This window comes from Vombatus ursinus, unplaced genomic scaffold, assembly GCF_900497805.2.
Source record: "Vombatus ursinus unplaced genomic scaffold, bare-nosed wombat genome assembly UNPS02014810.1, whole genome shotgun sequence".
In the NCBI taxonomy this organism is placed as follows: domain Eukaryota; kingdom Metazoa; phylum Chordata; class Mammalia; order Diprotodontia; family Vombatidae; genus Vombatus; species Vombatus ursinus.
The window spans coordinates 27,410,863-27,555,041 of NW_020954588.1; the positions used below are offsets into that span (position 1 = coordinate 27,410,863).

The 144,179-nt window shown below is 40.0% G+C and overlaps 2 protein-coding genes across 5 annotated transcripts in view; one reads left to right on the top strand and one right to left on the bottom strand.

The window, feature by feature from the left end:
* Window positions 1–10,917: 10,917 nt before the first annotated feature.
* ECT2 (epithelial cell transforming 2) lies at window positions 10,918–74,134 on the bottom strand. 4 transcript variants are annotated; one of them, XM_027876150.1, is made up of 25 exons: window positions 74,057–74,134; window positions 68,825–68,979; window positions 67,212–67,291; window positions 67,006–67,098; window positions 64,772–64,954; window positions 57,196–57,285; window positions 56,385–56,492; window positions 53,240–53,313; window positions 51,367–51,497; window positions 51,101–51,216; window positions 47,689–47,751; window positions 46,911–47,133; window positions 41,193–41,329; window positions 38,610–38,729; window positions 33,226–33,294; window positions 32,159–32,269; window positions 30,566–30,662; window positions 29,286–29,367; window positions 27,875–27,953; window positions 27,587–27,706; window positions 26,359–26,497; window positions 24,921–25,075; window positions 15,842–15,949; window positions 14,962–15,111; window positions 10,918–12,255 (listed from the first exon to the last, which is right to left on the bottom strand). In XM_027876150.1, the coding sequence occupies exons 2-25, from the start codon at window positions 68,952–68,954 to the stop codon at window positions 12,166–12,168; spliced, it is 2,748 nt and encodes a 915-aa protein (XP_027731951.1). In that variant the 5' UTR covers window positions 68,955–68,979; window positions 74,057–74,134; the 3' UTR covers window positions 10,918–12,165. The 4 variants fall into 4 exon arrangements, with proteins under 4 accessions (XP_027731951.1, XP_027731953.1, XP_027731950.1 ...); XM_027876149.1 differs by lacking the exon at window positions 10,918–12,255 and adding an exon at window positions 13,289–13,905; XM_027876152.1 differs by lacking the exon at window positions 67,006–67,098.
* A 26,365-nt stretch (window positions 74,135–100,499) lies between these two features.
* The window catches only part of NCEH1 (neutral cholesterol ester hydrolase 1), a 46,501-nt gene continuing 2,821 nt past the window's right edge, over window positions 100,500–144,179 (top strand). The window contains exons 1-4 of the mRNA XM_027875958.1: window positions 100,500–100,833; window positions 131,171–131,399; window positions 136,298–136,367; window positions 143,802–143,973. Of these exons, the coding sequence (XP_027731759.1) occupies window positions 100,672–100,833; window positions 131,171–131,399; window positions 136,298–136,367; window positions 143,802–143,973 (633 nt within the window). The 5' untranslated portion in view covers window positions 100,500–100,671. The remainder of the gene's footprint in view (window positions 100,834–131,170; window positions 131,400–136,297; window positions 136,368–143,801; window positions 143,974–144,179) is intronic.

A 144,179-nucleotide genomic window follows, 5' to 3' on the forward strand; every position in this document is an offset into this window, starting at 1 on the left:
CTGTGACTTCATCAATATGGATGAATACAGCTCTCAATCCATCCATGCCTGCCTTTCCTGTGAAATCTTTATCTTTGTTTTCCCAAAGGTTTACCACAGGGTATCCACCCAACCAGCTGGGGTCCTTCCTATACATTAAATGGCAAAATGTCTACGTTTCTAAAGGCAAATCTAGCTAAGTTGCTAACAGACACCAAGAGTAACACAATAATTACAGGGGATTTTAATATTCCTCTCTTAGAGCAAGATGAATCCAGAAATGTAAACAAGGTAGAAACTAGAAAGAAAACATAGTTCTATACAGTTTGTTGCAGGTAGAGGAGAAATGGAATTGAAAGACCTGTGGAGAATTCTGAAGTAAAGAATATAGATATTTTTCAGTATCATAGGGAACTTTAACCAAAAGTGATCATGTGCTGACGTATGAAAAAATCTTAAATAAATGTAAATATGCAAAAAATAATCAACATCCCTTATAATCTATAACACAATAAAAAATAGGAATGAATAAAGGAAATGAGCAAAAAATACAGAAAAAATTGGAAACTAAGTAATAGGTAGGTCTAGGAACAAATCATGAAAATAATAATTATATTGAAAAGAATGATGAGACAACATATCAAAATTTCAGTGATAGAGTTAAAGCAGTCCTCAGAGGAAAATGTCCATCTCAGAAGACATATTTTAACAAAACAGAAAAATAGATTAAGGAACTGAGTATGAATTTTTTAAACTAGAAAATAACAAATAATTATCCCCAAAACAAACACAAAAGAAATCTTGAAAATTAAAGAAATAAGGGTGAAAATAAAAATTACCAAAGCAAAAAAAATTAGTAAGCTGAATATGCGACAGAAAGAAACTAAGGAGACTTCTCACAAGTGACGATGACCAATTATGTCAGAAAAACTGAGAATTCAAAGAAAACTGATGATTATCAGCAAAACTATCAAAGACCCAAAATTTAAAAAATAAGAAATGTATCCAATGTCAGAAAGAGAAATAATTGAACTATCAAAGGAAAAAAAAACCCTAGTCCAGATCTATTTACAAAGAGCAAATACATGCTACAAATATTCTCCCTAATTGAGAAAGAAGAAAGCTTAACTGAATCTCTTCTATGAGACAAATATGATCCTAAAGCCCAAACCATGAAATGGTTAAAGAAGAGAAAGAAAACAATAGACCAATTTCATCCATGAATATCGATGCAAAAAAAAAAAAAAGGAAATATCTTGGGGGGAAAAGACTATAGCAATCTGTTGTTGTCATGCAGTCACGTCCAACTGCTCATGACCCCACTCGGAGTTTCTTAGACAGAGATACTGGAATAGTTTGCCATTTCCTCCTCCACCTCATTTTACAGATGAGAAACTGAGACAAACAGGGTGAAGTGACTTGCCCAGGGTCATACAGCTAATAAGTGTCTGAGGCTGAATTTGAACTCATAAAGATGAGTCCTCCTGAATCCAAGCCCAGTGCTCTATCCCCTACAGCAATATATTCACTCACTTTGACCAACTTGGATTTATGTCAGTGATTAAAGGGATGTCAAGGACTATAAAGATAAACCTGGAAAGGAAAGGTGGCAACCAACTGTGGATGGCTGTGAAAAATAAGCAAAAGAGTTAGAACACTGTTAGGTAGGTAATAGGGAGCCATTGGAGATGGTTGAGCAGTAATCTGCCATTGCCAGATCTACACAGATAATTACTTTGGCAGCAGTTTGAGGAGTGGACTAAAGGTGGGGAGAGAATGGAAATTGTAAGCTACTTGAGAGTAAGACTTTCATTTTTGCCCTCATATTCCTAGCAAAATATCTAGCTCCTGGTGAGCAAAAATGCTTACTGAAAATTATTGCCATAGGCCAGATAGATAGGAATGAGGGTAGTAGCAACGGGAAGACAGAAGAAGAGATTGTTGTGAGGAGGATTTCAGAAGCTTTGCAATTGACTGGACAAGAAAGAAAGAACAAATGGGGTATGAGAGAAAGCTTTTGGATTTGGAGTCAGAGCATCTAAGTTTTCATCCCAACTCCAATACTTGCTACCTACAGAAATCTGGGCAAATTACTTCACTTTCCCGAACTAGTTTCCTCCTCTTAAAAATAAGATTGGACTGGATGAGGCCTAGGGTCCCTCCCAACTCTACATTCCATGTATCCTATTTGGAGTATGGAAGAGTCCAATACAAGACTGAAACTTTAATAGGAGAGTAAGTGAATGACACTGCCCTGATGGAAAGAGGGAAGTCAGAAGGAGGAAAAGATAATGAGCTTGATTTCAGACATGTTGAGTTTGAAATGGCAGTGGGACATCCAAGTGGAAGAGTCCCATAGGCAACTGCAGACATGGGTGCTGGAGTTCTAAGGAGAAATCAGGATTAGAAATGTAGATCTGGGAGTCATCTGAACATAAACATGAGAGTTGCTAGAGGTGCAGAACTCAGCCCACAGATGAGGCAGCCAACAAAAATCCCCAGTGGCCTGAACCAGATTAAAATTTAATTGGGAAATGTTTAACAAAATACATAAAAATACAAGTAGAACATGCTAATTTGTGGTTTTCTAAGTCAATATGCCACCTTCAGAGATCCATTTCTATCTGATTTTGAGGCTGTTTGTAAAAGTCTACAGAAGACATTGAAGAAAATTTGGAGAAAAAAAGAGCCTCAAGATTGTTCTTGGCTGACACCTATCTATCCTAAGGGGCTAGAAGAAGGGTGAGGAGAGACAGAGAAGCATCAGAGAATGAAAGGAATTGCACAAATACTGTTATCTCCAAAGCCAATGGAGAAAAGAGTATCTAGAAGGAGAAAGTGAATAAATGTCAAATGATCCAGATGTCAAGGTGGATCATAGAATCATAGATGCACAGATAGAAAGGGAGGGAGAAAATGAGCATGTATTAAGTACCTACTATGCACTAGGTACTGTAAAGGGACTTCAGAGAACATTTAACCCAACTTTCTCATTTTACAGATGAGGAAACTGAGGTCCAGGGAGGTTGGGGGTTAAAAGTCTTGCTCAGTTAACAAGTGTCTAAAGTGGGGCTTGAACTCTGGCCACTCTGACCCCAAATCCAACATTACTCTGCCCCATTGTGGAGGACTGAAACAAAGCCAATAGGAATGTCTCTATTAGCTGTGATAGAACAATTCCAACGGAGAGATGGGGATAGGAGGCAGATTGAAAGGAACTGAAGAGAGAATGGGTGGTGAGGAAGCAGATGCATTAGGTTCAGAAAATTTCTTTTAAAAGTCTAGCGATGAAGGAGAAAAAAAGAGATAGGATAGCACTTGGATATTGTTCAAAGGAGAGGTTTGGCTTTTGTTTTTAATTTGAGCATATTTGTAGGCAGAACAAGTTGGGTGGCGGGGAATGCGGGAGAAAGAGAGAGCAAAAGGGAGATAGAGAGGAAAGAGGGAGGAAGATGAAGGGAAGGGAGAAAAAGAGAAGGAAAGACTCATGGAACAATGTTCGGAAGGAGTGAGAAGGTGACAGGATCCAGGGCACAATAAGGGGATCAGTTTTAGAAATAGAAATACCTTGACCTCTATAACTAGAGAAGACCGAGCAGATGACATTGCTAAAGGGTTGCAGGGGTGGGGAACTTGCGGCCTTTTGGGTCCTTGAGTGTGGCCTTTTGACTGAGTCCCAAGTTTTAAAAAACAAATCCTTTTATTAAGGGGATTCGTTTTGTGAAGTTTGGATTCAGTCAAAGGATGGCACTTGAGGACCTAGAGGGCCACAAGTAGCCCCGAGGCCACAAGTTCTCTACCCCTGTAAGGAGTAGAAGAAAGAAGATGAAGGAACTCACATCAGGATTCAATCTTGGCAATAGGCTGCCATCTGCTCTAAGCACAGAAGGTTAGGAGTACAGTTATGAACTTGAGGGCAAAGAAAACCACTTAGGAGAACCAATTACTATGAACAATGAAATAGGCAACTGATAAGCTTAGTGGAGAACTAGGGAAGGCCCAGCAGAAGGGTGGACACTACAATCAGCTCCATTTCATGGCTTTCTTCAAGAATCCAAACTTCACAGAACAAATCCCCTTAATGAAAGGATTTGTTTTTTAAGACTTGGACTCAGTCAAAAGGCCACACCTGAGGACCTGGAAGGCCACAGTTTCCCCACCCCTGCAACCCTTCAGCAATGTCATCTACTCAGTCCTCTCCAGTTACAGAGGTCAAGGTATTTCTATTTCTCTCTACACAAATGGAGAAATAAAATACTGCATAGGGTAAAGGATGGAATGAGCTCTAGGTTGGAAATGGCAAAAAGAAGGGGTAGGGGACTCTGGGCTGCTGGCTAGTGAATCATTAAAAGAGATGATCATGATGCCAAGGCCGGGTATGAAAGCAAAAAAAACCAGAGTATGAGAGATTGACTGGGAAAATATGGAGGGGTCATGATACAATGTGAGAAAGTATAAGGGGGCAGAAGAACAAATGAATGAATAAATAAATGAAAAAGTACTTGTCCTATGCTTACTATGTACAAAACATTGGGGATACAAATGGAAAAGTAATCAGTCTTTACCTCCATTATAACAAAGAAAACAAAATGGCTCTTTAGCTGGAAGTCGGATGGAAGGGTCCAATGGCCCTTATGACACAGCAAGGCAGGTTGAAATGTATCGTCTTTATTGTCACTTCCATTGATAAAACCATATTTGTCTTCAAAATTGGACTATGTGAAGATGTGAAAATGGAGGCAAAAACAAATTACAAGACTGTGGCAATAATCTAAGCAAGAGGTGATGAAGGTTAGCAGCTGATTGAATATACGGAAAAGAGAGGGGAGTAGAGGAAAATGTCAAAAGTCATAAACCTATTACTGTCTCAGAAAGAGGGGAGGGGAGAAAGAAAGGGATAGAATTTGGAATTCAAAACTTTAAAGAAATTAAACATCATTTACACATGTAATTGGAGGAAGATATTACTTTTAAAAATTATATGCCTAAAATACTGGAAGGATGGTGGTGCATTTAACAGAAGTAAAAATATTTAGAAGAGGGGAGGGTTTAGAGGAAAAGATATTGAGCTCACTTTTGAACATGTTGAATTAAAATGTCTCTGGGAGAAAATTAATATTTATTAAGCACCTATTATGTGCTAGTACTAAGTTTTACAAATAATATCCCATTTGATCCTCACAACATTCCTGTGAGGAATGTGCTATTATTATCCCCATTTTTACAGATGAAGAAACAAACTCAGGCAGATAGAAGCTCAGGGTCACACAGCTTTGTGTCTAAAGCCAGGTTTGAACTCAAGTCTTCCCAACTTCAGGCCCATAGCTTTATCCACTGTACCACCTAGCTGCCTCTAGGTTCACTCTGCAGCATGTATCAAGGACTGAAGCTTGGGGTAAGAGACTGGGGCTGGATGTATAGGATTGTCAACATGAATATCAAAGTCCCCAAAGATGGTAGAGTAGATGTAAGGCCCAACAGCATGAGAAAAGTGAGTGAAGTAGAGTCCAACAGATGGCAGCCCAGGGACAGAAAGAAGGTGGTATAATCAAGCTACATGGACTTCAAAAGAGGAAGGATTATTGACACATGGAGTTAGAGAAGACTGTGTGAAAGGCGCAGAAGCAGGCCCAGACCATGTCAATTCTTCCTCTCAGATCTGTGATGGTCAGGTGTGGGGGGATAGATCCTCCGATGGGGAGGGGGTATCCTCAGAAAAAGTCAAGATTCCTGTTGAACCAAGAAATATAAAGGATGTTGTTTAAGAAGATTGAGGACATATGGGAATTTATTGAGAATAAAGTGTGTTCCAAAGGGTAAAGGGAGTCTAGGAAGTGGGTGAACCAGGTTGGGGTGAATGGGCCTGGAGACACGCAGGGCTGCCTGATCAGAATAAGCATAAAAGTTCAGGAGGGAGCAGTATGTCCTCCAACTAGAGCAATAAGAAGAGATGACTGAGACTGGGGAATCTAGAAAAATGAAAAGAGAAAGGAGAAGTACATTGGCAAGACAGTTGGATGGGGGGCAGCTAGGTGGCGCCATGGATGGAGGTGGCCCTGGAGTCAGGGGGACCTGAATTCAAACCTGGTCTCAGACCAGATACCTGACACTTACTAGCTGTATGACCCTAGGTAAGTCACTTAACCCCAATTGCCTCGCCAAAACAAAACAAAACAAAAAAAGACAGATGGCTCAGACAGAACACATTATTGGCACTTAATGTTTATTGATTGGTTGATTAAACAATAGAAGTCTTAAAGAATTAGCTTGCCCCCAAGTTCTGCCATCCTAGATGTGCCCAATCTTGTCTGGTTTCCGGAGTTAACTGAGGCCTGGTTTCAAGTTAACAAGCCAAGACAATAAGTATTATTAAGCTTTATTATATGTTAGGCACCATAGTCAGCACTAGGAACATAAAGAAAAGCAAAAAGAAAAGACAGTTTCTACCCTCAAGGATTGATAGACAATCTATTAAAAAGGGAACAGAAAAGCAGAAGGAGGAGGGGAGAAGTTGGGAGACACAGGAGCAGGGCTGGGAAAGGAATGTTTGTATTTCGATAGAAGACACCTCCCGATACAAGATGCTGTCCCTCTTCTCCTCCCCCTGACCCAGTGCAGACCAGCTACATAACTTCATCGAATTCCAAATTTGAAGAAACTCCCACTTCTTCTTCCTATCGTCCTTGCTAGAAAGAAATCAATTAGACGAACTAAGTAATATGTTAATCTTGCTTTTCTTCTTTCTGGTGTTCAAGTAAGCACTAAAAAGTGAGAACATCTCACAGATACTCCATGACTGGCAACACGACCACTGGAGGGTACTCTGCCCACCTCCCTGTCACAGGAGCAGGAGAAAGCATTGCACAGTCTACTCTCTGTTGTTTCCAGACAATTCTTTTCAAGTCCATCTCACGTTGGTAGTCACCTAACAGACGACCTGCCAAAGAGGAACAATCTTATTGACAAGCAGTTGGAGATAAACCTATTTTTTTTTTTTGGTCCAGGCCTGTGATTTCATGAATGTGGGGAACTCCTGGCATGGAAACTCCCCCTTCCAAAGGCTCTCAGCAACTTCTCTGCAATTCACAGTCGTTGAGAATTACCCAGAACACTGAAAGGTGAAAGGCTTTGCCCTTTTTGCTAGTGCGTGTTGAAAGAAGAACGTGAAGCCAGATCATGCTGTCTCTGAGACCCTCTCTACATCATGCTGCCTCTCTAGCAAAACATTAGCATTATAAATTATTTAGAAATATTTCTTCCTTCCCTAGGGATTTTGTTTTCCATAGACAGCAGAGTAAGTCACAGTGATGAAGCGTTAATGACAGTGACCTTAAAATGAGATGAGAGACTTACCCGTTTTGTCCAACAGCATGAAAGGTGAGATTTTCCTAGCAATGAATATTTATGAAGCAGCCCTTTCTAGACATGACTCCCACAGAGCACTGAGCAGTCTCTGGAGCCGTCTGAAGTCACTCGGGTAACTTGTTTTGTCCTTTTAGCAAAAGGATTTCTGCTTTGATGATAACCATGCAAGCTCCTTGTGGGTAGGGTCTGTTTCTCCAGGTCAACACTTAACTAAGTGTTTGTCAAACTGAAGGATCCAAGGAAGATGACTAGAGTAATAGCTTAATGCTTTGTGAATATGATTGACCCCAACAAGACTAGCGCAGTCTTGAATTAAACTTTTTTTTCCCCCTTTCTAAAGCAGAACTGAGCTGCCAAAGTAAAAAAGGGAGCTATGTGCCAGTCCAAGTAAAATGTTCTTATCCAAATGAATGTGGCACAGGGTGATCAATCAATAAGCATTTATTAAGCACTTATTCTGTACCAGGCATTGTGCTGTCCACCAGAACAACGAAGGATTTACAACCCAAGGAAAGAAGACAAGATTAAAAGGGAGTTAACGGGAGGAGGAGAGGGTGGTACCACTTGGGGCTTGGTACAGAAAGTCTGGGAAAGCCTGGAGAAGAACAAAGGTAGGATAGAGAGCTGGCCTTGCCAGCAAGAGCTGTTTTCAAGGCCTGATACGCTCTTCCACACTCCCTGTCTGGACCCATGTCGCTTAACTCTAAAACTGCAAGTTGAAGAAATGTTGCTGACCTAGACCAAGACAATCACAGGTTCAGCCTCTATCACTACCCCACCCTTTATGGGGGACACTGAGCTGGGCACTGGAATGCGAGAACAGACAATGTTCCTTCAAGCTGTGATGTCAGTCCTGGGATTCCAGTCACAAAGAAACACCAATGGGACTTTTCAGTTCACTTGCCCTTAAGGAGCTCACATTCCAATCAGAGAAACAATATGCAAATATCAAAATTCATAGAACACGTAGATGAAGAAATGGAAGTTAGTCTCGGAGGGAAGTCACTAATATTGATGAGAAGGGAGAAGAGGACGAAAGGCCTCTCAACAGATGGGATTTGAGCTGAGTCTTGAAGGCAACCAAGGGGATAAATTAGGAGGGAAGAGTATTGCAGCTGGGCAAGGGAGACAGGCAGTAAAAAGACCGAGTCAGGAGGTGGAATACGCAGGGACGGGAACGTGGAGGTCAGCATGGAAGGATCACAGAGCAAGTGGAGGGGTGTATCAGAGACTTCTCTGGATAGTTTGCAGGTACAAATACATACTTTGCTCCTTACGTGAAAGGTTACACACACACACAGTGACTCAATTTTTTTCCTAAGCCTTCCTTCACATAATGGCTTACATTTTCTCCAGTGTGTTAAACCTACAAAAGCATTTCTCCATGTATTCTGATTAGACCTTTGTGACAGACCTGTGATATACACAGTGAAAGGGTGATCTTCCCCTTTGAAGATGATGACAAAACCTTCATCCAGACACATGAAGGTTTATGCCAGAAGCCAATGGAGAAAGGCTGCTGACTTCCTGGCAGCAGGACAGGCTCTGGGGCTTTGCCAGCTGCAGCAGGGTTTCCATCACACGTTAGACCTGTCATGTAGCAAGAAGAGGAGGTCACAGAGGCACCCCGATGACAACCCTGGTGTCCCTGAAAAGGGCTACAGGGAGGGAGCCCTCACATATCAAGTATAGATACTCTAGAGAACTGATGGGACTGTGGTGTGTAAAGTACGGGACCATGAGTAGGGCGGGATGACCTGGTTCTGAATTCCATCACATACACTACTAGCTCTGACCCCGGATAAACCACTTTTTGCCTGTCTCTCTGGGCCTGTTTCCTCATCTACAAAATAAGGGGGTTTGACTCCTTGAGCTCTTCCAATCCTACATCCTATGGGCATGGATGGTTTGCAGTCCACACTCAAGGATATACCTGAACCAATATGCTCTCCAAAGTAGCAAAGTACTAAGCATGAACTGAACCATTTCCCCCTTGGGCCTAGGAAACCCCTGCCACCAGTGAACTGCAGCCTGGCACCTGCTCACTAACTCAAGACAAGCTAATATTCTTTTCTCTGGTGCCCCAGGAATTGGCAACCTGCAGTTTTCCACACACCATCCACTGACTCTACCCAATACAATCTGAGTTGCTAGAGAATGTCTCTACAATAGGTCTAGAACTGAAGCCAAAACCACAAATTCAACAGTGGATGTACACAACTGCAAGAGTGCAACAAAACTGTTTTAGCTGAGCAAGCTGTGCACACCTCTTCATAGCTTGTTGACATTTGTCGATGAATCGTTAAAAGTGACTCACAATAGGCATGGGCAGGAGGTTACGCCAGTCAGAAGGTAGGAAGTGTTGATAACCAGGCTCGGCTTGCTGTCAAGCCCAAACAGGGCCAAGTAAAACTCACTACTGGGATTCCTTGGGTCTTTGTTCATCAACATCCTAGCTAATGTATCATCACTGCTACAATCAATAAGAATTTCAGAGAAAGAAAGGCACAAGACTGTGTGAGATACATTTTGTATCATTAATTTCAATTAGCTTTCCCAGCCACTTGACTTGTCCTATATCTGCTAAACTTTGTTTAAAAGTACCAAGTGTCTACTTAAAAACAAGACCAGTTCTTGTGCTACAAATAAAAAATGCTCACTACTTATTAAATCAAGCAATATTTTAAACATGCTGTAGAAGCTTACTAAAGTAACTCTATGATAAATCATTTTACCAACTGAATCTTTATACCCTCATTTATCATTTGTGAAAATTCACACGATTTTAAATCAAGTTTTCCTAAAGTGAGATATATCATGTTTCCTCTTCTTGACTGTCTTATCTCTGAAGAGACTAACTTTTTAAAAATTATTTTCAAAGTTGATTGAATCAACTATTCCAATGCTAGGGCATGCTTTTGACACATTCCGACCACATTTTATAAGAGACTGAGTTAAAAATAAACTAAAAATACATTTAGGGATTATATTCTTCTTAGATCTTAGAAAGTGATAGATCAGAAAATGATAAAAAGTTCCTTTAGGATGGTCAGATGAAGACCTAAAAATAAAAACTCCCTGACACAATAAAATTTGGTCTTTTTAAACACAATATAAATTTTTGGAGTATCTTAATAGTCAGATAATAAGATCACGGCCTAAGCCAGGTAGCCTTAATCTTGCCCACAAATTTCAGTGCAGAGGTTTCTGCCATCACCTTATATTGAATACGACTCTTCTACAATAAGAGATCACTCTAAGGAAATCATTTAGGTGACAGCCATATAACTATAACTGTCATGTGATCTAGAAAGTCAGATACACAAATAATGGTACTGTCTACAACCTTCCTTTGATTTGCACTTTTTTTGTTATTTTTGTAAAATAACTAATTGATAAAATTAACTTACTCCTATAATTTGTCTTCAGGTACAAGAATGACTGAGATAAGTAACCGCCTGTAGCAGATTGATTTTGAAATATCAAAAGATTCTGAAGTTTGTCATTTTTTTGTTGGTTTTCTGGATTTTTTTTTTTAAGTCAGAACAGTAAACACTGGAGGTTTTTACGTCTTTATTTACACAGTTCCTAGTTTTAAAAACACATCAGAAAAGAGCCATTTAATATCCTCAAAAGCAGCACTCTAGTTCCATGTACAACATACAACTGTTCCGAGTCAGTTAAATTCTTACAACAGAAACATGAGAATTATTAAACGGCATCAATGTGTTTAGACCAGTCCCTAAACAGGTAAGAAAGACAGACAAATACTCATAGAAATAACGTGATTATTTCAAAACATTCACTATAACGAAAAAACAAGACTATATTCTGTTAAAATTAGATAACTGGGGATAGACCTTTTTTTACAGTAAATACATGAACTTAATTTTACAATAGATCAGAAGCACAATCTGAGTTTCACAATGAAATGCCCAAATATATACATGCATTTTAAAAGCAGATAGGCAAACTTAATGCCAACTTTCAAAATAATTTTGATTAAATGCTATACATACATTATCAGCATAATTTTTCATAGTCTTGTATTTCAAAGTGAACTTTTGCAAACTATAAAACTAAATTTTAAAAAAATCTCAGTTGCTAACGTATGATAAAACATCTAGATTCTGAAGTAACTACATGTACCTGCTGACCTATCTCTGTGCAAAACATACAATATTTTCAAAACTATGTCCTCACTACAATCTATAACAAGATTTTGGTCATTTCTGTCTGTTATACATTTTCATATGGGGCAAATTATCATTTTTTTCCCTCACATGCCAGATTTGGAAATACACAATAAGCTATACAACAGAGAAGTTACTGTACTTGAAAGCAGTGTGGTGAAGCAAACATGTCTGCAGAGTCAGCTGCCAGGGAAGTCATTTATTCGGAGAGAATCTTGACAATGTCACTTGATCTCTGCACTGAACACAGCACTTAAATACAAAGACGTCGTTCGTAAGATCGTTAATAAGCACTACACAAAATAGTTTACATCAGAATCTTTTCATTCAACAATCAAATCATTTATTGCATCAAAGGATCAAAATTACTGATGTTAGAAATAACTTAAGATATTGGCATGGAAAAAGGAGTTTAAATAAATAAATTACATCTAAACCAATATCAAATTCTTCAACTTAAGTTTAGATTTATAATTGAGCAACAAATTCCTTTAAAAAAATTCAAATGGTTAATTTAGTGTTACCTAACTTCTGGTTTTCATCAAGTGCTAATGACAGTACTATTTAAGTCAGCTTCTTGTCTCAAGAAGAAGCTGCTTGTCAGTCCCATCATATACGAAGAATAACTTCATATCAAATGAGTTGTTGATCGGCTTAAAGTATGACTCCTCTTTTCAAAGAAGGCTGGAAGGCTAACAAGGGAAGGAGATGGAATACCCTGCAGAAACAAGAGAAGAAGGTTGAAAATACATTCCAAGATGTTCTGAGACGTACTGAGGATGGTGCTGAACTCTCCTACCTCATCATCACTATCACTACATTATTTAAGAAAGACCCTCATCCGTAAAGGTTTAGAAACTTTTGACCACAGCATAAATAAGACAATTCAAAATGAGGAAAAATGACAAACTCTGAGGAAAACTGATTTAAAGTACCTTAATAAGAAAATTAGAACAGATCAAGAAACACGTGTTTGCAGTTTATCTGAAAGGTCCCCTCTTCTGAAGAGACGTTGGATTACATGACATACTAACATTAGTCTAGAACTTTTTTAATAGCTGAAATTAATGGTGCAGCATTCCTTTGTAGACAATTAGTTATACACTTTGGAAATGAGTTTTTACAGTAGAAAGACAATCATAAAGTTGAAATGATGGGTAGATTCAGTGACATTTTTGAAATAAGCTAAAGAATGTAAGGCATTTTTCTAAAGCAACTGATGCGTGTCTATCCAGTCTTTTTACAAGTTCCTAAACAACCCATTTAAAAAAGAATGGCGATTTGGATAGGCAGTGGGGTTAGGAAAGTAGGGAGAAAGAAAGAGGGAAGTACGGGAAGGGCAGTGGATTGGAGAACGGGGCTTAAATAATAAATTCCTCCAGTAACAGCTTTTGTCAAATAGTTAACCCTCCAAACTTCCTGCTTCAAAGATCACCATTAGGTTATGGTCAAAGTGGACAACTATCATACAGTACCACCCATGACCATGAAAAAAGCCCAAAAGTAGGTGTTAATCTTAATAAAAATCATAAAGCTACCAACTTAAAACAATAAAAAAGAAAACAAGTTGAATGACTCAGTAATATTTAAGTAAGCTTTTATTTAATACTCTTACCAAACAAGCTAAGTTGAGTACTAATCAATAGTAAAGTTAAAATTTAAACATCTAACCAGTAGAGCTTAAATTTTCTTTAGGTAAAAACCTTCTTAAATATATTATATTCTATAGTAAGCCAATGCTTAATGCCACAAATATGACTGTGAAACAGATTTTACATGTAAATCTAGTCTTCACAATCCTTAAGTCTTTTTCAAACTTCCAGTTTTCTTTAATATCAGGAAATCTCAAAATATTCTCAAACTTCACTGTGCTTAAATTCTCTGTGAATAATGATCAGTGGTGCTCACAGAGCTTTGTGAATAATGACCAAAGGTACAAAAAATTCAATCCAAGAAAATATGAACCAAGAAATTGTGCAAAGCCTCACTTCCCAATAATTGGTAATTCAAGAGAAAAAAAATTAGCACTCTGTTTTTCAAGAAGCATAAATTCCAAGTTGAATATTGCCCAATATAGCTAACTTTAAGGATTTTAGAATTAGCTTCTGTCACTGTTTTGCCCCAAGTTTTCATAAATGTTATGAGCCGCTTAGAGAGACTTTAAGGTTAAAAGATATTTGGGAGAATTTTTTTCAGTTTAAAGAGGAACATTTCCATCTGCTATGAGTGATACATTACTATGGGAATTAGAATGAAGCAAAGGTTGAAGTGAAAAACTTTGAGAGTGCCCATCAGTAGAGTCTGAGGCATGAACACGGACAGGTTTAACAGATCCAATTACAACGTATTTGGAAATGGAACAGGTCATCTATAAAACAGAAGAGGAGGAGAGTTGTTAGTTAAAAGCAAATAATGAAGAAAAGGACAGCAATATTTTTATTCTCCTTTCATGAATGTATAGGAAATTTTTAAAAGATTATATTAAAATGTTTTACACAGTTAAAACAATACCTGTAAGTATTGTTTTCTTAATATAATTTTCTGGTAAAATTCAATTTCCCTGCAATTCAAACCATGTGTTGCTATGGAAACACGTAACACAACAAAGTTGTAATCTAGTTATCAATGAGCTCCAAACTGCATCGTCTTGTTAACAAAGCAAAGCAACAGTCCATTTTAGAATCATACACAGATGTTTTGCATACTTCAGATTAGGAAACCAACTACAACTTCTTGGCTTCTTTCTAGGTCTCAGTTGTTTCAAAACCCTAGAAATTAACTCAAATGTGTCACATGATGACTTAAATCCAATGTAAACCAAAGATCTGGTTAACATGAGCCTCACCAAGAACACAGCTATCCCCCACATACTTGAAGTGTTAATAACTATTGGTCTTTAACTGTTCTATATTAGTAATAAATGTCACATGATTTTATATTAGCCACATGTGTTTGATAATCTACATCCCATCTAGAACTCCAATCTTATTTTGGAATTCAAGGCTTAGAAAAAGTGAGCTTCCAATAATCACAGGATTTACAAAAGAAAGTAATTAATATACATCTGACACCTTCAGCACCCTCCTTGGCTTAAGCAGAGAAAAGGCATCTAGTCATTTGTTACCACATGCACTCTGTCCTGAAGTGCACCTCATCTATGATAGAGCTGGAATCACACCAGAACCTCCCCCTACCCCCGCAGAAGGGACAACAACAAGCCAATAAGTGTGCCCCAACATTCCCTGCCAGTTGATCAACAGGGGATTTGCCCACAGCTCTGGTGGTTGCACCAACAGAATGCTGCTGAGATTTTTAAGCCCTGGTAGCAAACACAACCGGCAAATTCATCATGATACATCCCCAAAAATAAAACATTAAATTCTGTGCCCCCATCAACTCGATCAGGTCACGTGCCAGGACTTACTGCTAACGAGGATGTGCTGGTCAGGCGGCTGCCTATGTAAGTATCACCGCTGGAGCAAGGGCTCCTCCCCTCCACACTGCTCTGCGTAGCTATCAAAGTCCTTCGGAAAGCTCTCTTTGGAGTCTTGGTGAAGGAAAATGCCCTGGTAACCTAGTTATAAATGGAATGGCTGTCACTTGGCAAATCTAAAACAGCTGATAAACATTAAATATTATGTAGAGAAAAAAGAGCAAAATGCACATTTTAAGTATTCTCAGGAAAGCGCTAGTAGCCTCAGGTCAGCATTATATTAGAAAATTTTCAAAGCACTTTCGCATGAAAGTATCTTATTTGGGCCTCCCATCTAGAGGGGATGCACGAGGCAATCATCATCCCAGTTTTACAAGTGAGGAACTTGAAGAATGAGAGGCTAAACGTCTAAGCCAAGTCCTCACCATGAATAAGAGAAAAGCATAATTAGAACACAGGCTTTTTATTTTAATATACCTGATGGGATACTGGGGAGTGGGGAAAGCAAAGGGAGGAAGGGAAAAGTGGAACTCACAGAACAAAATCATTTTAAAGAGTTCTATGGCAGCTCAGAACTTCATTTCCAGACCTACAAACAACCAAATTAGTGTTTTCATTGAAGAGAATGACCAACAAGGAGGGCAAGGGCCCAGAAAATAATGTTATATAAAATTATTGTTATACTGCATTTACTGTAACTGGCTTAATCAAAACACTCTTTCTAGAGGCCATTTCTCAGGCTATGGAAGAATAGCTTGGTTACATAAAATCCATCTTGGAAAAAGTGGTGATAGTCTAGTATTGTATTCTGGGGGAAAGAGAGTAGAGAATACATTTGAGAAGTATAATATTAGTTTTACTGAATTCTTACCCTTTTAGAAGTCTTTTTAATTGCTCTGGATGCCCTACTCAATGTACTGTCCATATCTTTTGTATTTACTTCAAAAGATTCTGGATCTGCGGTATAAATAAGGTTTTCCTGTTGAAAAATAGTACTTGTTAATTTTCTAAGGCCACCAAAATTCTTATAAATTATACTTATGTCCAAAATAACAAGTAGTTGAAAAATAAACTCAACAAGCTTAACAATTTCTACTTTGAAATTTATTTAACTGGATTGCAAAAAAAGATTTAACACATCAGTAGGGTTGTAAATTAGTCCATCCACTCTGAAAATCAATTTGAAATTGTTTGGAAAATGACCAAACTGTCCTTGTTCCTCAAGGTATCAATGAGACTAGGAATATAACAAAATATTATTAAATCCTAAAAAATGACAAATGTAACGAATGCAGAAAAGGTTGGGAGGATCTGTAAGAACTGACAGAGAATGAACAGAATCAAGGGTACAATACACACAATGACCAGAGTAATGTAAGAGAAAACATCACTAAAAGACATTAATGCAATGACCAATTGTGACTACAAGACTTAATTCAATAGCTCCTTCCTCTTGGCAGTGGAGAAGGGACTGAAGGAAGGGTTCCCTATTGGAGGGGGTACTGGTAAATGACAAGGGCTTTTTTTTTTTAAACATCAATGGAACATTTTGGAAAGCAGAGGAGTTCACGATAAATGGATAAATAATTGCAAGGCCTATTTAAAGAGACCAAATGGAATGCTAGACTTAATTCCATTAAAAACATTTATCAAATGCCTATAATGGGAAAGGTACTGGGCAAGACGTTGAAGAAACAAAAATGGTCTGTGGGAATTTCATATCTAGTTGGGAGAAATGAAATGGGTTAAAAAATAATGCAAATTAAGCTATGAAATCCACTGGGGTGAGGAAGAGTGGCAGGAGATTTAAGAACAGATCACTTCTACAAAAATCAGTGAAGGCTTCAGAAAGCTGGGCTGAAGGATTCCAACAAACAGAAATGTCCAAGTCTGTTCTAGGCATGGGGCATGTGATATGTGTAAATGCAGGGATGTAAGGATCAGGAAGAATCACTTTCATGATTTCCTGTTTCCAACATTGCCCCGTTTGGTTGGTGCACAGTGTGTGTAAAGGGAAGTAGTGGGAAGGAAAGTTGGAAAGGCAGATTATATTGTTAATAGGCGTAGGAAGGCAAGGCTTGACTTCAAAAGGTTTTATTTCATTTGTTACAAAATAAGCAACTGATGAAGATTCTTAGACTGCCACGGGTCATAGGTGTGACATCGGCAGCGGTCTGACGGATGGATCAGTTTCACTATCTCAACTGTGAGATTTCAAATGCATAGTCTGTAAGAGCTAAACAAATAAACCAGCGTTTTGTGTACCTAGTCATTTGATACCTGTTTCCCACGCAATGCTAGTACAGGATATTGGCAAACACTAGGTAACAACATATTCTCAATTAATATGGAAAGTGCCAGGCTTATGAGGGCGGCTTCTCTATCATTCGTAGAGGTGTGCATGTATAAAACACCCAGTAGGGGTCACCAAATCTAAATCTACAAACACAAAAGTAACGCTGGACACATAGTTAAAAGTTTGCTGCCACCTTGTGGCTAACAGGCAAACTACAAAATCCTCCACAATTTTCCAGTATTAATTAAGCAGCTACTATGTAACAAGTCAGACTCCAGGGAAACTTAGCCCGAGGGGCTGCAAACAGCAGCAGTGACCGTGGCCCTGCCTCTGGCCTGACCCCTGCGGCTGTCACACAGGGAGGTGAATGACAACTGTCTCCAGAGGCAGCACAGGGCAGCCACAGCTCCTCGTACCCACGGCTGCACCCCAGGCGCAGGGATGGTATTGGCCCGGCATCAACAGTAAAGAATGGGGATCCTCTGGGTCACCGCAGCCAAAGGACCACTGAGCCTCACTACAATCTCAAGCACAAAACCTCCTGCCCGTGTGGGCTGCTGGGAGCTTCTCATGGGGGTCCAAGGAGAGACAGAGGGGACAAAAGGAAGTTTAAAAGGAAGCAAACGAGAAAGCGCTGAGCACACTATCTGCTCTTTTTTTTTCCTTCTGTTTTCTTCTGTTTCTTCTTTCTTGTGGTTCCTCCTATTGGTTTTAATTCTTCTTTACAACATGACTAATGTGAAAATACATTTCATAGGAATGTACATGTAGAGCCTACAGCACATTGCGCACTGTCCTGGGGAGGAACGTCAGGAGGGAGGAGGAGAATATTTAAAACTCAAAAACCGATGGAAGTGATTGTTGAAAACAAAAAATAAATTAATTAGTTTAAAAAGAAAAAGCACTGAAAGTAATACACTGAATTATGCTTTTTAAAAAAAAACAAGCTGATAGAAATGCATGGTTTCACTTAGAATCCTTTATTCTGTCCTACTTTGTATATAATTGTTCTCTTTTTTTGGTGTTTAGTTTTAGAATTTTTTAAATCGTGAGCTCTTCAGAGAGCAGGGATTATGTGGCTTCTCTGTCTGTCTCACCAGACCTGAGCTCGGTGCTTTCCACACTGTTGTTGTGGGTCCAGCTCTTTGTGACCCTGCAGACCAAAGCCTGTCCAGGGGGTTTTCCTGGCAACGACACTGGCTTGGTTCACCACTTCCTTCTGGTGGATCAAGGCAAACAGAGGTCATACCACTAGGAAGTGTCTGAGGCCACATGTGAACTCAGGTCTTCCCAACTCCAGGCCCGCAGCTCTACCCACTGTGCCATCCAGCTGCCCAGGAAGCACTTACTAAATAAGCATTACTCCATCTATCCATTCACTATGGTGGACGGGAGAGAAAACCCAGCACAGACCGGGGTTCTTCAGATCTTATACTCGAACAGGAACAGGAGTGCAGGGGTTAATAATAATAACGAGCACTTTAAGGTTTGCCAGTCGTTTTCCATGTGTCACATCATCGGATCCTCACAACCCTGGGAAATTGGGCCATTACAATCCTCACTTTCCATATAAGGAAAATGAAGCTGAGACGGTTTTAGTGAGCTGTGCAGGGTCATACCGGGCTAAGGAAGTATCTGGATTAGGACTTGAACAATAAGGGTTCAGCCCTCTATTTCCTTTACCACAACATGATTATACGAGGAAGAATGGATTGAGCAAAAGGGGAGTCTAGGTAAAGGGCTGGGAGACACAAGACAAGCCAGAGTAGAGGTGGCCCCTGCTTTGGGCCTTCAGGAGATAGGGATGGGGGTTCAAATGGGCACAGGCCCCGCAAAAGGGGCCAGAAAACGGTCTATGGTAGCCAGTCATGGGTGAGGAGAGGAGGATCAGGAGATCAAGCTGGGTGAGGAAGGCAGGCTGGAGCAAGGTCTTCCATGTCAAGACCAGAAATTCACATTTTATTCAAGAGGCATCGGGAGCCGCTGGCAGGACCCCATGGGGCACCAACCGGAGTTGTTGCATAGAGGTCACTGGAGGAAGGATCAATTAAAGAGAGCAGGAATGCAAGTTATGGGGCCATCTCAGCCATCAAGAAAGAAGATGCTTAAGGTAGGTACTGGGAGTGGAAAAGAAGGGGCAGAGAGAGAGAAGGAACATTTCAGGGCAGGGCTGCTAGGATCTGGCAAGGTCAAAGGTGATGTGAACATTCCGGGCCATAGACAACACCAGAAATCTAACGATTGCAGGTTACGCGTCCAAGCAATACCGAGGAGGCTGTCTGTCAAGAGGATAACAACTGACAGTCCTCCTATAGAACCTCTCCAGATATGTCAAAGCACAAAGCACCCTAACTGCTTCTCCTGATTAATATGGGCAGAAATGATTCTGCCATAAGCAACGTAGAAAACACTGCTAAAGATGATGAAGTCCTAGGGAAAAAAGCCTGAAGACCACAGGGGGACAAGTGATCTTCACTACTTAGAACCAAGGAAAGCTTAGGTCTCAGTACAGAAAGGCAAACTTGGGAAGGGAAGAGCTGTCTCTTGACAGGTGATGTCTACATAGATAGACATATACACACAGTATATCTATAGACATACATATACAACATGGGTAACAAAGATGATGAACTGGAAACCCTAATGCAAGGAGCAAGTTAGATTTTACAGGTAGCCGTGAGATTTGGTAGGATGAGAGCCACAATCAGAGCATGGCTTTCTTATTTAAAAACAAAAACACCACAAAACTGGTTTTTAAAAAATGGAGACAGGAGGGCCGGTGGGTGGCGTAGTGGTTAGAGCACTGGCCCTGAAGTCAGGAGGAACTGAGTTCAAATCCGACCTCAGACCAAACACTTGCCACTTACTAGCTGTGTGACCCTGGGCAAGTCACTTAACCCCAATTGCCAAAAAAAAAAAAAAAAGAGAAAAGTGAGTAGCAGTGCATATTAAGAAAATATATTCATGTATAGAAATCAAAGAACCAGAAGGAAGGGAAAACTGGGAGAAAATCTGTAAATATCAATGGAGGCCCAAAAAAATATTGTCAGGGTACATTAGGGAATACCTAGGAAAGGAGGAAAAAAAATTTATTAAGTCCCTATCATGTGCCAGTCACTGTGCTAAGCAATTTACAATTATTATCTCATTTGATCCTGACAACCACCCTGGGACATAGATGCTATTATTATTCCCATTTTACAGCTGATGAAACTGAGGCAAATAAAGGGTGACTTGTCCAGGGTCACACAGCTTAGTAAATGTCTGAGGCCACATTTGAACTCAGATCTTCCTGACTCCAGGCCCAGTGCTCTATCCACCGTGCAACCCAGTTGCCTTCATTTCCAACCTAGATAGAAAAGGGAAATAGGTAAGTTTGGGAAACAAATCCTAAGCCTGGCACAGAGGCATGACGTAACAATGATAAGAGACTTCGACGATCTGAATATCTACTGACGCAATGAAGAAAGTGGAGCAGCAGCGAATGACTTCTTGACTCGTCTCAATGACACCTTCTCCTACATGGGATGGACGAACCAACAAGAGGAAATTCTATTCCCAACCTGACTCTCACTAACAGAATTTAGAATGTGACACAGAAGAAAACACTGGGACGAGGCTGAGCTGCCCCCAGAGACTGAGAGAACAGATTTCAGAGGATTCAGAGAAAGCACAAGTAGTGTCCCCACAGACTCAAATTCAACAGAGGACGTCAGTCCAAGAAGGAAAGACAACTCTCAGGGATGAAGTTCTGAGAACACAAAAAACGAGGAGAAAGAGGGAATTTATCTAAAAAGACCAACAGAGATGGAGAGGAAGCTCGCCTACTCAGGTGGTTTTAGAGTTCCCTACAGAAGATGGAAGTGAGGTCAGGCAGCACGCCAAGGCTCTGTACGTGGGCACTAAAGCACCAAAGAAACCCAAGTGGGAGAAGTTTCCCAACCTGATATTTTAAAAAGAAAACTGATTAGATGGAGAACAAATTTAGAACAGAGAAATCAAGACGGTGGAGGAGTGCATCTAGTTCATGTAATACGGGGATCAGCTAAAAGAAATGCGGACGTTTAAACCCTGGAAAACACAAGATGCGGCCACAAAAGCCATTTTCAAGTATTTCAACAATTATAATATGTTTTACTTGGCCCAAAAGGGCAGAAAGAGGTGCAAATGAGTGGCTTTTTTTTTTTTTTTGACTTTTTGGTGAGGCAGTTGGGGTTAAGTGACTTGCCCAGGGTCACACAACTACTAAGTGTCAAGTGTCTGAGACTGGATTTGAAGTCAGGTCCTCCCAACTCCAAGGTCGGAGCTCTATCTGCTGTACCACCTAGCTGCCCCTAAATGAGTAACTTTTAAGGAAAATTTTCTGAACATTTATTTAGACCAGTACAAAAGTGGGCTCCCCCTCTTCCTTCAGGATGACTATTTGAACCTGATCAAACACATTTACAACAAAACTTGGGCTTGATTAAACAACGTCAAAGGTCCCCAAGGAAAGATTTCTAAGAAGACAGATCAGCAAGTGTACTTAAAAAGCACCAGCAAGGACCAATACCTCTCTGGAAGATCATTCTGGTGCTAAAAATGGAAATACCCAAGAAGGAAACTTTCACTTAATATAAAAATCAGCATAGGAATAGATATAATTAGCACAGGTTTACAGCTCACTATTGCGGGGTTTTCTTTTTTTCTTAAAAAAAAAAAAAAGTTCGAGTTTGAATTTACAGTTGTGAACACTGCCTATGTGTCGGGTTTTTTCTTCCCAAGTAGCTCTAGAGATCATTTAAAACAAATCACTTTTCCTTATAAAATAAAAAAAAAAGAGGCACCAGCAAATATCAACCCAGAGACCTGTTTTCTTATGTACATAAAAATCTATGGGAACATGATCTAGGCATACGTATGTTATTTTTGATGAAAACATGATTTGTTTATCAAACTATGATTTATCTGCATGTTTTTAATTACAAAACAGACTGAGAAATATAAAATTCAGGAGTTTAGCCTGCTCATTGTTCATGATTTTAAAGAAGTATTTGATTCAAGAGAACAAAATGGACTTTGAGGGCTCTACTCTAAAAATGTCTCTTCCACACAAATGTTAAAAGTTTTACAAAACTGATAAATGTGACAAAGAGAAGAAGGTTATTAGATGATGTACTAAAATTAGTGACATCAGGAGAAACAAATAGAAGAAACATAACTATACCTAAAGACATACCTCTTCACATGAACTGAGAAATTCATGCTTAAAGTGTTGACCAACACTAAACTTGGTAAAGCCCAAACTAAAGAATGAAAAACAAACTTTCTAATTAAGTGAGATCTGTCCAATGTATTTATTTGTATTAACTGCATCAAGCCCTTGAATATTATACAAAGACTCCTCAGGGAAACCTATAGAAATTTAAGAAAAAAAAAAAGACTAGTCTAATTAGCAACCCTGGAAAAAGGATTAAAAATTCACATTGCTCAGCTTATGACACACAAATGAACAGGAAAACTGCTGAGTTTGTATAGCACTACTTACTTCTTGGACAGATGATGAGTCCAAAATTGAATAGGAAGAGGTAAAGCTGAATGACAACTAGGAGATTTTTTAGTGTTTTTAACGATTCCAGACTGCTACCTACCTCACAAGGCCATCTCTAACACCAGTATTCCTTAATACTAATGGCAATGTGGCTATGAATCATGGAATACCAAAATCATAAATGAGCCAAAAGAGCAGTGGGCAAATTCATGGTGGGTATAAGTAAGGAGGCTGCAGCACATCACCAGTGGTGATGAACACAAGAAGTCATGTACAAAGATGAAATGTGACCAGAAAAATGGGTGGACAATAACAGTTTAACATAGAATTTGAAATTATGCAAAAAAAAAAAAGGTCATTGTCTGTACCTTTTGACCTAGGCATTATCCTCCAAGAAAGCCAATGACAAAAGAAAGCCACATATTCACCAAAATACTTATAGCAGCATTTTATTCATGGGGAGAATGGCTAAACCAACTTTACTTTATGAATAAAGGTTATTATACCACAACAGATAACAAATTATGAAGAATTCAGAGAAACACTGGGAAACATATAGAAACTCATGCAGAAGAAAGCAGAACCAAAAAAAAAAAAAAAAGATTACCACAAATGAAAGCATGAAAATGCTGACTTCAAATGAATTGTAATGACCAATCTTGCTTCCAGAGAAAAAAGAAAGAAATATAGTTCCTTGAGTTTCTAGGTAAAAGGAACTCTTCTTTTGTGAAATGTTACCTATATGGTCAGGACTTGATCTGTTCACACAATCATCTGGATTTTACTCAAATTTTTACTTTTCACAAGGGAGACTTAGAGGTGGGAAAAGAGACTTTTTTTAAAAGAGAGGAATAAAAGTTGAGTCAGAAGAAAAGATGACAAATAAAATGGTGGACTGCAAAAATCATGCACTGTTATCTCTAATCTCTTATAAAGACACCAGGAGGGTCTCAAATCCATCAGAGAAATATTCTAAAGATTTCAATGACAAGCCAAAGGAGAACTGTACAGTATGAGCAGGCATGGAAGGGCCACTATTCACATCAGCAGAAGATACCCACACAAAAAGGCTCAAAGAATGACAGTTCTGGTCCCAGACTCAAAAAAGCAGTCATCTGTTACATTAGTCTGACATCAAGGGTGGGATGTATGCACAATTCTGAAGGGAAGTCTAAGAGACAATTATGTCATGCAGAAGAGGTCATCCTCTGTCTTGGTAAACTGCTTAGTGCTTTACAGAATTACTTATACCATTAAATATTGAACTATTCGTTCCATTTGTCATCATCAATTGTAGTAATGACAACCCACCTATAAACAGCCCTGATTACAAAATGTTTCCATCGATATCATGTAAGATTATATCCATATACATATATGTGTATACGATCACATGTTATGATCACAGGCCAGGATCTAGAATGAGAAGAGACCCTACAGACTATTGAGCTTAACCCCTAATTTTAGTGGCAGAAAGGGCGTAAGACCTCAAAAATATTTAATGTTTGCAAGTGTACCAGTGCTTTGCTCTACCCAACTGCTCGGCCATTCACAGCTTTAGTTTATACAATTTGGGCCAAGTCTCAGTATTTGCTCCTGATGCTCTATCAACCTTTCTCTCCACACCATCAGTCTCAGAGAAGTTATGTATCTATGCACGTACTCTGAATTCCCTGGGAGAAGGACACTTAAAAATGCAAAGTGGTGGCTGTAGCAGTCCTTATCTATGTGAGGAAATAGTAGGGGGAAACCTAGGAGGCTACTTCGAGGCAGCAAAGGCCGTGGAGGCTACGTTAGCACAACTCTCTCATTTCACAAATAGAGGAAATGAGATTGAGAGTGTTTTTTGCGACTTCATCAAGGACTCGTGGGCAGGGAGGAGAGAGTTGGAGTTCAAACCCTTTCTGATACAGGTCCCTATTGACTCAGAAATCAGAAGCAGGAAAATGGAGTCTCCATCCCAAAAGGTACTGCAGATTCAGCCACTCTCCTGGTAAGAGAAAATACCCTGTACTAGTTTCCATCACAACATAAAAACACATCTCCCACATGCTTCACCAGAAATTGCAAGAATTCTGTATTCGATGAAATCATTTTTACTGACACACAAAGGTAAGAACTTACAGCATCTGCTTTACAAATGGTGTTGGCCACATGTCGGCACAGCATCTTTAGCCAGGTGTCTTTGGGAAGGTCCTCTGATGTCATCTGGAAGCTGAGCAATACATTTGCCTGTTCTGTTGGTGGCCTCACAAGCAGGGCAAAAGCATTATGGCAATCTAGGGTCCCAAAAAACCACCAATGAGATTCAGGGTCGCTCTCGAAAGTACACAAAGAGCGTGCAAGCTCAGTACCAGGACATACATTAATGTAGAAATTCAGAAAGCTGTTCTCTTAATTTTTCCCCTTCCTGCCATTAACAAGAGTTCTGACATACTAAGTAGAAACAGAAGGACCAAATGGACTTAAAGTTTCTTAGTATTGTACATGATACTTTGTCCAAAATTATACTTTTCTTTTACTTAAATTTCATTAATCTCAAAAGTTTTACGTAAGCAACTTTTCTATTACAACAAAACTACTTTAGGACTACTTCAGTAATACAAACTATCTGCATCAAATCTAAGGAAATAAAAAAGCCTAGACATTAAAATTTCTGTTCTAAAACTTTCTGTGAGAGATGTGAAAAGCAGTCCACATTTCAACATCAATGTCTTTCCAGTCAGTATGAACTCAGAAAAGATTGAAGTCATTAACTAGAACACCTATCGTTTAGGAAAACATTAATGTAATTTTTAATTGTTGTTCACAACCTTTTCCTTGAAAACTATTCGTAGTGAATTTCATCTAGTACGATTATATGTCTCTCTCAGTTAGGGAACAAGTTCTATAATGCTAAATGTGTTGACAAAAGAGATGCCTTCCAAACACATAACAAATGCTTACATACGCCTTAAGGGAAGGAGTACTACAACACCCTGGGAGGTACTGATCTACACCCTTGTGAGGGTAGCTCCTTGTAGCTCCAGTGCCTGGGCTAGCTGTAGACCCTTTTCCCAAGGGTTCAGAAATCTCCCCAAAAGCTCGCTAAATATTCTTAGGAAACACAGTCAGTTTGAATACACAAAATGTCTGCCAAGGATACCTAGACTGCAGTAAATCAAATGTCTCATCCCTCAGATGTCGACACGGGCACAAGGGATACTATATACACGTAGGCTATAGAGCACATCAAATCACTTGGTGACTTTCATTGGGTCTTGATGGAATGGGAAGAACACTGTTAGTGCCTTGGAGGCACTGGTTTGACGAGTAACTGTATAAAAGTTCTTTGGCTGTTCAAACGAAGATTTCCTATATATTCCCATATCACTGTGTGCCGTGATTACTTAATTCACATAAAATAGCAGTTTCATAAACAATTTCTGTAACCTCAACTGCCAAATGCTTATAAATAGGATTTAGTAGCTGTTAACATTCAAATAACTGGAAGATTCTAACCTACAACTCTATATAAACTATTTACATGCATTAAGCATTGCAGATTGCCAAATACACAGACCTTCAGTCTCTTTTATATCTAGCACCTTCTTAATTTGAGAAAGAGGCATTAGATGAATGTGTTTAAGGGCTGCCGGGGGTCTGGTATGGCCATGAGGACTCTTGAATGTGCCAATAACCTTGTGCCGTTTCCTTGCTATCTGTTTAAGAGAAAAAAAAAGTAACTCAGATAAATAAGCAAAATCTTCAGATTTCTTTTCTTCCACCAACAACCTTAAAAAAATTAAAACTGAAACCAATTCCACTTAATCAAATAACTACTGTATTCTGTTAAACACAATGATTCTCATGTAACAGATGTGAGTAAAACATATTCTCCAAAAGTCTTATGAACTGAGAATCTGTATCACTGGAATAATCAAAGTGTAGTAATGTTATAAATATATTGATGTTTACATAAGGAAATAATAGACCATGAGATGAATAGAGAGAAGGGAAAAGGAAATTGCCAGGATTTTTTTATATTAAAAAATAGAAGAGAAAGAACATCTACACTGGTATAAATGGAAAGGAATTTGGGCTATGCATTCAAAGAAATTAAGAGAGAAGGAAATGAGAGTAGAAAGACATTCCCTTAGCCTCTATCAGGCACTGTGAACCAAAAAGGGGGAGAATTTAGTTTAATTAGCTATAGCATAAAAAACAGAAGCATGGAAGGATAGACAAGTAAGCTAAAACCTAGGCCCAGATAACCTCAAGGTAAAAGAGAAAATGCCTCAAAGAGACAGAGAGTACTCTAAGCCAAGTCCAGCTGAGTAAAGAGAGGCCCATAATTCGAGTTCTTTTTCACCAAGGGATCAAGAGATGGCAGAAAGCAGGCAACAATGAAACAGTGTTGCCAACACAAATTGTTGTCTTCTTTCTCAACAAAATACATCCACGTCAGAGAATTCCATGGTATCTCTATGGACAATACCACCTTCTGACCTCTAGTAAGCTTTATCTGCAATGATTAAGATCAAGAAAGCAACTGATGTGTTGCTTAAGTTACTTATGGAAAATCTCTTATCAGTCTCTTAAAATGTATCCCACTTGAGGGAAGGCATCTCTCTACTCCTAAACATATGATCTTCCTAGGGTCAATTCATCAACTGGTCACGATCACTAAGATATGACAATTTAACTGGACTTGGGATAAGAAAGTCACCTCTAACTTCACAACTGAAAGCCTGGTCTCAAGTACTTACTGCAGTCCCAGCCACTAACATTATTATGATGCTGCCACATACCTCCAGGCAGTCATTGAAGAGAAAGAGAGTTACTTGTTCTCCTCGGTCACAGGGATGTTCCCCCAAAGATATGGTTTCAACTCTCCGCACCAAACTTCGGTGAGAGGACAAAAGGTTAGCCTGCAGCAAATGAAGATATAAATACAAGACCACTTGGTGTTTGGTCATACAAAAAGAATTTTTAAAATACTTGATAATAGTTTGTATAGACAGAAATGATAGATTTCAATTACAACTGAAAAGTAAAACATTTTAAGAGACAAGTAGTTATTAAATAAGAACACTTACTGGGCATCCATCTACTTCATAGACAACATCAAAAATTTGCTTTTGGGCTTCTGTTTTCCTCTTATCCTCATTAATATGTCTGCAAACATAAAAGAAAACTGTAGATAAGAAAAAAGTAATTCTGATTCCCATAGCAACAGTCTACGTAAAAAAGAGGTAAAAACTTATCTTACTTTACAACAGAAAAGGCATCTGCAGATGTGCCCAAACTGGACAATATACAATGATCCACAGGTAACTAGGTTACTTACCTTACAAAGAATCTCTTAGGTGAATCTTTCAAGGAGATCAACTGTCACCCAATCCAAGTCATCACAAACAAGCCCATTCAGGGACACTACAAGTTTTGTGAGCTATATACCCATGCCTAACATTACTCCTAAAAGGCAACATATTTCATAGTCTATAAGACTACAACCTCTTTATAACTTTGAGACTCCCTAGAGTTAGTCCACTCAAAGGGGCATCTATATAGATTTCAGGGGACACTGAGTAGTATTAAAGTTTCCTTTAGGCAACTTCCCAGTTCATACTAAAGTTCATTTTTTAAAAACTGTTATTAAAATATTTATGAGATGAATATGTTAATTACAAGCCCAGTCATACAGATACACCTAATATCAGTGACCATGTATCTTTTCATCCTCATAAATCAATTGTTTAAAATGCCTAAGGACTGGTGAATGAGGGCTTTTTCATTATCTCCACACTCCCAAACAGGTGCATCTTTTCAATATTTTCTATCTGCTACCAATTCAATCACCCTGTTATGATGAACACAAATGATTACAGAGCAACAACCCGGGTACCACAAAACTCTACCAAGTTTGTTGTAGATTGTCACACATCTGTTGGACTTCTAATTCAACTATGACAGTGAAAGAGAAAATCTCTAGTAATTTGTTAAAGATTCACAGATTTTCCACTTTCCACAGGCTCAATCACACAGTAAACGCTTTTAATTTCCAATGTACCTCAAAACTTAAGTTTCCTTAAATACTAGTTGGAAAACAATAAGAAAAATGAGTCAAGAAGGAAAAGATGTTTGTACCATTTATACCTTTTTCTTTTGTTTCAGGATGGGTAAGGTAAGTCACTTTGGTGCATCTGAGCTCAAAAGCAAACTCTTCAAGGGAATATATATATAGATGAGGAAGTCTACAACATTTCCAAATTTCAAAAACACTGTTAATTTATTTGCATGGAACCAAAATGTTTTTAGGACTGAACTGACAATCTGTGATTGTCTACTAAATGTATTCTGGAATCATTATTTCACCATGTTAACTCTATGAGAAAACAGGTGAATTGTGCTATGCCACAAACACATTCCCATTAATTAATTCACTTAAATTTTCTATCAATGCCATTTTAAACCTTAAGCAAAACCCCAAAATTAAAATGAACTTACGTCATTACTTCCTTTAAGGATCCAATAGCTCTCTCTAGTGTATTCTTGTCAGGGTTATCATCTGCAGTATGTTTCTTAAGATCTTTAATAAAAGAGTTATTTTACTACAATGAAAGATCATCGTGAACGTACAGCCAAGAAAACAATATATGACTACAACAACGTAAAAGGAAAGAACCACAACCCCTCCCCACAAAAAGTGAACATTGAGAAATTACCAACCATGGCTCCAAAGAAGTTATAATTAGACACCACCACCCCATCTCTCTGCAGAGGTGGGAGGCCCACAAGTGGACCAAAACACGTATTTTTAGCTTTTAAAATTTATTGATTTCTTATAGTATCTTCCCCCTTTCCTTTCTTTTACTAAAATGAAAATGCAAATATGCTTATAATGCAGAAGACTATTTAAAACGATATGACATCATAGAAAAATCTAGGTTAGGGTAGGGAAAGGAAAGGGGGGGAAAGGAAACGAAAAAAGGCTCCTTTCTTCAAATAAACCCAATATGACTCATATTAGGACTAGAAATCTAGCATTTATCAAATAATTATGTAAATATGAACCAAAAATTTTTTTTCTTTAATAAAACACAGTATACTTATATACCAGATATAAAAATATATTTCTTTTTTGGTGACTCTAAATTTAGTGTGCATATTTTAAATGAATTCAATCCTCAGCATGCCAATTTCCTGACTGCTTAAGTTCTTATACTTGTCACACTCCCTCTTCCAAAATACTGAAAGAAGAAACTCACGCAAGTTTCTACTTGGGATGTACATGTGTGTACAGCACACACACACAACACACAGCACACACAACACATATATATCCTGTGATCATTTCTGTAGCTCCACCCTCGAGTCCTGAAAGATCTCAAAAGCAGATTTCACGGCCTATAAGGTCTGCGCATTATAGGTATTTCTTTCCTCTAAACATATATACATTCATTCTCTCTCAAAATTAAAGAGGATTGTAAATAACCTTACTACTTCTAAGTAAGGATACTTAACAGGTAGCACTAAATTTGGGACAGCTAGGTGATGCAGTGGATAGAGCACCGGCCCTGAAGTCAGGAGGACCTGAGTTCAAATTAGGCCTCAGACCAAACACTTGACACTAGCTGTGTGACCCTGGGTAAGTCACTTAACCCCAACTGCCCCCCCCAAAAAAAACAAAAAAAAAAGTAGTACTAATCTAAAAATATATTTGCAATTTTTCTTTTGCTTGAAAATTCCATTCCCTAAAATTTAATGAAACTATATCACTAAAGTACCATTTAGAAGCAATGCAACACTAGGTAACCGCTGCACAGGTCGAATGAGAAGTTCAGCAAGGCTTTGACGCCCACATTCTGGTTTAGCTTGGTTTATCTAGAAATAAATCACATTTTTGAAAATTATTATAAAACCAAAAATAGTCACTTCAGTCAGTTAATGAGCATTTATTAAGCCTACTATGTGCCAGGCACTTGGGACACAAAGAAAGGTAAAAGACTATCCGCCTTTGGGGAGCTCACAATCTCACAGAGAAGACAACAAAAGCAAACAAATATGTACCAACAAACCACACACAGGATAAAGTAGAAATAATTAACAGAGAGAAGGCACTAGAATTAAGAAAAGGCTTCCTATAGAAGGTGGAGTTTTAGCTGGGACTTAAAGGAAGCCAGGGAAACATGGAAGGAGAGTATTCCAAGCATGGAGGGCACCCAGAGAACATGCCCAGATCTACAAGATTGAGTGTCTTGTTCATGGAAACACATGGAAGTCCGTATCAGAAGAGAAAAGGGCAAAAAGGGTGAGTATTCAAGAGATGTCCCAATGATGAAATCAACAGGCCCTAGCAATAGACTGAACACGGAGCATGAGAGACAGTGAGGAGCTGAGGATGACACGTGGTTGCAAGTCTGGGAGACTGAGAGAAATAATAGGGAAGTTTGGAAGGAGGGAGGGTTCTGGGGAGAAAGCTATTAAGTTCAGTTTTGGACATTCAGCACAAATTAAATACAACAACTCAAGATTAACATATGTAGGCTTGATTATACCAAAGGGAAAGAAGAAAATCATTTGCCCTTTTGTAGGTCAACTAAGTTCTGAAATTACATCCTCTACTGTCTGAAATGGCATTCTGAAAGGCTAGGAGTTCAGACTTCAAAGAAGAAATCAGTTTAATGATTTCCTATTGAGCCAAAGTCTTAACTCCATTCAGTATCATAGTATAAGCTTTCAGAATTTTTAAAATTACTATGAAAAATCTTAAGTCTTCTGAAATTTTACTAAAGAAATTTCAATTGGAGAATCTTAGAAAGCATGGAGGTTACCTAACCTGATATCTCACTGACTGCAGACATCCCTGAGAGATGATCAGCTCTCCCTTTAGCACAATTTTTACTTTTCTACATTTACTGGCCTAGGCAAGCCACAAATGAGCCAAACACCCCCACCCCCACCCCGCCACGACCACGACCATGACCACGACCACCACCACCACCCGGAGACAGACATTTTCAGTGCCATTTACAAATGACCCACTCACACTAACCAGCTTCTAGGCCTTTGATGTCCTTGGTAGAGTGAGGTTCCAGTAAGGACAATTCCTCTGCCACCCACCCTGCACCTCTCCTTTCAGGTCACACAACTGGAACGTGTCCGACCCTCTGTCCACTATGCTAGGGCTGCCTATCCCCCAGCTCCTTCTTCTTTCTCCCAATTTTCTCCACTGCAAGTTGTTAAAAAACATGTGCATAACTAGATAATTTTTAAAACAGTTATGCTTGATTCTTGTTAGCAATACGTTTTTTATGAAAATCTTTCAAAATGATATATGGTAAATTCACAAGATTTTTTTTTTTTAAATATCACTTTACCTTTAGGAAAGCATGAAATCTCGGCTTCTGTTTTTCACACTTAACAATTGTTTCTTTACTCATTTCAAAGAAGTTTACAAAAGGAGGGTAAATCTTTACCAAATCTTTTGACTGTGAGAGAGGGAAAAAAAGCCAAAATAATGAATGTTTTAATTATTTTCTCTACACACTATAAAGTTACTTATCAATTTCAAGTAATCAAGAAAGTTCCAACCTGACAAATATTACTCCTAAATTAACCAATATTTTCATATTAGCTAACTTTTAATATCTGCAATTCATTTGCTCATTTTTCAAGAGAGGGGTTGCAATGTGACTCTGTTTGAAACACAATCAAAACACAAGAAAATGCGTCTGATGTTCCCCTCCATCCATACACCAAATAACTGAGTGTTTGACTGAACAAAGGCAAAGGTTTGCATGTGATACTAACACAAAACTTCTGAAAGGTGGAAAAAGCTGCAGAAGAATCAAAATTGAATAAATGCTCTACTATATATATGAAAGATCTTTGCCAAAAATTGCTGACGTGAAACCTCAGACTTATTTTGATTCACATTTCTCTTATTAATAGTGATTTAGAATGGATAGTGAAAAAGAAAAGTAGATAATAAACTAAAAAAAAAATGAAAGTATTTGGAAAGTGTTCAGATCAATGATAGCTTATACACTTCAACGACACTGAATCTTTGTGCTCCAATAAAGTACAACCATTGATGTTCATAACGATGACCTTCAACAAGAAAAAGAATTATGCTCAGTGTTCCTTCTACAGAGCATCCCAAAAAGTCTTAGCACAGCTGTAAGCTATTAAAGCTTATATTAAAGCTTATGAGCTTTAATAGCTTACAACCACACGAAGACTTTTTGGGACATCCAGTATAAGAAAGAATAACAGTGTATAATCTTACAAGGAATTTTAAAGAAAGATTTTCCTCAATTAGCATTAAAATAATTTCCAATACTTTGGTAAGCTTCTATTATATCGAAAATTAACTTCAGTGGAACACAGTGTCAGACAATATATTACTCTAAGCGGGAGAAGTATTCTTGTAGTAAGCACTCACATATTTCAGAAAGATGTCACCAATACTTTTGCTTTCATCCCAATTAATAATGAGGTCTTCAAGATCCTCCTGAAACACAAAAAGGAGCATCACGTTAAAGTTAACCCATCTTTTATGTTTACCTCTACATACACATTTGCTAGAACCACTGATCTAGACATGAAAAGACCTGACAGACCACTTTGTCCAGAAGCTCTTCACCTTTTTTATGTCACAGAATCCTTGGGCAGTGTCTGATGAAGCCTTTGTACTCCTTCTCTCAATAACTTTTTTTAATTCATAAAATACATGGAATTACAAAGGAAATCAATTATATTGCAATACAGTTGTCAATAATTTAAAAGACAAAATTACAGACACCAGGTTAAGAATTTTTGTGATCTAGACCAGCCCCCTCAATTCTGCATATGAAGAAACTGAGGCCCAGGCAGTTTCAGCGGCCTGCCCAAGCTCACATAAGCAGTGAGTACCAGGCAGGAGTTGAACTTAGGTCTTCTATCTTTAAACAGTGCTTCTTCCATTACACTGCACTGCCTCCCTTAGAAAATTACTATAGGGGCAGCTCGGGGGCACAGTGGATAGAGCTCCAGCCTTGGAGTCAGGAGGACCTGAGTTCAAATGTGACTTCAGACATATAACACTTACTAGCTGTGTGACCCTGGGCAAGTCACTTAACCCCATTGCCTAGCCCACCCCCCCACCAAAAGAAAGAAAATTACTATAGATTTGGTCAGAACCTGTGTTTATTTTGGAAGAGGGAATGGGTTACGGAAACTTCTGCCGTAGAAATTCCTTCCCCTCATATAATTCTACAAGTGACTTGGAGTTCCTAACCACCACCCCACAATAACTCTTAAAATTATACATTAAATTTAGCCTTTTTAGAGCTAGTAATATTCTTTTGTTTGTTCTCAAAATGAAATTAGCTCTATGAACTGGACAATGATGTCCTGTTAAATAATGAGGAAACACTGGGTTGTCAAATCATGAAGTCTGAAAGTGTCTCCCTCTAAACACAACTTGATACTTAAAATATCAGAGAGGTGCAGTCAAGACGGTGGAGTAAAGGCAGAGACTTGCCTAAGCTCTCCCCCAAACCCCTCCAAATACCTTTAAATAATGACTCTAAACAAATTCTAGAATGGCAAAACCCACAAAAGGACAGAGTAAAACAATTTTCCAGCCCAAGACAACTTGGAAGGTTGGTAAGAAAGGTCTATTGCACCAGGGTGAGAGTGGAGAGCAGTTTAGTGCAGGCCGGGCCAACGCAGACGGAGCCGCAGCAAACTAGGAATAGGCCTCAAGGCGATTGAATCAGTGGCAGCAGTGATGGTTTCCAGACAATGGGTCAGAAGGAGATTTACAAGGCTCCCTTTGCTGGCACCAGAGGCAGGACTCTGTCACATTGCCTATACCTGGATCTGGGTTGCAGTCCTGGGTCTTAGTCTAGTGTGTACACTAGCACAGCAGAGCTAGGGGCCAACGGAAGCAGGGACCCTGGTCACAGTTCCAGGGTCGAAAAGAGTGTTTATATTTGCTCACAAATCAGTGCACAGTACAGGAGAGTAGTAAACACAGGTCTCCCTAGATTATACTACACTGGAAAAGCCAAAAACTTACAGGTCCCCAGAATTACCTCTGAAAACAGTTGCATAAAAAACCTAAAGCTTGGGACAGTGCCCACTTGGGAAGCAGAGCTCCACTTCATCATAGAGTTAAAAGTCAAGAAACAGGCTGGAAAATGAGCGAACAGAAAAAAAATTCTGACCATAGAAAGTTACTATGGTAACAACGCAGATTAAAACACTCACTCAAATGAAGACAACAAAGTCAAATTTCCTGCATCCAAAGCCTCAAAGTAAAATATGAATTAGTCTCAGGACATGGAAGGGCTCAAAAAGGATTTTAAAAATCAAGTACCAGAGATAGAGGAAAAATTGGGAAGAGAAATGAGAGTGATGAGAGAATATCATGAAAAGAGTCAACACATTGATAAAGGAGGCCCAAAAAAATACTGAAGAAAATAATACCTTAAAAAACAGAATTTAAAAAACAAAACAAAACAAAATACAGAATAGGCCAAATGGCAAAAGAGGCACAAAAATCTAATGAAGAGAAAATGCCCTGAAATGCAGAATTAGCCAAATGGAAAAGGAGATACAAAGCTCACTGAAGAAAATAATTCCTTAAAAGTTAAAATGGGGCAAGTGGAAGCTAAGGACATCATGAGACATCAAGAAAAAATCAAACAAAATCAAAAGAATGAAAAAATACAAGAAAATGTGAAATCTCATTGGAAAAAAGATCCAGGAGAGACTATTTAAGAATTACTAGACTACCTAAAAGTAATGATCTAAAAAAGAGCCTAGACATCATCTTCCAAGAAATTATGAAGGAAAACTGCCCTGATATTCTGGAACCAGAGTGTAAAACAAAAATTGAAAGACTCCACTGATCACTTCCTGAAAGAGGTCCCAAAATGAAAACTCCCAGGAATATTATAGCCAAATTCCAGACCTCCCAGATCGAGGAGAAAATATCGCAAGCAACCAAAAAGAAACAATTCAAATACCGTGGAGCCACAGTCAGGATAACACAAGATTTAGCAGCTTCTACATTAAAGGATGGGAGGGCTTTGAATATATTCTGGAGGGCAAAAGAGCTAAGATTACATCCAAGAATTACCTACCCAGCAAAACTGAGCATAATACTTTGCAGGGGAAACGGGACATTCAATGAAAAATAGGACTTTCAAGTATTCCTGATGAAAAGACCAGAGCTAAATAGAAAATTTGACTTTCAAACACAAGACATAAAAGAAACTTTAAAAGGTAAACAGGAAAGAGAAATCATAAGGGATTTAGAAAGGTTAAACCATTTATATTCCTACATGGAAAAATGATATTTATTAACTCCTAAAAACTTTTTCATTAGGGCAGTTAGAAGAAGTATACATAGACGAAAAACAGAGGTGCAAATTGAATATGATGGTGTGATTATCTAAAACAATATGATCAAAGAACGAGAAAGAAGAATGCACTGGGAGAAGGGGAAAGGGAGAGGTGGAATGGGATAAGTTATCGGACATAAAAGAGGCCTGAAAGATTTTACAGTGAAGGTGGAAACAGGTGAAGCGGAAAAGGGAGTATGAGAAGCTTACTCTCATTGGAATTGTCTCAAAGAGAGAATAATAAATACACTCAGCTGGGTATAGAAAGTAGGAAGAGAAGGGGGATAGGAGAAGGGGAAGGGGGGGGAGCTGATATAAGGCAGGGCAGTTTGGGGGATGTAAAAGTCAGAAGCAAAACACTTTTGAGAACAGACAGGGTGAAAGCAGAGAGACAGTAGGATAGATGGGGAAAATAGGATGGAGGGAAATGCATCATCGGTAATCATTTTTACACTGAGTTTCTCTGATGAAGACTTCATTTCTCAAACACAGAAAACTGGGTCAAATTTATAGAAATAAGAGCCATTCCTCGATTGATAAATGGTCAATGGATATGAGCAGGCAGTTTCCAGACAATGTAATCAAAGCTATCCAGTCATATAAAAAATGTTCTAAATCACTATTGACGAGAGAAATACAAATTAAGACAACTCTGAGCTACTACCTGTCAGATTGGCTCACATGACAGAAAAGGAAAATGAGAAATGTTGGAGAGGAGGTAGGAAAATGAAAACACTAATGTACTACTGGTAGAGCTATGAACTGATCTTGGAGAGCAATTCTGAACTATGCCCAAAGAGTTAGAAAACCATGCCCAGCCTTTGACTAAGCAATACCAGTACTAGGTGTGTACCCCAAAGAGATAAAAACAAAAAGGAAAAGGACCTATTGTACAAAAATATTATAGCAGCTCTTTCAGTGGTGGCAAAGAACTGGAAATTGAGGAGATGTCCCATCAATTAGGGAATGGCTGAACAAGTTGTTGCACATGTTTGTGATGGAATACTACTGTGCTTTAAGAAATGGTGAGCAGGAAGCTCTCAGAAAAACATGGAAAGACTTACATGAACTGATGTAAAGTGAAATGAGCAGAATCAGGAGAACACTGTACACAATAACAGCAATAGTGTATGATGATCTACTATGAATAACTTAGCTATTCTCAGCAATACAACCATCCAAGACAATTCTGTAAGACTTATGATGAAAGATGCTGTCCATTTCCAGAGAAAGAACTGGCAGAGGCTGAATGCAGATTAAAGATACCTTTTCTTTATTTTTCGTGGGGATTTTTTGTCTATATTTTCTTTCACAGAATGACTTACATGGAAATGTGTTTTGCATGACTACACATATATAACCTACGTCAAATTGTTTGCCTGCTCAATGAGGGGGGAAGAGGAGGGAGGGAGAAAATTTGGAACTCAAATTTTGAAAAAAAGAATGTTAAAATTGTTTTTACATGTAACTGGGAAAAAACAAAAGATAAAAAATATGTACTGCTGATATTTATAATGAGGAAATTCTATTTCTTAGAAAATATTTTATGTTTCAGACTGTTTTCCCAATTATTTCATATTATAAGGTCTTGTGATTTTAAGGAACATTGCTGTTCCTTTAAGGAACAATACTGGCAAATTGTAAAATCTTTACTAAAGGAACAATGAAAGAGACATAAGTCTAATAACATCAAGAGTTCTGGTCTAACATACAAAGCTGTTAAGCTGCAGAAGATATTAATAATGGCCTCTAGGGAGGTTATAGATACTTGACTAGAGACAATGTCATGAAAGAAAAAGAAAAATAATTATCTTTTCTTGGATTATGTACATATTTGTCTAAATAGAAAGAAACTAGAAAATAGAGAGGCAGCTAGGTGACTCCATGGATAGAGCACTAGGCCTGGAGCCAGGAAGACCTGAGTTCAAATCTAGCCTCAGATACTCACCCTGAACAAGTCACTTAACCTGTTTGCCTTAATCCACTAGAGAAGGAAATGGCAAACCACTCCAGCATCTTTGCCAAGAAAACCCCATATAGGATCAAAAAGAGTTAAATACAACTAGATGACTGAACAACAAATAGTAATCCCTTCAGCAAAACTTCAGCAAAACAAATATGACCAAAAAAAGCCCCACAATAGAGGTAAAGAAAAAACAAAACAGTAGCAGAAGCTACTAATACCTTCAATCATCATTATTTAGGTTATTAATCTAAAAAAGTAACAGGTCCATGTAACAGATGTGCAGCTCCAGGAACCCTAAAGTTCAATCAGAAGGGGAAGAAAGAAGTGGAGGAATTTTAGGAATAAAATGTTACTTACTCCCAGCAAAGCATCAAAAGGAAATATTTACAGGTGTGAGCATCTATAATCCTTTTAAAGGCCTTTAAAAAAAAAGATTAAATATGCTATCTGTTCTGTAAAAAAGTTTACCTTTATTTTAGTGTGTACATCAAAGATATCAGGGATGCTACCAAAAATAGCCTTAATCTCTTCCGGTGCAAGGATGGGTCCTCCACGCTGCCCTTCTTCTTCCAAAGGAACTTGAAATAACTAAATAGAAAAAAGCAAAGGGAAATCGATAGTTTTAAGAGCTAAGAAAAATAGTGATTTATATGTAAGACAAGTAGGAGTAAGAAGGCAAAAGATGACACTCCATCCTGACCTCCCCAAAATTAAACTCAAGAATTTTTTTTTCCTTCATGACATTTTCAAATACATCTATACTCTTTATCAGATACATATTTTAGCCCAGTAGTACATCAGACTTTATTGAAAGATAATCACATAGTTCCAGCCACACAATCATATAATTTTTATTTTACATTCAAATTGTTAGTTGATTGTGCATACTTATTCTAAAGAAAAGGTACATCCCCAAAAAGAAAAAAGGAATCAAAGTTCAGACAATTAGAAACACTTCAAAAATATGTCTAATGCGTTGCTTAGTTTTGCTGAATTGTTTTATCCCTTTTCTCTGATTTTTTTAATTCTCTGTTTTAAGGGATGGCTTTCTGATAGGGAGGGATATATTGAGAAATAAAAGTTATGAAAAAAAGAAATAAAAGTTATGCAAAGCAAAAGGTTATCAACAAAAATATAAATAACAACTTCTAGGAACCTACTTCTAAAATATTTAATATTCATAATTGCCTGATTTCTTTAAACTCTCTTATCCTTCTGACAGCTATTTGTTTACTGAAAACTTATTCCAAGCATTAAAGGAAAGTTTGACTTCCAAGTTAATGAATAACTCAGTGTACTTCTCTGTGGATATGCTAATTATAACAAAAATAACTGCTGGTTCATCCAACAGTATAGCTGGCCAACCAGTCCATCAGAACACTGCTAGTGCAACTACAATGGACACTCATAAAGATAGCCCAGAGGCACTATGAAATTCTAAAGTATATTGGGAAGCAAAAATTTTGTTATGTTAAAAATCCCCCTGAAAGTAGGTAATCCACATAAGTATACAATTCCACCCACATATTAGGTTAACTGGAACATCCCATTCCTGAACTACATTGAACAAAAATTTACTCTATATATAAAGATACAGATAGATAGAAAGATAGTAATCAAATTAGGGTCCTCAATGAAGGTTTAAAAACTAAAATTAATGGTTATACCAGTTGAAATACAAAAAATTTCTCATGCAATGAAATTAGAAAGGAAAAAGACATCACGGTTTAGGCTGCAGTCTTTCAAATGAAAGCTTTGATAACTTCATGCTTAGCATTCTAGAATATAAATGCTGTACCAGCTTTCTTGTTACATTCCCTGGGCTTCCGAGATGATGATGATGATGATGATGTCATCAAGGTTTGGTTTGTAAAGGGCTTTCCGTATGTTATTTTATTTGATCCTCATATTTAATCTTTCAAGCAACCCTACTAAGGACTCTGAGGCTTAGACAGGTTGTGTGATGGCCCAGAGTTACACAGCTAGTAAGTGGTTGAGGTCCGCATTTGAATTCAGGTCTTCCTGACTCTGGGCAGATAGTTATCGATAGAGTGCCAGGCCTAGAGTCAGGAAGACTCATCTTCCTGAGTTCAAATCCAGCCTCAAGACACTTACTAGCTGTGTGACCCTGGGCAAGTCATTTAATCCTGCTTGCCTCAGTTCCTCATCTATAAAATCAGTTGGAGAAGAAAATAGCAAACTACTGCAGTATTTTTGCCAAGGTTTTCTCAAAGGGGTTTTGGAAAGGACTGAATAACTTCTCTACTAAACAAGTCTCTATCAACAGCACCAGCCAGTATAAGTGAATTTAACTGATATGCTAATTAGAAGTCTGTTACTCCCCCACCCAACCCCGGTATTTTATTGTGGCCTAACAGAATTTACACTAAGTCATCAATGATTTACCAATAACTATAAGCTTCCAATGTGCAAAATAGGAAATAAGAAAGGGCTGAATAGCAACGCATCGCTATTTTCTGGGGTTTAATTGAGCTACCAATTTCTTTACCTCCAAACGCCAAAGGTAACCTGTTTCCCACACAGCTGAGAACAGCCACGTTTATGTTCCCAGGGGTCAGTCTGGCTGAATCAACCACTGCCTCTTCCTCCCATGCTGCCTAATGAACAATGACAGTGCAGAAGACTGCTACAGAAGAGCTTCATGCACCATATTTTCTAAGTTCTAATGTAAACAGTGAGTTTTAGAAAAGATGTCCAATACTGAGACGATCCCTGGGACTTCAAACATGCTTCTTTAAAACTCAGGCGGAGCTTCACAAGGGGCTCTCAGACCGGTGATGAGTCATATCAAATACACCACACATGAACAGAAACCCTACTCCTCCATGAACATAATCTTCTTTGAAGTCTACCAATGTGCTGACTGCTTTTAGAAGCATGGGTGGTGGTCACTAGTTTCAATTCTGGCCACACACATTTTAGCATCGTAATTGTAGACTCCTTCTTCACATTTTTTTCCTAGCACATATATTTTGAATTTTTTACATCAGGAACATTCATAACAAGCAAGACCCACCAATTTGGACTTACCTGAATAATTGTTGCCAGTATATTTACATAATTACTTTCAGTCTGATAAAGCTCTTTTGCCACCTGCCACCTTGCTGACTGCTTTGGAGGCACAGGAGTGGAATTTTTGGAAGGCTTAGTACAAGATTTGGGCGTTTCTAAAAAAACAAACAAACAAAAAAACCAAGAACTTTTAAAATTTCTAAATGTCAAATGTTTCAATAAAGCAAACGTACTCATTTAACATAAGGTTTAAAACAAGTTAGTCTTACAAATGTACTCAAATCAGTACTTTATGTGTGAACAGTATTTTATACTCAAATTGTCATTTCAATTGATTTTCACAGCTTCATGAGGTGATAAGAATCCCCATTTTAGTAAGAAAGTGAGGGGAAAAAGTATAAATGACATTTAAAAAAAGAAACCACACAGCAAGTACCAGGACCAGGCTTTAGAAATAAATCAGATTTCCTCACTGTGAATATAGTGTCCTATTAGAGTCCTAACATAAACTGGTTTCCATGTCAAAACTGTCTCTTTTAGAAACTTGGAAATTCCATATTCTGAAAGTTTCTTTAACTGTGCAACATTTAATCTCCAAGTATCAGCCCATTTAGTAATTTTTTCCTGCATTCACTATTGTAAGACTGAAATGTTAGTTAGCAAGTCTTTCAAAGATAAATTCCATGTTTAAAATTATACCCTACGGACTGCTATGCGGCGCAGTGGATAGAGCTCTGGCCTTGGAGTCAGGACGACCTGAATTCAAATCTGGCCTCAGAACTTGACACTACTAGCTATGTGACCCTGGAAAAGTCACTTAACCCCAACTGCCTCAACAAAAAGCAAAAATAAAATGAAATAAAATAGAATACTATATATAGATAGATAGATAGATAGATTTCCTATAAGATCAAACTGCTAATCATAACTTTAAAAATCGTATCTTTTAATAACCTCAAATTCTTTTAGAAGCAAAAGTTTTTTTTTTTAAAAGCAAAACTTGTTAATTAAAAACTTTTCTTCTTAAACAAAGGTTTTTACAAAAATTAATTTCCTATGCCAGGAAAGGAAACCTATTTACCTTTTGTATGTATTACTAACAACTCTTGCTTGAAACCCAAACAAAATGCCTTTGCAAAGACTAAGCCCTCAATAACTACTTGGGGGCAGGAAAGAAAAATGACTCGGGCAAAAAAAAAAAAATCTTTCATTCCACAGACAGCTATCCAGAAGCCCCTAGTTTAAGATGCTGCACAACATACATCAAGGTTGCATAAAGCATGGTCCCTTCTTTGACACAACTTAAAAAATATAGCATAAGAGGTAGAGTGTCCATGCTTTGGCAATCAACTCCAAATACTTCCTTTTACAGACGAGATAACTGAGTCCTTGTGCAACCGTCATCCCAGTATGTATCCCAAAATAGCAAAACCAACTTCTTAGAATCTGAGAATACTGTCCTCATTTTACATTCAGTTCAAGATCAAGTGACTTGCCCAAGTTTGCCCTAGTAAAATAGGAGATCTGGGATTCAAATCTCCAGTATCCAAAATCAACTGTACCGTTGTTACCTAAATACTGCTAAAATACTGCTGCTCAGGAGTCTGGAGGAAAGAAGGGTTGCTTTTATTTTAGGCTTGACAGAACATGTGGAAAAATGCCTCTGGTGTTCAAGAAAAGCAGAGTCCAGACTGCGGGAAAAGATGGCAGACTAGAGGGAGGAATCTGAAATCAGGAGAAGGGTTTGAATCCTGCCTCAAATACAAGCTGCGTGATCACAGCTCAGTTACTTCACCTCTGAGAGAAGGTTTCCTCACACGAGCATTTCTTGTCCTCTCCAATTGTAAGTGCTTGCAAATCTTAAAGTACTATATATGTGTGAAGTGCTATTTTTGCTGGTGGGAAGGACTTTATTGAAGAGTAATGGCAGTTAAGGTTTGATAGGAAGCCCGAGTCAAGACTATGGAAAGCTTTTAACAAAGGACTAAGTTTGTGTTTGCATGTTTGTGTTCTTAAGGAGATGTGGGCATACTGTGGGGTAGGGACAATAGACATTTATATGGCATTTTAATATTTCATTTGATCATAACAACTACTCCAGGCATTATTGGCATCCTTTTAGAGATCAGGAAAATGAGGTTCCAAAGTGCAGTGATTTGCCCAGAATCACCTTGATGACTCTAAGTGCAGAAGTCTTATGCTACTTCTCAAGGCAGATGGGAAGGTGCTAATTGAAAGGAAGAGATGAAGGCATAGGAGAGAAGGGATAAACAGCAGAACAAAGTACAATATGGTGTTTCCCAAGTAATGAGTATGAAGACCTCTTTTCAGTACCAAATAATTTCACAAATCCCCATGATAGTATGCTCTTACTGACTTTTTTAAAATGACCACAAAGTTATTATAAATTCAGTAATGATTTTAAATGATTATTTTATTGAAGCACAAAAGAACTGCTAGAGCTAGCTATGCTTCTCCCCATAGGATTTGCTTAAGGTCACTGGAATCCCAAGCAATAGATCAGAATATTCCAATTTTCTCTTGAGTATTTCTGCCAAAATAGCTATTAGAAATTGGTGGGGAAACTTAGCTTGGGTAATCACTGAATTCATCTAATTAGAAGTTAAATCTCAGCATGGATAATGTTATCACAAAAATTCATAAGCAACTATTCTCAAAGATATAACAATATATCCTATTTCTCAATATTCAAAGCATGTTAAATGTGCATGAAGATTAAATAAGTTTATCGGTCAAAACCAAAGCAATTCTATCATTGAGAAACAAATTTGACACTTGACACATGAAATCTGAAAATAACTCAGGTCTTCAGAGAAAAAGAAAAAAAAAAGGTCAAGAATATTTCCTTGAAAGAGGGCCAGAAAATTTTTTTTTCCTTCAGGCACAAATGAAGCATCAATAACATAAAGCCATCATCACCAAATATATTATTCACCTTACTATATTTTGGGAAAACTAAATAAAAGATAAAAATGACAATGTTTGGTACACAGAAGGACACATATATTTGAGTAATAACCTCACAGCACACCCCAGGAAAAACACTAAAGTAAAAGAAAAAAAGAGAAATACCATCAAGAGAGCCCAGTAAGGGGATCAGACATGAGGGTCCCTCTTCCATCAGAAGAAGAAGGACAAAATGAAGCCTGAGGCATTTGGTGGTAATGGGGAGGTACACTGGTTCCAGTCTGATACTTCTGGAGCTCACTCCGGGTTCTCTAAGGATATTCCAGGGGAACACAATCTGAGGCAGGTCCTATAAATCTGGCAACCCTGGATATAAGTCTGGTGATAGTCTAGGTGACTGGCGGTTGGCCTGGCTAAGTCTGGAGAAGCTTCACTACCATACAAGCTGATGGATTTCTCTGCCACAATTCTCAAAACTATAGAGATGTTACAGCCAACATGGGTGGAGAGAACCAACAGAAGTATAGGCTCTTCAAGTATTTAATGAAGAAAATGAAGATATAATACAGTAGAGAGGGGAGACATGATGCAGGTGATGGCACCAAGTGGTAAAATGGGAGGGAAAAGTCATCTAATGAGATCTGCAGCAATGTACATTTGTATTGTGCTTTGATGTTGATACAAGGCTTTATGTATATTATCTAATAACAGTAAAGAAATAAGAAATGAAATTGGTAACAGAGGCTGTGAGGGAAATCAATAAGAAGCGAAGACACAAATAAAAAAACTGCCCCAAAGCAGTGAGGTGCCATTTGTTACAATTAACTTTGTTTTAAGAACTTTTTCAAAGAACATTTTCTAGATGAGGGAAAAGGGAAAAAAAAAGGGGCGGCAAGGAGAGAAGAATTATTAGACATCTGAGGATTAAGAAACTTCCTAAAATGAAGGCAAAAGCCAGACTGGGGATTGTTAACTTGTCTTTTCCTGGCCCCTCTTAGATTCAGGTACTTTACTTCTTACTTTTATTATACCTCAACCTTTAACAGACCTTGTAAAATGACACTGTTTCTCAATCTCCCAGAGTTTTCTGGAACATATCTAAAAAGTATGTCACTCTGTTAGATAAGAAAAATAAAGTATTCTATCTTTTATTTTTAAAGTTGGAAACACTTAATTTTCCTTCTTTTTTTTTTTGTTTTTGTTTTTTTTTTGGGGGGGGAGAAAGGGAGAGATAAAAATTATAGTTGTCTCATTAATTTAATACACGTTTTTTCCAGGAATTTTTTTTTTGTAAAAAATAGATTATCTAAAGCTTTGTTGATTATCTTCATGCATTTTACTTTTCCTTTCACGTTTTACTACTACACTTCATGATCTGATCAGAAATTTTTCACTGACAATCACTTTCTTAAATAATCTGGCCTAGTGGATAGAGCACCGGCCCTGGAGTCAAGAGGACCTAAGTTCACTAGCTGTGTAACCCTGGGCAAGTCACTTAACCCCCATTGCCTCGCCAAAAAAACAAAAACAAAAACAACAACAAAAAAAATAATTTGAAAAGAAACCGAGTTATTTAACAAAGCAAACTTACAGACTTAGAAACCTTCACTCTTTCCCTACTTACCTGTTTCTTCATCTAAATAACTGACTGATCCTATATTTTTCCCTCTAAGGGATGTTTCTTGAAATTTAATCCTGGGTCATTGGCTCTTTTCACCTTATACCTTCTCTCTCCCTCTCTCTCTCCAGGTATCATGTTTACTCTTTTGGTTTCATCCAAGGGTTCGTGAGGATGATCCCCAAATCTCTGATTTTAGCCATAGTTATGTAGCCCAGTCCCATTTTTCAGACTGAGTGCTATTTACATTTAAACATTCTGCCATCATATCCAATTGTTTCTACTCCTTTTCTACCTAACATTTGATCTTCCCAGAATCAAGCTCTATCTCCCAACTTCTATGTTCATGCTAATGATAACATCATCTGTATGGTATCTAGTTCGATGACTTAGTCATCATGGATGCTTTCCAATCCCTCACTCCCACCAAGCTTCTTCTCTTCCTTCTCACTGAAACGACATTCATTCTTTCCTTTCCAAGCCTACTATTTGCTCTCCTTACAATTAGCATTAGTCTCTTTATTGTCTACTTTCTCTAATTGATCTTATCTCAAATTTAGTCATCCTCTTTGATTATCTCCTTCCACCATCTGAAAGATCTCCCAATGTTCATTGAAGGATAAAGTAAATGAGCTCCACTGTCTGGTTTGCAAGGCCTTCTAGCATATGGCTTTAACTAACCTTTCCAATCTTTCATTTCCTACTTCTCTAAAATACCCTTACAATTCTTCCAAATAAATCTACTGGCACTTTTCCCGTCTTCCTATTTAAAACTGATTCATCTTTAAATTTTCAGCTCAAGACTCATCTCCTCCAAAGACGATTCATCAAACAGCCTCTGATTGCATAGCACATTCACTGCCCGTTATCCATTTTGCTAACGAATCACATATTTTGCAACATGTCTTATGGTGGTATAGTATGCTGTTACACACTTTGTATATCCCTATCTTTTCTCCACAACTATTTTATAGATGGCATGAAGACAGGAACTATGTCTTATACTTTTTATATTCCCCAAATTCCTTTATACTCTGCTTTTCTCATCATACATAATCACATATTAGGCCCATAAGAAATGGTTTTAACTGACTACAATAGAAATGTGTGGAGAATCTGTCTCCACTCACCCATACTTTAACAAGATTTGTATTAAATATTCAAAATGAACTTATTAAAATGTATTTTACCTCCATAGCTATTACTGGACTCTGGTGTGTTGGAGATATCCAATAGTGACCCTATGGAAAGGGAATGTTCAGCTGATGGGCGTTTACGAGGCGGGAATGGTGATATGTCGGTTTCTCTTGCCAACTGAGCAAGTGTCTCTTTTAAACGGCGTCTCTTACGATTACTATTTGGCGTACTCAAAGAAAGGAGCGACACTGATTTCTTGAGTTCAGGAGTATTAGCCTAAAATTAAACATAAATGCTCTGTAATAGTTATTAAGGCATGAACATACACACACACACACACACACACACACACACACACGTATATATGTATATATGTATGCATTAACCAGACCATAGCTCAATTTGAACAAAATTCAGATCCTGTATACTTATTTCAGACAAGTCTGAAGCTTTATAAAATTCAATAGTAAATAAAGAATTGTATTTGCCTAATAGTAACATTTTGATTAACTTTCTAAAGTATATTTTCCAATTTTATATTAGGAACAAGGGAACTTTAAAAAAAAAAATCACAGAAAGGTTCTCCATTTAGATTTTATTATTCTGAATTTACTGATCTGATTATTTTCATGTATGCCTGAAGAAAAAATAACATTACTTTGTATCTCCTCTAAAATTATTTTCTATGAATGTTAAGGATTTTGCAAATCAGTTCATATATCTCAGAGTTTTTTGTCCTTGAGGTAAGAATTATGAACTACTCTAAGGATTAAAAGGTTACACCACTTAGTACATGTTGTCTCTGAATACAAGAAGAAATAACTTTTATACCTTTTCATATAAATACATAGATTCTCCAGCTCTGGCATCCATCTGAATACTGCCCCAAAACCACTGAAAAGAACCAAGAAAAAAAAATTCAACATAGAAAACTTGAAATCTGTATTATAGAACAGAATAATGTGAGTACATAAAAATAAAAGTATTTTATACAACAAAAAGTAATGCATCTAGAAATAAACTAATGGGTAAAAGCCACTGTATCAAAGACTTGTTAAAAAAAAAAAAAAGTCTGGCATCTAAGTAAAATGTATAATAGACAAAAATTTATCGTATTTTTTATATATATTTATGTCACTACTCAAAAGATAAGAGGTTAAAAGATATGAAAAGTATAAATTAACCATCATATAAAAATATGTGCCAAATGTCTAACAATAAGAAAAATGGATATTTTAAAATTTAAATTTGAAATTAAAGGAACCTTGAGTCTGCACCTAATACCCAAATTGACAAAGATAATAAAATACAAACAAAAATAACTAGCATGGTTGTAGTTTAAAGAAAAAAAAAAGGGAGGGAGAAAAAGAAAAAAGCACAATATTACTTTGTTTATAAAGTAATCAAGTTGTACCCAACTTACTGTGTAGAAATTTAGGATTATTTATTAGGGAATATACATTTTTTGGCTAATAATTAACAGCTAGCATTCAGCTCTGAAAAATTGAAAGTATTTCTACAAATTATTTCATTTGATCCTCACAACCACCATGTGAGGTAGGTGCTACTATTACCCCTATTTTGCAGATAAGTAAACCGAGACACAGAGAGGCTAAGTGATTTGCTCTGAGTCTGATAGCTTCTGAGACAAGATTTGATCTCAGGCCTTCCTGCCTTCATGTGTTCTGTACTCTACCCACTACACCATGTACGTGTTCACTATCTCTTGACCCCATGGTCCCACTGCTGGGCCCATGCCCCAAAATTAATGACAGGGAAAAGAAAATCTGTACAAAAATATTCTTAGAAGAACTATTTCTTCAAAGAAAGAATGAAAAAGCATTTACTAAGTACTTACTGTGTACTGCTACTGCTACAAAGAGGATAGTGCCTACAACATAGTAAGCGCTTAATACATGCTTATTGAAGACAGTGCCCGTTCTCAAGGAGCTCATGTTCTACAGGGGAGACAACATAGATGGGAGTGTCTGCTTCAGGTCAGAGGAAGATGGTTCTTAAGAAGGTTCTTAAGGTACAGCAGCAAAGCGGATGGGAATGCATCATCACCATTATTCCAATTGATAAAATGACTCATTTGACAGTGATAGAGACTACAGTAGTGAGAAGTTTCTTGGGTTTTTAGTAGCTGCGATGATCAAGTTGGCAGAGACTTCAGCACATGCTAACAGGATGTTCCCTGTACAACGTGGGAGGCAGGTGGTCTGGGGAAGGGGGGCGTGCCGCTATTCCAAGGGCTATTGCCCTTGCCTGCCCATTGGTGACAGGTGGTTGGCCATTGGGGAAGATGGGCCTTGTTCTACACAGAGGTTGCTCCCCCCACCCCACCTCACCACCAACAATGGCAGTGGATAAGGCTGGAAGCAGGGTCAGCAGTCTGCATCATGCTACTATTCCCAGGGCAAGTGCAGCAATTCCAAGGACACTTGGGTCTACGTTGCCCCTCAGTAGCAGCTGGTCAGCAGGTGCTCCTGACTGTAGCAGCAATAACAGGTCCCCTCACCAAAAAGGTTACCCTACCACTCCCTTGATGACAGCTCTGGAGGTTGGCCTGGAAGCTGGGACAACATAAGAGTAAAAATGGGAAACAAACCACATGTCTAATAAGAGGGAAAAGACTAAAGAAGTTATGGTATGAAAATGATGGAATGTATTGTACTGTATAAAATGAGGCAGTAATGCATGTGTAAAGAGGACTAAAGTCAAGATCAGAAAATCTGGATTCAAGTCTTCCCCATGACCCCTAATGGTTGTGTGACCCGGGGCAAAGCACTTAACCTTGTACTGTAGCAGGTTACTCTTTAAAAGCCCAAGTTGCTACCCTAAGTCTGTGGAGTATACGGGGCCATCTTTTATCACTGAACTTATTTGGGTACATGCCTAGCATTCCAATCTGAATCAAAAGGTATGGATGTTATAGTCATTTAGCATAACTTCAAATGGCTATCCAAAATGATTAGAACCTTACACAGTTCCACCAACAGCTCTTTTAGTGTGTCTCATGTTTCCACAGCCCTTTCAATATGGATTATTCCCATCTTTCACCACCTTTGGCCATTTGCTGGTTATGATATAAAAACTCACAGTCGTTCTCGTTTGCATTTCATTATTAATGATTTAGAGCATCCTTCAAATAACAACTGCTTATATGCTTTGCTTCAAACAGTTTATTTACTGGAGAAGGGCTTTTGGTTTTTCATTATTTATGATATTTGGCACAAAAATTTTTTCCCAGTTAATCACTTCCTTTCTGATCCTAGTTGTAGTATTTTTTTTTTTTTTTTTGCTTTTTGGTGAGGCAATTGGAGTTAAGTGACTTGCCCAGGGTCACACAGTTAGGAAGTGTCAAGTATCTGAAGCCGGATTTGAGATCAGGTCCTCCTGACTCCATGGCTGGAGCTTTACCCACTGCGCCACCTAGCAGCCCCCTGTAGTATTTTTTGTAGATGCAAAGAACTGGAAACAAAGCATTAACTAGGAAAGAATTACTTAAATTGTTGTAAAAGTGACATAAAAAGATAATACAAATGTAGACAATGGCTACAACGTCAACACAAAGTACAACAAAACAACCCGGAATGCAGGTAAATTTTGGTGACCAAGCTTGGTGTCAAAAGAAGACATCTCAGAAGGGATCTCTTCCACGTTTTTGGTAGGCATGTAAGGGACACAGGTATGCAACACTGCATACATTAGATTTTCCTTGGTATCCTGGTTAGTTTTCGTTCCCTCTTTTTTATTGTTCTAAGGAAAGGTCGGGGGACTGTTTCTATGTCTAAATAACGATTTACCAATGGAAGTTGAAAGAATGTTTTTATATACTTCAGTGAATCCTCCATCAGCACAGAGAACAAGCCAGTCACACCCCAATGAGTCCTCTAGCGAGCAGCTGGGCAGTAAGCTGGGTGCTCTCCTCTAGGGCAACAGTCCCTTAACCTGCAGACCATGAACTTTTTTCTTGTAATAACAATTTCCCTCTAATTGGTCTGTTGTCCTATGTGTGTTTCATGTATTTAAGAACACTGGTCTAAGAAGGGGTACCCAGTCTTCTCCAGACTTCAGGGTCTGGTTTGGTCTCATCAACAGATATTTCTTGGGTGCCAGCAAAGCATGGAAGCTGTCTAGCTGTTATTCCTCACTCCTGATACAACAGAAACTTTCTCTTACTCAGAACACACCTAGATAATGTATTTTAAAAGGTTTAACAAGGAGAAGAATCACTTGCCTCTTGTTTTACAACATAAAGTTTCTTTGAAGGTTCAAACGGAAGCTCTTTTGTTGCATTTTCTTCAACTATGAGGTGAGTGCACTGTTCATCTCCAACTGGCAAATGGTGACCTCCTAAAGTTAAAGGGAAGAGCCAACAGTGACTCAAACATTTCTTTCCCGATCCAAATATTTTAGAATGTATAGAATGAAACAACACTAGATAAGGGGGGGAAATTAATTTCTTATGATTGATCCCCATTTAAATACACCAAATAATACCACCTTGCATTTCAGTCATTTCTTCCATATTGGCCTTCTCCTCGTCTGAGAATCCCAGAAAACTTAGCATGCAATCTTGAAATGGAGGGACTTTAAATTCGTTTCTGAATTCATCAGCTGCAGCATGGAAATCCCTAAACACAAAGAAAACCAAACAACAATCATCCCTTAAACATGTGCCCTGTGCCGGGCACCAACCTGGTCACTGGGGAGACAAAAACAAAGAAGAGTCAGTGCCTGCTCTCAGGGTTGGGGGAGGGGAAGATACAAAACAAGTATTAGAAGAGATCAAGAAAAACTTCACGTGTCAGGTGGTGCTTAGCTGAGCCTTGTTGGAAGTAAGAGAGCATGCAAAAGGCGCAGGCAAAAAGAATGGGCGACTATCTGGAGAAACATCATGAGAGCAACATGACCAGCAAGGAAGTCACAGAACACGAGGTAGGGAAGAGAAATTGGGGCCACGTGGTGACGGGTTTTAAAAGCCAACCAGCTTCAGCATTTCATACTTAACCCCAGAGGCAATAGAAAGAAAATGGAGTTATTGATGTGGGAAAGAACTTGTATCAGACTAGTGCTTAGAGAACATCCCTTTGGCAGCAGTGTGGAAAATGGGCTAGGTTGGGCAAGAGACCTGATGCAGAGATCAGTCAAGAGGTGACTGCGACAGTCCAGGCAAAAAAGTCCTAAACTTGGGCAGTGACTGTAAGAGAATCTAAATGAGAAAGACTGGAGATAAAGATGTGACTATTTGCCACCTAAAATGGCCATGTGAAATGAAGGAGAATGGGAAGCCGAGGATGATTTGACCTAGGGAGTAAACCCAGGACACTGGAAGGACAGTGGTGCCCCGAGGGGAAAACAAATTGGAAGAGGAATGGGTTTGGGGGAAAAGAAGGGTTAAGCCCAAATTCCAAAATGTTAACTAGACCAAATTCACAGGCCTATACTAATTGCTCAGAGGCTCTGAAATGTGAATAAACAGTCAATGAAAATAGTTCATCTCACATTCTGAAGTAGAAAGTAATTTATTTTGGCATGAATGATCCCTTTAAAGAAAATTCCAATCCCTGCTCTGAAGTCTTCTTTTACATGAATTCCAAAGAATGTTAAAATCTGTAAACACTAAAATGGTGAAACAAAAAGATCAAAACCTACTGAACCAAGAATGTCCTCTTTCCTCCTACTTTCTTCCTACTCCCACCATCCTCCTGACAGTCCTTACCACCAATTGTCTAATAGTTCTGCTAACCTCCACTCCTCCCTCCTTCGACCCACCTTTCCTATTGCTGCCAAAAACATTTTTTATAGATATAGATTTGGTCATATCTCCTCTTTCCTTAAAAAAGTCTTTGACATCTCCCTATTGCTCACAGTAAAATGCAAACACCTTCGCCCAGGATTCTCTGCTGCCCTCTCCTAATACTTCCTAAAACAGGCCACATAATCAGGGTATGAATTGAAGTGGCAGCAGCAGAAGTAAAGGAAAAGGAGGGGAGATAAGAAAGACTGCAAAGATAACAAACAATAGCACTTGGCAAATGACTCAATGTGGAGACCCACCAGAGCCTGTAATCCATTGACACTTACTAGCTGTGTAACCCTGGGCAAGTCATGTAACTCCAATTGTCTAAAAAAAAAAATTTAATTAAATTAAAAAAAAAAATTCCCAGGTTGATTCTGAGGAGATAGTAGTAATACACAGCAGATCCTCAATTGTGGGGACTTTCCTATCCATATCAATCTCCCTGGATTGTATTCTCTTAATTTTTCCATGAAACCTTAAATTTCTTCACTTACGGAATAAGACCTAAATTTAGCATCCTGAATTCTAGTGAGATCTACGGAAGAAATTTAAATACTTAAATAAAACACCTACTGTTCATTTCTCCTTTCCCAGGCCTCAAAAATCCATTCTGGCTTCATAATAGGAGTGCCTAGACTTACAGCAGCCTAAAACAAACAGAATCATTATTAACAATAATGATGAGTCAGTAATTAAAGGATATTCATCTTATATAGCTCCAACTTTAACTGCTATACAGAAATTATAAATTAGCTTGTAAAATTCATAATAGTTTGTGTAATTTTGAGACAAATATATGGAAATGTTATCACAAAAGAAAAATATACAGTTTCATATCGTAAAGGTAAAGAATGTTATTCAAAAAAACTCCAAATAATCCAATTATTTTCTTGCAGTGGAATTTATTTTAGTGAGCAGAAGTATCCCCAGCCAAAACAAGGATGTTGGCAAAGTTCATCATCATGATTTCCTTTATCTCTAATCTCTTTCTTAAAGGAGTACAGGCAGAGAAGGCCTCTTAGAGTCTGCCACACTCATAACCCCTTAGTGTGAGTGACTCTTTCCATTATTCTGTCCAGGGCTCAAGACTGGGATATATAGCAAGTAAAAATTCCACCTGCTATATATCAAAACCCTGCGAGGACTTGGAAGAATTTAAGCAAAAATAAGATTCCCAGCACACACATATTCTATAAAACCAAGATTTTACTTGATAAGAAAGTAACACTAAGTTAGGCTCAGATAATCATTTCTTTCTCCTCGCAAACAGTAGACAATATAAATAAGAACCACTTCTATAAATAGATATAACCTGTACATACACTATGTATACAACCTAATTTTTCTTACACTTTATTACCTACAACCAAAGTGCCATTTCCATCGGACAAGACTACACACAGTTTTCCATTCTCATTCTATCTCTTGGCCATATCATTCATTTCCACAGCTTCAACTACAACGTCTAAACAGATGGCTCCCTAATCTGGATCTCCTGCCTTGATTCCAAGCTTCAGAACTGCTCCTCAAGCTCAAAATGTCAAAAACAAAGATCCTATCTCCAAAGATCCAAAACTTACACCTCCTTCTGATTTCACTGTTTCAGCCAGTGGAACCATTATGATCAAATGAGATCTCTTAGAAGCGTTTTAAAAACTTTCAAACAGTATATAAATGTCAGCTTATTATCATTGGTCCAGTTTTGCAGGTGTTATCTCTGACTCTTCCTTGCCCTTACTTCTGCTATTCGGTTACCAATTTGCATTGATTCTACTATACTATCTCTCCAATATGCTACATTGTTTTAAAGTTTACCTAGGATTTTGCCCACAACAATCCTATGATGTAAGTCTTTCTAGTATGACTATGCCCTTCTCATAAATGAGAATATAATAGTTTAGAGAGGTCTAAATATTCACCGCCACACCCTTGGACTGGTGCAATAGTCTCTCCATAAATTGTGCCACCTTCCTTCTCTGCCCCTGAAAGCCCTCAGCACTGCCAGCTCGATCTCTCATCTCCCACTTCTCTTCATGACCTTTCAAGGATTCCCTTCCTTCTCCCCAGCAGCACAGGCAAACGTGATGTTTTGTACTTCTTTATACTCCCCCGTTACAACACAGTGATGGATACATGGTAGGTATTTTGACTTCTCCACATATAAGACATCAAGTCTTTTTCTTAGTGTCAAAAGGAGCAAGCCAGTATATAGAATAAAGCCTCCCTCAAAATTCTGATTCTGCTAATGACTTCTGGGTGCCTATAAACAGCCTACGGTCTACCCACCTTAGCAACACAGTCAGCTAACATCTTGCATATCAAAGTGCGAGGAATAACTGTTCTTTATAAATCCCACAGTTCTATTCAATTCATGAAATATTTATTAAGCACCTATTTTGAACAACGTATCATGGCTCAGCAGTGGGGATAAAAAGATGAAAATGGCACATTCCCTCCCCCGAGGAGTTTATAATCCGATGAAGGGGATGGAGATAAAGAAGTACAATACCAGGTAGGCTATGATAAGGGCAGGAGAGGTCTAGACAAGTGCTTAAAGAAAATCTGAGAGTAAAAGGTGGGGGGAAGGAAAGGAAGCAAAATCAGCAAGACTGTAGGAGGTAGGCAGCAATTGTATATACTAGACACTTCCATATTTCATGGATCTAAGATTTAACTGGCATGGCTTTCCACCAGCAGAAATCATAATCCTTCTAATACTTTTTAATGAACTGTCTTTGGGAGTGGTTGTGGCTGAAAAATGCATCAGTTAGGCCAACATAGCAAGGAGCTTCTTCAAACTCAGCTAGGCTCCTCTTAAAAGGACAGAAATAGAGTCTGTCACTGGACCAATAACTGAGGTTTGTCAAGGGCAATAAAGGGGTCCCCCTTGTCTTTTTGACTCACTATATTTTCCAGAAACACTGGACCCACAGCATGCAGGAGGCCCTGAATGTGTTGAGGACGGAAAGAGGAACATAATTTATTATTTGTATCCCAAAATGGACTCCTTGTGTCTTAGGGAATCAAGTCAGACACCAGTCAGTCTCTGTGCCAAGTTGGAAAATTTGCTTGTGCAGCTGGGACCCTGTAGATAAGCAAACCATCCTATCTTCATAGTCTAGCTGTTCCCAAGGGAAAAGAATGGGCCTTTTGCGATAGCCTTGCTCCTCCCCTTCAGGAGGGGTTTTGTCCTTTCTCCCCTTTATTGAGCCTTTCCCCCTCCCATGCTACACCCTTTCCTAGTATCTCCTCCTTCCTTTGTCCTGCCTTCATAATATGCATGCTTTTGTATGAATTGTGCCTGTTTGACAGGTTCATACATCATGGCAGGGCCTATGAGAGCTTGGGCTCCACTGGCATTGTACACAAGAAATCAGTCCTCACCAAACCATAATAAGCCAAAGGAGGGCTTGGGTGAAGTCACTATATTTGGTTAATGACCATAAATCAAGCATGAGAAATCAATACTACTCGATATTTCTCTACCTGGTTAAAAAGTTCAGTTAGGACTCTGCCTTCTTTACTGAGGAAAAAAAATCCCCAAATAATTTATGTTTTATAGTACAAGAGGCCCACACTGAGGTGGCTTAAAAATCTTGGTTAAGTAGAACAAACTCCTTCTGTCCTATAAATAATTGAGAGAATACTGCTGTATCACACAACTTACAACAAGGCAATCTGTTATGTGAAAGTTAAAGATACACCAAATCATACATACCCTGAATTTTTCTCCTTGTGTACAATTTGCCACCAAATGTGTAACTTTAGAATTAAAGTCCTTTCGAATAGTTCCACCCATGTAATGGGCCAAAGTCACCAATTTGACCTTAGGGGGGAAAAAAGTATACATTATCAGTGTAAACTTGTTTTAAATTAAATGATTTTTACAAGATTTTTCATGAGTATATAAATTTTTATCATATAGATTAAAGACTTATTTTAATAGCAATAACTATAGCTTAAAAACCTCAAAGACAATAGTCTTAGAAAAAAAGGCTTCATTTGAGCTTAAGTAAGTTGAGCAATGGTTTTAACTGTTCTCTTACTGACATTCAATACTTTTTCCACAATGAATACTACATGTTGCATCAAATTTGAGTTTTTTCCCTTCAGTAGTCTATATTTTATCAAATTGATTTCCCCCTTCATCTCCCTCAAAAAAAAAAAAAACAAAATCATATATTAAATTCTTGTTATTTTCACTATTCTGTGAACCAGAGAAATCTTTTTTAAGTCTGAGACAGCACATTATTTTAAGCCTGTCTATTCAACACCGGTTACAAAGGTGTATATAAATCAGATATTAAATTCTTTTAAAATTCTTTTCCAAGTTTTATCCATACATATTTTGATATAATCTCTTCAAAACTGCTCTACTTAAGATTTTTAAAAATAGTTGGTCCATGCTGTTTCATCCCTCAATCATCTCTTTAAAATGACAACAGTACAAATAAGGCTCTCAATGCAGTTTACAAAATTATCAAAGAGGAACCCTTTGAATGGTGGTTTGTTTGTTTAAAGAGACTTACAAGTTCTTCTTTCTTCCTAAATCCTGTAAAGCACAGCACCAGATTCAACATGCTTGCACAGTACAGAGGGCGGCAGGAATACGGCAAAGGCTGAAAGATAATCATAGATTTAGAGCTAGAAGAAACTTGTCAGGCTATCAAGTGTGATCCTCTCATTTTACAGATGAGAAAACTGAAACTGAGTGGTTAAGCAACTTGATCAGCACCAGAAAGCGAGATAAGAGTCTAAGGCAGAATTTGAACTCAAAGTCTTCCTGAATCCCAGCCTAGTGCCTCTATCCATAGCACCATCTCACTGTATTACATAGGTTCATCATCACTTAAAGGCATTATTACATATTTTTCCTTAGGTAAGAGTGTTTTCTACTTGACTTAATCCTACCTGATTCCTTAGTAAAAATAAATATAATCACTTAAATAGACAAAAAAAACAAACTATTTTTAAAAGATTCCCAAATAAAAACTTTTATATCTTCAAATATTAGTCTCTCTAAACAGTTTTCTCTTTGAGTATAACACCACTCACCAAGAATATAAATTCCTAAATCAATTTAGGATTAGTTTACACATAATGACATTATTCTTATAGAAAATTTCAAAGAGATTTTCTATGTTCACTTCAATCCAAATTGTATACTATACAGATGAAATATTATTTGCAAACAAAACTATGGCAAACACTTCCACTGCCTGAGTTCTCATTAGTTATTAAAAATGAGTCAAAGAAATTTAATAACATTAGATTAAGATCATAATATTTTTTGCAATTAAAGGGGGGAAAAGCTCCTTATTAAAATATATACATTTTGAAGACAGAAAAAACAAAAACAAATTAAGCAATTTATCCAATGCTCAGTTGGTCACAGAGGTAAAAACAGAACCCATTATGAAGTTTTTCTCCATAGTATCTGTCAAAAATTCATTAGTATTATTGACTTCATTACTTAAGAGTATTAAATTGTCCATTAAAAAATTTACTTTTAGACCACATCAAGAGCTTTTAATTAGAAGGCAACTGTCACACAGGAAACATAGCACTGAATAAGATAATTCTAAAGGAACAGGGAAATATAAAAACAAAATAAGAAAATCAAGGAATAAAAAATATGATTCAGAACTCTATTTTGACTCTTTTGCTTAGACTGTATTTAAGAGATGCAGTATGGCATAATGGACAAAGGGGCCAGCCTCAGAACTAGGAAGACATAGTTCCAAATGTCACATTTGGCACATACAGGCTGTGTGACCGTGGGCACATCCCATCACTTAAGAGGAACACGGAAAAGAGGCAGCTTGATGCTAGGATACTGGGACTCAAGAGTTACATTGGCAGGAATTTCCTATAGTAGTGAAATCACCAGTTCAGTCATTATCCCTATAAATTTAGTTTCATAGGTACTAGACTAACCAGCAATGATATCTATTGGCCACAAGGCTTTCATTATATAACAGGAAAACATTGACTGATAATAATAAATAATATTGCAGCTGCTATTATTTCTATACTAAGAATCTGATGCCCAATTAAGCAGGTGATTTTCAGAGGGCCCTAAAATCAACAGGTTTTATCATAAGGGGCTCCTATGGCACAATCACCACTCTTCTAATACATACTGCAATCGTATAATGCCAGAAAATAAGAAGAACGAACACTCCGCTGGTTGGGTCCTGAATCACAGACTGGAAGAGCTAGAATATCCCTTAAGTATTCCCTAACCTAGACTCTTATTTTACAGGTGATAGAGAAAAAGTGGCCCCAAGATGTCAAGGGATAGGCCCCAGATCTCAGTTAGTTAACAGAACAGGAACTCGAACCCAAGTTGGATGGATTCTCAAGCAAGTGTTCTTTCTTTCTACTCCACTCTTCTTTAGATCAGACTGGTGATTTCATCAGTATAGAAAATTCCCTAGATGAAAACTCCCTCTACTGATTCAAATAAGCAACTTGTATGTAATGTAGTTTTAGAAAATGAGGGGTATGGCCAGGGCCCCACAGCCACCAGTCAGACCACAGCCCAGGTTTTCCTCCCATGGAAGGCCGGCCCTCCATCAGCCATGCCACAATGCCTCCTTCCACAACACTATTAACAGAGCTCCGGCGGGCTAGCAAAGGAACCATCAAAGCCACCGAGAAAGTGAAACTGAAGCAGCCATGTAAGTTTGTGCGCACAGACCCAGGTAAGCAAGACCCGTGAGTCCTCTGTACACCTAAGCAGTTCAAGTCCCTAAGGTAGCCAAGGCCAAGACCAGTGAGCCTCTGGGTTACCAGGCCCAACTCTGTTAGCCTAAGCAGTTAGAGTCCGTAATGAACAGGTACGGGTGAAAAGGGAAGCTCTAGGCAGTTCGAGTCTGTAAAAGCGGTCCTACGTTTTCCAGACAGCCTATGCAGTTCGAGTCCATAAGGTGTGAGGAAAACGAATTCTAAGGTTAATGGTGGCAAGGATCCTTTACCAAATATTCTGGGAAGACAGCCCCTTAGGGGCTAGGATTAGTATTTGGGATGAATTACCAAAGATACAGGGAACACACGGGGTAACTGAGTGTACTATCAAAACATAAAAGGACAAGAAAATAAAAACACGATTTGTTTCGTGACTTGTGATCTGAAACCCTACACGTGCAGTTTTAAAGGGACTTTAATCAAAGTCCATCAGAAGGAAAGGCAAGAAAGTTTAAGCATGTAGGAATGAGAGAAGTATGGGTAGAAAGAAAAGTATAAGCTATTTGCATGAACAGTGTGAACAGAGAGTTTGAGAGTAAAAGAGTTGGAAACTTTTGAAGAATTGTTGGGGGAAAAAAAAATTCCTCTCTCTACATTCTAACTCTGGCCAAGTTTTATCTGGAAAGATAGGAAAGAAAAGGGGAACCTTTTTCCCTCAGATCAAAAAGAGAGGCAGATTGAGTAGCACTTAATGTTTTCTGCCTCACATAAAAGAGAAAAGTTTTTGTGTACCGGAACACAACCAAAAGGTAATTTAATTCATTCTGGTAATATTTTAAATGAAATGTGATGCTCTTAATTTAATGCTTAAGTCAGAATTGAATTTATTATACTGTTTGGCACTAAGGTCTAAATTTGTATGTAAATGATAAGAGAGAGGCCTCTCAAGAAGAAAAAGGTTATGCTGGTTGCTGAGGCCCAGGGGCTATAGCCCCAACAGCAGCGGGTATATTCTTAAAAAAAACAAAAACAAAAAAAAAAACACCTCCGACCCCATTCAAAGGGGACCCTGGGGCAAAATGAGTTTCTTTTGACCGATCAAGGTTAAAATTAAGAGTCATGCACACATTGGCTGTCTGTCTGTCTGTTGATGTTTCGTGTCTGCCAGAACAATTTCTGGGTAATTTTTGAGGTCTGAGATTGGAAAAGGAACAGTGGGAAAGAGCTTCCATCTCAGGCTTTCTGGGGGAAATTGAGATTAGAATGAAAAAGGCAGAGAGAATCTCTCAGAAGTTAGCGGAAGGTGCAGCAAGCAGCCTTTACTGATAAGGATTTATCCCTCCCGCCAATGTGTCTGGTATAGGGGCAAAGTGTTTAACATTATTTGGGGAAAGGGGAGGGAGTGTGCTTTTCTCTGGATTTGCAATTATTATGTCCCTTCAGAGTTCAAAGCTGCCCCAGCCTTGATGAGTATAATTTGGGTGGGGAAAGGGTGTTTTGAGGTAAGCCACCCTTGGATATTGGTTCTGGGTGACTTTGTTTTGGGTAGAAGAATTGAAAATGAAAATTTTGCAGCTCATTGTGATTGGAGAGTGTTACATAAACTGGGCTGTTCGATTACTTATTGGAACTCTAGAGGCTTTCTGCCTAAGGGGAGAAAATTGATTAGGTCCAGTTAACATTGATTCAAATTGCTGAAGCCTAAGATTCTCAAGAGGGTTGCTCTATCTGATAAGCTGCTAAAAAGGACTGGGGACTTTTTCTTTGCTCCCATAAGGAAGAAGGAAAGAAAAAGGGAGATAACTGTTTAGAGCAGGAATTATTTACACATATCTTTTTAAGTGAATAAATAAATTTGTGGAGAATATTTCCTTTTAAAGGGCCAAGAGCATTGGATTTAAAACAAATGTTTTTAAATGTTTATCATCAGCAATTATAAATTAGGATCTGATTGGATTTAAGTTTACTGTTCTATAAAGAAAATAAAAATAATGGCTATTATGGAAAAAAAAGGAAGAATGATGACTGCAGAATGCTTATTGCATATGTTAGAAGTGGCGCTATTTATTATTTAATGTAGTTGTTGAAGGTGCTAAAAGTAATAAGAGCAATAATTTCTATATGTGATAATATGGAAGTGCAATTGATATTCAACTGAAATTGGGAAAATGAATGGATCTGAAATTTGTTAACTGGGTGACATTAAGCAAGTTATCTCAGTTTATCTCACATGATTGGAAGGTGCCTAGCACAATGCCTGGCACAGGGCAGATACTATAAATGTTAATTATTATTATTAGTTCCTTAATTAGATGTGACCAGTATACAATGTCAATAGTGAAGAGATGCCCAATTTTCTATGTAAGGAAATTGGGAAAAGTGACTCAACAGAATATGAGTCACCTGACTGGCAATGTATTTGTTTCAAGCTTTAAACACCTAGTATTGTTTCAAATTGGAAAACTTTTGTATCAGTTAAGTCAATCAGCTTTTCATAATTTGGATGTTATTAAAGTGTGAACTGAAAGAAACTAAAGGACAGTGGAAAAATTCCGGTTATATTACTTTGTCAGTCCTGCTAACCCTGTCTTATAATGCTTTATAACTACCATTTAGAAAATCAGGTATTTCCACCTTTACCTATAATTAATGAAGGGATTATAGCTAAAACAATTTGACTATCACTTATGAAAGTTATAAGACTGTTAACTAAGTTATTTGAAGTTACTGTTTTAATGTTAAAACCTAGAATTGTTAATTGATTACTGTGTGAAAAAGAGGGGATTGGGTAAAAGCCTTATCCAGATTGGCTATGCCCATTCAAGACAGTCCTCCTTGGGATATGGGGGTCATCAGGCTGGGACACCACGATCAGCCCCTCTCTGGGGTACAAAGCCATTCCTTTTATTTTGTAAACTTGCCAAAACCCCTGGAAAACATCTGTGTGGGCAAGGTCATCTGCCCAGAGAAAAGAACTTGTTTGGGTTATGGAGTTCCTAAACAATGAACTTAGCTTGCTGAGAAGTTGCAAGTTTATGTACAACAGATAGAAATGATTTCTAATAATTGGCTTTTACACCAGGACAAGTTTAGATTTGAGAAGGAAAGATGTAAAGTGACATCTCTTATGTACGTGAGTCCTGGTAAATCTTTATTGCTTATTGCAACTCCATGACAGTAAAATTAACTGAATCTGGCTTTAAGCTGTGATTAGTGAAACTTGCTGTTTGAGGTAAAAGGCTCTTTGGGACTATAACTCATTTTGTTTTGAGTTTGAATTTGAGTATAGTTGTCCGCATTAAATCAGTACCTGAGAGAAATGCCACAAGCTAGTCAAAGGGAATGTGACCCTATACTGTTAACAGATGAAGGTCTGCATTCAAGAAAAAGTCGTGAGGACAATCTTAGTCTCAATCTAGGATGGGATCCTCCTGGCTCAGTTTCCCCATGTTCCTTTGAGAAGGAATGTTTCCCACCTGACTATTCCTGTGTCTGGCTAAGATGTGGAATTGATACTGCCTGATTGGAGAACTGTGACTCTTATCTGAATTCAAACAGAGCTAAGGCTATCTTGTCATATTTGGTATGTCACATGTCCCTGCCTTTTCCTTTTATAGCAGATTTCTAGGATCAGAGCAAGTGGTCAGCAAAAGACACGAGCACAATGGACCATCCACCAATTGGCAAATGATACAGCTTATAGTCTCCAGGACATTCAGCAACCTCTGGATTCCCTGGCAAATGTGGTCACATTAACAGGTCTCAATAGGTGGAGCTCAATAGGACTAAAGAAAGTCACCTGGATGTGAGACATCCATGAAAACCGTAGCATATTCCTTTGACCTCTTTTTGGCCCTTGACTGCTCAATCTCCTTGCCAGATTTGTCTCCTCTAGGCTTAGTGCCCTCCACTTCCAGATGATTGCTCAGACTGCGTGCCAACCTCTGTCTGAGACCACAACACATCACCCCTTGGACCTGGCATCAGCCAAGTCCAGACTCTGGCTAAAGCACCAACCCTTTGAATGGAGGGACCCTACAAGACTGGGACAGCTCTACACCCATTTACCCACAGATTGGACAGGGAATTGTTACATCGGGCTTGTCTGACCAAAGTTTTTCTTTTTGTCAGGGCAGATGGGAGGTTCCTTAGGAGTAAAGTTCGGACAGAAGTAGGAATGTTGATACCTCCATCACCAGCACAGGAGATGCCAAAGGATGGGGTGATACTTGGCCCCCCTGAAAGGATAATACAGACTTATGGTCCGGCTACTCGGGCACAGGACGGTAGTTGGGGGTGTAGGACTCCCAAATATATCCTTAACAGACTAATTAGATTACAGGCTGTAGTGGAAATAATAACGAATCAGACAGCAAAGGCTTTGGATTTGTTAGCAGATCAAGCCACCCAAACCAGGGCAGCAGTCCTGCAACATAGATCAGTACTGGATTACCTCTTAGCAGAAAAGGGAGATGTCTGTGAAAAACTAAATTTGTCAAATTGTTGTATGAAAATTGATGACAACAGAGAAATTGTGAAAGATATCACTGGCAACATTAGAAAACTGGCACATGTACCAGTACCAACTTGGACCTCCCCTTTCAATACTTCTTGGTGGTCCTGGGGGTGGAGTAAGGCTAATGATACTTAAAGGTCAGGGATGGATTCCCCTTGAACAAGAACATCGGAAACCAAAGGGAGATGAGGACTTGGTAAGTGAGGTTTACCAAGAATGGTGTGAGGGGTCTTTAAAGGTTAAAAATAAGAGAAGGGACTGAGTGGGATGCTGAAATAGTGAAGCCTCCTCAGGGAAGGATAGGAATGGATTTCTCCTGTTACATTTGGCCTTGCTGAAACAGCACTCCTCCTAGAGTTCCCAGAAACTGCCTTGCTAAAAGAAATAGAAAGTTACTCAAGATAAGGGAGTACATCAGGTGATGTCCCCGAAAGTATCTTGTTTGTCCAGGCTTTCCGGCTCTACCCTCTTTTTGTCTTGCTTTCCTGATGAACCAAGAGTTCCTTGTTTTGCGCCTTTTTTGCAACCTTGTTGCTGGGAAAAAGTTTCCGCGCTTAGACTGGGAGCTCTGAAGCCCAGTCAATGGGAAGAGGAGCAAATGGGTAGGTGGGGGTTCCATGTTAGGGTCTATATAAACTGGCTTTCAGCTGCACTCCCTTGCACACCCTGACTGGAGCCATCTTAGTGATGCTGGGTGTTTCCTTTCTCATAAGAAAGCAATAAAATTCCTTTTTGCCTTTCTCAAGAAAAAGTCTCTGATTTGATTATTCTGGGGGTCACAAACACCCCACACAGTAGAATACAGCAGACTTAATGCAAAGTCACAAAACTTATTATGTTTAACACACATGCACAAACAGTTCTAATATTGAAATGTTAAAATTAGTTTATACTCTTACCTCCCCTTTTTTTGCACAATTAAGCACAACTGAGGGTCCAAGAATTCTATAATCAGCCTTATATAAGTCATTGAAGACAGCATCTTGAAAGTCCATGACCACAAATATGTTTTCAAATTCTGGCGAATCTGAATCTTCAAATTCCGCCACTGATTCCATCTTTAGGTAGGGCACTTTTATTTCCTTGATTTTTTTAAAAAATGGAATATTGTAAGTATGAAGTATTTATGTACACACAACTAGTTAATAAAGTAACTCTAAGCAGACATTATACATTAAATACCATCCATACATCCAAAAAGCAAACATTTAAGATTAATTATTCAATATCAGTACTACATTTAAGTTTAAAATTGAAAATGTTGCTTTAGTCTATATGCTGCTATTACCTTACAAACTTTCAGTTAGTTCTAGATTGAAATACCTGAATGGATGATGATGATTAAACATCAAATTAATTGGTTTGGACACTGATAGAAAATATCATGGAATGAAGAATGATAAATTTAAAAGAGGTATGTTAATTATTTCCATGAAAAAAAACAAATATTATTCTTCAGCACTGATTGCTTCTATTCTATTCTATTTTGTGCTAATCTAAAAAAAAGTAGTATATAAGTAGCCGTTTGTGAAGCAAAAAAAAAAGTTTTAATTACAGTAGATTAATTACAGTAGATGTCAATGCTATAAAGATCTATAATTTTGTCAGTGAGGATGCTTCTTCCACCAACATGGATCACCACTATTCTTTAACTCAATAGAGATTTTTGAGAGTTACTCTAGGAGAAAAATTCAACACCCTGCAGTCCAAATGGTGATGAGCATTTCTGAACTTAACTAGGCTTGTCTTGGGAAAATAGGGACTTAATAAAAAAAAAAAAACGAAAAAATTGACATTTAGTGCTTTCAAGGTTGAAAAGCATCTTACTTGCATCACATCATTTGAGCCTCACAATACCCTGTTGGGTAAGTTTATTAGTATTACATATATAGGTGATGTAACTGAGACTAATGATCTGCCCAGATCACTTAGCTAATAAGTATCAGTGGCGGGGGTTTGAACTCAAGTGTTTCTAATTGCAAGTTCACTACTCTAACCAACATACTGGGCCTCCACTCCAATACCTTCTAGCTGATAGGACTGCTAAAGTGTGTTCTCCATTAGACTTCAGAGACCCAGGGACACAGCTATCCAACAATGAGGCAGCAAGGGACGTGTAGTATAATGAAAAACTAAGGGACAGAATAAAATTTAACTGAAAAACAATAAACATTCCAATCAACATTACACATTGGGAACAAAGGAAATGTGAGATGGATCAGTAAAGACTGCCCTTTATCTAAAAATAAAACAGTATGAACTTCTGTGACTACAGCAGTATGAAAGGAAAAGGGTTTAAAGAAATGAAGAGACAAACACAACCCAAGGGTATACAGAGGAAGTAACTAATGAGCTGTTATGAGCACTTACATGTTGATGTTTTTCTAAAATGTAAATAGTTATAAATGTAGGTTTAATTGATTTGTTAACATTTAAGCTTAAGCATGATAAATTATTTTAAATGAACATATAATGGGATAGATAAATAAAAAACAAGTAAGAAACAAGTATTTCTAGCACATAATCACTTGCCACTATATAAAGTATTGAGCAAATTTTTCAGACAAATGAAAAAGGAATGAAGTCTTCATTTTACTACCCACATATTTTTAAATGAAGCTTTTTCTTTTTTTCTTTTTTTTAACATCTTTGGGCTCGTACATGTAGCGGTTTGGAAGCTGTTATTGTGTGAATGGACTGGAAAGGTGTCTAGTTTAGAAAATTAGATATACTTTCATATGCTCATATATCATACTCCCAGTATTTGGCAAAGTTCTTTAATTCTACTTTCGCCAAGATTTCAAAACTTTAGAGTGAATATAAAATTAATGGAAGAAGCTAGTTCAAAGGAAAATATGAGACCTCAGCTGAAATGTACTGCTATATCCAAATTCTGCAGTAGCAAATTATTTTATAAATTTCATCAAATACACCATATGCTATAGTGAGACCCTACTAACTTCCAGTTTCAAAACGAAGTATGAAATTAGCATCCCACATTTTCTATTCAACTAGCTTCAGAGTGTACCACATCCACCTCCATGCCAAATTTAGGTCTGATTATCACAGATTGCAGAATAGCCAAATCAAAGGAAGGACAGCATGCCACATGCAATCAAGACACCTGACGTACCATGTTAATAATACTTTTTATTAACTTTTCATCCGCTTTTCCAGGGCAACTTTCTTTTATCTTTATAACTGGGACTTCCATTATTTTAATGGTCTGTGGAAGAGAGACTTGGGTATGAGATTAAGGAACTACTACACCGGGCACATGTGCAAACTTAAGGGAAAAAACCGTGCGGTTACATGTGAGGACAAAGCGCCAACTCGTACCTTTAAGGCTTTTATAAGTTCTTCTTGTTTTCCAGCTTCTTGAACCAGTATTACTCGAGTTTCAATCTGAGGCATTTCTTCTGTTAAGGGGTATAAAATACATCATTATGGACATCAGAAATGAACGGTGATATTAATGGCTCTCTTCCCTGCTGCGGTGTCATTCTATATGTATTCAGTTCATTCAAGGAGCGGACCAACACCCTCTAAAAGGTCTTGAAGTCCAATTAAGTTTTAATTAATGGGGGGGGGCAGGAGGAACTGTCAAATATCATTTTAGAGGACAGGAAAAAATATTATAATAATTTTCAATCTAAAAATTTGGCAATCACAAAACAATACTGGTGTGCGGGAAAGTTATAAATATACTAGAACTATTCTCAATTAGTGACTAGCCTGTTTAGTTAATACTGAAATCATAGAATTTCAGAGTTGCTCTTCCTCAAAGATACTTCATCTCCTGACTCCAGGCATTTTTAGTGGCCATCTCCCATGCCTAGAATAGCTAAAATATCTTTGATTTATCCTGTATATATCTTATCTGTAGAGTTGTTTGCATGCTGTCTCTCCCACTAGATTATTAGCTCCTTGAGAGCAGGGGCTGTTGTTTTGAGTTTTGGGGTGGTTTGCTCTGCTTTTTGCCTTTCTTTGTATCCTCAGCACTTAGCACAGTACCTCTCTGCTAATAGTTTATTGACCTACTGATCTAAGATATCATCTATTCCAACCAGTGCCTGAAGAAGAATTCCCTCTCATCAAGTGGCATCAAGTCTTTGAAGCCCTCCGATGACGTGGACTCCATTAACTACCTCTCCAGGCAGGCTCTAATTATATCAAGCTAAGTCTGTCTCTTTACAACCCCCTTTTCTACATGACACTTTTGATATGGTTTTTGCTATCATGTTACCTTTTCTTTTTCTCCAACCTAAAAATTGACAGTTTCTTTAGTCAGTCCTCATATGGCAAATGTGGTTCCCAGAACTGAATACAACACTCCAGATGTGGTCTGTCCAGGGCAAGGTAGAGCAGTACCATCAACTTCTTAGGGCTACACATCATAAACTTCTTAAAATGGTCCGAGATGAAATTAGGTTTTTTGTACACCTAATACCATTTGGGTAATCCATTTGGAAAAAAAGTTATAGGTAAAAGTGTAAAAGCAAACTCTTCTGAACAGAAAACCAGGTAGACCCCACTTTATGCTCTACTGAATTCTCAAGTACAATGTTACAACAAAGGCCCACTGTACCTAGACATAAAAATAAATTCCAAGTGCCTTCTGTGCCATTTATTTTCCTAAAACATGATCATGGTCAATAAACATTTACTGATAAGATATCCATATTTGGCGGTTCTTTCAAAGAGCACAAAGAGCTTCCACAGACAGTTCGCTTGTTAAAGCAGAAACACAAAATATCTCAGCTGGAAGGAATCTCAGCAGTCATCTAGCCCAACACATCCTGGCCCAACAAGTAGTTATCCAGCTTCTGCTTGAAGACTTCCAAAGGGAGCAGCCACCACCTTCAAAGGCAGATTTATTTCCACTTTTTTGCTTTTAAAATGATTATTCATTTTTGAAAACACTTAAAAACATGAAATGTTTTGGTAATTACCGTCAGCATCTGAAGCAGATCCAATAAGTTCACTTTCTTTAGAAATTTCAGGAACTTTAGAATCAAAAATAGAGGTATCTGCCAAGAGACTCTTCGCAGCAGTAGATACTAATATACTGTTGTCAGCCATTATTGATTCTTCTCAACTTTTCTACCTAAAAGTTCATAAGAGACTGAAATTCAGAATAGCAAGATTTTTAAATGATTCTTATCCAGTCAAGTTTAAGCACTGTTTTGAGATTAATTTGCTTCTACCTACAATTTCTTAAAAAGAAATAATTTAATTACTTCTTAAGAATCTTCAATGTCTATCAGTATAAAATGTAATCCAATGTATTAAGTTACAAGATTAATATTGAGATTTATTTTATTCCTTACTAACATTCAATATAAAAGCATCAGAACTAAAAATACATAACTAAGTGCAACAAAAAGTCAAGAATCTTAAAGATGTTTCCTTCATAACCCAACATATAACATTGAAGAAAATGCATAAATACTAAGACATTCATCATTGCATTCTGCCATTTTCAATGACATATAATTTCATTCCCAATAATCTAATGGGCTGACAGAAAAAATACTGTAGCCACTGCTCTTCTTGGTGCTAGTGTATGAACTGAAAGCTGGTCTTAAAGCCAGAAAGCTCTAGGTTCAAATCCTTCCCGATATATAGTAGCTGTGAGACCCTGGGCAAGTCATTTAACCTCACAGTGCCTTGATGAATTCTCTGAGGCTATGAATTGCAGAGATGTATTGGGTACAGGTGTTCCCTCAGTCAGTGAAATCACAAGTTCATTTCTTATTTTCTACATCCTCAGTTTCAGGTATTATATGGAGGATGGAAAGATAAATTAGATGATTTCCATGATCTCAGATTTAGACCTGGAAATCACCTCAAAGGTCCTATGGTCAAGGCCCCTTACTTTACAGAGAAGAAAGCGAAGGAGTAAATAGGAATAACTAGTCCTTTAGCAGTAACTAGAAGAAGTAAGACTGAGACCAGTCTTCTGACTCCAAACCCAGTGCTCTCTCCATTAGACTAAACTGTCATGATTCCCAGTCTGAAGAGCCTACATACTGTCCCCAGAAGCTAATTATCAGAGAAGACACAAACCAAGAGGGTCCAGCGGTCCACCAGTGTGAAACCTGGAAGTGTCAAATTGTGGGTCATCTTCCTCCTGACCACGCTCCCCAACCTAGTCAGGACTCCAGAGACGTAGTATGACTTACCTTTGGGTTAGGGATGCCACACCAAAAAAGTGAGATGCAGCACTTACGGAACCAACCCAAGACTGAAATAATATTGGAACAAAAGTAGCTATATTGCTGGCTCATACACAAAGACAGTAATCACTCATGCCATAAGAAGGATCCTGAACATTCACCTACAAATGTGCTTTAATTTACAAATGACCCCAAAATGATTTCCTAGTTTCCTTCCTGCTAGGGTCTAAGACCAGATCTCTACTCTACAAGGTTAAACCTCAGAGAGTACTATATTGGACATGAATACAGGTGCCACTCAAGCTGGTTGCTTTCTTCACATTACAGCAGTATTTTTCACTTTTAAAACAAGTATTCATTTAAATGAGTATCCTTCCACAGCATAGAATCTCAACAATGGACAGGACTGAATGAACACCTATTTGAATAACAATTCCATTCACAATAACCCCAGCCTAAAGCACCAAAAAGTTTAGTGACTTTCCCAGGCTAACACAATCAGTACATATCAGAGTTGGGACTTGAACCCAGGTCTGTCTGAACCAGAACTCAAGACTGGTTGAAATCAGTCCCTCAAAAATGAGGATAAGCATCCCCTAACTGTAAGTGCATCCTAGTACTGTCTTGAGTTCTCTTCTCTCTCTATAACCCCTCTTGGTGACCTCACTTGCCATGGGTTCAATTATCTCTATGCAGATGATACACATCCCTTGACCATGTTCAAATCTCTAATAACACAGCTACTATCCTAGTTCAAGTCCTTATCTCTCACCTTTTGCCTGGACTACTATAATAGTCTAATCCAGCAATTCTCAAAACTTTTTGGTCCTTTTACATTCTTAAACACTATTGAGGATCCCAAAGAGAATTATGTGGGTTAAATTTATTCATATTTACTGATAAAAATGTTAGAAATCAAAACTGATAAATTTTTTTAATATTTACTAATTCATTTAAAAATATTAGCAAAACCACTACACGTTTACATAAATAATATTTTTATAAAAAATAACTATATGTTCTCCAAAAATTAGTCATAAAAACGGGACTGTTTTAACGATTTTTGCAAATCTCTTTAATGGCTGGCTTAATAGAAGACTGCTGTATCTTCATATCTATTTCTGTATTCAACCTACTGTGATTTTTGGTTGAAGTATATGAAGAAAATGTGACCTCACACAGATATGTAATTAGAAAACGATGTGTATTTTAAAAGGCAAATAACATGTTAGTATTACTATGAAAACAGTTTTGAACTTGCAAATCCAGATCCAGGAACCACACTTTGGCAACCACTGGCCTATCTTCCCACCTCAATTGTCTCTCCAATTCATTCCCCATAGAGCTGCCAAAGAGATTTTCCTAAAGCCCAGGTCTAAACATGTCACCTTCCTGCTCGATAAACTCCAATGTCTCCCTATTCCCTCCAGGGTAAACTACAACCTCTTTGCACAGCATTGGCTCCAACCAACAACCCCTTTTCCAAGCAAACTCTTTGGTCCATCCAAATTGGCTTGTCTCTGTTCTTCACACATGGCATTACATTAGTCATGTGTGTGCTTTGTACTGGCTGTCCTCATGGACTCCTTTCTCACCTCTACGTCTGAAATTTCTGAGTTTCCTTTAAGACAAACTCAAGGGCTATGTTATACATGAAAAATTTCTGGATCCCAAAAGTTCCTTACATTCATTTTGTATGTTTTATGTATGTACTACTACGTATGTTTTCTCTCCTTTTAGAACACAAGCTCCTTGAGGGCAGATGCTATCTCACTTATCTTTATATTCCCAGTATTTTTATCATAGTGCCTGGCACACAGTAGGTGCTTCACAAATGCTTGCTGACTGACACAAAGAATTATCTTAAAACTAGTGTTTCCCCAATTGTACCCTACTCAATCAGCTCTTTCAAGCTATTCCAAAGTCAATTTCTAATTCATGAATTTCCATGGAATTTCAGAAGTGATAAGAACTATGATTGATACTAAATAATAAACAAGATCCAAAGGTTCTTTGAGGATTTGAGGCTTAAAATAAACCAAAAGGATCGTTTCCACTCATTTATTTAACAAATAATGTGTTAAGTGTTTACTGTGGCTGACAGAGAGCTAGGTATCTGGGATACAAAGAAAGAATATAGACCATCCTCAAGGAACTTACATTCTATTTCATAGTGGTACACAGTATCCTTTTGCTCTTCCTCAAAACATATTTTGTAATTCACTTACATAAAGCTCACATCAGTTTTGTTACAAAAAAAAAATTCCTTTTCTTTAGATTTCCTTTCAACAGAGGTCTTGAAATTACCTAGAATTGCCTTCCAGGCAGAAGGACTGAACTAGAATGTCTGGGCTAGTTGTTGACAGTCAGTGACAGAATAAAATCTGCCCTAGCTGTGTTGCTTCTGGTTAGACTACTTCAGATCTGAGACATAACATAATAATATTTCTACAATGTTTTAAGATTTGCTACATTCTTTAGGACCTCAGTCCAACCAGTACCTGAATGAGAACATACTGTACCCCACAAGTGATCATCCAAGCCATGCCTGAAGAGCTTCAATGAGGCAGGCTTAGCTAGGCAGTCCATTTCATTTCTGCAAAGCCAAATCGGTAGTTTTCCTTTCCCTTATGTTGCTCCTAGTTTTAGACAAGTCTAAACCCTCTGATCTCTCATCAGCCTTTCAAATCCTTGAAGGCTGCCATGGACTTCCCCCCAACTCTTCTCCGGGCTAAATATCCCCAGTTCCTTCAATTCATTCTCATGCAGCCTCCCCAGCAACCCCTCCCCTACCTAGTACTTCACCATTCTGGTCACCTTCTAGCCCATCAACCTCCTGACTAAAATGTGGTCATAAGTGAACACAATCCTCCAATTGCGTGGTTCAGGGTAAACAGAGAAGCTGGCTTCGCACTCTGGGACAAGTGTCACCTGGAGGGGTGTGGGGGGTGGCTCTCAAGTCCCTTCCAGGTCTAAAGCTCTGACCCCAGTCCAGCCCAGGACAGCTCATTCCTGGCCCCTGGACCTTACTTAATGCAGCTCAAGAAGGTATTAGCTTTCACAATTAACGACACAGGGGTCCTGCAAAGTCTATTACCATTTGAGCAGGTGAACAAACCAGGAACAAGAAACTGAGGCTCAGAGAGATCTCACAACCAGTAAATGTTTGAGCTGGGATTGGAATCCAGGTAGCTCGGGTTCAGTTACCTCTGGGCAGGTAGATCTATATCCAACCCTTACCTCTCACTTAAGATCTAATCTTAAATTTATTAAGCACTTACTATGTGTGTAATACGCACTTAATAAGTGCGTGTTGACTTTGCCTGTGCCTGATAGGAGGAAAATACTACTCTCTTTTTTTCTCCAAGGAGTGTCTGTACACAAGGGGGGAGGGGTTGACCCCCCCCCCCTCCCCCCCCCCCCCGCCTCCCGGATAACTTCATGGAAAGCCGATCCCTTCCTTCCCCTGGACTTGAGGTTCAGCCTGGAGGCATGGACCTGGAGAGACCTCAGAGAGCGCCAAGCGCCTACTATGTGCTCAGCGCCGTTTGCCAGGAGAGGAAACTGAGGTTCAGGGAACTGAAGGGACTGACATACCCAAGGCCAGCGGTGTCTCCCCGCCTCCCTAGGCCTCAGTTTCCTCGTTGCGATAAAGGGGGTGGGGGTGGGGGTGGCTGACATCGAGTCTGCCAGCGCTCGGCCCCACCCCCACTTCCAGCCTCCGCCCACCCCCAGCGCCTCACAAGGGCCTCGAGCGACAAGAGGGGGTGCTAAGCCCCTTTTACAAAAGGGGAGACTGAGGTTCGGCGGGGTTGAGGGTCAAGGATGGGCGCCCGGCCCCGCGGGGAGAGGAGGGCGGCGCCCCAGCCCCGGATTCTCCCGCGCCCGGACCGGCCGAGGCGGGAGCGCGGGTGCTAGGGGGCGCTGAGGAGGTCCCCCCGCGCCTACCCGCACCGCCAGCCCGGCCCCGGGGCACCTCGACCCCTGCAGCCGCCGCCATCTCACCCGCTGTCGCTGTCACCGTGATTCAGGCCACCACTGCCTCCAGCCGCATCCGCCATTCCCCGCCGGCCGGGGCCGCAGCCAATTCAAAAGTGAGCGGCTTCTTCTAAGGGCCTCGCCCATTGGCCCGGGCGAGGCGCACGTGTTGTGAATTCCCTTCCCATTGGTCCGAGAGACCGAGGTGGGCGGGCCGTCTATGATTGGGTCCCGTCGCTCCACCTGTTCCCTCCCTCCCGCCTTCGCTCCAACGCCGTAGGTGCAGGCTGATTGGTTGTGCGTGCTTTTCAAATTGGCCCAACGGCTCTGGGCGTCAGAGGAGAAATGCCCGGATGTAGCCGTGCCCTTTCCCCCAGAGCAGCAGGTGCGCCTGCCGCAGCCTCCGCTGCGGCCTCCCACATCCCAGTTCCGGGAGACCGCAGCCGTTCAGGGAGATCTGCGCAGGCGCGGAGGGCTGGAATTCCGGTACCGGCTCCTCTCGCGGGGCTCCCGGGCGCAGGTCTCGCCCTCGGGCCCTTATCTGCTAACTGGGAGGCGTGGGCCTACCCTGAGAAGCCCAGCCTGCGCCCCGGCCGTGCCTCATGTTTCCCATGTCATGGGTTCTAGAGCCAGAGAAGACGTTTAGAACCAAGGAGGGGGGTGAGCCTGGAACTTCAGAGTAGAGAGAACTGGGGCCCAGAATGTCAGAACACTGGAAATGTGGGGGCCTGGAACATCAGAGCAGAGAACATGGAGGCCTAGACTGTCAAAGTAGCAAGAATGAGAGGATCTGGAACATCAAAACAGTGGGAATGTGAAGGCCTGGAGCATCAGAGCAGAGGGAACTTGGGGGCTTAGAGCATCAGAACAGGGGGAACATGAATACCTAGAGCTTCAGAACAGGGGGAATGTGAATAACTAGAGCATCAGAACAGGGGGAATGTGAATACCTGGAGCATCAGAGCCTAGAAAACTTGGGGGCTTAGAACATCAGAACAGGGGGAATGTGAAGGCTTAGAGCATCAGAGCCAAGAGAACTTGGGGGCTTAGAACATCAGAACCGGGGGAACTTGGGGGCCTAAGAACATCAGAACGGGGAATGTGAAGGCCTACAGCATCAGAGCAGAGAGAACTTGGGGGCTTAGAACATCGTAACAGGGGTGACATGAATACCTGGAGCATCAGAACAGTGGGAATGTGAAGGCCTAGAGCATCAGAGCAGAGGGAGTGTGGGGCCTAGAACATCATAAAGAGCATATGGGGCCCAGACTGTCAAAGCAGCAGGAATGAGGGGGTCTGGAATGTCAGAGCAGCAAAGACTTGTAAAAGCCCAGGTATGGGGGCGGAGAATGTTCTCGGAGGATGGACTTTTATCCAGATGGGGGTTGGGCTAGCTGGCCTCTGAGATCCCAGGATCAGAGCCGCACATCAGGAAGACCAATCTGACAGGTCTACAGGGTGGAATGAGTACTGGAGGTGGGAAACCAGGTTGGAAGAGTATTGCAAAAGTCCCAGGGAAGAGGTAGTGATAGACTGAACACATGGTGTGGACAGAAGGAAGGGGACAGATGACAGAGTAGATACATAGGTGAGACTGACAGGAACTTGGTGACTGATGGGAGGTGAGGGAGAGTGGGTGAGACCAAGGTTTCACAACTGAGTAATTTGTGGAGAATGGTGATGCCATGATCAGAAATAGGGAAGTCAGGAGGAAGAGCAGGTGTGGTGGGAAAGATGAACTCAGTTTTAGACCTGGTGAGTTTGGGGTACTGACAGAGGGAGAGGTCTAACAACCAGTTGGAAAGTTCAGGTTTTCTTCCCAGATGTTTACAACACTTTATTACAGATGATGAGATGAAAACAAATGAAACACCCCTTAGTCTTCCTCAAGACCAATCTATCTCTATCTGTAATTAACTGAATATGAGGAAATGTCAAGTTTTAGACTCATATCTTGATGTAGATAGTGAGTCAGCCACTCTAAATAATACTTGACATTGTCGATGCTTCATCAATGTCATTTATAATCCAAAGACTTTACCTTTGCAATAAAATAATTGCTAGCATTTATTTGTTTTGGTGAGGCAATTGGAGTTAAGTGACTTGCCCAGGGTCACACAGATAAGTGAGTGTTATGTGTCTGAAGCTGGATTTGAACTCAGGTCCTCCTGATGCTAGGGCCAGTGCTCTACCCACTGTGCCATCTAGCTGCCCCAATTGCTAGCATTTATGTGGTGCTTACTGTGTGCCAGGTATTGTGCTAAATGTTTCACAATTACCTCTTGTGATCTTCCCAATAATACTGGGAGGTAGGTGTTATTGTTATGCCCGGTTTACAATTGAAGAAAGTGTGGTAAACAAGTTGTGACTTGCCCAGAGTCACAGAGCCAGTAAGTACCTAAGCAAGATTTGAGCTCAGGTTTTGTTGACTCCAGGCACAGCACTCTATATACTGCAACACGTGGTCGTCCATAGCTATCTCCCTAATTCTAAAAGCGTTAGGTTTGGTGGGGGGGGCCTCGTGTTTCTTAAGGCAGAATATGCAACTTTAAGACCCTGGAACCTTTAACAATTGTGTTTTTATTTTGTCTGTGTCCCCAGTGCTTTGCGCATATTAGACACTTAATAAATGCTTATTAGATTGGATGCTACTAGTACTCTAGTTCAGTTCAACAAGCACTAAAGATTCATCCAGACCAATAGGTTACCCAGTTAAGAAGAGCTAAATACCTGGGCATGGCTGCTCACAGCCTTAGGATGAGCTCAGTTACCAACTATAAACCTTTCAGTGAAGTGAAAGACCACCGGGACTTAGCATGTCTCCTACCACTGCCTCCGTAAGTCCTCTGGGCTGTACCAAGCCTTCTACCCAATACCCTCCATAGCCCAGGCACTGTCTGCTAACCTACTGATGCACCTACCCCGGAGGACCTTAGCCCCTTGCAGCTGACCCCTCCCACTTGGAGTGAAACATCAGGTACTGTCTTGCTTTTTTTTCTGTTTGTATTCCCAGTGCTTTGCACTAGTGTTCAGCACATGGTAAGTGCTACATATAGTACATGCTGAATAAATACAAGTTGAGTTGAATGTAATTTTTCATCACATTCTTAGAAATAAAATTACTGGCTTTTTAAAAAATATATAGGGGCAGCTAGGTGGCATAGTGGATAGAGTAGTGGCTCTGAAGTGAGAAGGACCTGCGTTCAAATCCTGCCTCAGACCAAACACTTGACACTTAGTAGCTGTATGACCCTGGCCAAGTCACTTAACTCCAATTGCCAAAAAATAATTTTTTTTTAAAAAGTATACAAAATAAACTTTAAGTCGTTTATTTTATCCCCTCTAATCACCAACATAATCACTACTGTAAATCATTTATTAAGGGCCTAGTCTCTGTATCCTGCACTAGGTACTGTGTAGAGATTTAACAAGATTGAATCATACCTCCTAATTAAGGGACCAATCAGAACCACATAGCTAATAAGTTTCTGTGCTAAGATTTGAACCCAGGTCTTCCTGATTCTAAGTGCTGTGACCTATCCACTATACCAGGGTTGGGGAACCTGCCACCTCAAGGCCACATGTGGCCCTCTAGTTCCTCAAGTGCAGCCCTTTGACTGAATCCAAACTTCACTGAACAAATCCCCTTAATAAAAGGATTTGTTCTGTAAAACTTGAACTCAGTCAAAAGGCCACACCAAGGACCTAGAAGGCCACATGTGGCCTGGAGCTGCAGGTTTCCCACCTCTGGGCTGTACCATGCCATCCTTCTGATCACCAATACCTTTACCAAGTGTTACTGTTTAAATGTGCATAGCTTTAGAGTTTGAAGGGACCTCAGAAATCATTTTGCCCAGACACCTCATTTTATAGTGGAGTTTGCCTAGGAGCTTAAAAACCTAAGCTTCTTTGCCTAAAAAAAAAAAAAAGTAATGAATAAAAAAAGAGAATTGCTTTGCCATGCTCAGAATTTGCTGATTAAAATATTTATCTTTCAAGCTAGTTGTAATAAGGTGGCTTTTTTTAATCCTATCTGCTGTGTACAATTATGTTAAAACAGTAGAGCCTATTTCATACATATCAACAGTCAATAATTAGGCTATGAATCATTGCTTCATTCAGGGAAATCATTAGGATATAAATCAATTTATACAGCCTGATTAGATTACACAAATCCAGCACTTAAAATTGTATTTGAGCAAATGGGATTAGTTTTCCTTGAAGTAAAAGGGAGGTTCTGCTTTTGCTGCATTATTGAATTTGACAATGAGTTTAGAGGACATTATTCCCATTTATTTAATTAATAAAATTTTCAAAGCAGGAAGGATGTTGGGGATATTGCAGACCAACCCCACTCATTTAACAGATGAGAAAAGTCAAGCCTAGATTGAGGAAGGGGCTTGCTCTTGTCACAGCTAGTTAGTGGCAGATCCGGAAGGGTTCAACTTCAGCCAGAGCCCCATCAACTCTGTCAACTGGATAGTTTATCAGCTAAATATAGCAATTTAACTGATGCTATTTATAAAAGGCACCAAGATTTTTATCCTCATTGTGCGTTCGATTTTGTGGATGACAAACATTGTTTCCTAAAGTAACCTTCCTGAAGTAACCTTAATTATGAGATTACAGGTATAACACTTAAATTTCTTTTATTCAAAGATAAGAACACATTACTAACATTCTTGTATTCAGCCCATGTGATTATATATCATTTCTATAACTGGCTCACCCTAGATTTAAAGGATTAAAGTTTCCCCATTTCTGAAATGAGAATAAGAGGTAGCTATAAGGTAGTTGATAGCCCAAAGACTCACTTCATCTCTCAGTATCTTAGGCAATTCTCTGACTGTAAATTACAAAGCAGGTGTTGATCTGCTTTGGGAATGGGGGTTTCCTCACTAGGCATGAGAAAATCATAGATTTTTTTTTACATGATTTATATCTAGAATGACTATTGGGCATTCCAAGAAGTTTCCACAGTACTAAATGATTTCAAAACTAAGATCAGCACAGATGCATAAATCTAAATGTCATAGTATCAAATATCATAGAATTTATAGTCTTAGAGCTGGAAAAGAGTTTATAGATCAAGTCTAAATTCTTAATTTTACAGATTAGGAAACTGAGGCACAGAGGTTGAGCGATTCAGGTCCTATAGCTAGTAAGTATCTGGCATAATGGTGGAATTTGAACCCAGGTCCTGTGACCTATCCACTAGACAGTGCCAGCCTTCTGGCCATAAATACTTTTGCCAGGTATTATTACTGTGTAGATTTTTATAACTTTAGAGCTTGAAGGGTCCTCAGAAGTCATTTTGTCAAAGCCCTTCATTTTATAGAGGAGAAAATTTGAGGCCCAGAGAGAGTAAGAGACCTGCCAATGTTACACAGGTAAGAAATGACAGAATGGGGCAGCTAAGTGGCACCAGCCTTGGAGTCAGGAGGACCTGAGTTCAAGTGTGACCTCAGACACTTACTAGCTGTGTGACCCTGGGCAAGTCACTTAATCCTAATTGCCTCCATGAAAAAAAAAAAAGAAGTGGCAGAACAAGGATGAACCCAGTACTCCAGGTCTTCATACTCCAAATCTACTGCTCTTCCATTGAACTATGCTGACACTGGCTGTCCCTCTGACAGCATTTTTTCTCCAGAAGACTGTCATGAAGGTCAGCACAGCTGTAGCTGAATTTGATAGGGCCAAGTTGTTTGCTGTCTGCTTCCCGAGGATGTGTCCATATGGTTATGCCATGGGAACCTAGAAATACTGCTCCTCAGACTTACGTGTGAGTTTCTCAAGCTCTTAGGAATCAGACTATTAATTTCATGGCTGTATGCTGACTTGCCAATGATGACTAAATTTCATCATATCCTCTAAACTGCAGGAGAAACCTAATGTTATATATTTCTGATGTCATAATTTTTTTTTCCCACCAATGCCACCAGCTTGCATATCAACATATTGTAGTGAACTATTTCTATTTCTCTAAGATGTGTATCTTCTCACTAACATTTATTCTTAGAGGTGAGTAGATCAGGGGAGGAAATAGGATATGTGCATTGAGGATGGTTGCAAATTACTTCAGTTTTAAGAATCAATATTTTAAGTAGAATGCCATTAATTGCTCACCAGTGTCTCTGGACAGATTTAGTCATTTGAAGCAAATGGGTATGCCTAAAGCCACGACCATCATTTTTTTCCCCAGAAGATAAAGGTATCTATCTATGTATCTATCTATCTATCTATCTAATCCATCATCTTTCTAATCTATCATCTACCTTTCTGTCTAATCTATGATCTATTGATTAATCAATATACAATATAATGGACACTTATTTTAGTAGGCTGTATATTAGCCCCCTATAGTATGAATGTTTAAAAATATAAACACACATGCATAATTTCTATTAAATCTAACACCAGGAGCCAATTTATTCAACTCAATTAAAAAAAAATCCAACTAAGTGAAAATTTATATTAAATTGGCTATTTGGTATTCTATAACTAACAGGTTTGTTTTTTTCACTTTTCAACTGATTAATTTGGTGCTTATTATATGTTGTGCAGTCTTGTCCTACTCTTCGTGAATCTGTGGACAATACTATCCATGGGTTTTTCTTGGTAAAGAGATACTAGAGCAGTTTACCATTTCCTTCTCCAGTGGATTAAGGCAAACAGATGTTAAGTGACTTGCCCAGGGTCACACAGCTAGTGAGTGTCTATGGTCTGATTTGAACTCAGGTCTTCTTGATTGATTAGTTGATTGACATGATTATTTCATCTATAAATATGGTACTGAGGCACCAGGATAGAGGCTATCTTGCTGGAGTTGGAGTCAGGAAAGCCTGGATTCGAATCCTGCCTCTGACATTTAACTAGCCATATAACACAACTTTTCTGACTCTCAGTGCCCTCATTTGAAAATGAGAATAATATCCATAAGTTTCTACCTTACAAATTGTTGGCAGTTCTCATGAAATAATAATTTATATAGAAGGTGCTTTGCAAACCTCAATATATACTCCATACAGTTCACATATTATGAAGACAAGTGAGTCATAGTTTTTATTAGCTTAACCACACGTGGATTGCCTTTTCCCTTGTATATGATGGCCCAAACTATGCAAGTGTGACCTAGAATCCTGAATGGCAAAGTCATCAAGTGGCCCCATTAATGAACATGCTGGCTTTTTGTCCTTGGGATTTCATTGTATTTTCACAGGATTTACAGACAGAAGGGGACTTAGATTATTAAGTCCAAGACAATTTCTCTCCATAATATGCTACTGTAAAGAATATAAACTTGAATATACTAATAAAAGTGAAACCTCATTTTCCATTATTACCTGCTCCTTCCTTTTATTTTTCATCAGTATTACCATATATTGCTCTTTTATAAACAAATTACAACAGTAATGCTTGACTTTTAAAAAGTCCCTGGCTTCCTATCCCTAAGATTTTTCTTGGCATTTTCACAGAATTTACAGATAGAACAGGACCTTAGATTATTTAATCCAATCCTCCCATTTTATAAATTAGGAAACAGGATTAGAGAGGCAAAGTAATTTGCCTAGGGTTATATAGTTACTTAGAAACAGTCAGTATTTGAACCCAGGTTCACGGACTCCACATTTTATATTCTTTCTATGTCACACTGCCTCTCAGTTTCTGGGCAACTGTTTCCAAATTTTAAAATGTGAAGTTTTGTTTTATTCATTAAAAAGCCTTCTCCCACTTCCTCCGTTCTCCGACCCAACCCGCAAGAATAGGATTGGCAAAAGAAAATATACATGCTCTAAATCACAGCCCTGGAGAAAATCAGGGTGAAATTAAATGCACATCCTAAATGATACTATGAAAGTAAGGAAATTAATGAGTAATTCTGTGACATAAACTTTGCCCTGGGTTTTTAAAAACTGCCACCTACCTCTTTGAGGGGCAGTGTGGTCTTATGCAGAGGTGTCAAATATGGGGCCCTTGGGCCATGGCCTGAACCAGATTAAAATGTAGTTCTTACCTGATTTTAATGGGTTGATGTAGTAATAATAATAAAAAAAGAAATATATAAACGTGTAGTTTTCTAAGTCAATATGTAGCCCACCGGGATCCTTATCTGTGATTTAGTGACGCCCATTTCTTTTTGAGTTTGACATCATTGGTCTAAATGGATGAAGGAGTCAGAAAAACCTGGAATCAAATCCAATTTTTTACCATGGCCAAGTCAATTAACCTCTTCATTGAACCTGGACCACTCTACTACACAGTAAGTTATAGATAAGTTTCTGATCTGCAGTGATAGAGGGAATTTCCACACTGGAAGTTTCCCACACCAATGAAATCCTAGGTCTAGACCCAAATTAACTACCTAAATACTCCCATGTAGAAAAAACCTGGGAGTCTTTGAAAACTAAAGCACCATTGTAGTCCTACTGTATTAAAGTGTAAGCATGACAGCGGGTTCACATTGTATCCCCGGGGCCCATAGGTGGTGCTTCATAAATGCTTGTTGGTTGTTTAATTAGCAGGAGAATTAGGTAAACTAATAATCATAATCCTCCAGCTTTCCTGAACACTAAGAAAAATCTCCCCAGAGTTGCATCCACTTTGGGTCCCTACATTTGACAAAGGACACATAGAAGTGACTGAGAGGATAACTAATTCTTGAAAGAAAAGGTTCCTAATCAGAACGGTTGGCATTGGCAATAACCCAGTGCAAGAAAACCATGGCTAGAGTTTCTGGGGAGGACCGCTTTGCTAGTCTTGCTGATGCTCTGATCCCTTTGGAGTAAAGCAGTGCCTTCTTAGGTGCCAGCAGCTGCAATCTCTATTAACTGGACAGTGCCACTTGGAGAAATCTTAATTGCTGCCAAGAGCAGCAGGGCAGCCAGGAAGGGCATATATGGTACCAGCCAAGTGGTGGGCGCAGGAGGAGACTTGCATCTGGGTACAAGAATAACTTGGTGCTGCCCTTCCAAATATGAAGGATTACCTATTTCGGGAGGAGGACATTAACCACTTTCTTTCTATCTCTGTTCACAGAATGTACAACAGAAGGAAATGTAATTCAATTACACTATCAAGCTTAAATTAAGTAAGTTAGATATTTGAGAAGTTCTTGCCTCTGTCACATTGAAATGGGCTTCTAAGGAAAGTTGGGAACTTTGCCCCAAAGATCTTTAAAATAAAATGAAAATGAATAAGTATGGCTCCAAAAAAAAAGATGAGAAGATAGAACTCTTTCTCTCTTTACAGAATTGGAGGACTATGACTGCCAAACATTGCCTAGACTTGTCAGACTTGGGGGTTATATTGGTGCATATTACTGATCTGATTTTTTCCTCCCTCTCTCTTTTATTCTTTGTCACAGGGGACTAGCTCCCTGAGTTGGGGTGGGGGAGAGAGAAAGATGGGGGGAGAGGGAGGAAAGGTAATGTAAAAACAAAATATATCAATAAATTTTTTTAAAAGAACATTCATAGTGATGTATCAAGTGCTTGAGATGCTCACTGGCCTGGGTAACAGCTTAGACACCGCAGATAAAGGAGAAGGACAAATAAACAATAATGGCAAATCTACCAATGTGGAAGACACGGAGAAGCAAGGTGTGCTAAACAGGGGAAATTACATCCAAAATCTCCTGAGGTCTTTCCTTGCTGAATATGTGAGTGTGTGCATGTGTTACTGTGAAACCAGTGCCGGTACTGCATAATCATACAGTGTGCTTATTTCATTACATAAAGAATTAAAGGACCTCAGAGACCGTGTAGCCCAAATAGAACCTGAACCAGTGCCAGTCATTCCAAAAATATGGATACATAGTCATGTGATCAGATATTCAATGATGAAAGAACCTTCGAAGGCACCTAGTCCAACCCCTTTGTGATCTGTGTGAGGAAGTTTGCCCAAGGTCACAGAAGCAGTAAGTGGCAAAGCCAGGATGGGAACCCAGACCCCCATGCTCAAAAGCTAGGACTTTCTCCATCATGTCATGCATTGACTAACGCAGACCTCAATCTGTCCATGCTTTGGTACGTAATTTTTAAAATTATATTTAATTTTTTTTGACCCATAAAAAATCCACCTTCTGACTTCTGACAGTCCCACCCTGTGTGTGTGTGTGTGTGTGTGCATACATATGGAAAGAGACAGAGACAGAGACAGAGAGAGCAGACAGTGACAGCTGGGCCTCCACTCCAGGCACTGAAGCCATTCTGGCTGCAAAGCTGCAAAGAGCAGGACCATGCACATCCCTGAGAGGGGAGGGGAAGGTCTGTGAAATGGTTCATTTACATTAAGCGAGAACTCTCTCCTTCTCTCTCTCTCTGTATGTATGTATGTGTGTGTATGTATGTATATGTGTACACACGTGTAGCTAGGTGGCAGAGTGGATCTATTGCTGGTCGGGAGTCAGAAAGACCCATCTTCCTGAGTTCAAATCCAGCCTCAGACACTTACTAGCTGTATGCCCCTGGGTAAGTCACTTAACCTTGTTTGCCTCAGTTTTCTCATATCTAAAATGAGCTACAGAAGGAAATGGCAAATCACTCCAGCATCTTTGCCAAGAAAACCCCAAATAAGGTCATAACAAGTCATACACAACTGAAAAACAACTAAACAAAGCTATAGATAGATATGTGTATATACAGATACAAATATGCATATACACACACATATATATATAATGGGACTGTGTGTATGTGTGGTATGGGACTATCAGAAGGTGAATTTTATATATTTATGTATTTATGTCTATACACATATATATTAAATACCTATATAATGGGTATATATTTATATATGATTTTTATATATGTATGTATGTACGCACACACGGAGCCTCATTTGGCACTAAGTAGGTAATGTAAAGTTTCTGCAACTAAGGGGAAAAAGTTCATCTGGTGGCCAACCTTCCCTGTGGGAGCCTTTTCATACTTTGCAAGGCTGGTCCTCACGTGACCAATACAGTTGGCCACACATCCTGGACTTGAAGTCTTTTTAAGCAGAGCTTGTGTTCCGTCAACAGTCTTCAGAAAACCAAGGTCACTTTTATCCACGATGAGGCATCCTGGGAGGATTTTGTGGAAGAGACACATCTTGTACGTGTGGTTAAATATAGTAATTTAAAACATAATTGTATGACTGTGAAATACATTTCCTTGCTTTTCCGTAATCAGCCATTTCTGATCCTCTGAGATGTAAAACAAAGAGATATCTGTATATGTATCCCAAAATGTTTTAAATGTTGCCTGTGCTGTGTAGTTATCAGATCTTATATGTTTAATATGTTTAGACTGTGCCCATGCATTTGGCAACAATTATGTAAAGTAGAAGACTGTGTTGCAGTGGTAACCACAAAGCTGTTAAAATGTACGCAGCAGCCCTTTGTCTTCAAACTAGAAAGATAACTGGGCAATCTAATTCTTTGTTTGGTCAGTTGGTTGGTTGAGGTCTGTTATTTCATTGGTAGAGGAGCTGATGAAGATCTGCAGTGGATCCATGAATTATCATCTGAAAAAAATTGTTGGAGGCACTGAGAAGTTTAGCACCATGATCTTGGTCACACAGCTACCGTGTGTCAGAGCCTATACTGGAGCCTGGGTCTTCTGCCTCAGAAGTCAGCCCTCTCTTCATCATATGGTGCTGCCTCTCTTACATTCTCCTACTTCAATATGTGTAAACTGGGCTTTCATCTAAACCTGGAGTGTTTTTTGTGCTGCTACATTTTCAGAGGAACATGTGACTCCTACTTGGTAGAGAGAATGCTGATGTAATTCTATGGACCTGCATTAGGGTCAGATTTGGTGCCACAGCAACTTTGGGGAGAGACACATGTGGTTGGTTCCAAACATTCTTCAGAAGAGAAAGAAAAAGATGTTGGAAAGGGCAGCAAGATGGCGCAGTGGATAGGCCGCCAAGCCTAGAGTCAGGATCTTCCTGATGTCAGATCTGGCCTCATGCATTTAACTAGCCAGCTGTGTGAGTCTGGGCAGGTCACTTAATCCTGTTTGCCTCAGTTTCCTCATCTGTAAATTAAACTGGAGAAGGAAATTGTATTTAGTATTAGTATCTTTGCCAAGAAAACCCCAAATGGGGTCACAAAGAATTGGACACAATTGAAAAACGACTGAAAGGCCCAGTGGTGTAGGGGAAGCTGACTCCTTAACATCTCACTGATTTCCAGTTTGCCTCTCTAGGGGTTTCAAAGAATTTCCCTTTGGATAAGGGTCTCTCTTATCCAGTCTAGGTATAGATAGTATACTATGTATTTGCCAATTTCATCTTCCTTATATCTTGTTAGATAATTTGCCTATTCATTCTCAAAGCGTAAGCATTTGCACAGTGATGGGGGTTTGATCTATGATGAGTCTTAAAGTGAAAGTGCTTCTTTTGATTAAATGGTGGGGGTTAGGAAACATTCTTGCTTTGGAGAATGAGCACCTACTCAAGTTTATTTTTAGTATTGAAGCTTCCTTAGTTTAGACTATGGACTGATTGCATTGCATGATCAAAATTTAGACCTTGGAAATAGTCCAATATAAAGACCTGAACAGGATCAGAAAGTATGAGTCAAGAAACAACAAAAGAGAAGAAAATAATTTACATTAATTACGCACCTTGCAATGAAGGTACTGTATATGAAAAGTCAGATTCTCTACCTTTCTGAAGTCAGTGGAAGCTTGGTGAACTGAAGAGTTCAGAAATTACAGAAAATCCCTAAACTCAAATGCATCCAAATACACATTGTTTTTCAGCCTGTGAAATCATTCTCCAGGTTCGATTGCTAAAGTCAAGTGCAAATTTTTTCATCACTGACTGTGGACTAGATGACCCAATCACTAGGCCTTGCACTGGACACTATTGATAAAGCGGTTGATAATGACCTAGTGATGAATGCTCCAAGCCTCCGGATAGAAGAAGGAAAAAAATAACTTCTGAACCAAAATGAGGAGCTGGTGGCAAGTCTACCCAAATAAACACTTTGCAAAGGCAGGCTTTGGGCTAAGGATGCATTTATGTGACTTGGTTATACCTAGCACCACCCATGAAGTGTTTTTGTTTTTTTAATTATTTTTTTTTCTTTTAGGCAAATGGGGTTAAGTGACTTGCCCAGGGTCACACAGCTAGTAAGTGTCAAGTGTTTGGTCTGAGGCCTAATTTGAACTCAGGTCCTCCTGATGTCAGGGCCGGTGCTCTATCCACTGCGCCACCTAGCTGCCCCTCATGAAGTGTTTTTAAAAGTAGAATGGGGGCAGCTAGGTGGCAGCAGTGGATAGAGTACTGGCGCTGGAGTCAGGAAGTCCTGAGTTCAAATGTGGCCTCAGACATGTAACACTAGCTCTGTGACTCTGGGTAAGTCACTTAACCCCAAATGCCTCACCAAAAAGCAAAGCAAAAAAAAAGTAGAATGGCACAGTGGAAAGTCAGATGGATTTGGAGTTCAAGGACTAGGGCTTAAATCCTGACTTTGCTACTTGGGTGTATGACCTCATACAAATCACTTAACCTTTCTGGCCCTCAATTTTCTTATCTCCCAAATGGAGAGATTGGACTTGATAAGCTTCAAAGGTCCCTTCTAGCTCCAGATATGTGATCCTATAATCTCATATCATGCACTTTGCCAGTCTTAAACCATAATGTATGTCAGTTATTTATAATTCCTCTTGGGTTCCCTGGACAGGGCAGAGTTTTGGGGTGGTTGTCTATTTTTACTTCTTTGAAAAGCATATGCATACCCGCATGTCTGTGGACACACACACACACACACACACACACATACACAGTGACTTTGTGAATGTTTGCTATTTTGTATTTGTAGAGCCATAATTAGCCATCATGTCATCCTGAGAAAGTAACAAAATGCTTTTGAAGCAAAGAGCAGAAATGTACCCTCAAAGCTGGTGTTTTTAAAAGATTAAAAAGTGACCAAGTCAAAAACAACTTTCTTTACCCTAAAAAGTAATCTTACTATGGAGTATATAACCCAAAGATGTAAAACAACAACAACCAAACAAATACGATAAATGCCAAAACATATGTAGAAACATTTTCCTTGGTAGCAAAAAAAAGAAAGAAAGAAAGAAAGATAAAGAAAAAAAGAAAAAGCTGCAATGAGTGGTTATCAATTAGGGGATGGTTAAACAAATTGTAGTATATGAATATAATTATTGTATCATCAGAAACAATGAATGAATCACTCAAAGAAATATGGGAGGACTTGTATGGACTGATGCAGACTGAAGAAAGTAAAACTGAGAGAATAATAAACACAATGACTGTGGTAACATAAATGAAAACAATACTATCATTAGCATAAATAAAAGCATTACTAAAAGGTCATTGAATTCTGATTAACTACCATACTCAAACTTGGTTCCAGAGAACAGAGGATACAACAAACTTCCCTCCTCTCAGTTGGGGAAGTTCGGATAATAGGGGTAAAACATTCCATACATTGTCCAAAAAATCTACATGGTTTGAGGCATAGGATAAAGTAGGGAGTAAGAGTGGTATATTGAGAAATAGTTGTGATGTAAAAATCAAAAAGCACAAATAAAACTGGTTTTTTTTTTAAGTTTAACCACCAAGCAGATATTAATAGCCAATCACTGGGAATTCTCCATACTCACCCTGCTTTACATATGCCTCATTGAGCAGAAGTGCTGAGTAAATGTTCTGACATATTCCTCAGCTCCATCTCAATGTGGGACTGCACCAACTTGTAGTCAAGCAGTATGTGAATTTGTGGATCTTAGATATGCCAGTAAGTGTGTCTATTTGCAAGTGAAAGTCCAGTAAAGCTAGCTACAAAATAACTTACCACTTGCAAAAACCAAAAAACAAACCCATATTTTAAAATAGGACAGATTAAAAAAAATCAAACCTCTCATGCATCAGAGCCAACACCCCTATGCTAGCCCCTCCCCCCCCAAGGCAGGTTACTCCTCACTTATAGCCAGTGACTATACATGAGTCCGTACACCAAGGAACAAAGCATCCATTCATAAAGCCATCCAGGGGTTGACAAAGCCCTGTTATATGTATGACTTACTGCCCAAGACTTTGCAAGACATGATTTGATCAATAACTCATTCATAATAACACTTTTACATATTGTCCTGTAATTAATGATATTGTTTGAAAGAAGAGTCTTCCCTTTGGGTCACATGTATAGAAACTGCCACCTTCTTCTTTCCTTGAGTTTTTTTTTCCTCCTAATATGCTAAAAAACGGATTTTCTTTCTAGATGCTTTGTCTAGTTTGGGTGCTATCTTTTTCCCTTTTGTTTATTAAAGTGTCCAAATTAAGTTCATTTGTGAGGCTCTCAGACAGTTCCTCAGTGCTCCTGTCCACCTCTATTATAACACACCCATGTACAAAGATTCCTGATACCTTTTTGTCATTATCATGTGCCCTCACTCAGCAGGAAGACTGCTACAGTACTCATTTTCCCCCTTCCCTCTAAGACTAGACAGAGCAGATATTCATAGATTCATAGTATTCAACTTAATTCAACAAGTGTTTATTAAACAGCTAAGTGGCACAGTGGATAGAGTGCTGGGCCTGAAGTCAGGAAGATTCATCTTCCTGAGTTTAAGTCTGGCCCCAGACCCTTCCTAGCTGTGTAAATCTGGGCTTGTGTAAGCTGTGTAAGATTCTGGGCAAGTCACTTCACCCTGTTTGCCTCAGTTTCCTCACCTGTAAAATGAGCTGAAGAAAGAAATGGCAAACCAATCCAGCATCTTTGCCAAGAAAATCCCAAATAAGATCATGAAGAGTCCGATACAACTGAAAAATGACTAAACGACAACAAAACTTCAAGACAGTCTTAGACACTAGGCATTGGATGCCCACAAGGTAATTATGTGTTGGGAGAGGAGGTGGGGTGGGGGGAGAAAGAGAGAGGGTTTGAGGGAGATACAAGTGAAAAAAAAAAGTATCTTTAACCCAGGATTCAAGCTTGGGTCATTTGCATAAGACTCCTCATTGGTGGAGAGAAAGACAACTCCAAAGCAAAGCAGCTGACTGAGGGGAGGGGCTGGCAAAAGGGAGATATTCTTTTTCTTCCTTCCTGGAACTGAAAGAAGAAGAATAGATTTTGGAAGGTAGATCTGTAGTGGAGAGCTAGCTCCTCATCATTCCTCTAATGAGAGTCTTATGCAAATGGTCTGGCTTGGAGCACAGATTATGTAAAGCAAGCAAGTGGAAGAATGGGAGAATCAGGAAAGGCTTTGTGTAGGAGACAGTACCTGAGCTGTGCTTAAGTAATAGTTTTTAAAGAAATTAATCAGTGAAATAATTGTAAGTTTTAACAGCCACTCAGTGAAACACTCATTATTAACCACTAATTGTGCTTTGAGGATTAACGTAAGTCTTATTAGAAATGACGTATCAATTTATAGTGGACAGATTATCTAAAGTTACTAGAAAACAGCTGTCTTTGGGTCAAGGCTATTCAGCAGCAGATTACTTTAAAGTAGATATTCTGTGATGTTCAGTCACATCTGACTCTTCATGACCCCATAGACCATAGTGCACCATTACTGTCCATGGGGCTTTCTTGGCAAGATACTGAACGGTTTGCCATTTCCTTCTCCAGTGGATTAAGGTTAACAGAGATTAAGTGACTTGCCCAGGGTCACACAGCTAGTAAGTGTCAGAGGCCAAATTTGAACTCAGATCTATCCGACTCCAGGCTCAGCACTCCATCCACTGAGCCACCTAGCTATCTAGAGATTCTAGGAAGTGGGAAATAAAGAGAAGCCCTTCTATAGTAACCCTCTTACTAGATGATTACAAATGGGAATGATGATGAAGGTGGCCAGGTAGGGTAGTGGCTAAAGCACTGGTCCTATAGTCAGAAAGGCTTGAGTTCAAATAATGCCCCAGATGATTACTAGCTGTGTGACCCTGGGCAATTTGTTTAATATCTCTGGGTTTCGGCTTCCCCATCTTTAAAATGGGAATAATAGTAGCATCTACATCACAGAGGTATTATGAAGATCAAATGTGATATAGTACATGTAGAGCACTTTGTAAACCTTAAAGTTCTATATAAATGTTAGATATTATGTCAAGTAAGAGGTGTAAAAAACAATGACCATGTGTCCTGGATTTGCCAAGGTGGCCCTAATTTAATTTTCTGTCCCTCATTATTCTCATAAACTAAATATATATGTGTGTGTATATATATATATATATATACACACACATACATGTACATATATACTATGTCTCTGTGTATATATACATTTTACATGTGTGTCTATATGTATACACTCACACAGATATATAATTTCTTTCAAATTATCAGACTATGTGTCTAAGGTTCTGGTTTGAATAAAATGTATATGAAAGAGAATTTGGCATCAAAGGGCCTGGATTCAATTCCCAGATGTGCTATTTACTACTTCTAAAACCTTAAATGGCTTCCCACTTTGGGCTGCAGGTTCCTCACCTATAAAAATGAGAGAGTTGAACTAAATGCTTAGTAAACTCCCTTCTAGCCCTTTATCCATGTTCTTATGGTTTCGGTAAGAATTGATCAAGCAGTACAAAAAATTGCAATGTTTCATCACTCACACACACGCATGCGTGCGCGCATGCCCGCATGCACACATCATCTCACTCTTTCTCTATGCTTGTGTTTGTATGCCTAGCACTTATCACAGTGCCTGGCACTTCATAAGAGGTTAATAAATACCTGTTCCTTACCTCCTGAATTTTGCCGTCCTTTTCTTGGTTACTATTCTCCTATAACTGCTGCTCCTTTCACAGTAAAACACTTTGAAAATATCATCTATATTCATGAGAAATCCACTTCCCCACTTTGCACTCAGTGCTCATCACCTGACTTCTAACACCATTAGTCTGGAGAGAGCTCTTCTCAGGTTGCCAGTAATCTGGCAACTGCTCCATGAAATGGCCTTTTCTCAGCCCTTATCCTGCTTGATTTCTCTACTGACCACGCAGAAGACCTCATCCTACTATGAGACTCTTGTGTGGCCTCCATGATACAGCCCAGGCTTTCTTCTCCTCCTGGCCATCCCATAGTCTCTCTCTACATGGATCCAATCCAATCCAGCAAGAAGACATAAGGTATCTGCTTTGTGAAAGAGACAGTATACTGTACTGCAGTAGATGGAGAGCTAGCCTTCAAGCCAGGAAGATCTGAATTCAAGTCCTCCCTTTGATACATACTGGCTATGTGTCCTTGGGTACACTATTTCACCTCTCAGTGCTCTGAGTGTCTTTCTAAGATTATAAATTGTAGAGAAGGTGACTGCTGGCATTATTAGAAAGAATATTCTCACCTGGGGTGCTCTATGCCAGTGAAATCATGTATCTGACTCCTATTTTTATCCTTTGTCTAAAGTATTGGGCTAGGCACTATTAATACTTAAAATGCTCAAGTGTATATTTGTGTGTGTATATACACACACAAATATGTATATATATGCACAAATATAGGAATAGATATACAAACATATATACACATGTATGTTTATGTATATATTTATGCATGTGTGTATGTGTATGTATACACACACACAGTGGGGAGGAGAGAGAGAGAGAGAGAGAGAGAGAGAGAGAATAGTCTTCTATAAAAGGATTTGCCCTCCAACATTAAAGAGCACAACCTATCCCTTGTCTATCTTTCCTTTGAAAATTATATCCCCCTATAAGTTCACCATGTGATATACCCCTACGTGGCAATTGCCTTTGTCAACTTTTTATTTGACATTGGGAGATTACCAGTTAGGATAGAAAGCAAAAACAAAAACAGTTCTTGTCCTCCATGAACATATGTGTATACACACACACACACACACACGCATATATCCGTTTATTTCCAATACCCTAAGCATGGGTTTCCCTCCAGATTCCATCCTGGGCCCTCTTCTCATCTATTCTCTCACTTGTTGATTTCATCTGTTTCATCCTTCCTAGTATCATCTCAGCACAGATGACTCTCAAATGTATAGATATATTCCTAATCTCTTTTTTGAATGAAGCTATGAAACTGCCTTCTGGACACCTGGGAAAAATGGTTGTTTCATCCATATCTATATCTCCACGTGACTAAAATAAACTCATTCTTTCTCCCTAAATCAACTCCTTCTCTAAACTTCCCTCTTTTTGTTAAAGGCACCATCATCTTCTCTCTAACCGAAGTTCACAATCTTATAGTCATTTTTGAACCTTCTCTTTTCTGAACCTTGTCTTTTCTATCTGTTACAGACATTCCTCACAGTTCTTCCCTTCCCCCTGTCCCCAGTGACCACTATTTCGGTTGATGACCACTTCTTGCTGGAAATGATTCTGCTCATTTTACTCATCACTTGTGGTACCGTAGTATTACATTACATTAGCATACTATCATTTATCCAGCCACGCTGAAGCTGTTAGACATATAGGTTGTTTCCAGTTTTGTTTTGTTTTTTACTATTACAAATAGAGAAACAATGAATATTTTTGGTACAGATATTCCCCCTCCCTTTTTTTATGAGTGTTGGCAGTGGAATTACTAGGTATGATTACTTTTGTGACTCATTGTTTATTACCACACTGCTTTTCCTAATGAAGGCTGGCTTGCACCAGTCGGAAGCACCACCAGTAATGTACTAGAATTTCCCAGGAGCCCTGCTAATATTTCACCTGGAAGGCTATGGTAATAGCCTTCCTCACTGATCTTATAGTCTCTGCCTTATTCGAGGCAAAGCTACCAAGGTAATCTTCCCAAGACACAGTTCTGTCTGGTTCTCTCCCATGCCCAAACTTCATTCCCTGCCTCTAAGCTAAAATACAGACTCCTGAGCTAGGTACTTAAAATCTTCAACCATGTGGCTTTAGTTTACCTTTCATATTTATTTCATATTATTCCCCCTCAGGCTCTGTTCCAGACAAGGTGGTCCACTAGCTAATATAACTAACATTTATTAAGCATTGTACATGTGTTATCTTATTAAATCTTCATAACCCTGTGAAACCTATCCCTATTTCACAAAGAAAGTAAAGTGACTTGCCTAGGGTCACACAGCTAGCGAGTATATAAACAGGCTATGAATTCAGGCGTCCTTCACTCTGAGTCCAGCAGTCTATTAACTGTGCTATCTGTTCCCCTAATTAGGCATTCTGCCTCCCACCTCTGGCCTTTTTGCACAAGCAATGCCTTGCCTAGAATGCACTGCCTTCTTAGCTGCTTTCAAGAATCAGCTTAGGCACCTCCTCATGTGGGAACCCTTTCCTGATCTCCAGTCTCCACCATTATTAGCGCTCTCTTCCCCTAAATGTTTTTGTATGTGTCTAGTCTTATCTGTGATGTACGCAAGTTGGACGTAAGTAACAGTTTTGGTTATTATCTTTGTATGCCTAAGGCCTAGTAGTGCTTTGCACAAAATAGATTAAAGTATGTTTGTTGAGTTAAATTGAATTGCTTGATACTGTTCTGGGGCACTGTCTGTGACAAATTCTCCCCAAGTGTTTCTTGGAGTTATCTTTTGGGTCCCCAGCTTTTGTTGCTGCCATCTCTCTCTCTCTCTCTCTCTCTCTCTCTCTCTCTCTCTCTCTCTCTCCCTCTCTCTCTGATAAAATTAATAGACTCCATATCTCACCCTCTCAGGGTCAGGCTTTTTGTGTTTTTCTTAGCATGAATTAGCTACTATGATTCCTTAATCTCAGCTATTTGCAGAAAAGGCTACAGAAGGGACTCTTTAGTACTTCCCTGGCCATCCAGCTAAAAGGTTCATTTTTTTGGACAATTTTAGCTTTTTTATTAATTTATTTTGATTGATCAACAATCACTTCCATAAGCTTTCGAGTTTAAAATTTTTCTCCCTGTCTCTTCCCACCTCCCTCCCCAAGACATAGGCTTTGCATATACATTCCTATTAAACATTTTCACATTAGTCATGTTGTAAGGAAGAATTAAAACCAATAGGAGGAACTACAAGAAAGAGGAAACAGAACAAAACAAGAAAAAAAATGGCAAATAGTATGCTTCGATCTGCATTCAAACTCCATAGTTGTTTCTTTGGATGTGGACAGCATTTTCCATCATGAGAGCTTTGGAGATGTCTTAGATCCTTGCATTACTGAGAAGGGCTAAGTCTATCAAAGTTAGTCATTACACAACATGGCTGTTACTGTGTACAACAATCTCCTGGTTCTGCTCACTTCACTCAGCATCAGTCCATACAAGTCTTTCCAGGAATGCTAAGAGTGTTTTTATATTACTTCTTCTGACTTCCCTATGAGCACTTGCTTGTGTGAGTTCTCCATAAAAGAAGTCTTTTAGGCAAACATACATTTGGCATTCGAACACTGTGGCCAGCCCATCAGAGTTGTGCTCTTTGCAGTAGGGTTTGAATGCTTGGCAGTTCAGCTTGAGAGAGGACCTCAGTGTCTGGAATTGGAATCTCTTCCAATGGAAGTGATTCATTTTCCTGGCAAGGCGCCGGTAGACTTTCCAGGTTTCACAGGCATTACAACAATGAGGACAGCACAACAGCTCTGTAGACCTTCAGTTTGGTAGAAAGTCTAATACCTCTTCTTTCCCACACTTTCCTTCAGAGCCTCCCAAACACTAAGCTAGCTCTGGCAATGCGTGTGTCAACCATCCCTGGAAAGTATACTGCCAAGGTAAGTGAACTTATTCACAGCATTCAATATTTCTCCATTTGCTGCAACCAATGGTTCCATGTATAGATGGTGTGGTACTAGCTGGTGGGGAACCTGTGCTTTCTTGGTGTTAATTGTTAGGCCAAAATTAGCACAAACAGCAAAGATTCTCTCCACACTTCGTTGCATCTCAACCTCAGAGACTTCGTTGAGTACACAATCATTTGTGAACAAAAAAAATCATGAGCCAATACTCCCTCTACTTTAGTTTTGGCTTGTAGCCTTTTCAAGTTGAAGAATTTCAGTGTGTCACGCAATAGTTGACTGTTATCTATAACAATATCACAAATTCCATGAAGCCATTGTTGAATCAGGGAGAAGCTTTATTAACCATCTGGGAAAGCCAGGCGTCCTGCATTGTGTAAGAGCATGCATGTGGGAGCACATGTATCAACAAATGCACACCTTTTTATTCCCTATTCCCCATTCAAATCTCCTTCCTCTGTTTCCCCATTCGCTGGGTACTATAGAGGTTACAGCCTATCCCAAGCACCTCATTTCCGGCGACGTGAGTCTCTTTTCCTAATTACTTCTCCCACTCCCCACAATTCCGATGACCCAGGCCCTTACTTGGGAACACCCCTTTTGATGTTAATCTATACCTAACCTCAGAACTGATTTCTGGCCTTCTGGTCTATTCACCATCAAGACTGTTTTCTTATTCTAATATAACTTGCTTTGTTCAACTTCCGCCTAGCCCCAGGGCTGCATTCCTTTCCACTAGACTTTTGTGGAAAAATAATAAAAAAAAAACTATTTCTCACATTCTCTCCCAGTTTAAACTGACTCCAACCTCTGATTGAGTGATATGCAGAAGCACCATCCACATGTTCCACACTGATCTTGATACAGTTTTCATCCTTGTTTAAGGTGTCTGACAACATCGCTGAAAGCATCACGCTAAAAAGCATGGGAACAAGCACACAGCCCTGCTTCACTCCACTGGTGACTGGGAAAATTTGAGAGCATGATCCATTATCCAGAACCTGTGCAAGCATGCCATCATGAAATTGGCATACAATGCCCATGAACTTCTCTAAGCAACCAAATTTTTACAAATATATGCATACAAATATATATCCCACATTATATATATGTATATGTATATATATATATATGTGGGATGAAGAAGAGTGAGAGGTTGAGTTTAATGCCAAGGTTACAAATTTGGGAGACCAGCAAGATGGTAGTACCTTCATCATAAGGAGGGATGTTTGGAAGAATGGAGGGTTTGCAAGGGTATGTGATAATAAGTTCAGTTTTAGAGGTGTTGAGTTTGAAATGTCTCTGTTTTATTCAGTGACAATTGATGATACAGAATAGAAGCTTGGGTGAGAAAATTGGAGCCGTATATGTATTACATACATATATACATACACACACAACACCTATATACATATATAATACACAGATATATGTGTGTATAATAGGCATATATTATATACATATATGTGTATAATCTGTAAGTTATCTGCATAGAGATTATAGACTAAACCTACAGAAAGAAGCCGAGAAAGAATGTAAAGAAAAAAAGAGAGGAGGGAGTAGGGCAGAACTCTGGTGAACATCCTAGCAGGGGATATGACATGAATGAGGAGCTACAAAGAAAAGGAAAAGTATCAGAAAGATGAGGTCAGAAGATGAGAAAGTTCATGTTATGAAAACCCAGAGAGGAAAGAATGTCTAGAAAGTGAAGGGTGGTCAAGAGTATAAAATGAAGTAGGTAGAGAAGGACATGGCCTGAGAGAAGACGATGGGATTTGGTCATCGTTTGCTGGTAACTGTAGGCATCATTTTCAATTCAATGATAAAGTAGGGAGCCAGATTGCAAAGCGTTGAGGAGAGAGTGAGATGAACAAATGTTGACAGTTCTTTAAATGAGTTTGGATAAAAAAGGGAAGAGAGAAACAGAACTACAATTTGAACAGATGCTAGGGTCTAGCGAAGGATTTTGGTTTTGGTTTTAGAATGGGAGAGATCTGGGCAAACACAAAACAATCCTCACTGTGGTCACAGTGGTAAGAGTACCAGATTTGGAATCAGGGGGCATGAATTCAAATAATCATAAAATATAACATTATGGTGTAGGGGCTAAAGTGGTCTTGGAAACAGGAAGACCTGGGTTCAAATAATATCTCTGACATTAACTATCTCTGATTGTGGGCAAGTCACTTAACTTGAGCCTCAGTTTCCAAATCTGAAAAATAAGGGCATTAAACTAGATGGCTTCTGAGGCCCCTTTCAGCTCTAAATTTATGATATAGGACTAAGCCGCTTTTCAGCTCTCTTCTACCTCTAATCCTAGGAGATTTCAGAGGACTAGTAAATTAACAATTTTTTTCCCGTCATGAGACTGTCTTAGCAGCGTTTTTTAACTCATCTTTTAGGTGTCTGGTATAGTAGATTTTATGTTTTATAGCATAGATTTTTCCTCATTTTCCCTGGTTTTTTGTTTCTTACTTTTGACTACTCAGTTTGTTTCTAATTTCTAAAAACGGCTTCAGATCATTTTGACAGTGGGGCCAGCATCACTCATAACAAGTATTCATTGCTTCACCTGAGTTGGAAGTGTCAGTACTAAACACAGTACACAAATTCAACAGACACCACTCCCACCTTCAGGACAGTCCCTGGCAAGTAGGGGAAAGGTAAATCAGGCAGAGGTCTAGGGGAAGTCCCTGCCTCCCCCAGAAATTTAATGATCGGAAACTTTCACCAAGCACCTTGACTTGCCCTGTCAGAAGTGAGCAGGGTAACAATGATGTAACTGCAGCTGGATTGGAAACGGGAAAATGACAAGTTGTAAAGGGTCAGCCTGGCTGTCCCCACTCTCCATGGGCTCTTTGTATTGTCACCTTGGCTGGAAGGGACCTCAGAGATTGTCACAAATGTTCACTCTTCTGATTCCATTCACTAATCAACCATTGGAAGGGAACTCCTTCAACATACCTGACACTGAGTCCAACAAATATTTATTAAATTCCTCATATACGGTGGTTGCTTAATAAAAGCTAAATTAAATTGGAGTTAATCAACAAACATTTATTTTTCACTTTCTATATGACAGGCATTGTGCTAGGTGGTGAAGTGGATAGACTGCCAAGCCTGGAGTCAGGAGGATCTGAGTTCAAATCCAGCCTTAGACACTTACTTAGCTATGTGACCCTGGGCAAGTCACTTAACTCTGTTTGCCTCAGTTTCCTCATCTGTAAAATGAGCTGGAGAAGGAAATGGCAAATCACTCCAGTATCTTTGCCAAGAAAACCTCAAATGAGGTCATGAAGAGTCTGACGTGACTGAACAACAAAGGAACAGTTTATGATTTTTAGTGTCATTTCAATATAAGAGTTTAAACCATGCTCAATGTTGGGTAATCAAATGGGAGCGGTTAGCCATTAAGAAATCTAAAATACATAATTAAGTCATGTGACATGGGAGGAAATCATTTCACTTGTCAGTGCCCAAGGCAACCCTCTAAGAGTCCAAGTTCGATGAATTTGCCATTTGCATTGGTGGAGAGAGTTTCCCAACTTGGAGCTCCCTATATCTATGAAATTACCTGAAAGCCTTGGCTCCTCCTCTCATTATACCTCACAATCATTTTCTCTTTGTTATTTCTTGGCCCATCAATGAATTTTTCCCCTAAATACTCCCTTATCAGTAGGACGTTTAATAGTACTGTACACTCAGATGCCCCATCTGAAGCCCAATTTTTTCTAGTGGTCTAATCATCCTTTTCTCTAATTTTCCATCTCATTCCTGCCTTCCAACTGTAGTTCTTTCTTGAGGGTATCAGGGTATCAGTCAATCAACACACATTTGTTAAACAAGTGCCATGTGTGGGGATTACAAAGACAGAAATGAAATAGTCCCTGCCCTCAAAGAGCTTGCATTCTATGGTGGAACCAGATTGTACTTTAAATGGATAGATGAAGAAGGCGATGGGAAGATTACTGGTTAAGGACTTAGAGAACCTAGGTCCTGCCTCCATGCTCAGTACTTCACTGGGGCCTAGGCCTCTCTCTGCTCATCAGCAAATGGAGGGGACTGTACTGAATGACTTCTAAGGTCCCTTCTAGCTCTAAATCTATTAACTAATGTAACCCCAGTCTCAAAAGCCCATTGGTATAGGGCTGGGAGAATCCCTTGCCTTCATTATACTAATGCCCTGAGTCAAATAGCCAACGTATTTGATAGGCCGGAACAACTCCGTACTGGGTTGCTGTCATGGCCCATTTAAGAGGTAACTCTTGCTTATTTGATTAATTTTTGAGGCAGTTTTGGAGCCTGACCCTGAAGTATGTTCTTCCTCTGATTTACTGCACCAAGCATCCGAAATTCCTTTATCCTTTTCCCCAGCACCAAGGCAAACTCCGCCAGCCATCTGTTAAAAAAAAAAAAACACTTCAACAGAAAAGCTTGGGTTCTAATTCTCCTCTGCTACCGTTGGCAAACGGTAATGAGAAGCTTTTCATTTGGTGTTCTTTCTATGCGGGGGCTCGCTAGATTGGCCAAGCCCGCGCGAGGTCTCACTCTTCCTCGTCTTAGGAGCCAAAGCAAAGCCAGGGCCACCTGCCCAGGAGGAGAGAGGCACATCCCGGCTGTCGGAGCCCAGGGCCGGAGGGCAGGGTTGGTGGCCGGGGCCCCGCCCGCACTGGGGACTGCAGTACCCTGCGCTGTCCTCCAGAGTCCGCTGCGTCCAGCCGAGCTAGCGCACCCCTCTTGCCAGCCGCGGCGCGCACTGACAGTTTGCAAGGACACCCCAAACGAGGCGCGTCAGCTCTCGGACTTCCTCCGGGCGCCGCCGCTGATTGGCTCCCGGACGTTTTAAGAAACCCAGGGAAGAACGCTGTAACCTTGCAGAAACTTGCCGCTGCTGCTGCTGCTGGGCTCTATCCTCTGCGCTCCGGCTTCTCCCCTCGCCGCCTTTGCCCACCCACCCATCTCCTCTCTCCGCAGCCACGGCGATGGGACAGCTGAGCCTGGCGAGGCTGCGGTGCATCTGCGTGGTGTCCACCGCCCTGGTCTCTCTGCTCGCCTACTACGTGTACATCCCCCTGCCCGCCAACATCTCCGATCCCTGGAAGCTGATGCTGCTGGATGCCACCTTCAGGAGCGCGCAGCAGCTGGTGAGCCCCCTACCCCGCGCCCTCCCACCGGCCCGGCCCTGGTAGCTCCTTTTCAGCGCCAGCTTGGAGGAACGTCCCTGGGGCGCACCCAAGCCGGGAGCTTTGGCTAACCTGCCTGCTAAGGAGGCTGCGGCCCCGTCCGCATTTGCTCTCTCCCCGTAACCCAATGCGCCGCCTCCTAGGGTTTTGTTTTTTTGTTTTTTGTTTTTAAAGCTGCCAGCTAGTTTTCTGTTTCCCAGGCAGTTTCTCTTACCAGAAGATGAATTTCCATATAGAGGTTCAGCCACAGATAGAGATGTTAGTCCCCGTGTCCCCCTCCTGGCAATCTAGAAACCCACCTCCTTCTGTTTCCGAAGACCCCGGCTGCTACGTGTTTGTGGGTAGGGAGGAGGGGCACACAAAATCGTTTGTCCCCGTCTGCTGGTGCTCTGGGGCCCTCTGTCCACACGGAACTGGGTCTAAATGCAACTTCCTAAAATCCTATGCCTTTGGGAAGGCTGCGTGTGACTTGGGGTACGCAAGGTCACACAGGTAGTCGCTGTCAGGGATGGGAGGGAAGGCCTTCCGGGAGCATCATCTGCGCATCCCACGTTTTCTATGCTGGCTTCTTAGCACAGACACTGGCCTAAGAGACGTGGGGAGAGCAGATAGCCAGTGTATGCATCCATGCCCTACGCTGGCGTTTATGAGCTTGTCTGATCAGAAGGTAAAATCTGACTCCCTTATTATATAGCCTGGATTACCCTGGAAGGGTTTATCTCGCTAATGCATTCTGGGTGTGTTTCCTGTACTTACCGACGGGAGGCTGTAGCTATCCCTAGTTTACCCTGAGATAAGGGAAGGTATTGTAGAAGGTGCAGCACCGAAAGAAGGAACTCCACTACCCTCCCTGCCCTCCCTCCCCCCACCCCCCAGTACAGGCCTTCGGGATATTCCTGTCTCTGATTTGCAACAAATCATCCTCCGTTCCTTTTGCTCCTACCTTCTAGACTTTCGTGTCCTCGGGTTTTGCAGGAATTAAAATAGAAGGGAAGAAAAAAAAAATAAACGCATGCTTCTTCATTCCTTAAAATTCCAACTTCCAATGGCCCATTAAGGGCCTTTCCCACTCAAAATTAGATGAACCAGTGAACTGATGAAGTGCCTACTTCCCACTTAATGCCCTCATTGTCCTCCATGTATTTTTCCTTTCACCTAACTGGCCTGTGTTCAGTGTTGGTTCCTTTCTCCATCCCAGACTCTTGCAGTCCTTTCTATCCTTACTGATCTCTGTGGTATTAGCATGGCAACAAATGGCCCCATCTGTAGTACTGGAGTTCCTCCTATGTCAGAAGCTGCTGAAGGAATTGGAGCTATCTTTGCGGAGGGGTAGAGGTTGGAGCTAAATGGCGGCTAACATCACTTCCAGCCCTGGAAATCTTGAGATTCTGCACTGATTGCAAGCCAAGTAATTTTCAGGCCGGAAGCTTCAATTTGGCCAAAAGGAATTTTAAGATCCTTCTTGTTCCTGCCCTCCTGAAGTTGAGTAAGCCAGGAATGATGACTTAGAATCATTGAGTAAAGTGCAGCTGGCATTTGGTGAATGCTCAGGTGAATGTTCAAGTCAGTAAATGTTGAAGTTCCTCTCTGGCCCTGTGCTAGACCCTGGTGAAACAGACAAAAATAAAAATATCTGCCCTCGAGGTGTTACAGTCTTGTTGGGAGGGGTGATGTGTGTAAACAGATAAATAAATACAAAGTGATTTAAGGAAGGAAGACCTTACATATATATAGTCAGGTCCAAACACCTCATTTTATAGTTGAGGAAACTGAAACCCAGAGAGACTAAAGTAACTGGTGTAAGGTCAGTCTGCTGGGAAATGTCAGAGGCAGGATTTGAACTAGGTCCTCTGACTCCCAACTTCTGTGCTTTTCCCACTAAATGATTGTAGCAACACTGAATAATTCCCCCCCCCCAAAAAACCCCAAGTATATGTGGGGGAGGGGTAAGAGAGGGAAGCAAATCAGGAAATATTGCCAGTAATGTTTGTTAGCAACTCCTGGTTTCCCCAAAGAAATATTGTCCAGTAGGATAGTGAAGGTATGGAGAGAAGCCAAACCCTGGTCGAGTTATCCCTCTTTTCTTATTTAGATTATAAATCTCTCAAGGGCAAAACCCCAGTCTTTGTATCCCATGGTGAAGTCTAGTGACAGATTTTTTCCTATTAGAAAAAGTATTTGTTGATGTTGAAGTTGAGTAGCCATAGGTCTTCAGGTGACTCAGTGGATAAAACCCCAGACCAGGAATTAGGAAGACTCATCTATGTGAGTTCAAATCTGGCCTCAGACACTTACTAGCTGTGTGACCCTGGGCAAGTCACTTAACCCTGTTTGTCTCGATATTCTCATCTATAAAATGAGCTGGAGAAGGAAATGGCAAACCACTCCGGTATCTTTGCTAAGAAAACCCCAAATGGGGTCACAAAGAATCAGATGTGACTGAAAAACCACTGAACAACAAGAAAAGCCAAAGGTCTAAAGTAAATAAAGCAATTGGTGTCATTTCCTAACACCACGACTCAGGAAGGATTTCCTACCTCCTCACCCGCTAGGGAGAATATGTGTCTTCCACTTATCACCCAGCTCTAAGACTGCCCTATGTAGAGAATGGCTCCTTTCCTCTCTTACTGGCCATCTGAATTCTGAAGAAAATCAGCAAAGCTATTTAAACCCCAGGAAGCAGAATTCTACCCAGAATAGTAATTTTCGAAAGATGATACAAACTGAATCAGAAATGATGAAACGATCTGATAGCTGTTCTTCAAGGTGCACACCTGACATTAGGTGGACACCTGTGGGCCATTGACAGATGACATTTTGTGGAGTTTGGAAACAATGAGTCAGCAGTGTTTTATCTTTGGGAAACCTATGGGGCTGCTACTGGGGTGTGGGTTGGAAGATCTGTGACTCATTTAAGGATGGTGGACAGGCTGTAATTATTATTTTTTAGATAAAGGGCAAAAGGAACAAGGGCTTGCCCTACCTCTTGAAAAGGTGGCCAGCCTCTCATTAAGTCTGCATGTTGATTCTCTTCCCTTCTTTTCTTTCTCACTCCCTACCTTCCTTCTTTCTCTTCCTGAGGGGGCTGATCAGATAGCTGACAGTGCTTTTCTTGAGAAGAGTTCAAGGTGTCTCACAAATCTTGGGGGACAATCTACTCCCTCCTTCCAGCCCTGCAAGTCAGCTAGGTTGAAATGCATCTGTGTGATCTTTCCTCAAGTTGTTCCTTTAGGATTCTGGGCCTGCAGATGGAAAAATTCCCTCAATCAAGATGTCCACTAACTAATCTGATAAACTAATACATACTGATTAGGGGCCTAGACCAAAGCTGTTAAACTTTGGGAGTAAGGCCTCTAGTCATTTCCTTTTAATCCACACGAGTTTATCAGGTTATAGTTTTTCCAAGATGCTAGGCCTGACAAGTAGCCCTTACCTACATTGACATCTTGTAAATCTAGAATGGTGGAAGGAATAAGGGGAGGAGGGGTAGAGGGAGGCTATGGCATTAGTGGGCCGGGAATGTCCCCTGGGATGGGCAGCAGGATAATCTAGTCTCCTAGGAGAGGCAGTCCAGACCTCAGAGTGTTGCCCAAGGCTGAGAGACCTGCCCCACACCGACTTCCTCTGGAGCAACCGGGAGCTGAAATTAGGTGGTTAAACAATGAAGATGAAGAAAAGTCAGGTTACTTTAACAGAACCCCACTTCACACCTTCCTAGGTGTCATGGTTTCTAGCTATTGTGAGATGGTTACTGGTCTCAGTGCATAGAGCATTGGACTTGGAGTCAGGAAGACCTGAGTTTGAATCCAGCCTCAGACACTAATGAGCTGTGTGACCGAGGGCAAGTTGCTCTGTCTACCTCAGATTCTTCATCTATAAAATGGAGTTAATAGTAGTACCTGCCTATCTACTAATATTGTTGTGAGGATAAAATGAGGTCATATTTAGAAAACATTTTGTAAACATCAAAGTGCTAATAAATGCTGTTGTATGTATAGAGACACATTTACACACACAGAGGCTTAATTTCGTGCAACGTAAGTTTGAGAATCATCAGCAATATATAATGATCAATTTCACAAACATATTTTTTGCCTAATAAAAAATTGTAAGGTAGTGAGCTGACTGGCTGTAGTTCCCTTTCATCCAGTAAAAGATATAAATGAGTCGGTGCCAATACATAACACTTTTTGCTGTTGTTTCTCAGTTGTTTTTCAGTCTTATCTAACTCTTTGTGTGGAGTTTTCTTGGCAAAGATATTGGAGTGGTTTGTCATTTCCTTCTCCACCTCATTTTACAGATGAGGAAACTGAGGCAAACAGGGTGAAGTGACTTGTCCAGGGTCACACAGCTAGGAAGTGTCTGAGGCCAGATTTCAACTCAGATCTTCCTGACTGCAGGCTTGGCATTCTATCCACTGTGCCACGTAGCTGCCGGACACATAGTACATGCTTAATAAATGCATTTTCATTCCTTCATTTGAATTTTCAAGGAGCAAAAAGTGTCTTGGTTCTGCTAGCTGAACATTCATCAGTGTAATAAGTTCCATGGTTCTTATTCTTTTTATTATGACCAGCCTCACAGAATCACAAATTTAGAACTAGAAAGGATCTTCGAGGTCACCTACTCTGCCAGCCCCCCTTTCCAATTTTTTTCTTTTAGAAAAATTGACCAACAGCAGCATACATGAAAATTTTCTTTATAAAGAACTGAAAAGGGGATTTTTATAAGGCATTGCTAATTTCTGTTATGAGCAGCTTGATTTTTTTTTTAAAGATAAGGTAGGGGGAGTGGCAGACATAGGTCCTGAGATCCCATTAGTGGGAGAGATGCCTTTACCAATGCAAGTTGGTGCTTCCTATGCCACCTACAGTCTTAGAGGTGCTTAGAGCAGAGGTATCAAACAGGATGCCCATAGACTGCATGGAGGACTCCAACTGGATTAAAATGTAATTGAGAAATATTTAGTAAAATAAATGGTAATAAGGTAAAACAAATATATTTGGTTTTCTAAGTCAATATGCAGTTCTGTTTCTAATTGAGTTTGGCCCCACTGGCTTAGTACACAGACTGGTTATGTGACTTGCCCAAGGTCACACAGCCAGTACATGTGAGAGGATGGACTGAAACCTAGCCAGGTCTTCCTGACCAGGCTCTCTGTCTGCTATGCCAAGGGTAGTCCCCATGTTGCCTTGCTTGTTAATCTGTGTCCCTTTTTAATCTTCCTTTGGATCTCTCTGAAAGTTTTAAAAATGTCTTGCTGCTGGTCTCTTTTTTTAATAAAAAAAAAATGGTATCACTATTACCTGTTCCCTTGTTGTTGTTCAGTCGTGTCTGACTCTACGTGACCCCATGGATGTTGTCTGTGGGGTTTTCTTTACAAAGATAATAGAGTGGTTTGCCATTTCCTTTTCTATTGTGTTCCCATTTTACCGATAAGAAACTGAGGTAAATAGTGATTGAGTGACTTGGCCAGGGTCACAAAGCTAGTAAGTGTCTGAGACTGGATTTGAACTCAGATCTTCCTGACGCCAGATTGGTGGCCTCTCCACTGCACCAAAACCCCTCCTTATAATCAAAGCTCCCCACTTGTAATAAATATATTTATGCAAAACAAATCCACACACTGACATCTCTGAAAATATATATGTTTCATTATGAACCTGTAGTATCTCTCTTCCCTGCTAAGAGGTGCCCCCCTCTTTATTAGCTCCTTAAGAGAGGTTAGATGACTTTCCCGAAGTCACACATTAAGTATGGAAGGCAAGATTAAAATTCTGGTGGTTCTTGCTGATCCAGCGCTCTCTACACCTGTCCAGCTTCCTTTTATGTCTCGTCTTCCTCAGTTAGAATGTAAGCTCCTTGAGAGCAAGCACTGTCTTTCTTTTTGTTTATGTATGCACTTCCAGCACTTGCCCCATGGGTTGGCAAATACACTTATTAAACACTCCTTGACTTGACTTGGCCAAGCTGCCTGATTCTCATTCCCCTCCCCCCAAATTGTTTCTGTGCTCTCTTTCTCAAACAATCATGTTTACTTATCTTTGAAATGTTTTTATCCCCCAGTGGAATGTAAATTTCTTAAAGTTGGGAACTGTTTTCTCTTTGTCTTTTTTTTCTCTTTTGTCTGGTGCCTAGCAATAGTCTGGCTTAGGCAATTTTTGCAGTTGAATGGCATGAACTTTTGGTCAAAACTGAAAGGTCTGAAAGATATTAAATTGGGAAAATGCAGTGCAGATTTTAACAATTGAAAATATAGTCCCTCTCTAATCTTTACCCCTACCCCTCCTCGTGCTGTTCGTGCCATTGGCTAGAATGTAAGCTTTTTGAGGGCAGGGAATGCTTCATTTTTGTCTTTGTATCTCTAGCACTTGCCACAGTACCTGGCACATGGTAGGGATTTAAAAAATGCATACCCTAAAAGGAAATTATGGTATTATTATTATTATTATTTTGCTATTTTCAGAGCTAGTTCTGGGGGCCTGTAGGTTTTTGGTGCTTCCAGGGTGGGGTGATTGGGGGAGAGGTGTAGTTACTGCTCTTCTGGTCTGTGCTCTTGTCTTTACTCCAAGAAGGGCCCCTGCTTTCCTTCATTCACAACTATTAGCACTTTTCAGTGCCCTGGAACTGGAGCCAGGTGCCCTGCTCCCCTTGGAGGGACCCAAACACTCCTCTCTGCTCTGGAACTTCGACTAGATCCCTTGTTCCCCTGCAGCCAAAAGCGTTAGCCAGCACCCCTCTTGGCCCTAAAACTGTGACCCAGAACTGCTTGTGGTCCATAAAATTGCCAAACAGTGCCAGGTCCTGTGCCCAGTGGCAGCAAAAGGTTCCCTATGATCTCTTTCTGACCAGTTGACCTCCCTTACCGTGTCTGGGCTGAGGCCTCTGGATGCTGCTGCAGCCACCGCCACTGTTGTCCCCTCCAAACCTCCCTCACTGCTGATGTTGTGCGCCCCCTACCCCTACCCATCTCTGCTGCTGACTTCCTTAGTTGCCCTGGACTAGAAAAATGTCTCTCCCTGACCTGTTGTTGTCTCTGCCGCTCTGGAATCCAATTTGATGTGTTATATTAAAGTTGTTTGGAGGAGAATGTTGAGAGAGTTTGGCTGAGTTCCTGCTTCTACTCTGCCATCTTTTGTCAAGGTTGCTCATGAAATGTGATAGCCAGATCGAGAGACAGTGCCCTAGCTGTGCTTTGGCTGGTATAGGGGGTGGTAGATTTATTATCTCTCTTTTTCTGGAAAAAGAAGACCTGGGTTTGGGTCCCCTTTTTACCACTTAATTGAAACCTTGAAAATATTGGGTGATTCTTCTAAACTCTCCTAACCTTGGTTTGTCCATCCGAGGGGGAAAAAAAAAAGATGATGATACTTGTGCTATAAAAAGCAGTGTGGCTCAGTGGATGGCCCTGAATCATAAAGACTTAGGTCCAGGTGCCTCTTGGCTGTATCTCCCTGGGAAAGACAGTGTGCTTCAGGTAAGTTGCAGAGAAGGTGCATTGGTAAAGGCAATTTCCTTATTGGGAGTTCTCCGTGCCATTGAAATCACAGATCTAGTCAAAAAAAAAAAAAACCCAAACCCCAAAACCAAGCCAAACATTCTTGTATTTTGTGTCCTCCAGGAGATTATCAGGAGAATTAGATGAGATAATGAGTGAATGAGCATTTAAGTGCTTAATATATGCAAAGCACTATGCTTAGTACTGGGGATACCAATAGAAAAGACAATCTCTACTTTCTGGAAGCTCTCATAAAGAAAGAGACCACATAGATTTCAGCTGTAAGTCAGATGGAAAGGTCCCAGTCCTTAGGATGCAGCAGCAAAGTAGATAGTAATGTCTTCTTTTTACTCTTATTTTCACTGACAAGATTATATCAGTTTCTGATGTTGAACCGTTTTGACTTTGGTGGCAAGGACTTTCTTTGGGGGGACTTGAATAGCTGGGGCTATAGCCCCTTGCATGAGCTGTTGCCAGGTGGTGACTCCATAGGGAGTTGCTTCCCAGGATGATGGCTGCTGGGAGCTGGGAGCTGGGAGCTGGGAGCACTGCTATTTCCAAGGGTCCAGGTTCAGGGTCCATGGCTGAAGGGTTGGAAGGTGATTGTGAGATTGTGCTAAAAGTGGTTGTGCTGGTTTGACCTGCACAACACAAACACTGCCTTCTCTCCGTCTCTCTGTCTCTCTCTCTCTGTCTCTCTCTGACTTGGCTTCAGCTAGGCTGACTTACTAGGATAATTGAGGTTGAGCCTTTTGTAACCCTAAAATGCTATTTTATATAAACATTAGCTATTGATGTCATCAGGATGCATTTATCTTTGCTGACAGTGTTTGCTAGTGTTTGCTTATGCTAATCCAATTGTCAACTAAAATCGTAAGTCCTTTTTGGCCAAAACAAGTCTTTCCACATTTCAGTGACCTACGCCTATGGCTTTACATTTATCCTTATTAATATACTGAAGCATCAGTCTGATCCAGTTGAGTTTCATCTTATTTGTGTAGCGTATTGGGATCTGGAATCCTAATTCATCTGGTGCATTAGCCCTACTTTTTTATTTTAGAGTCATTTTCAAATTTGACAAGCAAATTGATAATTTATGAAATGATGAAATGGCTTCAGGCACATCCTATTCTTTGGGTACTGAATGCGTGGGGCAGCAATCACACTTTAATAAGGCACAGAGGACACAGAGACAAGTGGTGAAAAGTGGGGAGGGATACAGAAGCAGATGCCGCAGCTGAGGGACAGGCAAATTGGATGGTGAAAGGAAGCAGTATAGGGAAGAATTTGGGTAAGGAAAGAGGCAGGGAATATCACTCAAGTAACCATGGATTAGAGTTGGGAGCCCTGGGCAGCACGGACCTAATGGAGATAGAAGAATGTTGGGGGGTTGGAGTTTGAGGCCTCGTTTTTATAGTTTTTTGGGAGACAGACCACCTGTCTGTACCCCTTGGGAGTTAGTTCATTAACCTATCCAAATCATCTCAAAGTTAACAGTAAAACTTCAAAGTCATCATTTCAAAATTGTCAGCACCTTTTTGATGTTCTTCTGGTCTGGAACTGTGGATGTCTGCAATTTACATCTCACAGGACCAGGAGCCTTGACAAGCAGTGCCTAGGTGATTTCCCCTGATTTGGTACATATTGCCTAAATGTGAATTTTAGTTAATATATGATACAACTTGCAAATTATGCTCCTTTGGTCTTTGCGACGGTTTGTCCATGACTTCTAGGTTCCCCTTTGCCATCTTGTTTCCTACTATTGTTCCTTTATACTGAACAATATAGAAACTTACTATAGACTAGAAACTCACTATACTGACTAGAAGGAGGAGGTGGTGGTCAGGGGGACCAGAACAAGATATAATTTTAGCACAACAAGCGTGCTCTTGTGTCTTCTTCTGGATGGTGGATTGCAAATACTTAGGGGACCCTTGCCCCAGAAACTTGCCTTGGTGATCGTCGTGATCACAGTGGTGGTAACTGACATTATATAGCCCATAACATTAATTGAGATGCTCACAACAACCAGTATTATCTCCATCTTGCCAATTAGGAAACTGAGACTCAAATAAGTTAAATGACTTATCATAGATTCATAGATTAAACTCTAGAAGGGATCTTGAAGGTCATTGAATTGAATTCCCTCATTTAATAGATGAGGAACATGAGGCCACAGAGATAAAGTCATTCAACCAGCGGTAGTAGTTTATTCATGCATTTGAGGCAGTGTTTGAACCCAGATATGCCAGGGCAGGTAGGTGGTGCAATGAATAGAGTCCTGGGCCTGAAATCAGGAAGACCTGAGTTCAGATCTGACTTCAGACACTTACTAGCTATGTGTCCCTGGGCAAGTCACTTCACCCTGTCTGCCTCAGTTTCCTCATCTATAAAATGAGATGGAAGAGGAAATGGCAAACTACTCCAGTATCTTTGCCAAGAAAACCCCAAATGGGGTCACAAACACCGAAATGACCGAACAACAACATGCCAGTTTGCAAATCCAGTGCTTTCTCCACACCACCAGACTGCCTTCAGCTATATTCGTGGCTTTACGTAACTAAAAGTTGTAGAGCTTGGACTTTGAGCCCATGTCTTCTGGCTTCCAATTCGAGAAACTTTCCCAATCCTGTAAGGGCTTCCACATTGACTCTGATTAATGGAGACTCTTTGGATGTGCTTGTCTCTAGTAGCAAGCTTCCATTTCTCTACCTTATCCATAAGGAAATCATTAAGAGACTTTGTCCATTCCTTTGGTGAGCTCAAGATGCTCTTAGGATACCTGTAGCATTCTCCTGAATGGGTAAGCCAGTGCAAAAATCCAATTCTATTCAGTAAACATTTTTAGACACCTACTATATGCAAGTTCTTTACTATCCTCAAGTCATTTATGGATGGCGGGGAGGAGTGCTGGGAGAAGATGGGTAAAGGGTAGATAATCAAGAAGTTTCATTTATTACATCATTTCTATCAGATATACCTTCTGAGTTCCAAATACAGTGGAGTGGAGTGTTGGATTTGAAGTCAGAAGACATGGATTTAAGTCCCAGTTTTATACACTGCATACCCTTGAGCAGGCAAAGCACTTCTCTGGGGGCTTCCATTTCCCTTTATGTAAAAAAAAGGGGGGGGAATCGTGATCATAGATCTACAGCTAAAACAGACCTGAGAGGTCATTACATCCAGCTCTCCCCATTTCATAAGTGAGGACACTGAGACTTAGGGAAATGAAGTGATTTGTCCAAGATAATAAGAGTCGGAAGCATCAGGGTTGGCATTTGAACCTCAGCCTTCTGCCTCTAAAGTCAGTGTTTTAGGTGTTGGACTAGATAATTGGTGAGGTCTTTGCCATGTCTAAAACCCTGCAACCTAAGAACAATGATTGCAACACAACTCTTTTGTATGAGGATTTCTTGTGTGCTTGAATCCAGTAAGGACAGGTCAACCCTAAACCCTGTCCAGATACTATCAGAGGCAATGCCATCGGATGGGTACCAAGGCAAATAGTGAAACATGATCCCCTTGAGCCTAGAAAAATCAGGGGAGAACAGAGCCATTATTTAAAAAAAGAATATGATGAAATCTGCTTTGAACAATAGCTGATACTTGTATGCATGGCTCCTTGAGGTTTGCCAAGCACTTTCCATGTTTTATTCTAGTTGATCTTCTGTGAGATGTAGCATGGTAGAGCATCTGGGTTCAAATTCTATCTCTGCTATTTACCCTCAGTGTCACCCTGGGAAAGTAATTTAAAGTAGGATAATGCCTGGCACACAGTAGGCCCTCATATTCTTGTCTATTGTTTGCTTTTTTTTTTTGTTTTTTTTTTTTGTAAATAGTATTTTATTTTTTTTCCAATTACCTGTAAAGATAGTTTTCAACATTCAGGTTTTTTTAAGTAAGATTTTGAGTTCCAGATTTCTCTCCCTCCTTCCCCTCTCTCCTCCTCCATGATATAGGTTATTCATGTAATTGCTTGCTTTTTGATTGAAGAAAGGAATCAGGAAGACCTCCATTTGACTCCAACCTCAGACACTTTCTAGCTCTATTGACTCTGGGCTAGTTCTTTCACTTCCTTACATCTCTGTTTCCTCTTGTGTGAAAAAGAGGAGATTGGATTTGACAGTTGAGGCACTTTTGGCTCAAACTCCTTTCGGTTATCTGAACGTCTCTGGGCCAATCTCTAAAATTAGTTGGCTCACCTCATTGAGCCCTTGAGGCTCCTTCCTGCATTATGATCCTACATTCTTATGAATTTCTCTGGCTTCAGCTTACTCATCTGAAAAAAATTAGAGGGTTCTGTTCTATGACTTTCTGAAGTGTCTTCCAGCTCGAAATCTGTGTTAGGTCCTCGGAACTTTTCTGGACCTCAGTTTACTCATTTAATCGATTGTTAATTGAAATGGTAGAATTTGATCTCCGAGGTCCTTTCGAGCTCTAAATCTATGACCCTATGATCCTACCACGACTGTGAGGCCAGTGCAATAGGCATTGTTATCCCCATTATATGGATAAGGAAATTGTGACTTTCCCGGGATCCAGGGGTGACTCATGATTTCATCGTTCCACCCAATTGCTACATTGCATCCCAATAAAATAGCAAATAAAGAGTTCCTGAAGCAGAGGATCTAAAATCAGAGTATGTATTTTACAGTTTATATGGGTGTTCTGGGTGGGGGCCTCCATTTCAAATTATTTAGCAGAATTTACTACATTTCTGGGTATTCATGTCAAGTTTTAGAAAAGTTATTATTGGGTCCACCCTTTTAAAAAAAAAAACTTTTCATTAGGTCATCCTTGTGAAGGAACAGACACTCCAAAAACCTGGAATGTGGAAGCTGCACCTTTATTTCCTAATTTGTCTCATCTGTTTGAATTTTTATCAATGTCATGTCAGGTTTCCTCTGCTGTAGAATTTTATCCATGTGATTTGCTAGTGTACATTTGTTGCTATAGTTAGTAACTTGGCATATAAATAGAGAGTGGTGTGTGTGTGTGTGTGTGTGTGTGTGTGTGCGCGCGTGCACGCGTGTGCGCTCGCGTTCTTTGGCGAGAACTTTCTGTTCCTCAGAGCACACATGTACAGCCTAAGCTTGGTGTGGGTCCTCTGAGGTGCTTGTCTGGGTTAAAGAAATAGGTGACCTCATCTTTCCTTTAGTACCTGCTGCCACAACTGCATAATTCTGGGACCCTTAGCATTGCTTACTTAAAGAGGGAGAAAAAAACTATCTCACGTTGGCATTTTGCCTACCACACCACCAACAGCTTGGAAAGTAATTTTCAGTCGTTTTGAAAGTGATTTTCTATCTGATTGTTTTATGGACATCACCTCCTTTCAAACAAGGTCATTGAACTTTCACCCACTTCTGGCTGGGATTTCAGCTGCTCACTGTCAAGGTCAAATTTAATCCAAATTTAATGCTCTCATTTCTTCCCTGCCCATTCTCCACTCCCGTCCTTCCCAAGTGTACAAACCAAATTATAAATGTAATGGAGTGACTTTGAGGAAATCCTTGAAATAAGAGCTTAGTTAAAGCTCATGTCTGGGGTTTCCTGGATTAACCAAACTGCTTCAAGGAAAAAAAGGCTCTCAAAGTGCATTATGAATATCAGCTATAATGGAGCAGTTCATTTCCTGTATTACAGAAACTTCTTAAGATGCAAAGGAACTCCAAGACATGCATACACAAAAGCATAAAACAATACCTATCTTACTCATACTCAGCGCTAAGCACTGGCCTGGCACATAGTAGGTGCTTAAAAAATGTTGATTGATTGATTGCTGTCAAGACAACTTTTGGGAATGATTGAACAGGTATTTAGGCTATTTTCTATTTACGTAGTACTCAGGGCCTAATTTGGGCTTTCTTTTTGGTTGTTCTGAGACAGAATCCACCCGGTGGTGATGCTCTTATCCGAGAATTCAGTGTTATTATGGAAATCACTTCCCACTAGGTACCTAACAACAGACCTCAGGAATTCTTGACCTGAAAACTCAGTTACTTCCAAGTCTAGAAATACTCATTTGTCGAGATTAAGGAAAACAAAAGGCTGAAGGTGGCGGCCACTGACCCACGCTCAGCTAAGCAAGCCCGTATTCTCACTGCCATATCCTTGCAACCACCATTGTCACTTGGGAGACTGGAGAGAAATCTCCTCCCCTTCCTTACTAGAAGTATAAGGAAGAACAAATTCTGGAAGAGTCTCCCTAAATGAGATACTCAAAAGAGGCCTAACGCCATTTTTCTTTATTCTTGTAGACCACAGAGTAGGCAACTCTTCTGACAAGTCAGAACTTTTTCAATACCCCCTCACCATGACCAGTAAGGAATTGTGTCCTCTCGGCAAGGTGGATACCCTTCAGTAAGCTCCATGAGAGATAACCTAGTCTATTATCTATAACATAAACAATTTAAGGAAAACTTACTTGCTATGTCTTGAGGGCAGCTAGTTGGCACAATGGATGGAGTGCTGGACCTGGAGTCAGGAAGACTCATCTTTCTGAGTTCAAATCTGGCCTCAGACACTTACTAGGTATGTGAGTAGGTAAAAGAGGCTGTCTTTTGACTCTTTTCTTACCTAATCACTTAGCCTAATCACCGAAATGGGTATTGTCTCAGGCAAACTGAGACCTGGGAATGACCTTAGCTTAAAAAGCTCAAGGTCTCCCACTGCATCTGGGACCATCTCCAGTTGTCCTGAGCTATATCTTGCCACTAAACCCAGATGACCCTGGAGAGTGAGGCTGGTGACTTTGCACAGCCCTGCCTCACTTAAAACCAATTCACTTGCAAGTCAAGACATCACCTTCCTGATGCCATTGGACCTCTTTGAGAAAGGACAAACATTAAAAAACAACAACAACCATCCTGGGCACCGACCCCTGTTTGCCTCAGTTTCCCCATCTGTAAAATGATCTAGAGAAGGAAATGGCAAACCACTCCAGTACTTCTGCCCAGAAAACCCCAAGTGGGGTCACAGAGTCAAGCAAAACTGAAAAACAACTTAACAACAACAATCGAGATTTTACAGATGAAGAAACTGAGGCCCAGAGAGGTGAAAAGACTTGCCATTTGGTGTAGATTCTTGTTCAGATTTAGGTTAAATGATGTGAGATCTCTCCCAAGTGTAGAGTTATGTAATTCTCTTGTGGGTGTTTGGGGGGGGGTTGTTCATTATTCTTTGCTGAAATCGTCACACCAAAGTGGATTCATTGGTAGCTCCAATTCTCAGCTTACTTTGGCCAGTTTTCTCCAAAAGACCTGGTATCCTTGTCAAAAAGGATAGAGCTCTGAGATGGATAGTTTCTGGTCAGAGCCATTCAGATCACTTCTTTTTCTGGTATCTTCTGGAATTTTGAAGATGGAACCTGGGCAAGCATCCCTAATGGGCATCTTTTGTAGTGTCAATGGTCCCGGTATCTGAGCAGCCTGGATATGAGAGCACTGTGAACAGGAATATCCACTCAAGCTTCTTCAAGAGGACAGCATCAGAAGGCCATAATGTGACCGTCCGGCTTGTACAGGCTTTCCAGCTGATTGGTTTTCTGACTTGACTTTCCCTGTTGCCCTGCATGGGCTTGAGAAAATGGAGTGGACCACTTGGTCCAATGGCTGACACTCTTGAACCTTGAAGTATTAGTGAGGGAAGAGCAGCTGAGCATTCTGGAATCCTGAGAAATTGGGAGATGAATGGAATTGGGTGATGAATTTAAAGTTACTGTTTGCCTAAAGGAGTGGGTAGAGGCGGGGGAAGGATTAAATTATGTTATTTAGCATCTTTACCTTCCAAAGTTAGCTTAGAGTTAAGTTTTAGTTCCTGGAGAAGTGTTTAAACAATTTTGCCACAGAATGCTACTAAGATTGAAAGGAGATACTGTCACTGAAATAGATAAGAGCATTAAGCTTTCACCTCTTTCTGGCTTGTCTTTGATTGGGTACTATCTAAGGTGAAATATTTCTACCCTTAATTTCTGACCTCCAGCCCCAATTCTCTGGCTTTTTAAAAGGGTTTCCAAAGAAAATACCAAAAATTATCAGAGAACATTTAATATTTGTAAACTCCTTATCCTTGAAGAAATCATTTGCTAACTCTTCAGGGCAAGGTAACCACTTTAGCTTTGTCTATGTGTCTACCATAACCAGCTGTGCCATCATGTTCTTTAACCGAAGTTTTTAAGGCATTTGAGTTCTACTTTGATTCAGATTTTTTGTTAAACTATTACTTCTGGGATCTGAAAATGACTAATTTTTTTTCTCAAAAGCTCCATTCACATTCTCTTGGCCTTATAAAATCCAGAGGATTGAATCACTCTGTTTACGTAATTGAACTGTGGGCAGAAGAGAATTTGCTCATTCACTGTAAAAAATGTATTTCTTTTTAATTATGATCATTTAAACTTCTACTTTTTTGCCTCAGTTTTCTCATTGAGTAAAATGAAAGGATTGGAATAGATGATCTTTAAGGACCCTCCTACCACTAAATCTATAATCTGCGAAGGGGAAATAAGTATATTTTGTATGGGTTTTGGACATTTTATTCAGGGATCAAAACCTGGTTGTGAATATGTATAAGTTATATTTTAGGAAGAAATGCATCCAGGGATGTTAATATATGAAGGGACTGTGTGTGTGTGTGTGTGTCTCTGTGTGTGTGTGTGTGTGTGTGTGTGTGTGTGTGTGTGTGTGTGTATGCATGCTCAGAGAGTGGGTGGATTATGCTTCTTTAACAGCAAATTCATTACCTATGACTCATAATAGCTCTGCAATACTTTCCAAAGCCCTCTTTCTGTCCTTTGAATAGTTCTGTCCTTTTGATTTAAATCTGAAGTTTTGTTGTCCTTTGAGCTTTTAAAATTAGCAATCAAGCTTCATGTTTGTTGACTAGTTTGGGAATTATTTCTTTTTGATAATAATGAGTAATGTGAGATTTAATATATTTTGACCAGACTAGTGATTTCATGAGTGTAGATTGTTTCTGGTGAAAAATTTCCTCTGCCAATGCAGAGTTCAGTCACGTCTGACTCTTCGTGACTCCATCTGGGGCTTTCTTTGCAAAGATACTAGCATGGTTTACCATTTCCTTCTCCAGTTCATTCTACAGATGAGGAAACTGAGGCAAACAGGGTTAAGTGACTTGCCCATGGTCACCCTGTCTGAGGCCAGATTTGAACTCTGGAAGATGAGTCTTCTTGGCTCTAGGCCTGGCACTACTGCTATGCGCTACCCAACTGCCTTAATGCAGATAGATGTCTGTTCTAATTTCTAGTCTTGGAGAGTTGCCTGGGTCTTTGAGAGGGAAGTGACCTGCCCTGAATCACACAGTTGGTAGGTGTGAGGCAGAACTCACACCCAGGTCTGGTGACTCCAAGTCTAGCACTTTCTAAACAGTTCTCTGCCTGCTTCCCACTTAGTGCCGCCTTCAACGTGGATAGTACTTGAAGGCAATTGTTCAATTCTTGCTATTTTAGGATTACTGTACTTTTTTAATGTGGAGAAAAAATACAGGTTCAGAGTTTGGTCAGAAAAGTGGAACAAATTACAGTGCACTGAGCGTTATCGTGGTCTGTATGTCCCGAGCTTAGGAAACAAGTAATTAGGAGCAAGAGGTCAAGACATTGGTTCTGTTCCATGGCCAAGTAAATCCCCTACTTGTCAATGCAGGGAGAGGCGCTGGTAGGGCCTCCTTCCTTGAACCTTTGGGCTGTTTTAGACTTCTGCCGTGTTTCCCAGTTTCCACTTCTGTGTTGACATTTTCAGCCAACCCTTCACAGTCAGCTCAACTAAAAGAGATGTCCTAGGTCTCACCCAAAGGGGCAATATTTCTGTTACTGTGTACAATATTCTACTGGTTCTGCTCACTTCGCTTTGCATCAGTTCACATAAGTCTTCCCAGGTTTTTTGGAAACCATCTTGCTTGTAATTTCGTACTCCATCACAAGCATATACCACAACTTGTTCAGCCATTCCCCAGGGACATGCCCTTGACTTCCAATTCTTTTCTACCACAAAAAGCTGCTATAAATATTTTTTTTTATCTTTTTGGGATGCAGACCTAGTAGTAGCATTGCTGGAACAAAGGGCATGCACCATTTTATAGCCATTTGGGCATAGGTCCAATTGGATCAGTTTATAACTCCAACAACAGTGCAGTGTTCCAATTTTCCCACATCTTCTCCAACATTTGTCATTTTCCTTTTCTGTCATATTAGCCAATCTGATAGGTGTAAAGAGGTTTTAATTTGCGTTTCTCTAATCAATAGTGATGTAGAACATTTTTTCAAGTGACTATTGATAGCTATGATTTCTTCTTTTGAGAACTGCATTTATATTCTATGACCATTTGTCAATTAGGGAATGACTCACATTCTTATAAATTTGACTCAGTTCTTTATTTGAGAAATGAGGCCTTTATCAGAGAAACTTGCTTTAAAAGTTTTTCTCCCCAATTTCTCACTTTCCTTCTAATCTTAGCTGCATTTGGTTTTATTGTGCAAAGCCTTTTTAATTTAATGTAATCAAAATTACACATTTTACATCCCATAATCTTCTCTGTCTCTTGTTTGGTCACAAATTTCCCTATAGATCTAAACTGACCCTTCTCTAAATTTTCCTGGAGTAAAGAGAGGTTTGTGAAAGGAAAGGCTAGAATCTCTAGAATCTGATCTTTTTTCTTTTGTTTGTTATACTACCTCTCCCCTGCTGGGCCATATCAAAGACTTTGGGTGGAACATGTTGGAGGGAGGAAGGAAAGACGGGCAATCACTTTCCTTTGCTTGGGTGATGGAACTTGGAGCTGCTCCCAGATATATCTGCCTCTGGACTTTCTGTTAATCCCAGCAGGTGGAAAGGTTGGCTCTCTGAATAGCTGCCCACTGGGACCCTGTTGGAGAAACCCAGGAATGAATGAGTAAATTGGGGGGTGGGGTAAATCTAAAGGTCTCTGTTTGCCCTGGGAAAATGTTGAAATAGAAAAAAGGAAAAGGAGGTATTTGGGAAGAGAACTATGCCCTTAACTTGAGTGTAGTGAATTGGAAGGCTCCCAAACCCGGGACTGCCTTGACATTCAAGTTAACATTGCCCTACCTTATTAGGAGGTTATATGGGACCAGTGGGCAAAAAAAAAAGTTTTAGACTGTCCCTTTTAGGGCTGATTTATGAACCATAGAAGAGAATCTGCATATGATTATGATTGCATATGATCACATTAAGGGCGGCAACATTGCACAGTAGAAAGAGGGCTGGCCCTGGAGTCCAAGGGCTTGGGTTTGAATCCCTGTGTAACTTTGAGCAAGTCCCTTTACTTTGTCTGGCCTCTGTTTCCTCATCTCTAGCATAAAGCAGTTACACTAAATGGGCTTTGAGATGCCTTCTAGTACTAGCTCAATGATTCTGCCAGCGAGGTTCTGGCACATACCTCCCCTATCCCATTTTACCTCTGCTATTACCTAGACTCTGTTCTCTGGCCCTACCACCTCCTTTCTTCCCCTCTGGACATACAGATAGCCCATCTTTTCTCTCTCCTTTTTCTCTTCCTCCTTTTTTTTTCCTTCCCCCTTTAACACATTTTTAAAAAATCTGAGCTGTAATTTATTGGTATTGGGAGCTCCCAAGGAGGAAGCTCACTCACCAATGCAGATTAGTGATTTCTTTGCATTTTTATAGCCTTAGAGAGACTTGCCTAGATTAGATCCATGAGAGGTTAAGTCCAGGCACTTGCTTTTGGTGAGGGATGGCAAAATTGGGAAGAGGTGGTCTGACCTTGTGGATTTTTTCCGAAAGAAATTTAAAGATTTAAGCCAAAGTCCAGAACTGGGGAGGAATTGGAAAATGCAGGTTTGCTTTTCTTGAACTGGGGCTGTAGGCTGGGGTGGGACAGGAATGAGATTAGTTCTCTAGGGTGAGGCTGATGGTTATAACCTACTGCTGGGATATGGAATTAATGATTAACTATAGGAAGGTTGGTTCTTGGGGTAGGTGACATGATTCTGTGTGTGTGTGTGTGTGTGTGTGTGTGTGTGTGTGTGTGTGTGTGTGTTTGGGAACGGGGTTTGGGAAAAACTAGTAGAGGAAGAGTGGAGTTCATTGGCTTTACTTCTGGGAGGAACTTCAGACATCATTGAGTCCAACTCTCTAATTGTATAGGTAATTAAGGAGTAAGCCAGCCTGCTTGGAGTCACGTAGGTAGTAAGTGGTGGAATGTTAGTATTAAAGGATGACATTTTGTTTCTAGGAGAGGCCTAGCATCAGGAAAGGTCCTTTGCAATTTCCTGAAGGCAAATTCCTGGGTAAAATTCCTCATCTAATAATGAAGAACTTTGAAAAAATATAGGAGTAATAAATGTCGTCAGCTAGGAAGAGAAGATGGGCCAGTCATATGCTGAGGGCTAATGAGGACAGGTGAACCACCAGACATTCACTGGCATTCTTATAATGTTAGGAGAAACTGAAGAGGCCTCTAGCACATCGGGTGGACCCCCCCCCCCATGACATCCTGTTGAATGAGATCACAGATCCATTCTGAATACAAATAAATAATAGTGGGGTTTTTTCATCATGTATTTGAGGAGGCAGCTAGGTTGCTCAGTGGATAGAGCACTGGGTATAGTCAAAAAGACCTGAGTTCAAATCTGGCCTCAGACACTAGCTGTGTGATCCTGGGCAAGTCACTTTACCTCTGCCTCAGTTTCCTCAACCATAAAAATGAGGATAATAATAGCACCTACCTCCCAGGGTTGCTATGAGTCTCAAATGTACTATTTGTAAAGTGCTTAGCCCAGTACCTGGCAATAAAGTATAGCTGGCTCTAAGTATAGCACTCTATCCACTGTGCCATCTAGCTGCCTGAGATATAAAGGGAACTTATTACATCTTAAGGCAGCTCGTTTCACTTTGGGATGGTTCAAATATAATCCCCCCCCCTCCATATCAAACTGTAAATCTGCTTCTAACAGCTAGTCAGAATCTGAGGCCAAATTTGAACTCAGGTCTTCCTGACTGCTGGCCCAGGGCTCTATCCGTTGTGCCACCTAGCTGCCTCATCATAATGCCTGATAACAAAGGGAGAGCAGAGTGGAAAGGATACTGATTCAACGGCAGCAGAGAGATAAGAGTTTGAATAAGGTGGGACATTGCATGGCATAACATCATCCTGAATTCTGATGGGTGGGACTTCTTATAGGGAATTGGATTACAATCAATTCTCTGAAGAAGCCTTCTATGCATACAGGTTTCCTGTAGGAAATGAGAGGTGTTGACTCTCTGGCTAATCTACCATCTTTTGGAAATAGTGAGTAACCTCTCTGCTCTTTTGAGTTTACTTGGGTCAGATCATAGTTGCAGAGCTGAAAGGGGTCTCCGAGGCCCTCTACTCTACCTTCCACCTTTTTGCTTTACACATGAAGCAGCTGACACTTGGAGAGAAGTGAGTTGCTTAAGTGGCAGGGTCAGGATTAGAACCCAGGTTCTCTGACTCTAAATCTTGCTCTGTATAGTACTGAGGACCTGGGCTGGAATCAGCCTTATAAACCTGCATATTTTAAAGTGGCAAGCACAGACATCCAGACTGTCCTTGTTTCTAAGTGTTTTTTGTGCCATCATGCAATGCATGCATTTGTAAAGCGTGTACCATTGCTCAACACTGTTACCTATTGGGAACATACAAGAAACAAAAGCACGTTCAGGACTCTTCCTTAGCTTACAGTCTGTCTTCGGTGGGAAGGATGGTAAATACTGATAAAGGCCTCATTTCTCAAGTAAAGAACTGAGTCAAATTTATAAGAATGTGAGTCATTCCCTAATTCACCCATGGATGAATAATTATAATGCAGAATAGGATAAGAGATGGGCATGAAATTTTTTCATTAATTTACTTATTTTTAGTTTTCAACATTCACTTCCACAAGATTTTGAGTTCCAGATTTTATCCCCATCTCTCCTCTCCCCCTACCCCAAGACAGTGTGCATTCTGAATACCCCTTCCCCCAATCTGCCCTCTTTTCTGTCACCACCCTCTCCCCCTTCTCTTATCCCCTTCCTCTTCTATTTTCCCATAGGGAAGGATAGATTTCTATATCCCTTTGTCTGTATATCTTATTTCCCAGTTGCATGTAAAAACAATTTTTAACATTCCCTCCCCTCCGTTCCCCTCATTGAGAAGTCAAGCAATTCAATATAGGTTATATGTGTGTAGTCATGGGCATGAAATTTTTGACAAGCTAATAAGATCATATGCCAAGAAGTTACTTGAGGTTTTGAATGAATGTGTTAGATTAGATTGTTGGGTGTGCAAATGCACATTAATTGAAGCGAAAGCATCTTCATTCTCATAGAAAGTGATTTTTCTGGTCATTGGGTATATGTGTCAACCACTCCCATCATTGTGTCTTAGATCTGTAGACCAAGGGAGCTTTGTTTATACTATTAAGAGTAAGCAGCTAATTCCCCTTTTTCTTCTCTTTGGGCATATTTCCCACACCCCTATTATTTTGCCTGTAAAAAAGGGGTGTGGTGGCCTCAATACCAGTATAACAGGTCTTTGGAATTGCTAGCAGCATGGTATAGTGGATAGAAAATTGGCTTTAGAATCAGAAAGAATTGGCTTCCAATACACCTCAGACCCTCACCAGCAGCATTCTCTTCCTCAGTCTCTTTTTGTTGTTTAGTTATTTTTTTCTAGTTGTGTCCAACTCTTTGTGACCCCATTTGAGGTTTTCTTGGCAAAGATCCTGAAGTGGTTTGCCATTTCCTTCCCCAGCTCATTTTACAGATAAGGAAACTGAGGCAAACAGGGCTAAGCAACTTACCCAGGGTCACACAGTCTTCCTGACTCCAGGCCGAGCACTCTATCCACTGAGCCATCTTCTTTACCTTAAAATAAGGCTGTTGGACTCACTGGCTTCTAAGGGCCCTTCCAGTTCTAAAATATAAAGTCCTATGATGTGTAATCCTGGTTGCCCAATTTGAGGGGATGATTTGGAAAGAGAGTCTCATTTGGGAGATGTTGATGTTGTGATTTATCTTGATAGATTGCAAGTTACTTGAGGACAGGAACTATTTCATTTTTGTCTTTGTACTTGAAGTGTCTGATGCACAGGAGCCAAATAAATGCATGTTGATTGGTTGACATATAAGTACATGTTTCTTCCTTTAGAATGTAAGCTCCTTGAGGACAGGGACTAATTCATTTTGGACTATATATTCCCCGGGGTATAACACTATACTGAGCACAGAGGAAGTGGTTGATTAATGCTTGTGAGCTGATCAGTTGATCAGAATAAGATAAATCTGTCTTTTGCTCTTGGAGAAATCTATACAAGCCCATCAGGTGATTCCCCAACCCACCCCCTTGAGTGAAGGGTAATCAACAAGCCATGTTGTTATCATCATGCTTTGTTTATTTCCACACGACTCAAGGGGATTTCTAGGAGGACCCGGAGAAGGGTCACAGGATGGGCAGGCAGGTATGAATGAATTGCAATCTACACCATTGAAAGGAATATTTATATTGGGGAAGTCATGAATCTGATGGAGTAGTAGAATCTGTATTTTTTTATATATCCTTCTCTGAATGACAAAAATAAGCGTAGTTGACATGAATATGCATATAATGCTTTTAAGATTTTCAAAGTCCTTTCCAAACTTTATCCCATTTTGTCCTCACAACAACCCTGGGAGGTAGGTGCTATTACTATCCCCACTTTACAGATGAGGAAAATGAGGCCAAGAGAGGTTGCTGAGGGTCACAAAGCCAGTAAGTGTCTGAGGCAGGATTTGAATTCAGATCATCTTGACTCTAGTCCAGCTGCCTGAAGCCCTATCCTGGTGTCTCATTGTCATATGGACATGACCTTGGGATGCTAAAGATTATACCAATGGTGTTTAAGCCATTGCAGGTGCAGCTAACAATCCCTTTCTAAGTCCTATTATTTTTCTTGTATAAAATAAAGGTATTGGAACTAGAAATTTCTGAAGATATTTTTCAGGTCCCGATCTTGCTAGCTGTTTGACTGTTTCATCTCTCTAGCCTTTTTTTCCTTATCTGTAAAATGGGAATAATTAACAACACCTTATGTAATAGAGAAAAATATTCTGTAAGAAAATGCTGCATAAACATAGTTTATGTGGGAAGTAGCTTTTGTAGTAACTGATATTAAATGTTTTATCTTTCATTTGTAGGGTTTGTTATCTAGAGTAGAGATCACTTCTGGGCTTAGGATGAGGTTCTTTCTTATTTATTTCATAATTCCTTCTCAATTGGTTCTCACAATAATACTAGGAGATTAGATATTTAATTATTAGTGTTACAGTTACAGGCCCAGTGGGCTGTGTATGTGCTGTCTGAGGACCAACCTAGGTATAGAAAGTTTCATCACCTGCTGCAGGGGAATGACATGCTCTTTTCACTCTAGCAACTCTCCAAGACCATCAGATAAGTGCTACATAGGTTGGGATCTTCAGGCTATCCCACACTGATGAAATTGTAGCAACTTGAGGTGTTGGCAAACTGAAACTTGGCCATATTGCCTACATTACATGTCATTGCATTAATATTTAGAAAAGGCAGAATCAGATTTGCTCCCCACCAGCCTTCAACGGTGGATGATTAACTCCTGATTCAGAAGCAGTCTTGCATAATGCATTTCAGAAGTCAAATGAAGGGCAAGAAAAAAAAACACCCTCCCTTTCTGCTTGCTGAAGCTAGAAAGGAGTTTTATTTTTTGAGTTTAGTACTTAAACATTACCTTTGACTAGAATTCATAAAACTAAATTCACTAAAACATTGACGAGAATTCTTAGAACTAAATCCACTAAAACATTGACTGGAATTCATAAAATCCCTATTATTCCCTGCCTCAGGGGGCCCTGTCAGTCAGCCCAGATATTTACTAGCTGTGTGACAATGGCAAGTCATTTAGTTTCTCTGGACCTTAGTTCTCTCATTTGTAAAATGATAGATTTGGGCTCAATCGATTCTAGGGTCCCTCCCAACTCTAAGTCAGCTGATGGTGCTGATATAGGATCACAGAATGTTGGGATTTCGATCTAGAAGAGATTTTCGAAGCTATCATCCCTAGTCAAAGGCAGCTTTGGTCCTCTTCTGGGAATGCACACAAATATTGTAGTTCTTATAGATTCTTTACTGGTTATGTAGAGTATAGAAACAGAAAAGGGAAAATGATGTGTTCTTTTTTTTTCCATCCCTAAGAATGAATCCCTGCAGAAGAACCTATAGATTACAAAGCTAAACTCTTTTTTAAAATTATTATTGGTGAGGCAATTGGGGTTAAGTGACTTGGCCAGGATCATACAGCTAGTAAGTGTCCAGTGTCTGAGGCCTGATTTGAATTCAGGTCTTCCTGACTCTAAGGCCGGAGCTCTAGCCACTGCGCCACCTAGCTTCCTCCCAAACCTAAATTCTTTAAACTGGATATAAATGGAGGATGAACTATGGTAAGGTTGGCATCAGAGGGCAGAGTTAAGAGAAATGGTCAGGATTTGCACAGGGGACGCATTTTGACTTGATACAGTAAAATCAAATATAAACAAGCATTATTAAGCACCTACTATGTGCCAGGCACTGTGCTAAATTCTAGGGATAAAAAGAATGGCAAAAAGAGTCCCTGACCTGAAGGAGCTCACAATTTAATGAGGGAGACATGCAAATAACCATATATAAACAAGATATATACAGGATAAACGAGAGATAGCAAACAGAGGGAAGGCATTAACGTTAAGGAGAGACAGGAAAGGCTTTTTGCAGAAGGTGGGATTTTAGTTGAGAATTGAAGGAATCCAGGAAGGTGATGGTAAGAAGGGGGGAGGGGGGACAGCCAGTGGGAATGTTGGGAGTCAGGAGAATGGAGGGTTTTGTACAAGGAGCAGCAAAGAGGCCAGAGTTACTGTATATTGAAGGGAGTAAGATGTAAAAAGTCTGGAAAGGCAGGAAGGGACCAGGGTATGAAGGAAACATCTTTCTAACAAATAGGTGCCATTCCCAATGGGATGTAGTGATCTCTCTCTCATGGGAGGTTTTCAAGCAAAGACAGGATAAACATTTGTTGGGTATGTTGTCAAGGGCATTCCTGCAGGATTGGACCAGATGACCTCTAGGGTCCTGTCCAACTCTGAGGTTCTGTGATCTGGAGGGAACAGTGAGCTGATCACACCTGCTAGCTGGTTAGACTAATGGATTCTGTCTTCCCCTTTGCTAATAATGATCAGAGAGATGTGTCCTTAAGTAGGGAATATGTTGAATAGATACAAGATGATTTTGGAGGGAGGGCATAAGTAAATGGGGACATCAAGAAAGCTGAGCCTTCTGAGAGATGGAGGTGAGGAGAGGAGTGCATTCCAGGCATAGGGAATGGCCAGTGCCCCTCAATCGGCAAATAAGTTGTGGCACGTGGATGAAATGAAATGTCACTATACTTTAAGAAAAAAGAATTATTATGATGAATACAGAGAATCTTGGGGAATGATTTACATGATAAAGAGTAAGTGAGCAGAGCCAAGAAAATAATATGCAATATGACTACACAACAGTGTAAACACAAGGAATTGCTGCCCCCAAATCAAAAGTGAATGTTGTGAAATGATAAAGAACAAGCACAGCTTAAAAGGAGAGATGTGAAAAGACACCTCCATTGCACACTCCCAAGTGTGGCACATTGCACCAGAAGTTTTTGAATTATTGAATGCTGATTTCCCTTTTCCTTTTTTTTGTCTCTTTGATCTCTTTACTTCCTCTACCCCTGGGAAGTCTAGAATGCAGACCTTAGTCTCCTGGTTTATTTAGCCATAGTCTTTTTTCGGTTTGACATTCGCCTTCGGAAAGTGGAAGGAGCAACCTGATCTTAATGTGGGACCCAGAGAGAAGAGAGGGGAATCAGTTCCTTTTTGTGATCTTCTCTTGATTATTTATACCTTCTCTTTCCTCTTTCTCTTCTCGCTCCCACCCCCTATTGCTAGAGCTTTTCTCATGAACTTTTTTTTTAACTGGGAAAGGTAAACATAGTTCTTCCTGCAGGGACGTTTTAGACCAGTGATTAGAAGCCTTTGTGAAGTTTCAATTCATTATCCTTTGATTTTTAAAAAACATCCTTCCTCCCCTAAAAGTGCCAGACATTGCAGTTTAAAAAAAAAATCATCAAGTTAGTCACTTTATAAAGGGAACTTAAGGCTTTGCTTTGATGGGTTTTGGTCCATACCCAAGGGAATTGATTGCAAAACCAGACTTGGAAATCACCAACCTCCCATCATCAGTTTTAGTTGATAATTAAGTAAGCATCCTCAGAGTGTTAAATGTGGTCTCAATTGACTAAATACAGGATGATAGAAAGTAAGACCTTAATAAATGCTTTATCTGTATATATGCCAGACTTGGTGCTGAGTGCTGGGGGTGCCCGTACAAGCAAACCCCACAGTCTTTTCCCCTTCAATGGAGAGTATATATGGGGGGGGGGGGGAAGCTGTTGAGTTTAAAGTGGGGAAGGGCCCTGAGGGATCAACAACTTCAATCTCTCATTAAAAAAAAATGGGGAAGCTGAAGAGCCAGCCAGGGTCACACAGCTAGCAACGAGGCCTCCTTGCCTCTGTACACTACATGCACGTGTGCTGCATAGACGCCCTGTTGTTTCACAGCTTGTCCTGCGGTAGAGTATCCGAAGTAGCTCAGACTTTCCTTTGTTAGTTCTGATTTTCAACTAATGATTTTTTTTTAACCGGACCTGGTGGGAACTCCTTCCATTACAGATCAGCTCCTTCTGTGCAGCTTCCCACCTCACAGAGTTGTCTGGATCCATTGCCCACAATCTCACAGCCAGCGTGTATCAGAGACGGGTGTGGAGTCGCGGTCTTCCTGACATCAAGATGAGCTCTGTACCCATTCCATCTCACTGCCTCCCGGCACATGAACTATTCATTGACAGACCTTCAAAACCACATTTTGTTAAAATTTCTCTACTAGAGTGCAGAAAAACTGAACTGCAGAAATATAGAAAAGTCAAAAAATTCCTGACTGTTATTTACTGTTGGTACCACCGCCTCAGTTTACAGGACTCTAGGTACAGTCTCTTGAAAAGAGAAGACCAGACGAAGCTACAATTGGAGCTCACGGGACTTTGTGGCCCTTTTTGCAAATAGTTGCTATGATAGTCATGAACAAGAAGGATTTCCTAATAAAGCTGGAGTTTAAAACGTTAAGCTCGTGCTTGTTTAAACAGAGTTGTTGCGGTTGAGCCGTAACTTTTCTGACCAGAGATTCTTGTTCCTTTTATGATCGATTTTTATAGTTTCTCTAATGCACTGGGATGACTGTCTCAAAGTACTCAGTAACTTTCCTTGTGACTCCTTACCCACTCTTTTTCAAAGAACTGTGGCCCTTTTGTGATGAGTTTTTTCCCTTAATATTATTTTAATTTTTTCCAATTACATGTACAGATAGTTTTCAACATTCATTTTTGTAAAATTTTGAGTTCCAAATTTTTCTCCCTTCCTGTCTTGCCTCCCCCTTCCCCAAGACAGCAGACAATCTGATCTAGGTTATACATATACAATCATGTTAAATTTCCTCATTAGTCATGTTGTGAAAGAAGAGTGAGTTTTTAGAGACTTCTGCTACCCACAGCCACTGCTTTCACCACCAGGTGCATAACCACAATAATGGGGACAGTCTGAGCTCCTCCTACCCGGACAGCTCCTTTCATGGGGCCATAATTTCGTTGCTGCTGCCCGCTAGGATCTCTGAATCACTAGTTCCCAATGTCACCATAGTTACAAAATATCTTCCTTCACTGTTATCATTACAGCGTCCACCCCCACCACACATATCTCCCTTCTTTGTTTCCACATCCTCATCTAACAGCACCATCACCCCCTCTACTCTTGGAACCAGCCAACATCTCCATGGTTACCACCTTCTCCATTCAAGCCATTAAGTCCACCATATCCACCTCCATAACTGCCTCTGCTTGTACCACAGTGAACCATTTCTTCCACCAGAGCTTCCACTACAGCCAAAATTTTTTCCATCTCCTCCAAAGCCTCTTCTACCACCCATATGTGAAATTGCCAGGGCCCCATTCACAACCCTTTTGTGAATAAGTAGACTGTCTCCTGCTTTGAAAGGACCTTCTTCACTTCGAAAATATGCTCATTAATGCAGTAGTTTGCCATTTCTGAACAATAATTTTGTCAATAGAATCATGGCCAAAAGTTGCAAAAGCAAATTTTCTCCTCTTTCCATTCCTCAGTCTTCCAAACTTCAGTGAATTCAACCTTGTTATGCTTTCTCCATCTTGGCCAAGCTGGATTATTTTCCATCCTTCCTTCCTGTCTTACCCTCTTCTATCTGGACAACTTTGCTTAGATTAACACCTAGATGACAGAGTCCTCCCTCATCTCTTTCTGAAGTCAATTCCTTCCTTTCACACCCACCTGAGATGTCACTTCTGGCCAGAAGCCCTCTCTGACCTTTCCAAGTGGAAGGGACCTTTCCATACCCTCATTCCTATAGCCCTTATCTGGATCTTGTATCCGTTGTATACCTCTTTCTTGTATTCCTCTTTCTACAGGAAGCCTTTCTTAATCCCTCTTAATTCCATTGCCTTTCTTCTGTTAGTTAATTCCTGTTTATCCTGTATATAGCTTCTTTGTACATATTTGCTTCTTGTCTTCCCCATTAGATTGAGAACTCTTTGAGGGCAAGGGCCGTCTTTTGTCTTTCTTTGTATCTCCAGGGTTTCGCACAGTGCCTGGTACGTGGTAGGTGATTAATAAATGCTTATTGACTGAAAGACTGATTGTATCATACTGATTTGTGCATGCCCCCACACCTGTCCCCTCCCCATCTCCCCACCACTCCCCTTCCCCATTCAACTGTAAGCTCTGTAAGGGCAAAGATTTGTTTGTCATTTTAAAAAAATCTTTGTATTCCAGGCACTCAGCCCATTGCCCAGCATAGCACTCGACTTAGTAATGTTTGTTTAAATGTTTTATTTATTAAGTTTTGTTTATATAATATCAAAAGTTTGATATTATATAATTAGGTAGTGATTGACATTACAGTGTAACAATGTATATTTTTTTCCTACCTTTGGTTCATTGGTTGGTGGGTATGTGTCACCTTGGGCAGTGTGCTCTTGTGGATTGACCCTTGGACTTTGGAGTCAGGAAGACCTGAGTTTGAATCCTGCCTCACTACCTGCATAACCCTTGATGAGTCAATTAACTTCTCTGAACCTCATAAAAAGAAGATGACAATAGCTCCCATCCCACAAGACTGTTGTGAGCCTCAAATAAGATACTGCATGGAAACACACCACATAAGTGGATGCTATTACTATCTATACCTTTGGCTATAAGCATCAGATTGTGTGTGTGTGTGTGTGTGTGTGTGTGTGTGTATGTGTGTGTGAGACTTGGGTGCACTTTGTAGACACTGTCTGCCTAAAGTTAGTGGATAGAATGTGTTACATTTATGAGTTCAAATCCTGCCTTATACACTTATTTAGTTGTGTGACCACGGACAAGTCACTTAACAATCCTCAGCCTCCATATCCCTTTCGTAACATGGGGATAATAATAGCACCCACTTCACAGGATTATTGTGATGACCAAATGAAATGACATATGTAAGTGCTTTGCAAACTTCAAAGCACTATGTAAATGCTAGTTGTCATCATTATTCCTTCCCATAGACACGACTCTAGCTTAGTAAATATGGATTCAGTGAGCACCAGTGTTGGTGAGCTTCTGATGAAGTAGATATGAGCACTTCTTAATCTTCTGCCTTGCTTTTCAGAGTCATCTGATCCAGTACGTGGGCCTCAGCCATCACCTCATCGCCCTGAACTTCATCATCGTTTCTTTCGGCAGGAAAAGTGCATGGTCATCTCCGAATGTTCAGATCACTGACACCGAGTTTGATGGGGTTGAAGTTAGAGTTTTTGAAGGTTTCCCGAAGGCCAAAGAACCATTGAAGAGTGGAGTTATTTACATCCATGGAGGAGGATGGGCCCTGGCAAGTGCAAGTATGTTTTGGAAAACCCCTAATGGCTTTGGATGGGGTTTTTCCAAGGATGGTGTTTTGTTAGTCTGAATGTTTTTTTTGTTGTTGTTACTGTTGTTTTTGTTTTTTAACTAGAGTCTATAAGCTGTGTCAAAGTATTTTCCACGCACTGAGCATAATAATTGTGAACCTGTTGATAGTATCTAAAAACCGTTTCCCCCAAATAAAACCAATTATAATAAACAAAAATCTAACAACTACATTTACCCCCATATCTCCCTCCAAAAGCCTCCCCCTTCCCCCCAAAAAAGCCTACCCTAAACCTTCAGGGTATCATGGTACAGGAGAAATACTCCTGCAATTTACTCAGTGGGATTTAAATCCTGTCCCCGTCACTGATTAATCTATGTGACCTTGGACAAGTCACCTGGCTTCTCCGGGTCTCAGTTTTCTTACGTGTAAAATGAGGGGATTGAATTCTGAAGTCGCTTCTAGTTTTCAGTCTGTGATTCATGCCTTTCCATCCTTCCTTTTGTAAACGAAGGGCTTTTGTAAACTGGCTGGCTTCTTGGGTCCCTTCCAACTCTAAATCTATGCCCTAGAGCTCCAGACTCAGCCCAGTGGCTGTGGGGGTAGAGGAGGGCTGCTAGGATAACCTTTCCTGGAATGCCTCATAAGACTCCATCTGTTCCATGGATCTTATGGAAACCGCCTTGTGTCTGAGCCCCCACCTACTCTAATCTCCAAGCTAAGCTATAGACTGCACCTTGAAGTCTGCAGCATCAGGTGCAAATTACAATAAGCACGTTAAGATGGCGATTGGTTATACAAGAACTTGTCTGTCCATTAAGCAGCAAAAACCTGGGATCATCCCAATGTAACCTGGGCTTCCGGTTGTCTTTCATTCAGTATGGCTCCACAAATATTGTACAAACGCCTGTTCAGGGCAGGGGCTTTGGAGGTACAGAGAGAGGGTCCCTGCTCACAAGGGGCTCACAGCATTTTGGTAGGGGAGCAATCTAACCCTCAGAGCTGGAAGAAGGCCTTCAGGGGTGGGATTTGAACCAAGGTCTTGTGATTTCAGGTCTCATGCTCTGCTGTGAATCATTTCATCTCCCTAACTTCTGTAAAATCAGGGTATGTGTCCTACTCCTTAATTTCCTCTCTCTTAGGGCCAAAGGCATCAGTCCCTGAAAACAGAGATGGGGCTGCCTGGTACTTCCAACTCTGTTCTTCTCCAGCTGGATTTTTATGTCTTTCCCCATATCTGAAAGAAAAAAGAAGAGGGGCAGCTGGGGTGGGGTGGACAGTGAAATCAGAAAACCACAGAAACTCACAAGGCCATGGTCTCTTGGGTGTTGTCATCATCATTATCATCATCTCCCTAATGTTCAGATCTGATCACCTCATTCCCTTTTTTTTTTTAATTTTTAGGCAATTGAGGTTAAGTGACTTGCCCAGGGTCACACAGCTAGTAAGTGTCAAGTGTTTGATCTGAGACCAGATTTGAACTCAGCTCCTCCTGACTTCAGGGCTGGTGCTCTATCCACTGCGCCACCTAGCTGCCCCTCTCATTCCCTTTCTTAAACTCTTGCAGGGGCTCCCTGTTGCTCATAGAAGAGGATAGGGAGGGGATCTGGACCTAGGATTTCATTGACATAGGTCATTCCCTCAGGTGAGGAAAATTTCCTTACCAATGCTGGTTGACATCTTTGTTGCAACATGGAATCTTAGGGAGTTGCCTAGAGAGGTTAGTTAAAGGACTTACCCACAGTCACCATGATAGGATGTGTCCAAGCCAGGACCTGAACCCAGATCTTCTCAGCTTGGAGGTTGACTGGCTCTCAGCTCCGCTGTTCAGCCCCTGCCTAGATGAGAATATAGAGAATAGAAAATCACAGGAAGCTGAGGCAGGTCCAGGTCATAGATGGAATGCTAGTTAAATCCTCCTCTGACACTGTAACTGTTCCCTTGGACAAGTCCCTCTGTCTCTCTGTACCTGTTTCCTCATCTATAAAATGGAGATAGCTATCTGTCCTCATCTCAACAGGGTTCTTATGAGTCTCAATTTTGAAGCACAACTGAACTTTTAAAAATTTGCAGCTGTTTTGCTTTGGTGCTAAAAGTTGTTGGGTGGTCAACTTAAGTCAACGCTCATTATTAAGCATCTGGTGTTCATACAGCATGGTGTTATAGAGGGCTGGTCTTGGAGTCATAAAGTCCAGGTTTCAGGTCCCACTTCGGATGCGTGTTGGCTATGTGACCCTGGACAAGGAGATCTCCCTGGAAGGATGAGCTATAGAGCAACTGCAGACCCGCACTGGTGATGTCCAGTCCTGCCCACCCACCAAAAAAAAAAAAAGCATAACATACTGTGCTGAGGATATACAAACAAAAACTCCCAACTTTCATTCTTCTATCCTTTTCTTTTCTCTCTTTACTTAAGTAGTCAAAGAAAAGACTAATATTCAGAAGTGGTGAGAGGTTGGGCTACTGAGACGTGTTTACTTCCCATCCCCCCGTCATAGTTTAAAATGCCTGCCAGCCTTTCCCTTCTCCTTTACAGAGGTGAGGGATTATGGGTACTGTATGTACTACCAGGCTTTTTTTTTAATATATGTTAGTTTTGCAGAACTTTTTTCTCCTCCTAAAAGAAAGCTTTGTCATAAAGGATGACCTTCTGGTGGGAGGCGTGTGGGGATGAGAGACACATTGGGAAATGTATAAGTGATAAAAAATTATTTATGTGGTTTTTTGTTTTTTGGTGGAGGGAAGCAATCAGGGTTAACCAGCCCTGAAGTCAGGAGGACCTTGTCAAATCCGGTCTCAGATCAAACACTTGACACTTACTAGCTGTGTGACCCTGGGCAAGTCACTTAACCTCAATTGCCTAAAAATTAAAAAAAAAAGGGAATGAGGTGATCAGATCTGAACATTAGGGAGATGATGATAATGATGATGACAACACCCAAGAGACCATGGCCTTGTGAGTTTCTGTGGTTTTCTGATTTCACTGTCCACCCCACCCCAGCTGCCCCTCTTCTTTTTTCTTTCAGATATGGGGAAAGACATAAAAATCCAGCTGGAGAAGAACAGAGTTGGAAGTACCAGGCAGCCCCATCTCTGTTTTCAGGGACTGATGCCTTTGGCCCTAAGAGAGAGGAAATTAAGGAGTAGGACACATACCCTGATTTTACAGAAGTTAGGGAGATGAAATGATTCACAGTGACTAACCCAGGGTCGTACAGCTAGTAAGTGTCTGAGGCTGGATTTGAACTCAGGTCTTCCTGACCACAGGACTGGCGCTCTATCTACTGCACCACCTAGCTGCCCTTATAACATACATACATACATACATACAAGGTGTTTACACACACACACTTTTTAAAAATGTTAAATGGTTGCCTAGATCAGGATGGAAAAGGTGGAGACAGTGGAAGATTCAGTCCCTTCCTCTGGTGAATAGAAGCTGGGTTTTGTCCTGAATGGGGTTGGATTTCCACCTGGCTCAGAGCTGAGACAAGTCTTATGATAGGCTGGCTGCCCATGGAGTAGGATCTTGAAGACCATACTGTCTTCATCCATCTCTACAACACCTTATTCCATGGCCGTGGCATTGCAAAAGCGTATACATAGTACATGTTCATTAAATGAAGGCTGTCCCTCCTTCCCCCCCCCCCCCATAGTACTACCCCGGCAGTCTCAGGTATTTTCTCCAGAAAACACCTTGTATGTGGGTAGAGATAGCAAATTTATACCCGTTATTTTATTTGATTAGCTAGCAGGGAGCAGGGCTTTGTGGGAATGATACAGAACTGGCAAGTTTTGATGGGGAGGAAATAATGAGAGCAAAAGGTCTTAAGTATGAGGATCATTTGGCTTGAGTAGGACTGGATGTGACCTTGCATTGGTGGGGCTAAGTAATCAAGTATTTGTTAAGATCTGACTTTTTGCCAAGCACTGTTTGAGGTGCTGGGAATACAAGTACAAAGAATGAAATGATTCCTACTTGAAAGGAGTTTGCATTCTGTTGAACAAGATAATAAGTATCCATGTAAATAAATACAGAATCAATGAAAAGTGAATCAAGGAGAAGCTAGATGGCGCAGTGGATAGAGCACCAGCCCTGGAGTCAGGAGGACCTGAGTTCAAATCTGGCCTCAGACACTTACTAGCTGTGTGACCCTGGGCAAATCACTTAACCCTGATTGCCTTAAAAAAAAAAAAGTGAATCAATTTCAACATGTAGAAAACAGTTCACCATAAACTAGTGTGAAAGGGTAGAGATGGATCAGACAAGCCTTCTTGCAGGCTGCATCTTAACACAGTGCCTAGCCCTAGCACATGGTGAGTGCCATATAAATGTGAGTGATGAAGATGAAGATGCATTCTAGGCACGGTGGACGGCCAGTGCAAAGGCAGCTAGCCAGAAGGTCTGACTGAGTGGGAGGTGGGACACAAAGACGGATGGTGTACCAAAAAACCCAAAACAAACTCATTGGCTCTGACAGAGGCCAAATGTATGAGGGACAGAGCTTGAGCCGGGGTTGAGTGCAGATCTGTAGCCGGTTAAGCCGTCCTCCTTCCCAGCCTCCTAAAAGAAACACTTGACTTCCTCCTACTGAATTCTATTTCTACTAAAAGAAGAGTCGAACCCCTGGATTTTACATCTTGCTTGGGATGATTTCTTTCATTTCAGATATTTAGGTCAACCGACAAGTCAGTCAACAAACATTTAATAAGCACTTACTGTGTTCTAACCACTGTGCAAAGATTTAATCTTGGCATTTTTGGTGAGATTGTGTTGAGGTGATAAAAGTCCAAGGCCAGTCCCAGAAGCACCTATGCTTATTATGATTTAAGAACAGTTGATGCCTTAAAATATGGTCGATCTCACACCAATCATTCTGTCTCTTCCAGGAATTAGTTATTACGATGAACTCTGTTCGACAATGGCAGAGGAACTGAACGCTGTCATTGTCTCAGTAGAGTAAGTATTTCTCATGGGATAAGTGGGGTGTTTTAGAGCTGGGAGGATTCTTAGAGATCATTCAGTCCAATCCTGCCCCCTGTCAGCTTACATGAGTGTCAAGTCCTGAAATAAAGCTATGAATTCAGGAATAAATTGTCTTTAACTGAGATAACATGGTAGCAAACCTGCCACCCTAGGGAGTTCCCAGGAGTACAGAACACAATGGATCTCCCAACTCCAAGACCCATGCAAAAGCTGTTTATTCCTTTAGGAGAATAGGAGGAGGAAGCCGCATGAGGTAGCAAGGCCTGGTCACAAGACTCCAGTGACCCTTGGCAGTCTGGGCGAGGAAATCCACTTCATTCTGGCTGTCTTGCTCTTCATTCCATGAATCCTAATGGATTATTAGAAGCTGAGATCCAGCTTCAGCTAGGTTCCTTTACAAGGTAAAATCTCTGGGTGGGGGGGACTTTCATCTCAACCTAATCAAGAGTAAATATCTTAAGGGTAGAAATGTAAGGACATTACTGAAATTCTGACATTACAAGGATCATTTAAGGGAGTGGCAGGCCATATTACATTTGGTATTAACAATTTTTGTCATGAGGAAAAAAGGGCCCAAAGAGAAGTCAAGGGACCCCCAAAGGTCACAGAGTATGAGCTTCTTACACACCTTCAAATTTCTCTCCTCATCATACAGCTAGAGTTGGAAGGGAGTTTAGTAAGCAAAGCCTGCTCATTTCACATGTGAGGAAATTTAAAATAAAGTTAAAAAACAAATGAAAGAAGAATCCAGAGCCATATTCAGAAGGATTTTAAAAGCCAAATTGTATTTTTAACCTCATCCAGGGATTCTTAACCTATTTTGTGTCCTAGGCCCTTTTAATCAATCAGTCAATTAACCATCATTTGTTAAGCGTTTGCTAAGTGCCAGGCCCTTTGCTAAGTGCTGGCAGTCTGGAGATACCTTTAGAGTCCTTCCTAGAATGATGATTTTAAGTGCATAAGATAAAATATATAAGGTTACTAAGGAAACCAATTATATAGAAATGCAGTTTGTAAAACAATGAAACTAGATTACAGACCCCAGTTTTAAGAATGGCTGGTCTAAAGGCAAGTGAGAGCCACTGAAGGTCCCCTCTTTCAAAAATTGGAATGGTCCAATGGAAAATGACTGACCCTAGGATTTCGAGGAAGGATCCTGAAATTGCAAGGCATTTTGTTTGCATTTTGAACTGCAAAATTCATTGCATGCTATGCTGATTCCTTTTCAAATTCCCATGAGAATGGCTGGGGAGGGCCCAACCTACAAGGTCTAGGAAACCCTACACTTCCCTAGTTCCATTTCATGATTCAGGCTCTGATTATTTTTGCACAAGGTTATAAATAAAATAACTTTGAAGAAAACTTACTAGTTTGTTCCTTTTTTCTTTTTTCTGAACCTCTTTGTAACAATTTTTTTTTTAAAGAAAAGAGGGAGGCAGCCAGGCTCTGGTCATCTCAGGGGTGGTGCTGACCTTTTTTCTTCAAATGAGCTGGAGCCTAGAAAATCCCAGCTCTTTATTCTGTAGCAACGATGTGGCAAATGCCTCATTCTACTGCGGTATTTTTCTTTTCCTTATGCCGGGCACCTTTATCTCTTTCTCAAGCTTTTTGTTCTCTCATTTGCAGCCTAATTTAATGTCTAGTGTCTTTAATTGCCCACCCTCTCCTTGTCAAGCCACATTTCACATCTGTTATTCACCAATGGGTTGGGCTGGATTTTTTTAAGCACATAATTTGTGCACGTTTCTTTTCTTCTGATTTTTTTAAAGCAATATTTCTTTTCGCTGTTTTTTAACCTACAACTGTTGCATTGCACATATTGAAAAAAAAATAAAATGACTTAATAGGGTTTTTTAAACAACATTTTTATTTTTTCCCCAATTACATGTATAAACAATTTTTGACATTTGTTTTTAAAAATTTTTGAGTTCCAAATTCTCTCCCTTCCTCCCTTCCTTCTCCCCTCATTGAGAGAGCAAGTAATTTGATGTAGGTCATACATGTTCAGTCATGCAAATCATATTTCCATGCTAGTCATGTTGCGAAAGAAAACATAGACAAAAAATCTTCAAGAAAAATAAAGTAAATAAAAAGTACGCTTCAATCTGCAATGAATGAAGAGTTTTGAGAATTATTGGACAATAATTTGAATCAGGAATTACTGCTCATGAACATACAAATCTGTTTCACTGGCTAAGCCTTAGGTTTAGTTTTAATACAATTCAATTGAGCAAACATTTACTGAGCACCTACTTTTTTCCAAGAGGAGTGGAATTGTGTTAGAGCCTTAGCGTGCAAGCCAGGAAGACCCCACCTATAATGCAAACTGACTGTGTGACCCTGGACAAGTCACCTAATATCTTGGTGCTCCAGACCAGTGGTTCTCAAACTTTTTGGTTTCAAAACCCCTTTTATTCTCTAAAAAATTATTGAAGCCTCCATGCCCCCCAAAGAGCTTTTGTTTATGTGGGTTACATGATATCTATTGATATTTGCCATATCAGAAATTAAAATATCTTAGTATTAGTATTATTGTTAAAACAGTTTTGACCTTGCCGACTCCCTGAAAGGATCCGGGAGCCCTCTGGGGTCTCCAGACCAGATGTTGAAAACCACTATTTTAGGCAAGGATAAGTTGTGGAGAAGGTGCCTATACCAATGAAATCATACAGCCATAGGCCCTGCCCTCAAGGGGCATATATTCAACTGAGGAGATCCAAGTGTTCTACAAATAAGTAAGTACAAAGCCTAATCAAAGTTAGGCAAAGTAACATCAGGGGGCAGACTGGTATTGACAGCTGGGGAGTCAGGATAGGTCTTATGGGGGAGGTGGTACCTCAGGTATGCTTGAAGAAAGCTACTAGGGTTTCTGTAAATCAAAAGTGAGAAGGCAGCATCTTGGAAGTGAGGCAGCTAGGTGGCACAGTGACTAGAGCTCTGGGCCTGGAGTCAGGAAGAGCTGAGTTCAAATCCAGCCTTATACTAGCTATGTCACCCTGGGCAAGTCGCTTAACCCTGTTTACTTCAATTTTCTTTTCTGTAAAAATGAGAATAATGGCATCTACCTCTCCCTCCCCATTGGTTGTAAGGATAAAATGAAATAATATTTATAAAATGTTTTACAAACCTTAAAGAAATGCACACATATATACATATCTCACTACTTACATATATGAAGGAAGCCACTAGGGTTTCTGTAAATCAGAATACTATATAAATGCTAGCTATTGTAATGCTAATGCTGGCTTTTAGGCAAAGGCACAGGCAGGAAATAGAATTCATGTCTAGCAAATGGCTAGCAGACCACTTTAACTGGGACGGAGAATGTGTGAAGAAGTGTGAAGGACAGCAGGAGGCAGACTCTGGTGGGCTGGAGATTCGGCTGAGGATTTTGCATTAGTTCTAGACATTGTTTTTCTTGTTTGGAAGGAAGCATGCCCAATAATCAAAGGCAGGCAGCTGACTAGAACAGCAGGATTGTTTCTCTCTTCTCACAGTAGCTTTATTTTCAATTTTTATCAATAACTTGTATTTTTTCCATTACATTGATTTCCAAATAAGTCTTTTCCTCATCCCCTGTCCAGAGAGCCGGTTAATCCCTGGATTCTTGGTGCCCTTGTGACCTTGGGAAAATCATTTCTCTTCTCTTGGCCTCACTAGCCTCCTCTGTAAAATGTGGGGGCTGGAGTAGATGGCCTGTTGGGTACCTTCCAGTCCCAAAAATGTGATTTCTTGCAGCAGATTGTAGCTTTATTTCTAGACAATGGCCTGGCAGAATTCTCCTGGCTGCCTGCAGGAGCACAGCCCTCAGGACGAATTACAAAACAGCCGCTTTGACTGCTCTGTTTTGATACTGTCTCCATAATGTTTTCTTGTTAGGTATCTCAGCCTTCGGGTCCTTCCCTACAACTGTCAAGGTGAGGTTGCCTTATCTTTCCAGTCATTTCCGACACTTTTGGATACTTGGTTCACTTCATTCCCTGGGAGCTGAGAAGCATCTGGTTTCACTGGCTACCCCCATCTGCCACCTAAGTAGAAAGATAATGAACAGGCCCTGTCACTTAGTAAGAGTTTGAGAGAAGGTGTGCAAAGGGAAGGTTGTGGCCCCTTCACAGCGTGGGAAGCTTCTTAGATTTCAAAACTGTTCTGAGTTGAAGCTGGCCTTTCTCAGGAAACCTGGACTCTAATTAAGAGTTGAATGGAATCTGAGAAAGTAAATGGGTCTTTCGTTTCTTCTCATTCTTCTGTCATCCACAATTTAAAACCACTGAATCTATTTCCAGAACATTTAGCCTTAGGATGATTGGGTTTGCCGTTCCCGGAGGAGAGAAACAAGGGTGTTTAAATCAGGAGACAAAAAGGTATTGATAAATATTTCTGATGATCCAACAAGCGTGTATTTCCTAGATGTGACTTGGGTGGTTATTTATCAGGTGGAGGATTGGGAATTCACCACTGAAGTGCCCCATGCGTTTCAAAGGACTGGGGGCAAATCTAATTCATCATGTACAATGGCGCCACCTAGTGGCTTTGATGTGGCATTTTCACACTGCTTGCCTCCCATTTAAACAGTGTATTTTGAAGAGGGTTAATTGGTCACCAGTGAAAGTGAGAAGGAGGCGAGGGCGTCCCAAATGCCTGCTACTCACGTGATAATAATAGCTAGCATTTATCAAGTGCTTTCCACAATTGTTTGCGCGTAGTCTTCCCCGTGTGAGCTCCTGGAGAACAGGAACTGGTTTTTGTCTTTCTTTATATCCCTAGCACTTAACACGATTCCTGGCACATAGTAGGTGCTTAGTAAGTACTTGCTGACTGACTTTGAGGTTTGCAAAACGCTTTATATATATTATTTCAATTCTGTGAAGTAGAGGCTATTATTATCCTCATCTTACAGATGAGGAAACTGAGGCCCAGAGACGTGTTCTAGTGCTTTATGTTTCAGTTTAAAACACCCTGAGAAGCAGTTTGTTGTTTGATATTAGGAAAAACTTCCCAGTTCTTAGAGTGATCCCAAATAGAATGGCTATGGCCAAAGCTAGTGGCCACGTCCCGCCCCCATCCCCTTCACATTGGCAGTTTCCAAGCTAACGCTGGATGACCAGTTGTCAGGGATGGTGTAGAAGACATTCCCATTCGAGTATGAGTTGGGCTAGATCAGTACTCCTTTAGCCCTGAGTGCCTAATTGTATTTTGATGAGTGTTAAGTGGTCACTAAGAACCGAGAGAAGAAGAAGGTCAGGACACTTGAAAAACAGTCATTGAAGGGGTTTCCTTTTGGACTTTTTTTCCCCCAAAACACCCTAGTTCAAAGGTGGCCACATCCATGTTATTTCCTTTATCCATTCCTTTTAGCAAACAATTACTTGTTTTCTTTGATTGTATTCTAGTTCCACATCTTGATATCTGATTTGCACGTTGGATCTGGGGATGGAGGATAATGATTTTTCATAATCATTGTGGAAATGATTGGCTTGTTTTGGGGATATACTACCTAGAAGATGGTAACCAGAAGATCTCTGGGGTTTTAGCCCTGATGTACCATGAATGAGGATGTGTGTGTGTGTGTGTGTGTGTGTGTGTGTGTGTGTGTGGTCTTGGTAGAGTCAGTCAGCCTCTGTGAGTTTCCATTTCTAATTTTCCTTTGGTAAAATAAAAGTGTTGTGGGGCTTTCCCTCCAATCTAAAAATTCTTCTGATTCTAAGACTCAGATTTCCTATCATTATTGCCCCAAAGTTTGTAGTTTTTTCAAGTCAGTGAAATTCATGGGGATGGTGTCAGCATCTTTGTCTATAGTGTGAAGGGAGTGGGATTTCATGCTGTGTAAGGTCCTTCCCAGCTCTGACATTCTATCAATGTCTCTAAGGTAAAATGCTGCTGGAATGTTAGTCTTCCTCTTAAATAGCTTTGAATCCTGATGCTCTTGTCCCACTTACCAGGATGACAGTTATGTCTTGAGCTTGTTGAACTGGTCTGATGGTGAAATTGCCGATTTTCTGGGTTAAGGATCAGGATAGAACAGAGATCACTTTAGATAGACTAAAATATGATACATTTAGTTAGAGGAAATTATGAGAAATAACAATGGTAATTCTAGGTCATTAGACTTTCTAATAAAAAAAAATTGCTTCCAGTAGATCTAATCATGGCTAAGCACAACAGAGTAATTCAATTATTTTCTCTGACAGTTTCAAAATGCATGAAGTTGTCAGTAAGGCTAGGAAATTCCCTAATCAAGAAATTCTCTAAATAAATACTGGTTTCTGAAAATTAATTCCAATAATGTGTTAATGCATTCTTCATGAGTAATGGAAGTCTTCCTGTCCATGTCACCCTTGAGCAACTCTCTTCCCATTTGTGGGTATCAGTTTCTTTGGCCTACAAAATAAGGGGGGGGGACTAGATGATCTCCAAAGTCTGTCCAGCTCTCAATCTGTGATCCCAAAGTTTTGATGTACTGAAAAAGAAGTTGTTTGGGTTTATGCTTTTTGTCATAACTCATTATCATTCTAGATTTGGAGGACATTTCCCAAATGAATCAGATTGGCCAGGAAGTGGTTAAAGCAGGAGTTCTTTACCTTTTTATTTTTTGCATCATGTACCCCTTTTGCAGACTTGTGAAACCTATGGACTTCCGTCTCAGAATGATGCTTTTAAATGCATAAAATAAAATATACAGGATTACAAAGGAGACCAATTCTATTAAAATAGTTATCAACATATTTAAAAAACAAGTTCATGGATCCCCGTTTAAGAACCCCTAACTTAAAAGCTTAGGCCTTCCTTATGTTGCATTGAACTTACACAAAGGAAGACTTCAGAAGCAGATTAATATACATATACATATATCTATATATCTGTATATCTATATATCTATATATCTATATGTGAGGGCAGCAGCCGGTATCTTCAAATCAGGCCTGGAAAGGGTAATGCCAGGATAATCCAAGCAAAAGAGCTTAATGATATAGGCTGGGCAAAAGCCTCTCAATTTCAGCCAGGGCTATGGGTTTTATAGGGAAAAGCAGGGGTCTTGTGCAGGCTGTCTGGTTTCCCTTCGCTGAAAGTAACAGCAGGGACATGTTGGAAATTGGTCGGTGAGGCCCCAGTTGGATGGGCATGGACCATGTAAGTTTCTAGGTGGAAAGAGTATGGTCATTTTCAGAAAAGGTCGGGGAAGTTGTATGTGAATGTATCTAGAAGAGAAGGCAGCGTCTCACCAGAGAGGCTAGGCACCCCACCCCTCCCCAAAGCAAAGCAGTTTTTTTGGACTACAAACTTTCCCATCTCCAGTTGGTCATTGATTGGTTTCAAAATGAGCCTTCCCTGTCTTCTGTCTGCACACCAGTCACTTTCAGGAGCAGAGCTGCCATGATCTTTAAATATATAGGTCTTTTGTCTCCACAGATACAGACTGGTCCCACGGGTTCATTTTCCTGAGCAACTCTATGATCTAGAACGTGCTGCCAAGTACTTCCTGCAGCCTCAGGTCCTAGAGAGGTATTCTGTCGACCCAGCGAGAATAGCCATTTCTGGAGACAGTGCCGGCGGAAATTTGGCTGCAGCTCTGGGTCAGCAGGTAACATGGCCAAGAAGGAATGTCTGCTTTTTTATTTTGCTCCGCTGTTCTGTTTCGTGGCTTTCATGGCAACAGCAGGTTCCTTGCGAGTTGGTAGGGTTGGAAGGATCTGTCCAAGGTGCTGTCTCCATGACCTAGAGAGTAGTCTTAGAAGACTATTTCAGGAGGCCCTATGGATCAGACCCAGGAGCACTAGCTCTGTAGCC

Bases quoted from the DNA above. Each gene is read 5' to 3' on its own strand.
- ECT2 (XM_027876149.1), bottom strand. From the start codon at position 68,954: ATGGCTGACAACAGTATATTAGTATCTACTGCTGCGAAGAGTCTCTTG. The intron at 47,134-47,688 runs GTATAAAAGTTA...GTTTAATTTTAG, and splicing joins CTATGTATTTATATGAAAAG to GCTAATACTCCTGAACTCAA. The intron at 25,076-26,358 runs GTCTGTGTATTT...TTGGGACCCTAG, and splicing joins AGATATAAAAGAGACTGAAG to ATTGCCATAATGCTTTTGCC.